The following is a 144179-nucleotide window of genomic DNA, read 5'->3' as shown; positions in this document are numbered from 1 at the left end:
TTAAGGGCACTTCCAAAGCACCCAACATGCCCTTGAGAGATTAGTTAACTCTCTCAACTAGACCATTGGTCTGAGGATGGTAGGGGTGTGAGGCAGTGACACAAATCTGCCTCTGGCCTACCCCTAGTGGGTGACCATGCATTAGTCTTAGACAATCTCCTAGGGGTGTGTGGATCACTATGCCCCCCCTGCTCTTATATCTCAGGGCCACTGTGTTATTCCTAGATTACTTGTAACAACATACTCCTATGGACACACTAACATAAGACACAAAGAAAACACATGAATCGATTCAACAATAGGAACACTTTTATTCATACATAAAAATGCATGAATCAAACACTACAAATCTCGAATTTGCGCCTTTTATGCTTTTGGTGCAAATCTACCATGCAATGCAATGACTATAAGCCTTACAGGCTTCTAATGCAAGCGATCTAAATAGGCACACCATTCCTCTCCATTCCACACCATACTTCACACACTCTCTCTAAGACAGACCCTGTCTGATTACCCCATCTATAGCCCTGTGTGAGTGTCTGTTCTAATTCCCCATTCACGTGTCTTATTCAGCAATACTCCCCTTTTTCTCTTGTTTTGCTCTGTCTCTCCTCTCCCGCTAACTCTGCAACCAGCCTGGTCACTCAAACTGCCTCAATGCCTCTGCCAAGCTGCTGCTCTCATCAGAATGCTTCCCCAAGCTTCCTCGATCTCAGCTCGATCTCTCAGAGAGCAGCTCCATCCAAAACTCCATCTCCAACAACTAGAATCTCGAACTACCAACTCCCTCTCTCCTCAGAGAGCAGACCAGCAGAGAGCAGCAACTACCTCAAATCTCAGAGCCTCACCTCTCATTATACTGTTCAATGACGTATACAAATCTCTATAGTTACACTCATCTCTCTAAGCTAAAATACCTCTTTCTGTCTGTCAGCGTTTCTAAATGTGAGCAGTGCCTAAATGTCTGTGATGCATGTACTTGTACTTTTCATCACTGTGTGTTCTGGTCAATGTGACATTTTCTCCATATCTATACCCTATCTCCTTCTGTCTGCCTGCGGTACACCATCTCCTCATATTTCTCCATTCATTCCCTCTATCCTCCTGCATGTCTCTGCCTGCAAAGCTCTCCATCTCTCCATGGCGCTGCCCCCACCTTCCTCTGTCTGCGAAGCACCAGCCATGCTGATAAGGCCAGCATCCCTCTCCTCTCGACAAAGGTTGCGTTATCTGTCTCTGCCAAGCAACTGTTTACGAATACTTGTACACTGTAACTCATAACCATCCCTCCGCACTCCGTGGCGCTTCTGTGTGTCTGATTCAGTGGAATGGCTTCATGCTTTCTCTATTCTCGAATGTAGTGCCTAACACATTCATGCAAACCAAGCACTATACTCAAAGCTCAATGCATATTCTAAGTGCACACTCAATGCATGTCTCTCTACATGCATACATAATACATAACATATCTTCACATGTGTCTCTAAATGCACTTCAAATTTAACATGCCTCATTCTATTGCAAATTGCATACAAAGTGGCAGAATAATGTGGATAGTCTAATGATGTCACTACTAATCACAACTAATCAGAATGTATGATGGATAACTGGATCCCTAAATGGCTAATGATTCTCTAACAATGGGTAATGATTCCATAATGATAAAAAACCAGGCTTCTCCATACTATCAGGTTTCACAATCTCTCCTTTTATCATAATATAATCATTAGTAACGATTTGTCAAAACATGGCTCAATGTGGCATGCAAAATTGCAAAGGGAAAAAACACTTGATCTCATAATGCAAAAAACGTAAACAATGCAAACATTTCCCTCTATCAGTGGCAAGGTAAAAATTAAAATGCATATCTGCAAATGTGTCAGAATTCAGAATAGCATATTCAAGTTTCTCATAGCAAAAAGTCAAGTCAAAAGCCAAAAGGGTGAAAGTGTGTCTACAAGCAGATGTGTCTACGGGGCCGTTGCTGCCATCCGGAACTGCTCGCGGGTGCCGCTCTGCACACCTGGTCTGTTGCGGAGAGTTAACAACAGCGCCGGTAGCAATACCGGCACCGTTGTTGCCTTTCCGCAACAATTGTAATGAGGCCCATTGTCTCTCTGTAACCTACGCAGTGAGTCGGAGTGTTCTTAGTATTCGGAGCCCTGCCCAGCTGCAGTCTTTTTACCATTGTTGTTCCCTGGAGGAGGTTCGATCAGTTATAAACTCACCCCGGATGCAGAGCGCTGGAGACTGAGTCAATGGCCCTCATTCCAAGATTGGTGCTAGTCATGGTGCTATTAGCGCCATGACTAGCACCAATACCGGTGCAGCCACCGACTTGGTGGTATGGGGACTTACCGGTCTGTTCCGACCTTTGCGGGACCGGTAAATCCCCATTTGAAAAGCCATACCCCATAGGGCTCAATGGGAAGGCATCAATAACGGTACTGCAAATTGCGGTACCGTTATTGACCCCGGTATCCCTTTGCGGGTCCCGTCCATAACGCCTGGTAAAACTAGGCATTAAGGGAGGGACCCGCAAAGGGACCTCGGAATAGGGCGCAAAGGGATTACCGGCGAAGGTGTCATTACCGGTGCCCGGTATCCCTTTGGACCAGGTCATAACGACCCCCAGTGTGTTCTTGGTGTTTGGAGTGCTGCCCACTTGCAGTCTTTCTACCATTGGTGTTCCCTGGAGGAGATTCGATCAGTTAAAAAATCACCCCGGATGTGGAGCATCACAGAGTGCGTTGGATTGTTCTTGGTGTACCTGGTTTTCTGGGGACACTGAGGAGGAGTTCCAAGGAGCGATGCTGTATGGAGGTGTTGGACGTGGAATAGCCTTGTGAACAGTCCTGTGCATACGGAAGCACCAGAAAAACCTCTTTCGGTTCTGCGGTGCCGTGAGTACTAGTGCAACCTGTAATCTGTATTTTAGCTGCCTAAGGACATTGGACTGTGTTGTTTAGAAGTGAGTTGGTGCTTAACCACCCATAGCCCTACAGCCTCCCAGCCCCACAGTGAGAATGCTTGGTTTGTGAATCAGAAGGGGCTCACCCAGTGCGGAAAATATACATAACGACTCCTTTAATTACTGAATATTGATTATATATTTTCATAATTTGGCCTACAGGTCCCTTTGAAGTGAGATATCTGATTTGGAGAAATTGTACTATCTATGCTCAAGTCCTCGAGGGTGGTTTTCTTTTTTTCCTTTGTTTTGATCAAGGCACGGCTAATGGTAATCGAGCAGCACAACATTGTGACTCCAGCCTTCAGTGAAGTAACTCCTGCCAGCATTGAAGGCAAGGACATATAAGATAATACTGATCATTTGTACATTAGAATTTGCTGTGTTCTAATACTTCTCTGAACACCGAGAATATGTCGCACATATATAATTTGAGAAGTGGTCTGTGGCGGGTGATCTGAGGGCACCTGAATCGGACGATTCAGAGCCAATTGGTAAATCAAAAAGGAGTCACTTTAAGCCAACAGTGAAATCCCAGCACACAGCACGGCTAGCGCAAATACAGATAGTGTGTGATATTCAGCAGCCTTCAACCTCCAGATCAAATGGGCAGGAGGCGGTGGGGGAGGCAACAGCCTCATCCCCCAAAATCCTGAGCTCGAGGGAAGTCCAGGAAAAGGGACTTTTTGCATACACTCTGACGGCTACTACAATGAAGAAACCCATATTAGACTTTTTCCTGAAGAGGAAAAGGCAACGTTTGGGAGATGCAGACTTGTATGTCACAGGCGATGCAATGGAGTCAATGGGCCAGAGCTGCCTAATTAGAGACAGCTTTACAATCTCTGTGAAGATAATATCGGTGGCTGGGAAGAGGGGGGCTGAGGGTAGGGTTGATGGGTGCGCAGGCTTTGCCTATGGCAGCATTGTTGCTAAATCCTATTCTAGTTCCATCTTTGGACTCACAAGAGGAAGGCCAGGGAGCCTTACAATATCCAGGTAACATCAAATCGGGCCCTACAGAGGTACCGAATAGGAGCCATAGAGAAATAAGTGATGTAACCCTCTCCGTTCAACATTACGTTCTGAACTTGTCAGTAAATGTGTTCGAATGGCTCAGAGGAGATGTGCAATCGCATACAGGGCTACCGATGGAACTAACTAAAGAAGTCAGTGAGTGTGAAAGTTCAATAGTTGGTCTGAAAACAGAGGTGAATTCTAACATGAGTGAAGCACTGAGAGGTGTAAAAGCGGACATTAATCAGCAGTCTTTGATGGTGGTGGACCTGCAGGGTAAGTGGACAGCCTTAAATTCCCAAGTGGAGACTTTGAATGAGAACGTAAAATCATGAATGCAGGTACATCCTCACAATGGAGTTGGGGCAGTAGTGGATAACGGGGCCCAGGAGACCATGGTTCAAATATTCGATGATACCCCGCTATCGGAATCCATCTTGGAAGAATTCATGCATTTTGCACACATTTTGGAGGAACAGATTACACAAAATGAGGAGGTCGTCCCACCAATTTAGATCTTGTCTGAAATAAATACTCAAACTGTGTCCAATTCACATAAGATCAAGGGAAGAAGTAAGAAAAAAAAAAGGAAAAACCTAGAGATTGGGGAGAAGGAGGACATTTTAAAAACCAAGCAGGAACAGAAAACAAAGCACTAGAAAGTGCAGAAGGCACAGAAGGCTGCTACAACGCAGTTTGTACATGCAAACAATTTACCTTCAATCGTTGGAAGCAGGAATCAATGTAAAAAAAATCAAGAAAATTAAAGAATGTGGAGGAGCAGACAGATAATGAAGATGGTTCCCCAGTAGTAGTTGATTGTTCTAAGATTGGCGTAAAAGGCAAGAGCCCAGAGGAAAGGCTAACTGAGAATAGTACAGTCGTTGTGAGGGCCAGTGTGCAGATGCAAACAGAGAAACAGCAAGATCCGATCAAGTTGGCCCTGATATTTCTGCGGGGCAAAAAACATCTATCGGGTTCTCTAGCTCCTAACCATAACCAACATTAAGCAATGGATTAGCTGGGGGGCGAGCACAGGAGTAGATTCAGGTCCACAAAGGAGGGAGAAGGATTTGACAATGGCAGAGCTAAGGGGGGATTCACAATCTGGTAACTGGAAAGCGACCTGTACTCAGACGGAAGATATGGTGAGGTCGAGCCAGGAACTGCAATCAAGGAAATGGAATGTCTCATACACAAACTGAAGGTGTGGGAATCAACAGAATAATAGAGATGTGTAATCTCAACTCAATGTTGTCTCAAGGAATTACAACTAGTATTCAAATGGAGGAAGAGGGGAGAAAAGCAAAATAGATCTGGAAATGTTTATCCAACTAGCTGTAACCTACTGTGCACCTGCTACGACAGACAAGAACTGAAGGGATACATCAAGGTTGCTGTAACTCACAAACCATAGCTCGATTCCAGATGCGCATTTCCAAGGCTTTCCACCCTCGTTTTAGGTCTATTGTTTTGCCCCTCCCTGCACCACGTAGCATGAATCCCGTGACCTAAAAATCAAGGCACCAGAGCCCTGCTTTCTGATCTTTTCTGATTGATTGGAGGTCTAACAGTTTTATGGTTGGTAGTCCGGAATGAAGGGGTCTTGGGATGGGGGCATATGGGTGCTATAGCTTAGAGCTGGGACTGGTGGGGATCAGAGGCTTGTGCCCTCCTTCTACTGGGATTGTATGTTGTGGGGGAGCTCTCAACCCTCCTCTCATGGCCTTGCAGGGCGCATTCCTCCTAAAACACTAATGCTGGCAACTTTCAGACAATGAAGGGTTTATGGTTCTCTGTGGCTCTGCCCTTTCTCATCAGTGTCTAAAATACAACTTACTTCTACATGCGTTTGCGGCCTATGATGGCTGTGGTGCCGCATTAGGCCTTAATTGCAATATTGCAGCTATTATCTAAAATGCTGTTTTGGTCCTTTGTGTATTCTACACCTAAAGCATGCACTAACCTCCCCTCGCATTGGCCTTTCCCGGCCCCCGTTTCCCCTAGATCGTCCTGGGGCACCTACAGAGCACTACCTGGCCACTGTCTGATTCAAAGCCACTTGGGGGCCAGGGACGAGCATCCCCCCTTCCCAAAATATCCCCCTTTCATTAATACCATATTAACAAACTCCCATGCAGCCCTTTCCTTTTCTTCTTCATTTATCCTTTCGTTCTCCAATCTTTCTCCTTCCAGATATGGTGGTGATCCCTCTATTGGCACCCAAGCTTTGCACACGTGGCACAAACTCTCCCCTGCTTGTGCATATTACTCAGGGGTGCATGTCATGTATATACACCCGCCATCCTCCCCTTGCTGTGGCCCTTCCTGCCCCCCCAGCCCATAGATCAACCTAGGGCCCCTACTGAGCACTACCTGGCCTCTGTCTGCTTTTAAATTGCTTGGGGGCTGGGTAGAGCGTCCCCCCCTTACCAATAGGTCCAAGGCCCCACAGTCCGAACAGGTGCCAGGAATGCTGGGAACTGAATTGGATCCACTAGGGAGCCTGCTTTGCAGAAGCAGCACCCCTATTCTTACTCCCACCCCCATGGGACTTATCCCCACTAGAACATTGGATCTTAGAGGGAGAATGTTTAGGTTTATTCGAATGTGGCTGCTTCTTGGACTCCTCAGCCTTCTGAGGCATCGCTTTTTCATTGTCTTTGTCCTTCCCACTGAGTCCTTGGCGGAAACTCCATGGTAGACCGACTCATCAGCCAACTTGGCCAACTTAAAGGGGTCCATCATATTCTGGTCAGCAATGTACTGATGCAGCTCTGTCGAACAAGCCTCAGAAAAATGTTCAAAAAACAGGAGGTGAGACAATTCAACAAAAAAAGCTTCACTTTGGAACCATCAACCAATCCCATCTTACTCATATGTGCAGCACTCACCCAATCAACCCAGGACATAATCTCTCTCTTCTTATAATCCACTATGCCTCAATCTTTAAATATACCTAGTCGTTATAAAGTAAGACATGTAGTCAGTCTCTAGAGGTCTATAATGGTAGACCAGTAGTTGGTCTCTACGTTACTGTTATTAATGTCCGATGCCGCTGTCCACATATAATGTGTGACTCATTGATCAATCCTGATCGATCTGATGCGAGTCAGTGAAGCTTTGTTCAGTGTGTTCGTGGGCCTTGTTGACGTCAACCATTATAAAGACTACGTATATTTAAAGGTCGAGGGATATCAGAGCCTTGGAAAAGACCTCCACAGATCAAAACACCTGTCAGCAACAACAACTAAGGAATAAATGGACTGTTATGCTGAATGTACAGGAGTTTGTTTACTTACTGAATACAGTGGAGAAAGAAATGAATCCTTAAAATCTTGCACATGCACTACATGGGTATTCATCATCAGGGAATTTCTATTTTTGGTGGCACAATGTTTAGACACTGAACCTGTGGGCACTGAGCAGTCTCAAAACACAATGGGCCTCATTATGAGGTGGGTGGTAAGGGGATAATGGCGCTGGTAAAAGCGCCAGAGCCGTTAACTCCAAACCGCCCTATTACGAGGTCCCCTTGCGGGACCCGCTCTGGACGTCTGGTTTACCAGACGTCCTTAGCGGGTCACGCGAGGGGGCCAGCATGCTGACAACGGGTCCGTCATTAACGGGCCCATTGTTAGCATGCTCCCCATTCCCATTGAGCCCTATAGGGCTTGAATGGGGATGGTCCGGGTTCCCTGAATGGGGAAATACCGGGCCCTCCAAGGTCGGAATGGCCCGGTATTTCCCCATTCAGGGAACCCGGACCCGAGTTTGGAGGCATGGCTACCTCCAAGCTCGTAATGAGGCCCAATGTATATTTTTTTTATATATGCTTATCCAACGCTGTACCAAGTGTGTCTATATGCTCAACCTCTTTGAATTTTTTATTGTCTACTGCTATAAATGCAAGACCATAACTACCCCAAAGCATTGTGATGGGAACCTAAAAGTCAGGATAGGACTTGAGATGTTTGTCATACATGCATTACCCACAAGAGAGATTAGTCACCTGCTCTTAATCATTGTTTGAAACAGTCATGCCTCAAAAATTGAATGTATGCTAAATTGCAGAAAATAACTGGTGATTTTCATATAAATGTATCATTTTCAGAGCAGGAGTATTGAGATTGTATGGCTTTAGTGAGTGTGTCCTGGTATTGGATATGCAGAACATTATTAAAGATGCAGGATTTTGAGTGCTGTTGCATAAGCATAGGAAGTAAGTACAACAGCACATTGGATGCAATATTGATTTTGATAGCATAGAGGGCATTTATTATTCCTAAAATTGTCTTCTTTTTTAAACCTATCAGGAATCAAAATGTACAGGGACTGTCTATGACAGTATCACTTTGCCCAAAATTGTAGGTCATTTCTTGTCGCTGCTGTGATTGGTGCATTTCATTTGGCATGCTCCCACTTGTGATATTTGAAATCCCGACCTACGGTATGCCACAGGTCGGGTAGTGTTTGCACGCCTCTCTCTCTCACTCGTTCTCCCAGAGGACACAAAAACACTCAACTCGCTTTGTTCGTTGCTCGCGCTAGAATGTTCACTTCCGGGCGAGTTCCTTTATTACGCCCCATGTCACGTGGTGTGGGTCTACCGTCGCTCACATGATCGGGGCCAGCCTAACTACACCACATTCCTCCTAAACTTAGAATACTTGACAAACACAACATTCACAATGGGGGTCATTACGAGGTTGGAGGCAGCCATGGCGCTACTAGCTACTAGCGCCATGGCTGCCTCCAAAATCGTTCCGACTCCGGTCTGGTGGATGGAGCAATTACCGGTCCATTCCAAGGTCGGCGGGACCGGTAATTCCCCATTCACCAGAGCCATTCCCCATTCCCATTTGAGCCCCCATAGGGCTCAATGGGAAGGGGGAAGGCAGCAATAACGGTACCGCAAATTGCAGTACCGTTATTGACCCCGGTATCCCTTTGGAGGTCCCGTCCTTAACGCCTGGTAAAACCAGGCATTAAGGAAGGACCCGCAAATGGAACTCGTAGTAGGGCGGTAAGGGATTACCGGCACCAGTGCCCTTACCGGTGCTGGAAACCAGATGTTCCCTACAAAATCATTAATGACTGCACACAACATGTCCTGTCTGTTGCCTGTGGGGCAAAGGCCCGGGTTCGGAGGGCAACAAAGCAGAAACCATGGAAAACAGTTAAATGATTTTAAAAGAAGTTGGGTCCTGGAAAGTTTTTCTTGCTCATGGCAGTCACTCCCAGCCTCAAGCCTCTTACTGTTGGACAAATATTTCCCAGGCTCTATGAAGACATTTCACTAAAAAATGTGCAATCATTAATGATTTTGTGGGAAACATCTGGTGAGGGACGATTAATGCAATACTACGGACTCGCAAGAAAATATAAAAGCTGCATATCACGTTGCTCATGAAATTCTCAGCTACGCTTCCTCTGCATTCAAGTGCCCGTGGGGACTGTTGCAAGAGTGAGTTTCTTTTTACCCTTGATTTCCATAACCCCAGTCGTGGCAGTATTATGGATAAGTATACACCGATCAGTCACTTAATAGCCGTCAGTTGAAATGCATCTTTTTCTTTATTTTTTTCACCTTTACGGAAGTGGTTAGGTTTACCTAACACAGTTGAATACATTGGTATTTTATTTGCTTCGATGCAAGGATTGTTCCGCCTCACGACAAGAGATAGACACTACTATCCATCTCTTGAGACATGTAAGCTATTAAACCTATTTTTTACCATACAACGATTGGCCTGATGAGTTACTGCCTCCCTAGAACTATTTTAAACACATATATATATATATATACATATATATATACATATTTCACTTCCTCACACTTCTAATCCTTTAACCTTTATTAGCAGGTTGTTTCCTGTCAAGTGATCATTCCAATCGATACCACACTAAGTTAATGCCACTATTACCATCCAGCTAACTAATGTTCTCTCTAATTGGTGCTCACCGGGTCCGCTTATATTGAAACAGTGTCTTGTAATCACATGATGCTTGTCCTTACCATGAACGTCTTATTGAATGAACAGTATGCCATATGATCACCATCTCAATACTTTGTATTGTTGCTAGACAATCACTACTGCTGGTCAATATCTCTTAACATGTGTTTCGTAATGTTAGCTATACATAATTATGGAAAAAATACCCACAAAAGTTACTTTTTCTCCCCCCCCCTTTTTTTCTGCTAACTACCTCAACTGTGTCACAGTGCTACCAGGCTCAAGAAGAAGAGGGAATTACCTCGAAACGTGTCAGCCAAGCAGTTTAATTTGTGGATATTTTTCCTTGTTTTCCTTTGCATTTTATGCCAATTGACCTACAGTCAACTGCAATCATTGAATTATATTTATTTCTGTTCTTTTGAATTAAATGTTTCTACCTTTTCGTATTTGAGAGTATCATTTACCAGATTGAATATTCCGTATCTGTGAAATTGAACGCAATTCACTGAATGTCTTTATTGACAACATTATATAGTGTGCAGGGGACGGGAGGGCTCCCAATTTGGATCCTCTCATTCCTTCTACTCTCAGCAACATTGGTCTTGTGCCAAGACCATTTTTTCTCCCCTGCACCTTAAGATTCTAGAAAATTCTAATAATTCACAATTGATTAAGGACCTTGATCTATTAGTGTGCACCGACAACCACAAACATTGTTTGCTTCTTGTTTACTGGACCCTTCCAGTGTGGCACACTTTCCTTTCGGTTGCACCTGTAAAAGAAATTCCCTTTTCCTAACAAATTAATATGTCCTTCGCACGAATTAATGAACTAACGGATAAACACGCCACCACATTGGCGTTCGATGCAAAAGAAGCAACCCGGATTCTATCCTTAATAAAGGACACAGATAACACCTTACTGAGCAAAACAAATCCAGATAAATGAATAACACAATTGGAAAAACTCATAAAACGTGAAATATCTCAGAAACTCCATGCAACAACACTTGTCGAATACTTCAAATCACAAAGGATCCCTAGAGGATTGAGAGTGTATCTTAGGCCAACTCTGTGTAGTGAAAGCAAAGCGTTCATAGCGAAGTGGGGTCAGATCCTGAATAAGTGCTCCCTTGACTTAATTTTACTCACCATTGAGGAACTCTCAAAATCTTTGACAACAATTGACACAGGGCCTCATTACACGGAAGGCGGAGGACCAAGGTGCTATTTTAGCACCTTGGTCCATGCCGGTAAAATAACGGCACCACCTTGGTGGAAAGGGGAATTGCCGCCCCATTCCAAGGTTGGTGGGGCGGTAATTCCCCCTTCCACCACTGCCCTTCCCCATTCCCATGTTTGCCCCATAGGGCATAATGGGAATAGGGAAGGTGCTAATTACGGCACCGCAATTTTGCTGTGCCGTAATTGGCACCAAGCTCCCTTAGCGAGTTGGTTTTTAACGGCTGCAAAAAGCAGGCGTTAAAGCACCAACCCGCTAAGGGACCTCGTAGTAAGGCGGTAATGGTTAACGGTCACTGTTACCATTAAAGGTGACCGTTAACCATTACCGCCTTCCGTGTAATGAGGCCCACAGACATTACTGCATTAAAAACACAACTACTGGAATTTAAAACGGAACAAGAACTGTCGGATCTCCTAGAGGAGGTTAATTCAAAGCTCACAGGATATAAGGCTGATATTGAACAACGTAAGATAAGGAAATTCAAACGAGACACTTTCGATTATTTAAACGACATCGTATATAATTGGCAGGAATATTATCACCACCGTAACCAGAATAGAGAGAGACCGCATAATCCTAATCCGACTAATTCCAACACTAGTAGCAGTAACAGCTGTATTGGGGATCCCATTGGTACTGAAGGATCTCAGAGACCAGGAACCGAAGACCTTGACAATAACGATATTGCAGAACCACGAGGAGTGAGCCCCTTCAAGAGAAACTGAACCAGTAACAGTGGGATCCTCAGGAGGAGCGTTTTTAGGCCTCTGAGAAAAATCAAAAGAAAAACAAGGCGTGGCAAGCAAAAATCAAAGAAAAAAAACCAAATGAGTGAGAACCTAGTGGTAAATATCTCAAGTAAAATTTTAACAGGAGGACAATTGGACATGCTCAATCGAGGGCTGTCGCTTGTTCCCACTAGCAATACATTGCTATTTGAAGAGAAGATATGTGTACACAGATTACTTAGGAAACTCTGTCTCGAAATTGTCTTTGATTCAGACTGCAACACGGAACCTACACAATTGGCTGACGATAAGCTAGAACTCTGCCCAAAGAGTTACTTTGATCCTCCTACCCAGAATTTGATTTTGGATCTGTTTGAGAAGAATGTACTCATTGATCTCAAAAGAATTAATTATCAAAGGACCACACCCCATAACATCAAAAATTACCAAGTAGATCATATTGAAGCATTGGCCAAAGATGAGATCACAATTAAACCAGCGGACAAAGGTGGAACCATCGTAGTCATGGACACCGATCACTACACCAAAAAATGCATGACTCTCTTAAACGACTCTTCTACATACACCAAACTCGATGGTGATCCCGTATACAGGATTAAGGCTATCAATGAAAGAACAATTAACGAAGCGCTTGAAAATTAATGGATCAGCAAGAACACGAGCAGATTCCTTCTCAATCAACATCCTATAACACATGTTTCCTACGGTCTTCCAAAGATCCATAAAAATCAAGACTCTCCACCTCTCAGACCAATAGTAGCTGGAACTGATAGTATTTTTGATCCCCTTGCTATCTACATTGATCGCTCCCTTCAACCTCTGATACAAAGAATCCCCACTTATCTAAGGGATACCACCGATTTTCTAAATTGCATCAATGAGGTTAAAGCCCTAGACTCTGACTGCATACTTTTTAGTATGGATGTCTGTAGCGTGTATACTTCCATTCCCCATAGGGAAGGGATTGAGTCAGTTGAATGGCTTCTTCTTAATTCCCCATCTTCCAGTGGCAATCCAGAATTATTTTGGAACTACTCAATTTGATATTATACAACAGTTACTTCAGATTTCAAAACACATTTTTCTTACAGACAACAGGTACGTCCATGGGGGCTTCTATGGCTCCTGTATATGCGAATACATTTATGTATCGCTTTGAAAAGAAATTTGTATTAGATCGCCCCCAGTGGTCTGCATGCATACTGATGTGGAAGAGTTTTATTGACGTTTTTGGCATATGGTGTGGCCCAGAGGAAGATTTGTTATTATTCTTGGAATACCTTAACTCAGTACATGACAATATCAAATTCACCATGGAGGTAGGCAGGCCATTGCTACATTTTCTGGTTGTAAATATAGAGATCAAGAACAACACTCTATCCACATCGGTCTACCACAAACCAACAGATGCAAATAATCTCCTCCACTTCACAGGTTTTCACCCAAAAGCAATGCTCAAGAGTCTTCCATTCAGCCAGATGTTGAGACTTAAAAGGATCATATCAGACCCAGCAGGACTAGACACGGAGTGCTCCAAACTGATTGACAAATATGAATCAAAAGGGTACCCTGCCTCGATATTGAGTGAGGAAAGGACTGACCTGAGAACTAAGGAACAATTATTATCTGTGAAAAGTAAAGAGAAGGAATCACCACTCATATATATCCAAATTCTCCGGTCAGAGCTTCTAAATTAGCAAGACAATTAGGAAACACTGGGGAATACTCCAAATTGCCCAACTCTCCACAAACTGTTTCCTAAAGCGCCGATGATGGCATTTAAGAGAGGCCGTAACTTACGTGATAAACTGGTAAAGGCGGAGAGACCGCGCAAAGAAAAACGACAATTTCTAACAACAAAAAGAAAAGGCACCTTCCCGTGGCTGTCCTGTTCGCATTGCAACAACGTGATCAAAGGTGACTCCATCAACCATCCCAGACCGGGAAGAAAATAAAATTGAAAGATTACGCAACATGCCTCACACCAGGAGTAATCTACTCCATTAAATGCCTGTGTGGACTTCTGTACATCGGCCAGACAACCAGACCCGCCAAGGAGAGGTGGACCAAGCACAAATCAACAATCCGATGCAAAAATACTAATTCACCACTGGTAAGACATTTCTTAGAAAACAGTCACTCTATAGCTCAACTAAAATTCCAGATTTTGGAAGCGGTGAAACGTCCCCATAGAGGAGGTGATTATCAATGAATCTTATCAAGACGTGAGAAGTATTGGATCCACTACTTGGATACATTAGAACCTAAAGGTCTAAATGAAGAATTCTCACTAAGATGCTTCATCTGAACCAGATGACTACATGACTTTATTCCACTTGGAGGTCACATGTTGATCTCAGAGATTGTAACTCTTATGAACATGTTTGCTCTTTACCCATTTCGAATTACTTACATACTGTTCTTCTGTTTTACATTATGAACCCTGGTTCTCAACATTAGAGGACTTCCCAGCAAATCAGACGATGACCCAGCCGTGTAACTCTAGTAACAACATCACATATAGTCGTCATGACGACACGGTACAAGTATTGTATATCACTACATTAACCTTACTGTACAAGCATTTAGGATGTTTTTTATCATCTTTAGATCTTCATATTTGATGTATCTGGAATTATATCTTCAACATAAAGTATAAACTTCAATACGGTGATTGTTTACTAGCTCGAATGTATTTTGTCATTCTACGACATTAAGAAGCATTGCAAAGACGATTCCATTGCCATGTGACACTCCATCAGTAACATAACTTTAAGATACGCAATTATTGTTTATTGTGAAAGAGCACCCGCTTCACACCAATCAAGAGCATTAGTTTGCTGTTTAGAATTTGTATGTTTTTTTAACTTAGAGTGCCCCTTTCAACATGGAACCCATGCTAGTCACTTACTGCATCCAGTCTGCCTCTAGTTTCTCTTACTCTTTCAGCCTTTGACCTTTCTAGCCCTACATGATAGCCAACACCACGTGATACACTGATCTTGATCGCTGTGGCAACCACCACGCTCTCCAGAGTGCAACCTGTACCAGACACAGCGTACGCTACTTGGCCACAGGTATTCATTCCGTTTTTACATACCATTTAGAGGTGCTTACTTTGCCTCCCTTACCGCCCACCTCGTAATGAGGCCCAATGTCTCTTACTGGTTCTCTTCTGCTTCTCCTCTGCCTCTCCGGCTTTCTCCTACCTCGGGCCCCAGTGGTAGATCCCCTGCAATTCATATTCTTGTAGCCGGGACGAGGGTTGCAGTTTCTCTCGAAGCTGATATCTTGAGTGTGTTCTCTCTGGTAGCTTGGTCTCGGTGAGGCCGGCGGTGGAGGGGTCTTGCGCTCGGGCAAGTGGTGGCTCTGGGTTCACTTGCTGGGATGCATGTCCGTTGGCTCTTGCTAGCATCTCATGGTCCACCGGGGAATCTTCGCTCAGTGTCCCGGGATTTGGCTGTTCCTTCCTCAGTGTCGGTGGAACCTTGCGGAAATGGGATATGTTTCATGTCACCATCTCTAGTCCACGGGCAGCTGTGACCATACTGTAGTTGGTGTCCTGTACAGACCTTAGGCGTACCTCGTATGTCAGTGTCATCTTCTTCTGGGGTGTTCTGGTCTTCACTAGCACAGTGTCCCCTGGCTGTAGTTCTCTGTGTTGTGCATGTCGGACTTGACTCTCTTTCTCATTCTGCCTAGCTCGTCTCTCCTCTATGAGTGGCATGTCCGGGTCGGGTGTAGTGGCAGTTCGGCCTGTATCGGCATTCCAAACATCAATGCTGCAGGGCTTACTCCTGTGGATGTGTGCAGATTTTGTCTGTGTGCTCGGAGGAATCTGTATACTGCCGGCAGCCAGGGTTGGTTGTGATCATTCGCGATTCTTCTGATTTTGTTTAGGGATCCCATGAAGCATTCATCATCCCTGTTTGCTTGCGGCCAGCAAGGGGTAATCTTCCGGTGTTTTACGGTCAGGTTGGTGAGAAACTGCTTCAGTTCATGGCCTGTGAATGGTGGCCCATTGTCACTTTTCATTTTCCTGGGTATTCCATGTATGGCGAATATTTTCTCGAGGGCGGTGATGACTGACACAGCATGTGTGGACTTGACATGCTCTACTTCTGGGTATCTGCTGAATACTTTATTTAAGACAAATAGGTACCCTTCTCCTGTGATTGTGCAAAAGTCCATGCTCACTGACTCCCACCTCGTTTGACTCCTGGGTGCGCTTGTTATGGGTTCAGGCGTTGTTAGCCTCCTCGAGGATTGGCATGCCGCACAGGTTTCGACCAGTCCAGTTACGTGGTTCTGTATCCATGGCATCCATATCCTTGACTTCAGGTACGCCTAGATCTTCACAATGCCTTGATGGCCCCCGCACACCCGTTTCAGGGCTCTTGCTTCCAGTGTCCCAGGTAGGATGATTCAGTGTCCCTTCAGTACAATGCCTTCTTCTGACACAGTGAGCTCATGACGGATGCCAAACAATGACTGTAGCTTTTCTTGGGCTGCCATGGTGCAGTGTGCTACCGCAAACAAGTAGTTTTTCCATTCACCTGTTTGGATGGTCTGAATTGTTCGCTGCAGGCAGGCGTCTGTCTTCGTTTCATTTGCTATTTCCTGCAGTGTCAGGGCCTGAGGCTGGGCACAGGCAATCACATGGCACACATGTTCCTCCGTCTCGACCATGTGTTCTTGTCTGGTGGCAGGTCGAGTGTGGCGAGACATGTAATCAGCCGGATATTCCGCCCAGGCTCTATCGGAGACATCACTGTTGAACAGCTGTAGTTGGAGCATCCATTTTTCTAGCCTCGCTATCAGTGAAGATCGCTATCAGTGTTTTGTGATCTGTGAATACCTTTGCTGGTTGCCCTAAGAGATATACTCTGAAATGGCAGCAGCCCCATAGGATCGCCAGTGCTTCCTTCTCAATATGGGCATAGTTTTGTTCGGTCTTTGTTAGCGCCCGGCTGGTGAAAGCAACTTGGTACTCACTGCCTTCCTTGTCTACTTGGGTGAGCACCGCTCCTAACTCCACTTGGCTGGCATCCACCAGGAATTCTGTGGCTCGATCGGTGTCGAGCAATGCCATTTTTGTGGTGCTGAATAGCAAGTCTTTTATGCGTGGAATGCTCGTTGGTGCTGTTCCGTCCATTCCCATTGTTTATCTATTTTCATGAGTTCTCTCAGTGATGCTGCGATAGTGGTCAAGTCAGGGATAAATCTGGCCCAATAGGTGGCCATGCCCATGAAACTTCTCACCTCTGACGCTGACGTGGGGGTTTCGTGCCTTTGATGTCAGAGACCTTGGCTGGGCCAGGCAACACCCTGTTGGAGTTGAACACGTAGCCAAAAAAGTTAAATTCACTTTTGTCAAACTCGCATTTTTCTGCGTGCAGAGTGAGGCCAGATTCCTCCAGGCTCTGGAGGCCTGAGGCTAGTTGCTCATGGTGTTCGCTTGTCGTGGTGCAATATACTAAAATGTCATGACTAATGTTGGTGGTTCCAGAGAGGCCATGAAGCACCCTTCTGATCTCATTCTGAAAAACCTCTGCTGCTGAGGAAATACCAAAGTTCAGCCTTTTGTACCTCCGAAGACCTAGGTGTGATGAAAACGTTGTTATGTACCTGGATTCTTTGGCGAGGCGTAGTTGGTGATGGCCAGGCCATAGGTCGAGTTTGCTGAACACTTTGGCTTCCGTTAGGTCCAAGATCAGCTCATCGATTGTGGGGGTGAAATGGTGCTCCCGACCGATGGCTACGTTGGGTAGCCTCATGTTGATGCATATTCTTACAGCATTAGGTTGCCATGGAGTGGGGCCAGACGTTTTTGCGATTATCCCCAGCTTCTCCAGCTCCTTCTCGACAGCTTCCTTCATATGGAAGGGGGCTCAGCGGTGTCGCACTGCCTTGGGCTCGATCGTTGGATCGATGTGTAGTTTGATCGTTCTTCCACGGAGGCATCCTTTTCCTTGACATACCTTGTGGTGTTTTGCTTTGAGGGTCTTTATTTCCGGACGGTTAATGCTGAAGGCAAAGTGCACCAGGTGCAGTTTCACCACGGTGTGGCAGTTTAGCAGTGTTTCTAGTCCCACATTGTCATGCAGCAGCTCTGGCAGATATCACACAAATGGAGAATTCGCTGCAGTTCCATTCATTCTCCTCGGTTTCAGATGCATTCACAATGTAAACTAAGGACGCAGTCTAGTCCTCAACTAACATGGCCGCCGCTGTTTGACGGCGTGTCTAAAACAAGACGCTAAGCCCTACGCTCGGCTCGTTGTATCTGCTCTTCCTGGTACCCGCTGCTGCATTTCCTCGCAGTTCCTCTTTGTTGCTTGGATTTCTTCGTTGCCTAGCTGTCTTTCTTGGTTTTTCCCATTTCCCCTATCTCTGCCTTTCCTGACGACTCTTACTTCTGCCTTTCTGCTGTCCGTTTCATCCGGTTCCTCTTACAGCTTTGGCCAGGTTTCTCGCAGCCAGGTACGTCTCCTTTGCTTATCACCGGCTCTCGCCGCTATTTGTTTACTTAATCTGATTTCCATACCAGATCGTCTATTTGACGATCTGGTCCTATTCTTTTCCTTTTCTGTGCAACTGCACACTCTATAGCTGCTCTGGCTTTCGCTTTTCCTACTTACTTACTTTCCTCCAAATTTTCCTTTTCGTCTGAAACTCTGCTCTATTCTTCCCACGCACTCTTTGCAACCAACCTCCAGTCTTCTGATTTCCTTTATACTTTGCCAACTTCCAACAACCAAGTCACTGAAGTTCCACCTGGACTTTAATTATTATCAGAATATTGGTGTCTCAAAGACCTTACCGTCCATTTTCAGACTTTAAATCCCATTCGAGCACTGGAGCAGAATACTTAAGGACTTCTTCCGAGAGACACATCCCAGCAGGGTTTTTTGGTGCCAAGAGCTTTTTCCCTGCATTTAGAGGCTAGCTCCCTGGGATTCCCTTTGGCTTGGGTGTCAGACCCTGCCAAGGTGGCCTCCAGGGGAGCCCGACCTTACCTGCACGACAAAAAGGATAAAAGGGTTAAAGAAAAGAAGACCAAGGAGGACAAGAAGAACCATAGAAGAGAGTCATCAGAGACCCAGGAGACTTCTTCCGAAGACAGAGGTGAGGAGGGGTCACAGGAGGGTGCACCAGACAAGGCTAGCCTTGGCAGAATACAACGCCTAACTACCCCCATGGCTTTGCTGGAACAGTATCAAGAAATAGTGACCGCCATCCAAGGCCTTACCACAAAAGTCCAGAACCTTTGAGCTGAGAATGTTATACTAAAACAACAAGTGGCAGTGCGGGATAAAGGAAGGGGTGATTTACCGCACTTGCCATTACGTTTCGGGAAGTATGAGGGCAATCCTAAAACATGGAAGGAATTCATGGACGCATGTCAGGTGTATTTTCGCCTTTTGACCTAGAGCATATGAAACTGATAGGTCTCGCGTGGGGTTCCTAATCTCCAACCTAGTAGGAAACGCATTAGCCAGAGCTACTCCTCTCGTCACAAACAATGACCCAGCCCTATAGAATTATGCTCAGTTTTCCTAGCTGTTTCGAACTAGGTTTGATCAACCTGAAGTGTTGTTTTCATCCTATGAACCAGTGTTAGACGTTAGACAAGGGTTGTCTGATGTCCAGATTTATGTTTCCCAGTTTCAGAAGATTGCAGCCAGTGCTAAATGGCCGGATTCGGCTCAGCAGACTATTTTTCTGAGAGGGCTCCATGAAGACCTCAAGGACGAGCTGGCTCAAGTGGCACGTCCAGGAACATTCCAGGAGCTTGTTACTTTAACCTTGCAGATTGAATATCGGATGATGGAACGTAGACAGGAAAGTAGAAGACATTGTGGATACCCTCCTGTGACGGACCTTCCACTGCAGACCAAAGAAGTAACACACCCACCAGATTCGCCTCCAGATGAACCAATGCAGATAGGAACTGCCAGGGATCCACTTACCCCAGAAGAAAGAAAGAGAAGAAGGGATCTAGGCCTCTGTATGTATTATGGGTCAGCTAAACATTTACTTCGAAACTGTCCTGAGGTACCACCTAGAAGGAAGGGAAATGCTCCCCCCGATCTTATGCAGGGGAGATATCGGGGGAATCTGAAGCCATCCTTGTGACCACGCTCAAGCAATAAATCCAGCAAAAGACTCCAGACTGATGGTATTCCTGGTCCAAATGCAGATAAAACTGGAGAAGACAGTAGAAGTATTGGTAATGTTGGATTACAAAGCCGCAGGCAATTTCATTGATGTTACCTGAGTTAAGGAGCAAGGTATCACTGTATTGTCAATACAAAGATCCATTCCAGTGGAGGGAGTGGACGGAACACCTCTTTCTTCTGGCCCCATAGTAATGGAAACAGAGGCCATCCCGATACTCATGCGAAGACACCAGGAGGTGGTAGTTTTTGATATTATCAGGGCGGCCCATTTTCCGGTCATCTTTGGAATGCCGTGGCTTGTCCGGCATAACCCTGGAATAGATTGGGCCCAGAACACTTTGAGTTTTGAATTGGACTATTGCCAAAAGCAGTGTCTTTTGTTACCTACTGAAAGACCTCAGGTGGGACAGACAGTCAAGATGTCTGCTTCAATAGTATCTAGTATACCTCTGATTTACCAGCAATACTCTGAGGTGTTTGAAGACAAAGTACTTAGACTTCTTCCTCCTCACAGACCAAAAGACTGCGCGCTGGATCTTCAAGAAGGAGCCACGGTCCCCTTTGGTAGGATGTATCCCCTCTCACTCCCAGAAAGAAAGGAATACTTAGATGCCAATTTACAGAACGGACTAATACAAGAATCTAGATCTTCTGGAGGGGCATCCTTGTTTTTCATTCAGGTACGACTGAACTAAGTCCCTGTATAGATTACAGAGGACTTAACGCATCACTCTGCGGAACAGATACCCCATGCCTTTCATACGGGATATCCTAGAGGCAGAACAGGGTTCCACCATATTCACTAAGCTTGATCTCAGAGGGGCCTATCACCTTCTTAGGATAAGGAAAGGGGACGAATGGAAGACGGCCTTCAGAACACCCTTAGGCCTCTTCAAATACAAGGTCATGCCCTTCGGCCTTGTGAATGTTCCTGCAGTTTTCCAGCGATTTGTAGACCCGATATTCTCAGATCTTCTTTACCTGTCGGTGGTGGTGTACTTGGATGATATCTTGGTTTTTTCCTCAAACTCCTTGGAACATCGAAGACAGGTCGAGGAAGTCCTCCGTCGCCTACAGCAGAATCAGCTATACGCCAAACCGGAGAAATGTCAGTTTAATGCCACATCAGTATCCTATCTGGGGTACATTCTATCAAAAGAAGGTATAAGGATGGATCCTAGTAAGGTGGAAGCCATACTCAGATGGCCAGAACCCCAGAATGTGAAGGAAGTTTAACGGTTCTTCGGATTAGCGAACGTCTATCGAAGGTTTATCCCTCATTTTTCTGACTTGGTCCTTCCCATAACGGCCTTGTTAAAGAAGGGGGTGAAGTTCCACATGGATCCATCTGCTAAACAGGCCTTTCATCAGCTGAAGACAATGTTTACCTCAGCTCCAGTTCTCGTGCAGCCTGACTAACATCATCAATTCATATGCGAGACCGATGCGTCGGACGGAGCTGTAGGCGGCACTTTACTACAAGAGACGTCGGATAAACAGGAACATCCGATTGCATATTATTCCAAAACTCTCACTCTCAGCGAGAGGAACTATTCAGTACTTGAAAACAAACGTTTGGCCATAAAACAAGCCAGTGAAGAATGGAGGCATTTGTTGCAAGGGGCAGTTCAACCCTTCTTGGTAAGGACCAACCACCGCAACCTCAAAGTTCTTCAACAAATGGAATGTTCCAACTCCCGTCATGCCAGGTTGGCCTATTATTTCTCGCAATATGACTTTCAGATTACTTACATACCGGGCTCACAAAACGTCTTAGCCGATGTTCTGTCAAGAAGCTAGGATCAGAATCCTGGGCCAATTCAGAGCAGAGAACTGCTCCTACCAAGCAAGAGATTCAATGCTCATCTTTCCAGATTTCTTCAAGCAATGCAGGAGGGGGTCAAGACCATATACAGGTCACACATGGAAGTTTGCACCCAGATAAATTGGTCTGTATTCCATCCTGGCTCAGTTAAATCCAGTGGCTTACAAACTAAGACTTCCCAAACCATTTTCTCAGCTACGTCCAATGCTCTGAGGGTCAGACGCTTCTTTATTTGACTGGACATAGGCACCAGATGTTTCCTACAAAATCATTAATGACTGCACACTACATGTCCTGTCTGTTGCCTGTGGGGCAGAGGCCCGGGTTCGGAGGGCAACAAAGCAGAAACCATGGAAAACAGTTAAATGATTTTAAAAGAAGTTGGGTCCTGGAAAGTTTTTCTTGCTCATGGCAGTCACTCCCAGCCTCAAGCCTCTTACTGTTGGACAAATATGTCCCAGGCTCTCTGAAGACATTTCACTAAAAAAATGTGCAATCATTAATGATTTTGTGGGAAACATCTGGTGAGGGACGATTAATGCAATACTACGGACTCGCAAGAAAATATAAAAGCTGCATATCACGTTGCTCATGAAATTCTCAGCTACGCTTCCTCTGCATTCAAGTGCCCGTGGGGACTGTTGCAAGAGTGAGTTTCTTTTTACCCTTGATTTCCCTAACCCCAGTCGTGGCAGTATTATGGATAAGTATACACCGAACAGTCACTTAATAGCCGTCAGTTGAAATGCATCTTTTTCTTTATTTTTTTCACCTTTACGGAAGTGGTTAGGTTTACCTAACACAGTTGAATACATTGGTATTTTATTTGCTTCGATGCAAGGATTGTTCCGCCTCACGACAAGAGATAGACACTACTATCCATCTCTTGAGACATGTAAGCTATTAAACCTATTTTTTACCATACAACGATTGGCCTGATGAGTTACTGCCTCCCTAGAACTATTTTAAACACATATATATATATATATATATACATATTTCACTTCCTCACACTTCTAATCCTTTAACCTTTATTAGCAGGTTGTTTCCTGTCAAGTGATCATTCCAATCGATACCACACTAAGTTAATGCCACTATTACCATCCAGCTAACTAATGTTCTCTCTAATTGGTGCTCACCGGGTCCGCTTATATTGAAACAGTGTCTTGTAATCACATGATGCTTGTCCTTACCATGAACGTCTTATTGAATGAACAGTATGCCATATGATAACCATCTCAATACTTTGTATTGTTGCTAGACAATCACTACTGCTGGTCAATATCTCTTAACATGTGTTTCGTAATGTTAGCTATACATAATTATGGAAAATATACCCACAATAGTTACTTTTTCTCTTTCCCCCCCCTTTTTTTCTGCTAACTACCTCAACTGTGTCACAGTGCTACCAGGCTCAAGAAGTAGAAGGAATTACCTCGAAAAGCGTCAGCCAAGCACAGTTTAATTTGTGGATATTTTTCCTTGTTTTCCTTTGCATTTTATGCCAATTGACCTACAGTCAACTGCAATCATTGAATTATATTTATTTCTGTTCTTTTGAATTAAATGTTTCTACCTTTTCGTATTTGAGAGTATCATTTACCAGATTGAATATTCTGTATCTGTGAAATTGAACGCAATTCACTGAATGTCTTTATTGACAACATTATATAGTGTGCAGGGGACGGGAGGGCTCCCAATTTGGATCCTCTCATTCCTTCTACTTTCAGCAACATTGGTCTTGTGCCAAGACCATTTTTTCTCCCCCGCACCTTAAGATTCTAGAAAATTCTAATAATTCACAATTGATTAAGGACCTTGATCTATTAGTGTGCACCGACAACCACAAACATTGTTTGCTTCTTGTTCACTGGACCCTTCCAGTGTGACACACTTTCCTTTCGGTAGCACCTGTAAAAATCAACCCTTACCATGCAGAGAGCCTCGGGGGTATGAGGCGATATTATTGAATGCTTCAATTCACCCAGTAAAGTGTCACACAGGCAATTCCGCAGCATTCTTAGCTGAGCAAGTGCAACCCCAGATGGGGTTGTGCATGATTGCCTGACATATGAAGGAGAAACGGACGAGAGTCCAGACATCAGGTAGGAAGCTCTCAGAGATTGAGAAGTACTCTTCATTGATGGCTCCTCGATGATCGATCAGGGCGCTGGTGAAAGGTATACTGGTGCAGCAACTGTGCACCTTGTAGATGGTGAATATCAGGTCAGAAATCACCTGCCCATTATTCTGCATAGACAGCAGAATTAGTGGTCTCATTCAGATGTTAGAAATGAGCAGGAAAAATGCAGTCACCATTTTTTCTGATTCTTCCTGTGTTATGTCTACTGTTCACTCAGGGTTGTCGAGATAGCATAGGAGGGGATTTAAGAGGTTTGGCGGTACACCCGTCCAGAATGCTGTGTTATTTTCCGGACTAATTGAAGCATTAACAATGCCAGCAATAGTAGTGGTAGTGAAGTGTGCTGCACATACTAACAATACTGATCCAAATGCTCTTGGTAATGATGCAACAAAGCGGCAAAGGAAGCTGCTTATCTAGAAGTAGCATATCCCCCAGTGTCCCTTGAATTAGTGATGCAACAGCTTCAGTTATCAATTCCTTATAGTTCTGTGCACCTAATGCATATCATCAAATTGCAAAGTCGGCCTTGCAGCAAGAAAAGGATTTGTGGAGTAAAAGACAGTGGGCCTCATTCCGAGTACGGCGCTAACCAATGGCGCTATTAACGCCTTGGTTGACGCCGTATCCGGACTAGCAGCGCCTTGGTGGATGGCGGAATTACCGCCCCATTCCAAGGTTGGCAGGGCGGTAATTCCCCATTCACCAAGGCTCTTCCCCATTCCCAAATGAGCCCCCATAGGGCTCAATGGGAATGGGGAAGATGCAAATAACGGTGACCGTTCATTACGGTCACCGTTATTGGCTTGGAGGCCCCTTTGCGCCCTCAACTTTAACACCTGCTCAAAGCAGGCGATAAGGGCGAGGGCGCAAAGGGAACTCGGAGTATGGTGGTAAGGGATCACCGCCACCGGTCTCGTTACCGGTGGCCGCTATCCCTTACCGCCATACTCGGAATGAGGCCCAGTGTTCTTTATCACACACTGATTTGGTTTAGAGACAGCATCTCACAGGTAAGGTAGTGATGCCTGAAGAGAAGCATGCAGTTGCACTTGAGCAGCTGCACTATCCTACTCATGTTTTGAAGCAGAACATTGCTGCTGATGTCCAGGAGGATTGGTTTGTCACCAACCTCCAAGATAATGTAGATAGATTTGTGGCAGACTGCACCACGTATCACCAGTACAACACAGGCCACACACAAAAGACTTTGAAAGGAACATTGACCCGCCCCTCGGGGCTCTTGAGGGAGCTTCATATGGATAACATCAATATGATAACAGGTGCAGTAATTATTATTTAATTGTGGTCTGTCAATTTTCCCATTGGCTTGAGGCTGGACACTGTACCCAGCCTGATGCTAAATCAGTGTCTACATTTTTGGTATGTGAGGTATTTCCTCATTTGGGAATATGTGACATCCTAAAATCTGATAACGGGACTCACTTCTTTATCAAGTTCTTTATGAGAGCACTTCTTTATGGGGGATAAAACACAGGTTTGTGTTCAGTATATCATCTACAAGCCAATGGCATAGTTGAGCGTCTTAATGGATTGTTAAAGTTAAAGCTCTCCAAAATCTGCCCTAACCTGTCTAGGAACTGGTTACACGGGGCCTCATTAGGACCCTGGCGGAGTGGGTTTCCGCCAGCGCTAATCGCGGCGGACCCGTCCGCCGTACTACGAGTTCCCTTAGCGCCATGGAGGTTTTCTCCGCCTGGTTTTACCGGGCGGAGAAAACCATGGCGCTAAGGGACCTCGTTGTTAATTACGCCGCCGTACTTTACGGCGGCGTAATTAACTCCTTCCCCACTCCCATTATACCCTATGGGGCAAGAATGGGAATGGGGAAGGGTAAAATGGGGATTGGGGATTTACCGCTCCGCCAAGGTCGGCATGGGGTGGTAAATCCGCCAACCCCCATGGCGCTATCGGCGGCTTTCCGCCATGCTCCGCGGTGCATTTAGCACCGCGGATTCCGCCAGGGTCGTAATGAGGGCCACTGTCTTCCATTGGCTTTGTTTAGTCTTAGGAATCAGACAGGGAAAGAACATCACTTAACCCTGCACACACCACTCTGACCTGCATGCAAAACCTCCAACACACACAATTCTGCAGACGTCCTAGGGGAAGAGTTTCAGGGCTATCATAGGGACCTGACTAAAACTGTCAAAGTTATATCTTCACAGATTGCATCTTGTCATCAACAGCCAGCTGCATCTGAAGGCGTCAATCCAGAGTCCCTACAACAACTTCAACTCTTCCCAGGGGACAGGGTCTATATTAGAACTTTTGTCTGCCATTGGAATCAATGGGGGTGTGTCATATCGGGTCATTTTCGCGACTCCAGGTGCAGTAAAGGTAGAAGGTCAGAAGTGTTGGATCCATCTTTCGGATGTTAGACAGAACACCAGCACCAACCCACATCCGGAAGAGCAAGACATTAGTGGAACCCAACCCAAAGATTAGTACTCTTATGAGACTTGTGAAATTTTTTAGATATGGTCATCATTGAGGACGAATGGACAAAGATTTTACTTTGGTCACTCAAAGAGCAGCAGACAGGATCAAGAATGTTATGATGTATATTGTCTGTTGTGTTTCTCATTTGTCTTGTCTGTGTGTAACAGTGATTGTGCGTGTGGGGTTTGGAGAGGGTAGGCATGAAAATGTTGATAATGTAGCAGTCATTGGCATACGGTTTCATGATGTGCCAGTGCCCAGGAGGAAAAGGGCACAAAGTGTTGTTGAAAATGATGGTGTTGTTTCTGATAGTATTGTAGATGTGCATTGCTCCGATTCAGATAATATGTGGTACAACCACTTGAGAGAGGTGAGATGGCAGAGGTCTACAGATTCCTTTTATATCTTTTCCCTCATTCCACACACTTCTGGCACTCCCAGACTGTTAATTCCAAGAGAAATGATTAGTGAATCTAGCCTTATACAGAGTATGTGGCCTATTTCACAGACAATCAGTACAGGCTACCATCACACTAATCGATGAAAATTAGTGTGTTAAAAAGGACGGGAGGGAGCAGGAAAATGTGAGGTGCAGCCTACATTGTCAGCAGAAATTGGAATGTGTTTTCGCACTATTGGTGGGAGAAGGGGTTGATGAGTCGCAGAGAGGGAGGACCTCGGGGCTCAAAGAAGAAGCAGTAGCACATATTAATGAAAGTTGTTGTGAGATTTGGAATGTGTCAATTAAAAAACTGACTATAGCAAAAAGAAAAACCAGTTTGGATCCAGTTGCTTGCTCACTTTCCTTGTGTTTCGGGAGCGATGGCACTGTTTCAGTGGACAGCAATCAGAACTGTACAATCTCATATAAATTGCAGACCTTCCTCGTGGCACTTCCATGATCATGGATTCATATTGGACATGTGGAAACTTTGCCAATCTTCAGCTCCCACACGCATGGAAAGGAGTGAGTAGTATTTCCATGTTGTTGACGCTCATCTTGCTGTTGTTAATGTGCCACCCAAGTTACACCTGTGCATCCTCACCTGCAACGTGCTTATAGATCATTGACTTTCAAAAAACATACAATGTTAGGGACCTTCCAAAGACAAAAATGCAACAAATATTTTTCTTGACAGCTTCAGAGACACTAAGAACATTCAAGAGCAGTACAACCATTCAGCAAGACAGGAGTGTTTTTCACCTCCCTCCTGGCTCCTGGCGTTCAGGCTGCTGTGAATGCCAAATGAGTTCAAGTGACTCAATATGAACTGCTCCAAATGGCTAACCATACCGAGCATGGCTTCAATGCCATCAAGGAGGCAATGAGAGCGATTCGATTGATGATGCTCCAAAATCGATACATACTCAACCTCCATACTGCTATAGAAGGAGGGGTGTGTCAGAAGATCTGCAGCTCTTGCTGCACCTACAGTCCTCCTAATAATCTTGATAATGGTGCTTTAACCCATGCCATTGGAGCATTGCATAATCTTTGTTTTACCATAGAAACGGAGGCTGGAATACAAAGCCAAACATGACTGGACTCTTTGTTTTCTTGGCTACTGTCTTGGTTCGCCTACTTGTCAAAATGTTAGTTCCCATTGTTGTTTTCCTGCTTGTGATTTTTTGCTCCTGTCAGGCACTTCTGGAGTGCTGTTCTGCAAGGCTACCTAGAAAAGCCACTAGGATGTTGGTTACAGCAGGTAAGGCTACTCCCATCCTAAAGCATGTCAGCATACAAACAGATTTGGGGATGAGTATGAGATTAATTGGTCTTTCAGGTACACTTGTGTATCCTCCACCTGATTTAGATCATTATATGGAGCATTGGGTAGATTGTGGAAGAGATGGCGAGTGTCTGTTTTTGTCTACTACCCCAGAAGAGTATGCTGGCAGTGGGGAGAGCATGCATGATGTTTGTAGGATGTGGGTCCTGTGAAGGCATCATGAACCAAGACCCAGACAACAGATTCAAAGTTCAAAACAAAATGGTTTATTTTTTTTACATTATTTAAAAAATGTTTTGTTTTTAACACACATGGTGCTTTTACATTCTATTCAAAACATAATTTAAATTAAACATTGCCTAAGCATATATACAAAACAAATTCTTAGTATCCGTCGCTATCAATTCCAAGTCTGTTCAAAAACTAAAATATAATAAATCAAAAAGCACAAGTATATAACATTATTATATTGTCTTGGAAACCAAAGATAAAAAGAGAATTAAATAAAACTAAATGTAATAACCTCCGCTCTCGCTGCTTGTAGACCACCCTCTAATTGATTCAAAATCCACATGAGTTTCACCACGGCTAATATAAGGGAGAGAAAGGATGTCATCAGCAGCCTGTGCCACAGGTCAACCCCTATAATCCCTGCCAATGAGGACACAAATGGTCCCAGAAATAGTATCCTTTTATCTGGATAGTATCCAATTGGCAGTCCATTACCAGGTGCTTCAGTGATTCTGTTGCCGTACCGCATAATATACACATTTCTGGCAGAATGCCCCACTTAGAGCTCATTACTTCTAGTGTGGGAAGACAGTTGAGTCTAAATTTGAAGTACCATTCTCGAAATCTAGGTGAAGGAAATTTCCTAACATATAATCTCTGCTTTTTCATGGGTAAGAACTATATCTCATAGCCCTTATATAGTTTTAATCTGCCTAAATCTTGGAGGTCTGTTATCCTGGCCTTTAACACCCCATTGGACACAGGTGCTTGCAGATCAAGCACCTCCATGAATCGGTCACACTTTTTTAAGCAGGAAAGGATTCCTCCTTTTTGCCATAGAAGCATGCAGGAAGTAGTCTATCTGAGGTTCCTCTGCCACATCATCTTAAAATAGAGGGTAAGGGTGCGTTTCATGTGTTGGGCCCACCACAACCCCAGACCCAACTCGAGTATGATCTCTTTTCAATTACCTCCCCTCCATAATATCAAAGAACTTCCCATCCATGCACGATGTTAATTCGCACACATACAGAACCAGAGCAGATATCTTAGCCCAGTAAAATTCGATGAATGGAAGAAGGTAGAATTTGCACATGGTTGTTTTGACACTCCTTGCCAGTGAAGCATGAGTCACCACCTTTCCTTCCATCCTACTTTCTTCAACTCTCCTTTTCAGGAAGCCCCAAATATTGCAGACACTAGACCTTTGGGAGTGGGTAGCAATTTATTCTCCATGCATAGCTTATCCGTTTCCTTTTCTTAGTGCATGTCATAACCACAGATTTGGCTGGATTCACATGCAGCTGCTTCTTGTGCAGATAAATACTTAGACCAGTAAGGCATCGTTGTAACCCTGCCGGAGTAAAGTCCACGAGTATTACATCGTCTGCATATGTGATGCACCCCACCTTGGTGCAAATCCCCCCCCCCCCCAAGACTTGGCTTCCCCCCACAAGTCCGACAGGTATAGATTACAAATAGTGGGTGCGACTATGCAACCTTGTTGGAAGCCCCTTGCAACCTATGTATTCCTAGACAGGTCACCTTTGTGGTTCAGCCTAACTTTTGTAGTGCTGTTGGAGTATAGCATCTGAATCATAGACAGCAAACCCCTGCCTATGTCCCAGTCTGCGAGCTTCTTCCATAAGGCGTTTGTGGTTAACTTTATCAAAGGCTGCTGACAAATCCAGGGATGCCACATACACGGGTTGGATGTGAGTTACCGCCAACCTTTGAAAGGCAAGCCTGGAGAATCATCCCACTACGCAGGGTACCCACCCCACTTCTAAACTCTGTCTGGAGCGGATGAAGGCGATTGGTCCTCTCTGTCCAAGAACTCAACCTATGAATTATGGAGGCAAAGACTTTGGAAGTCATGTCAATTAGAGAGATGGGTCGATACCCTGCCTCCCTTTTTAAAAATGGGTGTCAGCATGGAACTATACCATGACTTTGGGCAACCTGCCTAAATAAAGGCTACCCAATCTTCCTCGGCCACAACTGAGGATTGCAGAACAGATTGCAGTCTACTTTTCTGGTTTAAAATCCACCAAATTCCCTGCGTGCCCTTTTTGACCAATTTCCATAACTTGGCCTGATTATTGTGAGTGTATTTTTGTGCCATGTGGTCTCTTCTCCATAATCTGTATTTCTGCTTGGTGAGCACATAGTGATTTTTCTCCCAAGCCTTGTCCTTTCACACTGATCTTTTTATCATTCTAATATCGATGGCTAACCGGCGCGTCCCCTCACTCACCTCTCTACCGTATTTGTGGACATGGCCTTCTATGCATGGCCTAACAGTGCCTCCCTGAGCAGGGTCCCCCACAATTCCCAGTCTGTCCGACAGATTTTTTAAAGCATGCAGAGTGCAAGCCCAAAATCTGTCGTCAAAGGTTAGAACCCCCCACCACCGTGCCAGCTTCTCATTAATCAATCCCATGTTCGAACTTCACTGAGTCAGTCTCCCTCCTTCGCCCCCATGAGAAGATCTCAAGCACCCATGGATTCAATAGGCTCCCTAGGAAAATATGTCATCAGCTTCAAGAGAAGGTCATGATCACTGCGGTTAGTTTGCACAATTTGCATATCATGCAAAGCCTCGCAAGACATATTCCTAGAATCAATGATTGCAGAGGAGAATGCATTGGCCCAGGTCGGAGTATCTTTTAACCAACCATCCCACAGTAAATTGGATTGAATAAAGTCCCACCTTGCAAAAATCTGTGACCATTCCTTCTCTATTAGGATACCACAGTGGCCCCACATTCAGTTATCCTGGCATCCAGCTCCCCTGCAGCACCCTGAATGACCCTGCAACTACAAAAAATGGTTTATTAAATCAAATGTCAGGATGGTAGAAGGCTTAATTTGTCCTATGCTAAGGTGGGATTTCCCTACCTGAACGAAACTAAGTAAAGTTTGAGTCAAGGAGTTCAACTTAAAGGTCGGTCTGTGTCCAAAGCCTATGCTTGCCCTCACAACTAAATGTAGGGATGTCAATAATCAAAGAAATGGGGATCAACAGAAAGTTCTGAGATTCTTCCAGATCTTAGCTTTCGTCTCAGCTCCTCTTCCCCAAGATCAAGTAAGTTTCACAAAAGTCAAGATTACCTTTCTGAAATTCAAAGCAGTTCCACAAATCCTTGGGGTTCCCTTTCCCCAAGTTCCAAGCAACACAGTTCAAAAGGAAAATGGGTCTTGAGGCGGTCCTCAAGACACCATTGGCAGTTCATCAAGCCTCAGGATTCCACTCCCCAAGACTTCTATGTAGCAACTAATATTTGTTTCAGGCTTTCAAAATTCAACACAATTCCAGGCCAACTTGACCATCCTTCTGATTTGTTGCACCAGGTTACTTACAGTGCTTCTTGTTATATTTCACAATGTCTTTGGCTTTCACATTGCAGGTCTCTCTGGTCTAGGCGCAGTTGACCAACCGGTGCGCCCACCACAGGTTGTGCAACCAGGAACCCTAGGCTCTACAGCCCACACAGGTTTTTCTGCATTTGCACCAGTGTCCAAATTCTCCTTCACTTTGCTTCCCTTTGTCGGCCTCTTGGCTTTATGCAAAGGTTCACATTATCCCGGCATCTCCTGGTTAGCCTCTTGACTTTGCCATTATGTCTTGCACACCTCTTGTCAGTCTTTGGCCTTGCTGCACTGTATTTATTCATTAAGGTTCCCTGTATTCCCCAACTTTCTGTCGCACACGTGCACACTGTTGCTCTTTTTTCTGTGGGTTTCTTTCAAAAAGGGCTCATACTTTGGATGCCTCCCGCTTCTAATTTGCTTAACAGGTGAGCGGGCCAGTCTCCGAGAGCCCTGCTCATAGGGTGCTTCAGAGCACACGCCGGCAGGTCTGCAACCGGACTTGAGACGCAGACAGCGTCCCCGCCCTCTTGTTCCTTGCTCACAGACCCAGCTGCTTTCTCTGGGCAACGGAGGCTCCCACACCTGTGGCATCCTAACGTCTCGACTTACGTTAGGCTCCACAGGTTATCTGGGGCATCGGCCGGTGACACGTTGCAGGTGTGGATTCCTAATTGGCTTTGCCTGACCATTGTTAAAGGGACATGCCTGACTTTCAAAATACGGTTGGCATCTTCTTCTTCCCAGTACTTTTAGAGGTCAAATATGTGGAAATGAGGGGAGCTGCTTTGCAGTAGCGCATAAAGGCTGGGGGAGGGTTAGGTTGATATCCAATAGGAAAAGGGGGATACCATGCCTCACCTGCAGGTATCCCACTCCCAGTCCCAAAGGACCCTCCACCCAGGTGATCCTCCCTCGCTTCTCCACCCACAGGGTCGGGATACAAGAGCAGTGGCATTTCCCTGCCCAATGGAGCAGAGGGTCCAGTTTGAGTAGAAGTGAACAGGGGGATGCTAATAGATTGGATTAACTAAAGGGGGGGAGTTGGGATGCACTTACAGTGTGCAGATAGATGAGAGATTTATGCTATGTAAGTTGTATTAGTCCACGGCGCGGCTGGTTAAACGCAGCAATGTTGCAGTTAGCGTGTTTTGGAGTAGCTTTACTTCATATTGAGTTTTGAATACAGTTTAGTTTGCATCATGTAGCAACATATTGATCAACAATGTAATCACAATGTCATTGTATGGGGGTACAACTTGGATGACTGAGGTCAGGAGAGGCGAAGGAGGTAGAGCACATCGGGCAGATAGCGATAGCAGGCTAAATGGTTCATGGAGGCAACAACAGAACGAACTGCCATTTGATTTGTTTTTATGGTTAGATGGATGTGAAGGACAAACCTCCTGGGAACACAAAGCCTTGTTGTTAAAGGTCAGTAGGTCTGGTTAGGTTGTGAGGGTCAGATTGGGGTTAGTCAATAAAAACATGAAATGGATGCTTCAGGGCAAAGCTTCACCAGTGTTATACGATTCCATCTGGGTTCCCAGCAAGATGCAGGGTATATGCTAGGGAAGCCATACGAATTAAGATGGAAGTTGCAGGAGGTGTTGAAGGAATACTGAAGGAGCCCTTTGGGATGCCAGCGGGTCTGGGGTAATGAGGAAGCTATTGTGTGATCAAAGGAATGGCTACTGCCTTTGCTCCTCTCTCTCTCTTTGATGGGATCTTATTGAGGTTATGCACATCACAAACTGTGTTCAAATGTCTCTGACAAATGGGGTGAGTCAACTGTTGAATATTGTTTGAGAACAAATTATATTTCAGGATATCATGAATTACTATGTAATGAGACCACGTGAAAAGGAGATTGTGTTTAGTAAATGTGTCCAATGGGGTTGGAGAATATAGGCGATGTTTCGCTTCTTTGTATAGCGTTTAGCAAATGGGGATTGTGGGATGACAACATCACTGCTATGCGTAATTATGTAACTTATTTAATTTTGTGTATAAAAGCTGTAACTTTGTTGAACAGGATGAGTTGTTGTTTGTTTTTTGGCTTTACGAAACGAACTAACTGCCCAATCCCCCTCAAGCCGTTTACATGTAATAAACTTGCTTTCCTGGCAAATTGCATTCACTCTATTTTATTGCGTTAAGGGCCTACCCTTCTAAAGTGTCATCAAAAAAGGAAATGGGAAATTTAAAAATGTGGCATCGGGCGCAGGTTAAGCTTTCTTTCTTTTAGAATGCACTCTTAGCACCCATGTCTTAAGGTACTCAGGTGCTAAGAGGTGAATGAGGAGCATGGAAGGGGAGATGCATACAGGCCAAGCAGCACTCTGGCTACTGGGACCGCTGGCATATACCAGTGAATGCAGTTTGTGTTCCAATCTTCCTGACTGGCTAGCACCGATTTCCAGGGTGCCAATGGTAAGTAGTATGCTGTTGGATACATCAAGACTAGACCGATAATGTATTATTCCCCATAATATCCCCCAATTAATAAAGGGAAAGCACATTGATGCTCTCACAGTGGTCAAATAAATCTCAGAAACTAACAATACATGCCAACCTCAATGTTTGGTTTTATTCACCCAAAAGGTCTATGGCCTTTTTTCAAGTGGTCATGTAGCCTCTCCTTGACCCTTAGATGCTAGGGACCGAGTGTACACACATTCAGGCACAATGTCTGTTCGGATCGCCTCTCTCGCTGGGCAGGTCATTTCACTGTAATTTTTGAAGTTTCTCTTCATCTAAAGTGGTGCAAAGGTGAGCCAATTACCAAAAAGAAATGGACTTGTGGGGCACTGCCCCAGATGCATCTACTCACACCAAGACCCCAGTATTGCTGTAAAGAACCTTGAGAAAACCAGAAGCAATCCCCAATTTTCTCAACTTCGACCATAAACCTTCCACTGGGTCAAAGACCGATGAATAATCTAAATATGGAGTATACAGCAAAGGAGTCCTTCACCAAAATCTCTTGGCACAAAAGTTCAATGCAGTCAACAACCGTAAGTGGAAGACTGCTTGATAAGGAGGATTCCCGTATTGTTCACACATTGTCAGCTAGCAATCACTGGGCAGAGTGTCTAGTAGTGCTATGAGCCTAGACTTCCTGGGATCTTCTTTGGGGAACTTAATATATTGGGATTAATATACTCTCCTGCCAGGATAGTAGAATGTCACTTGGTAGAAACTATTGTGTCAAACAAAATGGAATCTGTTCCCCCCTATAACGGATAAGGCTTCAAAAGTATAGTCCTCAAACCATCGAGACTTGGGACATGAGATGTTTTAACGATTTAAAGCATTGAACTACATCGTCAAATGTAACAATCTTATGCCAATTGAAAGGGATGTCTGAGGAATCATCGACTCTGAAGGACGCATAGTCTATGATTCTTCTAAATGCTCCCCTCAAATTTGGGTCTGGATGGGTTGTTGGGTTCAACTGATTTATTTACAGTTCTAATTGCCTACTATAAATAAGTCACCAAATATTTGCCTCACCTGTTTCTAAGATGTCAATCAGCTTATGCTCCAAGTTGAGAAAATGGGCGATTGGTCCGGTCTGCTTAAAATTATTATTCATATGCATCGGGGGCCTGCCAGTTAGCATTTTCAATGGAATATTTACGCATGATGTGTCCATTTTTAGGCTGTTTCAAAGCATGCCTCTGGAGTTACCCTGCTTCTTTGTCATTTCTAAAAGAATTCTCAAATTGCAGGTTCACCCAGAGCTCCTTTTTGTTCTGTGCGATTATAGGAGCATATGCTTCTCCCAATGTTTTTAAAAGCCATGACCGAACTTGACTGGAAGGAATGTTACTATTCTTGTTGCATATCTATAGATGGCTTTCTGGCTGAAATCCACACGAATGAAGTCCCAAATAACCACTTCAATGTGGTAGTAGGAAATAATTGTTTATACATATTGGACATTATACAGACACTATATGAAGATGCAATGAGTACCTCCGCCTAACCATTTTTTGGAGACACAGGGTGAACCCAATGTTCTGGCTGTGCATGGTTTGAAAGTTGCCAGTGAAAGAAAAAAGGTGGTCTGTTATTGCATTGTTTGGGGAATTACAGGCAAAAACAGTTTGAGAATTTTCCACTTTTATCTGAAGATGGGTCCAGTGGTTTATCCGAACATGACCAGTGCATATAAATTGCTGGACAAACAGAATTGTCTCAGCATAGTGTTTGAGAGCTATCACTTAGGGAAAGGAAATTCCAAAATGCACGTGTAGAACAGTACATCACAGCTTTGAGAGGTTTAGCTATTGAATGTGAATTTGGTGTCAAACTGAGTGAGGGGCTCTGATCAGTTTGCTAGAATGTACTGATAGTAAAATTTGAGCGGCTGTAAGTAACCGAGTTGCACACTCATAAGTGTGCCAGAGAAAAGAATCCAATATAAAAAAGGGGAAGACGCCTAATAAAAAATAAATGATTAAACAAAAACAAAAAGGGAAGTGCAAGTGATGGAAGTGTTGGCTGTACCAGGTAAAAAGGCAGATAAAAGAAGCATGTTAAAAAGTGAGCCAGATTTAAAGAGAAGGCTGAAGGAGAGGAAAAAGCGTTCCTGTTCTGGGAGCTTATATCATTTCGCTAATAGTGATAAATGTCCTGGAGTGAACGCTTTATGCAAAAGAGGTAAGCAATTGCTGCAGAACCAAGAAAGAGACTGTAGAACGTGTAGATGAATTGTGTGATGATCTTGAAAAGTGCATGTAAGTCATAGATGGAGACGACTTAGTAAACAGTGTTGGAGATGCAGATGTTGAGAAACCAATGGCTACCATTATAGTACAAGGAATTATTTCTGAGATGGCCAGACTCAGGTGTCAAGTACATCCTAATGCTGAAGAACATTTTGGAGAAAAGCTTGTTTAAGAAACGTAAGCTCAATAAAGTAGATATCAGACCAGTGGCTTATGGTGGGAAGCTCATTGACCCACTATGCTGGTTCTGGACTATAATGCAAATTAAAGAAACGTCTGCCAAAGAAAGAGTATGTTTCAGTGCCACAGGAAATCGTGGCGTTTTTAGACAAGAGTTAAGATGTTATAAGGATTACATGCACAAGATAAAAATGAAGCCACATTGTGTTCCTGTGGTGCAGAAGGCAAGGTCCGTCCTCATAAATCTTAAGGTTGCTGAACTCGAAGAAATGAAAAGAATGGAGTGATAGAAAGGACAAACTCTTCTGAATGGGTCTCTCCTCTTGTAATCGTTCACAAACTGAATGGAAAATGAAGATTCTGCAATGAGTTAAGGAGTAGAAGGGAATGCCAGGACAATGGAAAAGTAGGCGATTAGATTCGAAGTTAGAATTTTAGGGGAGCAGGGGGGTAAGCTGTGGGCAGATGTTTAGGCTGTTCATAATAGCTATCCATGCAGTCCACGTGATGAACTGCTTGAGGTTGTCACCACACATGGCCACGGTTGAGGGGGGGGTAGCACAAAAAGGTGAAGGGGTGCAGTGCGGATAGTTTTGCTACTCTCTACTTGCCCTCCAGCAGCTTTTCCTTTGCAGTTGGTGAGCAGGTGCAAGTGGATCTTGGTCACGTGCCCCAAACCCCACCTGCCTAGCCATGCTCCTTTAAACTCTTAGATCAAGGGCATCTGAAGTGAAGGGCAGAGAAAAGGGAAATTCCTGTTTGGACTAGTAAGGAGCCGGCTCCTCTAACATCAGGCAAAGTCCCTCAAACATGTGTTGTCGCTGCTGTCTCCCAACAGCCCATTCCCTACCATGTAGCAACATCATGGGAACGCATTGCAGCAACCTCGCCGGCAAATGTCCGTTTAACAATCAACCATGCACCAGACATCCTCATCACTGATGAATACAGAATTCTTCAACGAGATCACCAAAACAAGATCAGAGGAGGCCTCACCATCATTCACATGGTATTACAGCCCAGTGGACGTCAGCTCTTTGGAAAACCTTTCCCGACACTGCACCTCCCCCAAACAATCTTTTCACTGCACCCACAGACCACCAAAGCCCAACATCTTCACTGAAAACTTCCCGGACTTGGTACTACCATGGTCTCACACATGTCAACAATGTCTTCCTCAGCCAACATCATACCTGGAAACCTAGTCTATGAAGGAAGATCCTATTTGACACTGACCTCACACCACAAGACAGACACGACTCACAAAGGAAACATCATTAACCTCATCACAGCTCTCCAACCCTGCAGAACTGCTCTACATTAGTCACACCACTCAAGTCACGCACCCCCTTACAAAACCCAGAGGTGGCTCTCATGGTAGACTATGCCAAACTTCACCTCACATGGTCTGATCTACTGAACGTGACCAGACCTTTCCCTCTTCAGTTTACAGCCTAATTTATAGGTTAGCCATATGCTCCCCGAGATGGACTTTGTGTAACATCTTTTACACTAATTTATATTTAAGTAATCTGAATCTGTACATATGTTATGCTATGTTTTTATGCTCTCACTGCTCTTCACGTATACCATTGCAACCTAAGTTGTTGTCACTATGCTTACTTGTCACTATAAGAAAAGATATGCACCCAGATGCTTCTGGGCCAGGCGCGCTATACAAAGAAACAAAATACAAATGTGTTGGGTCCTGCTCCCCAAGAAGAATTGTTGGGGCAGGAAATGTATCACACTTAAAACTGTTAAATGGGGGAAGGAAATGGGTTGCTCCTAACCGTACTAAAAACTCACCATTTTCCATACCTTGCCTCAAACACAACCATACCTCCACCGCACCACAAGCACTTCACAACACCCAGCATGAAACCAAACCATGCACAATCATACCTCAGCACCACATGACTTAACTGAAAACGCACCTACACGCAGTGACCGGCTTCTCCGAACTGAAGCTACCAACAGCACATTAGAGCTCTCTTGCTCTTCTCTCACTCTATGACACCAACAACCCCCCCAACACCCGTTCATTGAAGATCCGCCAAGAGACCATGCAAGGGGCAACAGTGCCCTGTACAAGACCCATTAACAGTTCTAACAGTCTGGCTTCAGACCATGACTAATCACAGAAACAGCTACCATGAAGGTTACTAATGATGCCCTTTCAAATGGGCGATAGCCATCCATAACCCGTTTTTCCTGAACACATCAGCAGCAATTGATACAGTGCACTAGTAGACATTCAACAATCTACATCGCTGCATGGGGTGGAGTGAGGAGAATCCACAGGAGCCCACATCTGGTTCCAATCCTACATTGCTAATTTCCACCAGTCCATTCAAATGGATTCCTCCAAATCAACTTTGACCAGCACATGTGGAGTCCTGCAAGGATCCATCTTCTCCCCTGTGATATATGGAACCGTTCTGAACCCCCCTGGCTCCATACAACATCCATTCACCAATACTTAGCTCTACCTTAAGACATCCTCCATAAAAAGACATACACAGGTTCAAGGCCTGCCTCACATGTCCTGGTTGTCCAGTGATTACCTAAAGCTGAACACCTCCAAGAGACGGACCAACACCAACGAACACGCTGACATGGCTCACTACTGTGAATCTCGAGGTCTTGACAACCCATCTAGCCACCCGTGCCAAGTCCCTTGGTTTTGACACCAACAGACGCCTCTCATTTACACACAGCAAGGAAGACATACAGCTTAATGCCAGCTTTTTTTCCAGCAGAAAACAACTTCAGATCTGCTATACAAGCATTGGTCATGTCCCACCTGAATGGTGGCAATGTCCTTTTGGAAGGCCTCCCAGTGACTACACTAGCACACCCTGAGGTGCACACTGCAGCATGTCTCATCAAATAACTCAAAACAGCACCCGACCATCATCGAACTACACTGGTTCACACTGCAACCACACATCTTCTAATCCTGCTGCATCATCTACAAAGCTGTTAGCCCGAAAACCCCAAGCTACCTCACTGAAAAACTCTGGTTCACCCGAGGCATACAGCCCATCAGGATGTGTGCATACTTGAACGGTGCCAGTGCAGAAAAGAACCAGATGAAAGGCCTTCTCTGTCCATACCCCTAGACTCTGGAACCTCCTCACCGTCCAACACCAATCTCACGCCCTCATCTCTACATTTCAGTAAGGAGCTCAAGACCCTGCTTCAAGGACTGACTCCTCATTAACAACTAGGTCCACACACACCATCCACTCTCCCCACCCTAGCAGAGATCTGATCCCCACCATGTCCTCCCCTGGTTGTTTGTAAACCAATTGCTGCCTAATTGCATGCGCTCACATTACCCACTCTCGGCACCCTTGTTTCTTTGCTTACCTCAGTGTCATTCCCCCTATGACTTATAAAGCGCACTCAGTTGCTTCCCAAAGTGAGGTCCCAACGTAAAAAAAAAAACATACCCCTATAATAGAGGACAGAAGGAAGGGAATAGCAGATTATGTTACTTCACTCAGAGGAAACTAGTCCAAGAAAACAAACTAGATATCCAGGGCTGTATGGCTGAGAGTCTGATATGCAGTGTGCTAGTTCAAGGGTGTAGGGAGGAGACGATTTAGGTGCCATTGGAAAATAGAAGTTTACCATGGGAGATGCGCTAAGCAAAAAAGATGCCACCCAAGGCCAGAACATTTGGGGCAACCACCAGCAGAGAGGAGGGAGATGAGATGGAGTAATACAAGATGGCGAAAAGACTGATAGTCTTAATTGCCTCCTTTTTGTCCCATTTCTTGGATGCCTTTATTGTAGAGCATAAGGAAGAATGGTCAACAAAGTAAAATATGAAGCAGGATATTGAGACGTGAAAGTTGAACATTGACAAGCAAGTGAGAAACGCACCAGAACCATTTCAGATCAGGGAACGCTGCAAAATTTGGAATGGGGCTCAATATTCACTGGCCTCCAGGAAGCATTAGTTAGGTCAACTGTGAGAATTTTCCCTAGGAGGTTGATGTGTAATTGGCTAAAAGCTGCTTGTGTTGATGGACCGACAGACAGCTTTTTAAGACAAGGAAGCGCCGTTCAACTTTGTAGTAGGTAGGGAAAATGTTACATGTGGAAGAGAGGAAAGCGCAGGTAAATGGGCGTAAACAAAGTCCTTGATCCTAAACACTTTAAAGTTGTCAGTTGCAGATGATGTGTACACGTTTGAGAGCTATGGGCATAGAGCGGAATTTGTCTGGATATGCATACAAAACCTGTGCACGCATCCCAGCAGCAACTTGACCCAAAAAGGAGGACGAGTTGCAGTGACGGAAAGAGGCGTGTAAGGGAGGATTGGTCCAAAAGACCCCCTTCCCCTGCATCCTCTCCCCCGGTGAGGTCCATGGCCCGTCAGGGGTCCCCCCTACCACCAGGGCCCAGTTGGTGGATGGGCCACTGGCTGAAGACATTGACCAAACCTGCTGAATTTAGCTCGGCCTCGGAAACCGTTGTGTCTAATAAAGATGGTTTGAGCCCTGTGCACCGCAGTGCGGCCCCCACCCTTGGAGAGTTTCAATTACCCCTGTGGCCACAGCTCTCTGGCAGATCCGCTGAGAGCCCGTTCCCACAAACAGCCGGACATGAGCTAGTGTTAGATACCAACACTAACATTTCACCTTCCGCAGTGTATTGCTGTTTCCAGCATGACCCGGCCAGCAGGGCCTGGGTGGAAAAGAACTGTAAAATGGTCCCCTGACAAAAGCAAAGTCCCCAAATACTAATGAGCAAACCACCTGTGATGAGTGTTCTCTCCACAACCTCTCTGACTAAAAAAACCTGTAAATTGTATAAAAATGGCAGAATGTGTGCTCATATGACATTAGGGATGAAGTACACACATCCTTGTAGCTATGCGCAAATAGTAAAAGCGTCCCAAGGGTTTTTCGTGTTATCTGTTTCATTGAGAAGACGGCACCCTACGGTCCCGTGCCATATCTGAACTAATGCTGCTAGAGTGCAAAGGAAGACAAATGCAAATATATTGAGAGCTCATGTAAGGGGTGCATGAAAAGGCACCATATGTAGGTCCAAGCTCACCATGTGCCACGGCCGCCAGCCTCATTGGCGGGTTGTTCCTGCGTGCTCCAACCCCTTATTACTACCTCACTTACTGCGCATGTATAGGCATATAACAAAATGTTGTAGTTGCTAAAAACTTAGTGTACAAATAATGTGCTCAAATTGGTCATATGGATGGCACTAGCAATGTCAAAAACGTGAGCTTTGGAAAGACTCAATGAATATTGTATATTATATGAATGTTTATGTCTCTTCCACCTAAAGTCTGCAACACACGAGGAAAATACCTTTGTGAGCACATGCAAGGCTATTTCCCCTTCCTCCCAGTGAAGCCAGACAGACGAAAAAGCAGAGGCCTGTGCTGCCCTGATCCACCTCCCCCAATTCGGCTGGAGCCACTTCAAGCATTCACATTCCCCCACAGCACCCAAGGCCACGGCCTGCCACCTGAATTATTTACAACCCAGCAGTAAACCCCGGCCTTAAAACAGATCCAAAGGCGCCCTTTCTTAGGCTCCACGACCCACCGGCTCACCTTAGGTTAAAGGCCCCTGTAAAATTAGGACACCTAATATTATGGCAACATTACAGGAACACATCCATAATGATTTTTAACAAGACATGATAGCACGGACCGCCTGTCCCATGCCCCGAGACCCAACCCCAGGACCTATGATACCCGGTCAACAGGACGATGGTAACCATGTATTGATGAATCGCCAACAGACCCCACTCTAGGTGCATTCCTCCTGTGTTGCATTAACCTGTAGAATAATCTATTAGAAGATTTACCAGGGAAGATAATATTGCAAGGTTGAATGACTGCGGTGTGCGTGGCCCTAGGGCAGAAAGTCAGGGAAGACATTCATCTCTGACACTGGTCACAGTTGGCACAACAACACCGTCCGGATGAGCCTAGCTGACCTGCCAGACCCAGCCCAACCCACGAGGGTAACCAGTGACGTCCTCCAGCCGCGGCAAACCACATCACAGCAGCACCTATAGCTAGTCGTCGCCACCCAATCCCCACGAACTTGTGCCCCCTATAGCATGAAGGTTCTTATGACGTTTTTTGTAAATATATACGCCTGTCTTTGCTACCGTCAGACAGAGCGCTCTGAGTTTGCAGAGTTCTTTGCATGCCCTATTCTGATTGATAAACTCCCATTTACGCTCACCCGCACTTGGTCCTGGCCTTATTCCCATCCTGGGAGAGTCCATTATTGTCTCTCATTGTGGGGAGGATCGTGCTACCTGGGGACGCTCGCCTTCAGGCGGAACGCCAATACCATCCCCATGGAAAAGGATTTCAGCTGCCTTGGCTCGAGAAGTGCAAGACTAGCCCAACATGGAAAAAGGAGGGACGGGAGGCAACCATAGACCACATGTACGTCTCACAGGGCCTTTTGGCCCTTATGGAGTCCTTCACCGTGAGAAGGACAGAACATAGTGATCATAATATCTTGATGTCAACTTGGAGAACCTGGAGGACTCTAGCATGCCAGACGAATTTTGAAATAGTCTTAAAATATTGCCACTGTTGTGGGTTTCTATCAGTGAAGGCAATAGAACGCCCAACAAAGCACCATGTGGTTCAAAACACATCACAACCCGACGCAAATACAAATGGAGGTGATTATCTGGCACTCAGTTCTGAAAGTAAAAAAGGCAATCAACCACCCACATAAAACCACCACACGTATATAATCAACAGGTGGTAGAGAGAAGAAAGATTAGGAAACTCTGCCAAACAGCCAAAACATCCCAGTCTATAACAAAGCTAGCAAAAGCTCAGAACAGTCAGAAGCTATCAACAATGGCTAAGAAACAACCAATACCGCCTTCCATCAGGATGATTCTGAAGCCATGCTCCAGGCCATAAGTGGGGAAAAAGACACAAGACTGTTGATCGTTTTAAGTGCAAGGGAGAAAACCTAACCTTACAAAAGACAGTGGGAGACCAAACGTCGGTAGAACATTTTACCGCACTATATAGGAATTCACAAGAGACGGAGAAACCGGATATCACCCAAACAAAAAGTGCATGGTCTATACCAATCGACCAAGTTTCCATGGTAGCAAAAATAAAATAATGTAATGGATTGCAGGCACGCCGCCCGGGCGGAATCAAACGTTAACCTAAAAAAAAAAAAAACACAAGGCATGGTCGCTCTTTATTAAAAGTGTGTTCATTAAGTTCATAAGAACATCCACTGTACCATCTTCGTGGAAAATGGCTATAGTGGTCCCAGTTTTTAAAAAAAGGTGCCAGAGAGAATCCTAATCACCATCTCCCCACAGTGCTCCTGGACGCAATGGGGAAGATTTTGGGCTTGCTGGCTCGGGACACCTTTCAAAATTGGATCTCACTATCAGCCAACGCATATCCATTACAAGCAGGCTTTGTAAAAACCTGTGAACGAGCGTGAATATATCGGCCCCGAGTTTACTGAAAGCAAAGGTCATGGAAGGACTACCTTGTATCTTTATGCCATGCGTCGACCTGGCCCAGGCTTTGTGGAGAAAATGAGATCAGACCTGTCCAGCACAGATACTAGACCCAATAAAGGCTCTTTACACAGGAACCTCGATGTGTGTACATCTCAACCAAGCGTGCCTGCTATCCAAAGAAAGAACAGCGTGGCGCTTCACAGTGCTGCCCATTGTCTCCAGGGCTATATAATGCTTATATAGCAGACTTCAAGGACTCCGAAGACAAAGTACAATCCTTTCCACCAACTCTGGGTAACGAGAAACGATCCAGACTGACATGCGGGTGACATTTTAATGGACCAAACAGCCATTGGCCTACAAAGACAAACAAATGGCTGTTTACCTGAAAGAATGAACAGAGGGATAAAACTAACAATGTCTTGAGAAAACCACCAGAAAAATCAGAGCACCTGAAGTGGAGCATTGGCGGGAACCCCCAGGAGAAGGTAAAAAGCTTCCGATACCTGGGGATCACCTTAAATAACCTCTCAAAAAGACCAATGGAAGACACTACACCATGAAAAGCAAAAATATGAATAGCCCAAACGAAAGCGAATAGAAAATATGGACGCTTTCGACTCCCACTGTAACTTACTACATCCTAAGTCTTACTTACGGCACCCTATGTGATGACCTACCTTGCGGACACCATTTGGTCAAAACTTGGGCTGTTCTGGCGGAAGGTGTTAAACCCGCCATAGTCATTACCAGTATCCTTAATCAGAAGAGAACTAAGTTCACAATCACCAAGATCAATCGTAGCACGGAATTAAGTAATGCTATGTAGAAAAATGTGTCCCTTCTCCACCACAGATCCTTAAGGCCATCAATAAGGAACCTGTAAAATGTTGCAAAAATGGTCAATGAAAAAGAAACTCCTCCCAGGCTGGATGGACAGCAATGAAGAAGAATAAAAAATGAACCTGACCAAAGTAACAAAACGTATTCTCGAAAGATTGGATCAGAAGGCTGAATCTTCGAAATTGACAGTATCTTTGCCGGTGAATACGATGAAAGTAAATCAACCCAGAGCATACCGGGCCAAAAAAAAAAAAAAACAACGGGATGACTTTCTCTGAATTCATTTAAACTTGTTCTACACCAAAGTAGTTTGTGCAAGAAGAAATCAATCAGAAACTAACATGTCGCTTCTGCACACAACCTGAGGAGAGAACTATAAGACATCTCCTACTGACATGCCCAGGGACAAATTTAGCAACTCACCACAGCCACCTTTTAAAAAACTTGAATTAAGAGGAGTGGTGAGAAAATGCAGTGGGTAATGGCTGTAGTTGGTTGTTTTTTTTTAAAATCGTGGTTTAAATAAATAGTCACCAAAACTACACACCACACAGGACTGAATCACAGAAGATCACATTAACAGCAAAAGCTCAACGCTGCCATTAAGGAGCACGCACATTTTCACATAAAACCAGAGGAACAACGCAAAAGACTAAATTATAAAGCCGACTGGCTTACTTTCTTCTTAGAATCAGAAAGACTGGGGAAATGAACATGGGAAGAGGGTGCCTTCGTTTGCACCACCCCTTCACTTTCCACACTTGTAAATTGTGTTTTCTTGTCGATTGAAGCAAGTTTAATAATTTAAAAAAAACGTGTACGCAATGCTGCCAATAAAATGAGATTTTGAATTACAAAAGAACATTTTGCCCAATACAAACTGGCAACTTTTTTAAGGTAAGAAATTAAACAGCAACACGGATTGTTTCAATGCCTCGGTGCATTCCTTTCCTGTACACGAGTGGAACACAAAAGCGATTTTTTTTTATAGTAAAAACGAGTATCGTATCTCCTTTATTAGACAAGGACAGCGCATTCAACATTGTTCAGTACAAAGGAGTTCTTTTGGGAACACATTTCAATACTCCTTTTACACTGGATGAAAATCAAAATCCACCTGCAGCGAGTTCCAAAACCAGCTGTAAGAAAAAGTGACCTGCAGAATAAAGACGGTCCCCGCTCGTGCACCGACAGTATTTGGGCCGAGCTTGCAGGAACATTGGCATCGTTTCAGCCTCTCAGCCACGGTGTCTCCCCTTAGAAACGGAGTCTCTGTTGCACAGGCTTTGACGGGAGGCATCTTCGGTCTTAAAGAGGGAGAAAGGGCTTGAAAACATTCCAACAACCTGCCCCATTACCCCCAACAGGGAAACTGGCCTCCCCCCCCCGCATGCAGCCAAGGCGCGTCCGGGCCCCGCCGGTATAGCCCTCGGCCCTTCCTGGCCGCTGCATGGATCGGGTGTGAAGTTACCGCCCTGCCCTTCCCGCGGGGGGCCACGGCCGATGCACGCCCGGTGCGAATGTCCTCGGCGTGGCCGCCGGCGCCATCAGACGCGGGAGTCGCGGGGCCGATGGCTGCACGGGGGCGGCGTCCCTCGTGGCCACGCACGGCCCGTGCCACTCGCTGGGCGTCTGCACGGTGGCATCGTTGGCGCCCGGCTCCTGCCACTCGCTCGGCGTCTGCACGGTGGCGTCGTTCACGCCCGTGCACGGATCCTGCCACTCGCTCGGCGTCTGCACCGTGGCGTCGTGGAAGACTCGAGCCCTCCTGGCTTTTGCCAAATGTCTCAGGGCCCCCTTCCTGGCACGGCGCCTCCCCGAGGCCACCAGGTGCTGGCCGCTGACGTGCAGGGGGCCGGAGCCCGACACGAGGCGGAAGGTGACCGGCGGCACCAGGTCGAGGTCCCCCACGAGCACCGCGTACTGCAGGGAGGGCCTGACGGTCACCACAGGCACCCGCAGGGGCGCGCCGCTGCGCCCCTCGCCTTCAGCCGCCAGGACGTGCATCTCGTCCGGGGCGCCGAGGCCCAGGCTGACGGTGCGCAGGGAGAGCTGCTCCTGCAGGTCCTCGCCGCCGCCGGGGAAGGCCATCTCCCGCTTGGCGCCGGTCAGCGTGCAGCCGAAGAGGAAGCTGTGCGTGCGCTTCAGGGCCGCCGCGCTCCCCGCAGTGGCCGCCTCTCTCCTCATGGTGCGTGTAGGGCTCGCTGCTACCACCGCCGCCGCCGCCACACCACGCCGCGCGAGCAGACCCCGCCCCCACCGGAAGTAGCGGGCCTCTAGACGCGGCTTCAGGTCATATCGTCACGTGACTTTCCTCATGGTGTGCAGTACTCACGGCTCCGGCCGCCACACGACGCGCGAGCAGCTGTACAAAGCGAGCCACGCCCCCACCGGAAGCATGACATATCGTCACGTGACTTTCCGCACGCTGCGCCCCCCGCAACGGCCGCTTCTCTCCTCCTGTTGTACAGTACTCGCTGGCGCTGCTGCCTCCCGCCGCCACACCACGCGCGAGCACAGCACGCCCCGCCCCGCCCCACCGGAAGCAGCAGGCCTCTTGACGCTCCATTTCATACCGTCACGTGACTTTCCGCACGCTGCCTCTCTCCTCATGGTGTGTAGTACTTACGGCTCCCACTGCCTCGCCACACGCAAGCAGCCGTACAAAGCAGGCCCAACCCCCAACAGAAGCAGCAGGTCTCTTGACGCTCCGTTTCATATCGTCACGTGACTTTCCGCACGCACGCTGCGTTCCCTGGTATACAGCAACAAATGTCTGAGAAACGGACCCTAAGCACGCCCCTCTCTAATCACATGACCTGACCCTGGACACGTTCTGTTTCGTTGCTATAGAGTAGCAAAGTGTTTTGGTTGTTGTCATATTTTTTTTTAAGTTAATTGATTTTTATTGAAAGTTAAGAATAATTAAGTAGATAAGGGATACATTTTTTCAATTCTGTGAAAAGAGCAAACAGAGTAAGTTAATTTTTGAGCATTTTTCCAATTAGTCACAATGAGATGGAAGGCAACATATACCAAAAAATTAAATAAATCAGACAAAGTAATATGTGACATATAGGGATTTGCTACAGCTCCAATCATGCCATGAGAACATTTTTTGTAAGCATTTCCATATATGAGTCCAAAATGTAAAAACAAAATGTGGGGACACCATGTGATCGCGGGAGCGCAATCTCGTGAGATCTCGAGGCAACGAGCGAGCCCGCGCTCCACGGGAGAATGTCGCCGCCACAATTGGCAGAGCGCCAGACCAAGTGGTCGGGTGACAGCGCTGCTCCTGTTGAGGAGCCATTATAGTTGGGGCTCACAGAAGGCTCTGAGCCCTGCTTCCAGGGCACAAGTCCAATGTCACAGAAGGCCCCATGGGGGCCCTGGAAGCCTACAGCGTGCCATCCATGAGCACACCCTGCTTCCAGTGAAGTAACTGGGAGGCCCAGACAAGAACTTTGAGTAGACCCCCCTACCCTGCCTAAGGACAAGTTATGCCCACCAGTTTGTCTTGTCAATAAAGACAGAACCCACCTAAGCGTCCTGTCGTCCTTAGAGGCCACTACATAATTGGCGACGAGGATACTTAAAGACCCACCGGCCCACCATGCAAGGCGCCACATCGGCCCCTGCGTTTCTCCTGTCACCTGGGACCCCGGCAATTCCGTAGATGCAATGGGAGCCCCTTTTCTCCACGTATCTGGAGGCTGTGCGCGGCACGGGATATGCCCCCGCCAGGAAGAAGGCGATGCTGCTGAACACAATGGGGGTTGAAGGTCAGCACATTTTTGCCAGCTTAACAGCCATGCCAGTAGTCGATGACGACGACGTCTACAAGGAAGTGACCCGATGCATTGTGAAGAGGTTCACCAATAAGGAGAATGTGGTGCTACACAGACTGAGGTTCTACACCCGTAAACAAGAAGGGAGCGGACCCGTAGACAACTATATCACCAGGATGAGGGAGCTGGCCTCTCTTTGCGTGTTTAGTGAAAACTCAGAACAAGTTATCTGCGACATCTGGTCGTTCACACCAACTCCAGGAAAGTGCAGGACAAGTTCATCCAAGAAAAAGAAGTGACTCTCAACAAGGCCATCCAAATTGCAAGGGAAGAGGAAGAAAACTCCAGCAGGCGCAAAGAAGTGGGAAGCCACCTGCCAGTACCTGAACTTGTGGCGCTGCAATGGAGAGGGCGCAGAGACAAGCAATCCTGCGACAGCCCCAGAGACAAAGGCCCCAGACAAAAGGATCTGCCGAAATGCTATAGATGCGCCAGTACCAAGCACATGGCGAATGATCGTGACTGCCCTAGCAGGAATAAGGAGTGCTCAAAGTGTGGACGCATTGGTCACGTGGCCCCAGCATGTATGTGGCGGGAGAAAAGCGTTTCCCGCCTTGATGGCGACCTACAGGACAGACCCATGGTCATCATGGTCAACGCCCCCCACGCCAGGAGAGAAAAGCCCCACTGCAACATTAAAGTGGATGGAATGGAAACACGTGTCATGGCAGATTCGGGATCAGACCTCACAATCCTCCCCATCGACATGTATAAGGAAATTATGGGATAAGCACAAGTGGAAATCAGAACGACCAGGCAAAAACAGACGGTCTTCGGAGGTGCAACTATCAACCTGCTGGGCTACATCAGAGCCCGGATTGATTTCAAAGGGAGGTCTACTACCACCAAGTGTACTTCTCACCCAAAGACCCAGCCGTGCTTGGATGGGACGATCAACACAGACTCCGTATTAAACTGGATCCCAGCACTCCGGAACAGGTACTCATGGTCTCCTCAGGAGTAGTGCAGAATTTCAAGGAGATGTTCCCTAGCCTGTTTTCCGAGAACCCGGGGAAAGTGAGAGACCTTGTCCACAAGATTTGGTTGAAACCCAATGCGGTACCGGTGAAACACAAAGTTAGAGCAGTACCTGCCACGGCAACACCAGCATTAGATGCCCACCTTCGGAAAATGGTCGAAGAAGGAACCATCGAGACCGTGGAATCTTCCGAGTGGTTAAGTCCAGTGGTTCTAGTTAAAAAGAAATCCAGCAACGACCTCAGGATATGCATCGACCTGAGAAGCCTGAATCTAGAGGTTGTCACCGATAGCTCCCCGCTCCCCAGCATCAGCGAAATTGTCCTTATGAGGAAAGAGGTGGCAATCTTCTCGAAGCTGGACATGCGTGACGCCTATCACCAGATTCCTCTACACAAGTCTTCACGCCCCCTGACGGCGTTCATCACTCTGTTCGGCACCTTTCAATAAACCCGCATGCCTTTTGGGTTGTCTTCAGCAGCGTCCGTATTCCAGAGGATGATGAACACCCTACGTAAAGGACTCACAAATGTTTCATTCTTTCAGGACGACATCTTCACGTACGCCAAGGATAACGAGACCCATGACAGAGCACTCAAGGCAGTCCTGAGCAAGCTTCAAGAGGCAAGCGTTCATCTACGCCACGAGAAATGCGTTTTTGGAGCGAGCAAGGTAGAATAACTTGGGTACTGCATTTCTAGCGAAGGGATGAGCCCCAAGAAGAACCTTATGGAGGCCATAACAGATGCTCCGGCCCCGATGTCCAGAGAATAACTACGCTCGTTCCTGGGCCTAGCCGAGTACTATGCTAAATTCGTCCCAAGGTTCTCCGAAACCACGTCCCCTATGAGGGAGCTTTTGAAGAAGGGGGCAGCCTACTCCTGGGGACCAGAACAAAATGAAGCCTTCACTGAAATCAAACAGAGAATCATACACGCACCCTGCCTGAAACCGTTCAACCCGGAATGGGACACCTGTATCACAACGGACACCAGCGCGTACAGGCTGGGGGCCACTCTGACTCAGAAGAAGGGTGACACTGAAAACATTGTGGCGTTTGCATCAAAAGCCCTATCTTCAGCGGAGAAGAATTACTCCACCGTTGAAAAAGAAATGTTGGCTTGTGCCTGGGCCGTCGACTACTTCAGATCTTATGTTTGGGGCACGAAGTTTAGACTGGTCACCGACCACAAACCCCTCATTCACATGTTGAGCCCGGGCGGCACCAAAACTGCCACCCCGAGACTGGCCAGGATCACCGCAAAACTTTAAGAGTACACATACGAGATAGCCCACATTGCTGGTTGGAAAAACGCGCAAGCGGACTGCATGTCCAGGCTCCTGAACCAAAATGCCCCTGGGACCACATTCTTGGAAGATGAATGTGTTGTAGCCTCTATAAGTGACTTGAGGAACAGCGAGTACATGGACCATAGTGAGCGCCACTGGCAGGAGGAGTTCGAGCAGGACGATGCTCTAAGGCACGTAGCAGCCTGGGTCCGCGAAGGGTGGCCTGACGAAAGAGCAATCCCTGAAGGCCTACGCCCTTACTGGAAGGTGAACGATGAAATCACCACCATAAATGGTCTCATTCTGAGAGGCAACCAAGTGATCCCGCCCAGCGGAATTCGCAAAGTGATGCTGCGCAGAGCACACTCAGGCCATTTGGGATGCAACATGACCCGACGCAGGATACGCAACGCCTACTGGTGGCCAGGCATGGATCAGGACATACGACAAATGGTGGAAAGGTGCCATGAGTGCACAAACAGTGACAAGCGTCTGGCTGTGAGACAAGCCCCCATGCTGCCCACCGAAGTCCCCAATGGTGTGTGGCGCAAACTAGGGTTGGATTTCATCGGGCCGCTGGACAGCATGCCCCCAGAACACAAATGTGGGATAATCACGGTCGACTATTTCTCCAAATGGGTCGAAGTTGATTTCATTTCGGACATCACCACAAGCACAGTCATTGAAGCACTCACCACCATATTCCAGCGCGAAGGCCTTCCCGAGGAAATTGTGATGGACAATGGCGTCCAGTTGGTCTCTCGAGAGATGGAGAAATTCCTCAAACTCAACAACATTCGACAGTGTAGAGCAAGTCTCTACCACCCACAAGCCAATGGCCTGGTCGAGCTTCATCAAAGGGGCGCTGCAACTAGCGCATGCCTCGGGTCTAAACCCGTACAAGACGGTCAAGGAGGCTGTCTCAGCCCACCGCATCACCCCCAATGCCGTCACCAGCGTTTCACCTTTCCATCTGCTAAAGGGGAGAAGGGCAGCATCCACACTGGTACCACCTTGGCTCCATCAAGTGAGGGCCGACGAAAGACGTGAACATGGAAGGCGTGGTTTTTCCCATGCAGCGTAACAAAGAAGCCATGAAGGCTCAAGGGGACATGCGTCAAGCCGCTCGCCAGACAGCAGTTAACAAAGGCGACCTGGTAAAGATATGTTTCCCTCACAAAGACACTTCGACCGGCTCCAGATACAGCAGTCCCTTAGAAGTCGAGAAAGGGTCAAACCACATTTGCACCAGCGACGGAAGGAAATTGAATCTAGAAAGGGTGGCCATGTACCGCAGAAAAGAATCCGTTGAGCAGCCACACTGGGAAACCGGAGAAGACCCAGACCAACAAGAGCCATTCGAAAACCCTCACCAGTCAGGAAGAGATGCCTATGAGTCACCCTACGGCGACGAGTCCCCAAGCGCCAACTCCCCATCCCTACTCACGGAGTCACAGCGAAGGGCAAGACAAGGAGAACCTGAATCACCCACACCTCCCCAAGAGTGCTCCCGCATTCTGTCCCGTTTCCAGATCAAGGCAGACCGCAGAGAGAGAAAAGGAAACCCAGCAAGTTTGCAGACTTTGTCATGGAATGATCATCCATCCTTTTCCTAGAAAAGGAGGTGTGTGGGGACATCACGTGATCGCGGGAGCGCGATCTCGCGAGATCTCGAGGCAACGAGATCTCGCGAGCCCACGCTCCACGGGAGAACGTTACCACCACAATTGGCAGAGTGCCAGACCAAGTGGTCTTGTGACAGCGCTGCTCCTGTTGAGGAGCCATTATAGTTGGGGCTCACAGAAGGCTCTGAGCCCAGCTTCCAGGGCATAAGTCCAATGCCACAGGAGGCCACATGGGGGCCCTGGAAGCCTAGAGCATGCCATCCATGAGCACACCCTGCCTCCAGTGAAGTAACTGGGAGGCCCAGACAAGAACTGTGAGTAGACCCCCGTACCATGCCAAAGGACAAGTTATGCCCACCAGTTTGTCTTGTTAATAAAGACAATTAGAACCCACCTAAGCGTCCTGTCGTCCTTAGAGGCCACTACACAAAATTACAGTTAAAGATTGAATGAATAAAATCTGCGGGAGAAGATTGGCAGGACCAGCATGTACTTTGACTGGAGTTATTTTTGATTGATGTTGGATTAGATAAGTGGTAATAATTATTCTCTTTGTTCTGCAGTGGCATATATCAGTGAGCACAGGTACTATAATACTGTCAGGCAGGGAATTGCATGACCACGCCTTCTTTAGTACCTCCGCACGTGCATACCTGCCTACATTTGAAAATCAAAAACCCTGCGATTTAATCATTTATGCCCCGCCCACATCCACACAAGACTCCGCCCCTTTGCACACTCCCCACCCACATGTCAAAATGTGCAGTTTGCACTTTACAGTGGAATGCAATGCATTTTATTAAATTGGCCATTCGTAACCACCCAAGTTGCACAGGACGAATGGCATACACCTGCCATAAAATCAATACACACACAACATCAAGAAAGGATATTTTCTTCAAATAGTGTTTTTGAAAACTAAGTACCGAAATTGGACATTTCACCTTAGTTTTTTGTTGTTTTTCATCAGTGTTAGTGGTGAGGTATCCAGCATGCAAACCTGATGGCTGGTGTTCAGTCCCTGAGGTTGGACATGAATTCAAAGAGGACCTTCAATGTTTCTCACTTTAGCTGGGGGTGACAGAGTCCACCCTCTGAAAAAAGTGGGAGGACTCAGTCCACCCACGTGTACCTCGACTTGAGCCCTGGAAAACTGGCCAAAAAGAATGAAAGCTGAAAAAATAAGGACCACAGAATACTGCTTTCATTCCGGTGTCATTAATGACGCAGGATTGAAAGCAGTATTACAGTGTTTATTTTGCATAAGCTTCCATTCTTTATGGCCAGTTTGCCTTATGTTTTAGTCACCCTTCAATTTAGGTTGACTAAAACATAAGGCACAAACTGGCCAAAAAGAATGAAAGCTTAAGCAAAATGAAAGCGGTAATATTGTTTCAAAACCGGATTGAAAGCAGTATTGTACCTTTATTTTACTCCAGTCTGCATTCTTTTTGGTCCTGCCCACAAAAATCCGGAGACTCCAGAGTCTTCCCCGGAGAAAAGGCTAAAAACCCAGAGTCTACAGGGAAAACCCAGAGGTTAGGCAGGTATGTCCACATCCCTCTTTCTCGTTCCAGTACTTACATCTCCCTACCATGAACTTTAAGATGGGCTTTTTACATAGCTGCCAACTGTTAGAGGGCCCTATCTCTTTAAGATAGAGACAGGGTCACATGGGGTATGATGCGGGAGTGGGGAGGAGGAAAGGAAATAAGGGAGTATCCTGTTGTATCCTGAATAAAGAGGTTGTGTTCCTGAATCCCTGGTGTCACTTCCTTTTGTTGAAATGCTACAAGAGCCATAACAACTGGCAACAAGGTGTTTCCACAGTGCACCAGTCCTCCTCCTCCTGGCACGCACTGTGCCCGTGTCTGCAGCCTCTTCCAGACTGCATCCAGTGCTGTCCTGCACACGCAGGTCGGGCAATCCCGCTGATGCTGCAAGGCCCGAATCCGGCTGCTGAGCTCTCCTCCTACCGCGCAGCAACCCAAGCACTGGAGTAGAAGAGTGACCAGTACAACCAGTAGAGGCGTTGCTAGGTGGGGCTAAAGGGGCTATAGCCCCTGGTCTTTGGTTGTAGCCCCGGATAGAATCTCAGGAGCTACAAAAGGCCAGCTAGCCCCCAGTCGCAACAGTTCCGACATCAGCGTAGCCCCAGGTCTTTTCCAGACCTAGCAACACCCCTGACAACCAGTATGCCCAAGACAAATATGTAAACCTCATAATGGATGAGAAAGAAGAAAGAGAGGCACAGAGGATGTCTGTAGAAATATGCGGGAGACAGTTCTGCTTCCTGTTCGACTCGGGGGCCACCGTGAACATCATGGTGGAAAAATAATTTCTTCAAATACCTGACAGGCCAGCGCTGGCCAAAACAGTGTCCACAATTTTCCAATGGGGAGCTGACCTCCCCCTACACCCCATCGGATATTGCAGGTGCCGGCTCTGCCATAGAGAACTGTCCACCACCACAATCATCCATATGATCCGGAGCCCGACCAAAGGGAGATGCTTACTTAGCTACCGCACATCGTCCTGTCTAGGATTCATTGACATTCGTGTCCATGAAGGCGACACCATCCGTTCGACTGCTCCCACCAGCGGCGCAAAGGACCAGGTCTGCACCATTTGGAATGCTCATACATCCGGATGCCCCATCACGAAAGACATGATCCTGAAAGAATTCCTGCTCCTATGTAAAGGGCTAGGCAAGATGAAAGGTCCACCCATAAAACTGCACATAAAAACGCGGATTGGACTGAAATGTGCTGCACAAAATATGTAATCCATAGCTCTCAACTCACACGCTTTTGGCTGGTGTCACCCGCCTTGTAAAAGGCTGACTCACCCGCCAAGCCTCCTGCACGCCCATTCATTCCAATGGGCTACTCACCCGCCAAAAACAAAATCGGTGATTTCACCCGCCTTTGCAAAACAAATGGTTGAGAGCTATGTGTAATCTGTGTATAAAATTTGCTAAGAGATTGCAATTGTATAAATGTATGTTTGTTGCAAAATCGGATTTTAGTTAAAGTAACTGTGGGAGGTTTTTGGACATTGTAAAACTCACACCATAAATCTGACATAATTTTCCTGAAATCAAACCAACTGAGAGCGAGGCGGAGACTTTCACCCTTGTCCAATCCGTTGTTAGAGGCGTGTTTAGTTAAGCCTGCCCCAGTCATATACTTTGATGATGTCAATAGGCATTGTAAATAAGAGTCCCTGACACACACACAGACACACACCCTTCCTGATTTTCCTGCGCCAGCGCCCTGTTTCTGTTTAATCCATCCAGATCCCAACTACAAGGCCAAGCATTGCTGACCCTACTCCAGGGCCCACTGCAAAACTCAAGCAGTGCTGATCCTATTCCCAGCAAGGCCTACATTCTGAAAACCCCTAAAATCCCCAAATAACCAAAGGGAAATCTGTGGTGTTTTGGGGAAGCATCCTGATCCCACTAACTGCATCCAGAGTTACATGTGCCATCCAGCTGACCTGTAGGATCCAGTGACCAGAATTACCAGTCCAGAAGTGCTACTTGGCGACCAGAACTGCCCAGCTGTTTGCCAGGCGCTCTGCCGTATAATGACCCGCCCCGTTGACTATCCAAAATCCAAAAACTAAAAAGTGAATTGTGAGTATCATTTGCCACCCCATCTAAACCCATAGCCTATCTTGTCTTTGTACGTATCCCACTCTCTAAGTCATCCTATCCTTACCCTGATAACTTGTAAAACTGTCAGAATCATTCTTGCAACCCTGCCCTTGATTTCTAGTGCTAGCGCCATCTCTTTATTAATGTTGCCTTGTGTAATCCTAAACCATTAGTCCTATTTCGAGTGATCGGACTGGTTCCGCCAAGGTTGGGCGTTGGGGTGATAGGTTTGAACTCGCAAATCAACCCTGTAGCTTACTGTGTCCCTCTTTGGTGGCCTAGCCTGAATACTCTAGTGTAGAGTAAAACTCGTCTTGTCACAACTCATTTCCATTCCTTTTTTTCAGCTCCATTTTATTCAAAATGCACCTTCCTAGATCTTACATAACTCCTTCAATTTACCAGCTAGAGACTTAATTTCACTTCCATATTGTACCTGTGATCTATAGCTACACCCCAATAATAACAAAAACTGCACTACAAATCAGTGTATTTCACCCGTTTTCATTAAAAACCGTTTGGGTAATTTCAGGTGGGAATAGCAAAGTTTGCAAAGTTTCCAACGTGTCCTTTGCTGCAACATGTTTTAAACCCTGCCACTCATTTTCTAACTGTATGCTTTTTGTAATCCATTCTTTGTGATTGTTAGTGTAATTGCATTGTGGTTTTAGTGAGGAATTATCTTTGCTTCAAGGTTTTTCACACACATTCATTATTTATTCGTCTATTTCCGAGTGTCATTTCATCAACATTGCAAGGGGTTTAAAATCTGTTCATTCTCTTATTTGGGGAGGGAAGGTCAGATTTGAATACTGTTTCCGATTTCTTATTCCTGATTACCTGCTGCCTCTGTTAATCCACTCAGAATTGATTATTTGTGGGTTGAGGGAACACTGCAGGGGGAAATTCTAACTTAAGTGCTATCTTACCTAAACCAAAAGTGCTCCTATTCTGCTGTGCTGTATATATGTTCCCATAGCAAGTTAAACTCAGTGCATTGCTCACATTCTCATTGTTATTATCACCCCACTGGTGATTGCTGCCCCATATTAAAAAGTGTATGATTTCTTTTGAATTTTCAAATAAATATATAAATAAATATTGTATTTTACCAACCAGCCTGGTTCATGGTCCATTGTGATCAGGGGTATTTGAAAGGGTGTGTGATATGAGTGGTGTAACATATCAATATTTAATCTAACATTAAAAAAAATAAGCATTTCAGTTGTGTGCTGCATACTAGGCCGAGACTAAGGTGTGCGTCGCCTGATTGAAATCATTAACAACACCATCAAGTCCGACAATGGTCCGCCATTCAGTGGTCATGAGTTCGCAACCTTTGCGAAGCACATGGGGTTCGTCCACCAGAAGATCACACCTCGCTGGCCACAAGCCAATGGAATGGCTGAGTAGTTTATGGCGTCAATTAAGAAAACCATACAAAAAAAACCCGTTGAGGGTGCTGTCACCCACCTAGCGTGCTATCGTTTGCTGCAGGACTACCGCAATACACCCCATGAGGCCACCAATAAGACCCCTGCGGAGTTCATGATGAAGTATCAAGTTCGCACCCGCATTGTGAGACACCCGATAAGTCAGCCGAAGCAGACCATGAAGTCATCAGAAGAGACACTGAGCGGAAGGAAATAACTTCGGTGGAAACTGACGAAAGGAGAGGAGCCAGATCAAAAGAGATTCATGTAGGGGATGAAGTGTTGGTGCAGCATGCCATGTCCAAAAAGACAGACTCTCGATTTGCTCCAAACCCCCTTCAGGTCACTGACATAAAAGGGACTATGGTGACAGCTGTGAATTCTGAAAAAGAGATAACAAGGAACAGTTCGTTGTTCAAGCATGTTGTTAAGATGGAGGATGAAAGGCCTCCGCCTCCTGATCCTGATCCGGAACCCTGTGATTCCAGGGACGACCTGTGGATTCCTCCGGGTCCGTCCCGTCGCCACTCTGCAGAGTGGACAGACAGTCCAGTGTTGGCCTCAAGTGGTGACTCCACTACCTGGCCACAACAAACCATCAGGAAGCCGCTTCGCCTGGTCGAAGAATGTTAGGGGGAAGCAAGGTCTTCTCTGACCTAGCCACTGCATCACCCACCATCGTGCTATGTGGTGTGCCCCAAGGCTCCTGCCCCTCCCCGACCTTATATAACATCTTTACCCGCTCCCTCTTCCTTATCCTCGACGCCATGGGCATCTCCTACACCAACTACACGGACGACACTCAGATCCTCCTCACACTTACAGGTAACTATGACACTGACTGTGCAACTCTTAACAACATATACAACAATATCCAAATGTGGATGGCTATCAACGGCCTATGCCTTAACTCTGACAAAACTGAGCTCCTTCTCGTAGGATCCCCCGACACCCTCAAGAAACCTGACGCCCAGTTTAGCCACTTTACCATTCACTCAATCAGAATCCCTGTACTCGACACGGTAAAAACGCTAGGCGTCTATCTAGATTCCAACTTATCTATGACCAGACAAGTAAACACAATCGCCTCCTCTGCGGCTTACCATGCAAAACTCCTCAACGCAATCAGGCCTTTTCTATCAAAAGACACCTGCACCAACATAGCTAGAGCCATAAGTGGTTCCCGGCTAGACTACTGTAATGTTCTCTTCCTAGGGACCTCCAACAAAAACCTCGAGAAGCTGCAAGTAATTCAGAATAGCTCCCTGCGCGCTGCACAAGGCATTGCCAAGAGGGAGCACATCACTGCTGCTAGAAAAGCATCCCATTGGCTCCCAATTAAGGAAAGGATTATATTCAGGGCACTAAGCATCACCCACAAATGTGTCCATATCTCAGCCCCAGCGTACCTATCCCAGAGAATCCACCCAGTCGCGTCCACAAGACCCACCAGGACACCCTGTGCCAATATGCTCTCCGGGCCCAGGGTAAAATGAGCTAGAGCTGGTGGTGCTAGCTTCCCCTACCTTGCTGCACTACATTGGAACACCCTCTCCACCTCTTTGCGAGGGGAACCCTCACTGACTAATTTCCGCAAAGCCATTAAAACTACCCTGTTCACCTAACCAACCTCTCATGTCTAAACCTCAATGACTAACATGTATGATATACTATGCTGTATGATGTACCCTGTTTGTATGATTCTCCTATCGCTTGACACAGGATCCTGCCTGACTGTAACCCAAGGCACAACCTATGTACCTGCAACTAAGTTCCCTTACAAGTAACAGCGCCACAATGCCCTTGGGCTGCCTGCGCGCTATATAAATGTAATAAATAAATAAATAAATAAATAAATATGTCTGGGGGTATTGTTAGAGGGCCCTATCTCTTTAAGATAGAGACAGGGTCATGTGGGGTATGATGCAGGAGTGGGGAGGAGGAAAGGAAAGATGGGAGTATCCTGTTGTATCCTGAATAAAGAGCTTGTGTTCCTGAATCCCTGGTGTCACGTCCTTGTGTTGAAAGGCTACAAGAGCTATAAGACCAACATGACTATTATGAGGGATCAGAGTCTCCGGTCCGCGCCACTGTGCTAGTGCCCCTCCTGGTGGGGGGCTTGATGGGCCCATGGCCCGTGCTTGGTGTAGAGTGGTAAGGAGGACATTGAAACAGCTTCAATAGGCAACTAACTGCCTGTGGTGGGGGAAGGACGGGCCCAGTCTAGTTAAAGGCATCTCCCCCACCATTGAAATGAGGGTCACAGAGACAGTTCACAACGTAAATGGGTCCCTGTGCTGCAGTGAACAGCACGACTGGGCCCTTTTATTAGCTCCCATCATGTGACACCTATGTCACACTTCTAAAAGGGGCACACACCACACTGCTGAGCGGCAGACGACTCAGCTCTTTTATTACAGTGGGCCACATGTCTACACACGTTGCCCCAACATGTGACTAGGGCACGAGCCACAGTGCCGACAGTCACAACATCAACCCATTCCAATCGGTAGATGCATTCTGGGACTTGTAGTTCCATTTTACCCATTATAAAAGTCAGACTACAAGTCCCAGAATCCAAAGAAAAAACAGGACTGGATAAGCACCTACAGATTGGAACAGGGCAAGTATGTTTTACCTCCCTCCATCACACAATCCAGTGTTGACATTTTCTCTGTCCTCTGGGCAGGGCCCAGGAGATCTTCCTGGAAGCAGGGCACCGGGAGCTCCATAGCAAGCCCCTCTGGGCCCCTTCCGCAGGAGCTGCGGTGGGCTTAAGAGGCAGTGTGCTTTCGGGCCACCTGTGGGATGAGGGTCCCAATCGAGCAGGTGGTCCCCAGTGGCCTGGGGAAGCTCTCAGCCTCCAGCAGGGCGTGGGGACTAGATGGCTCTGCACATGGTCCCGAGTATCAAGCCCAAGTCAGAAGGGGTGAATGTGTGAGGGCCTTTTTCTATGCGAATGTTTGGCACCGCCTGATGGTAAACAGTGTCTGGAGAGTCGTCCGTATAGTGTTTGGGTGCTCGGGCGGAGTGCGGGTGTGTCACCAGTGACTGGCAGTTGCCGGGGTTGCCCCGGTTGGCTCCGCTGTGTTGTGGTTGGTGCTGTGTGGCGCATGTAAGGAAGACGCGGGAATCTGGTGGTTGTTAGGTTACCAGGTTGCCTCATCCTCCGGGCTCTGAATAGCCTGGGTCTCACAGATGTGTGGTTGCTCCCTGGTGTTCCAGATTCTTGCTGAGTGGAAGGACCCTGAGCATATCTCTCTGCCATGTTTTATATCAAAATTATATCTCCTTAAGAGAATATAATCCTTCCCGATGGACAATGTCGAGGTGGATGACATCCTGGCCAGCCTTGTTGACAGATCCTCTATGACAGCAGAGTAAGTAGCAGTTCACGATCCTTTGGACAGGAAATCTAATTCAGCGATGAAGAAAGTTCATATATTCACCCATTTAGTTCTCAGGGATAATGTCTATGACTCTTGCACTGCTGTAACTGTCCTGGGGGTTTCAAACAAAAAGCCCTGGAAGAATAAGGAGGAAGGTACCGACTGTGCTCCGGTGTTGGCAGGCATGCAAAATCAGGTGGAGGTTTTGTGTGACATGTTATATGATGGTTTCAGTGGGTCTGCCATGGCCATGAGGGCCAGTATTGAAGCCAGGTGACACATCACATCCGATATTGGAAGTCGCAGGGGGTCTCAGAAGGCCATCGCTCTGCAGATCCCTTTGTAAGGCAGTAAGTTATTCGGTGTCTCCTTGGAGGACACAGTGCATAAAGTGTTTTGGGCTGATAAACATGCAGACAAACTGATAAAGAAGAGTTTGTCCTCCTCGAAACTTAAGGGATCGGGATCCAAGACCCAGAACCTTTCAGCAGGTAGTAAGGAAAAACAGTTTCACAGACAGGCTGGATCACGAACCCGGCCAGGGATAGTGAAATGAACGGTTCAGATGCAGAAGTCCTGACAACCACAGAAGGTTGGTGAGTGGAAGACTCCGGCACTATTTCAGGACTTGGGGAATAGACGGTTCAGAGAGGTACTGTTAGATGGATTTCTAAACTCGGCTCTGGTGAACAGAAGTTTAGGAGGCCGCCATTGTTAGTGAAACAGGGGACACTTCTGGGGAGATAGCCAGACCAATTCACGGTAGTGTCATGATCTCTGCTTCCAAAAGGTCAGGGTTTTCCCAACTCCCTTGGAAGCAGATCCATAACCCAGGTTCCGAGTGCCAACCAGTCCCAATTGGGACCTTTTGGACCCAGTCCCGGCGCCAGTGGCACCAGGCTCATAAATATGCCCAGTCCCAGCGCTGGAAGCGCCGGGCTCATAATGGTTGGGTGGACTTACCTGCAGAAGACCATGCTGCTTACTTGCCTGCCAGTTGAGCCTCTGATCCTCTTCTGTTTGGAACTACTTTTCCTGTTGGGTGGGGCAGGAGCCACTCCCTAGATTCAGAACACTGGAACTCTTCTGGAAAGCAGGAACTCTTTTCTTACCTAGGCGTGGCTGTGGAAGGAGACACCTAAGCACTACAGGAGGCTATTTAAACCACACCCGATGGATGAATCTTGCTTTGCGTTAATCTGCATCCTCTGCAGCAGAACGCTCATCGTGTCTTCTGCATCTGATCCTGGGCCTAAGGAAAAAGGCTTACCATCCTGAATCCAGTCTTCAGCAACACCTATAAAGACAAGAAAGAACAGGTTAGCATTACGGTCTTCGGAAACACCTGAAAACGGTCCTCTAAAGATTGCGTCAACACAAACTTTTCGCTAAGTTGAAAAAATGTGTTTTCAACGTGACTGAAGTTGAATTCTTGGGATTCATATTATCACCTGGCGGAGTGCGTATGGATTCAAAGAAGGTCGATGCAGTTCTCAAATGGCCATCACCATCCTCCGTAAAAGGTGTGCAAAGCATGTTAGGCTTCGCTAACTTTTACCGCAGGTTTATCCCCGAATTCTCTCGAATAGTCCAGCCCATCACTGCCTTGTTAAAGAAAAACAAACGTTTTGAATGGTCTACCGAGGCGGAACAAGCTTTCCAGGATTTGAAGACTAAATTTATCTCTGCACCAATCTTAAAACACCCTCGCCCCGAACTCCCCTACATCGTGGAAACTGATGCTTCAAGCCTTGCCATGGGGGCAGTTCTATCACAAAAGGACCCGGTAACCAATCAGTTGCATCCCGTGGCATTTTGGTCCCGCAAATTCTCGCCTCCTGAAATCAATTACACGATTACTGACAAGGAACTTCTGGCTATCAAGTCTGCCTTTAAGGCTTGGCGGCATTATCTGCTGGGGCCCGACACACCGTTACTGTGATTACGGATCACCGAAACCTGCAATATTTGAAAACCGCAAAAGCCCAATCCTCTAGACAACTCCGTTGGGCATTATTCTTTGCCGAGTTTGACTTCATAATTACCTATCGACCTGGTACAAAGAACGGTAAAGCTGATGCCCTTTCTCGGATGGGAGTGGAAGAACACTTGATCAACCCTAAACCTGTACCAATCATTCCCGAACAAAGAATTCCGGGTGTAATCGCCACAGAATCCATAGAGGAAGTTAAGGATAAAGCCAGGCAACTTGTAACTCCAGCAGACATACAGAATTGGCATCTGCAGGGAAAGGACTTTGCAGTAAAGGACAACGTATTGTATTTCCAAGAACGATTATACCTACCCAGCACAGATTTACAGAAAAAAGTAATCTCTTGTTATCACGATTCCTTAATGGAAGGACATCCCGGTATGGCCAAGACCTCAGAAAAGATCAAGCGCTACTTCTGGTGGCCGTCTTGGAAAAAAGATATCAGAGACTTTATAATGTCCTGTGGAGTATGCGCCCAAAACAAGAGTCAAAAGGAAAGACCAGCAGGCCTCTTACGCCCTATTGACATCCCACCTCGCCCTTGGCATACGCTTTCTATGGACTTCATCACCGATCTACCTCCATGCTCCGGATACAATACGATTCTAGTAATCGTGGACTTATTCTCCAAGATGGCGCATTTCATTCCGCTCAAAGGCTTGCCAACAGCAGCAACTCTGGCCCGAGAATTTCTCGAAAACATCGTCCGACTGCACGGTTTTCCTTCGGTTCTAATTTCGGATCGAGGTAGTCAATTTATTTCTCATTTTTGGCGAAGTTGCTGTCGGTCGGCTCAAATTGATGTGAGACTATCGACCAGTCACCACCCTCAGACCGACGGACAAACCGAGAGGACCAATCAAACTCTGGAACAGTATTTACGCTGCATGCTGCAACAAACTGAAAAAACTTGGAAAGACATCCTTTGGATAGCCGAATATGCCTACAATGGCCCTCATTACGACCCTGGCGCTAAGTGAAAAACGATGGCGGTGAATGGTTACCGCCATCGTTTTCCGCTAGGTCCGATCATGACCCGTGACCGTTAACTACGATGCCATTAGCGGCATCGTAGTTAACGCTGCCGCTAACTGCGCCAATGGCGCGCGCACGCGACCTCCCACACCGTACTAGCGCCATGGCGTAAAGGTACGCGAATGCCGACCCAAGCGGACATGCACCTAACGCCATCACCCAGCCCGTTAAGTACCTTACCGCCATGGTGCTAATTACGCCATCGCGAACCAACCTTAAAGGGCCTTGTGCAGTGAATCCAGCTGCCACAGGCGCACAGAATCAGCACAGGTGGAGGCAATACAGAGTCAGGAAGTACAAAAAGAGCACACCCAACCCCTTCCCAGACCCAGTCACACTCCACAATGATTCCAATAGGACTAGCAATGTTGGGGCTGGAGGACCTGATAGCAATGCAAGTGCTACAATTTCAACTACAACAACAACAACAATAGGCTGCACAGAGGAGACGCAGGAGGAGAAGGAGGGCAAGGCAGGGCCAGCAAGCCCCACCAGCACAGCCAGTGGATCCACGCAGGCAGCCCACAATCCCACGCATCAGAGCCAGTCCATTCAACCTCACCGCTGAGCAGATCCACACCCTGTACCGTTTGGACCGGGACACCATCAACACCATCGTATACATGATACACAAACAGCATGATAGAAACACCAACCGCCATCCCACCCCTACTGAATACCCCACCTGGCTGTGAGTAGCAGAGACAACGGAGCCAGATCATACCCTAAAGCAGCACAAACCTCAGCTGACACCACTAAACCTAATGCCCGATGTATGCAGCCCCACCACGTGAATGAAGGTGTGCCCCAACATTGACACAACCATCTGCAAGTGCATTGTACCAATTCACACCACATTGACCTCAACGAAATGCACCTACATGCACGTCACCAGACACCATCCACTGAAAGGCCTGTCCCCATAACTGCGCACGAATGAGGCACATGACGGACAGAAACATCAACACACCATCACACAGACAGCAAGGCCCACAAAATGTCCCTATCAACATCAGTATTGCTCACTGGGGTCATGATGATGCTGACAGCAATGTTGCAATGATGTGAGCGTTGACCTCACAGGACACGTGCCAGGCCACCAAAACAAACGGCATGAACGAACACAGTGGATGGACACTCACAAGGCACTTGACCCCCCTGCATACATTGGTTGATGGCATGCACCACATTCCATAGGAGCCATGAGCATATACTGGTCGCATAGTGTGAATCAATTAGTTCATTCAAAAGAGGTCCGAAGTAACAGTTGGATGCAAGCCATGGTGGCACGTCATGTTTTGAAATAGACGTCATGACTGACACATACATTCTCGCCCACATACAGGTGATGCAGGCTATCCCCTGAAGAGGTGGCTCCTCACACCAGTCCGGAACCCACAGAACCAGCACGAGGAGGACTCCAACCGTGCACATACACGTACCCGTGTGGTGATTGAGCAGGCTTTTGGCCTATTGAAGGCACGGTTTCGCTGCCTCAGCAGGTCTGGTGGGGCACTCCTGTACCACCATGAGAAGATGGCAAAGATCGTCATGGCATGTGTCATGCTACACAATATGTGCGTCAGACGCAATGTGCCCCTGCCCCCTGATGCTGAACTGCAACCACCTGTCGATGAGGATGATGAAGGTGGGGATTCGGCAACACCTCATGGAGGCGGCGATGCACAGGAGGGGCGTGAAATGCGTAGTACTCTGATCAACCAATTATTCTAGCACACGCAAATGGGGGGTGTCACCTGGAGATGACGATTGTGGCACTGTGTGCGTCTGTTATATGGACACTGGGGACTGTTTACCAATAAATCACGCATACGCAATGAGCAATGTCCACACATCTGATTTGTGCAAATATGAAAAGTGTATTGTGAAAGTGATTTTGTTGAACATACCCACTCCCCCCTCCCCCCTGAACTCCCCAACACACCCACTCCCCCCTCCCCCCTGAACTCCCCAACACACCCACTCCCCCCTCCCCCTGAACTCCCCAACACACCCACTCCCCCCTCCCCCCTGAACTCCCCAACACACCCACTCCCCCCTCCACCCTCCCCCCTGGAATCCCTACAAAGGTGTGAGTAAGTCTGTGCAGCAGTGTCTGATGCAGGATTTCTCCACTGTCCGGCCACTATTGGCAGCCCCGTCCCCTGGCCCCCGGGGCACCCCTGCATGTGCTGCGCAGGTTCCTCCCCGATCGGCGGATGGGGCTGCTTGGTGTCGAGCTGGCAGCCGAGGAGGTTCCTGCCTGCTCATTTGGACGCATGTCCCGAATTGTCTGCACAAGTTCAGTGATGACGTGCCGCACAGCGGCGAGTTCTGCGCAGATGTCCTTTGTGGAGGACTCTATAGCAGCCTTCACTGTCTCCGCACATTTATCCATTGCTGCCGTTGACCTCCCACATTCTGCAACATGCTCATTGAGGAGCGAGGATAGTTGCTGCTGCCGGGTGACAATCTCCTCCAGGCTTAGTTGTTCTTTCTGGCCCATAGCTAATGGCAGTGGTATTCCCATTGGGCTGCTCACCTCCTGTAGCGGGGATGGAGAGCCTGGCCAATCGTCATCCTCTGACTGCCCCTGTGTAGCACCCGCATGCGGGCTGCTTAGGGACAGGTAGGGGGAATGAGGGTGGGCAGTGGGGCCTCCGACATCAAACTCCTCAATGATCCCTGCTTCGCTATCGGAGGAGGCTGCGATGGCAGCAGTTTCCCCAATAGTGCTGCTTGCAGCAGAGCCTGTCCCTTCTGTGGGCACGATTTGGGTAATGTCTGCTGCTGCTGCTGCTTCTGTGCTGCCTGCTGGGGTGGCTGTCAGTGCCCTGTCCTGTTTTCCTGGCATGGATTTTGGCTGCTGTGGGGTTTTCCTCGGGACGGCAGAGGTGGAGGGTTGTGGTGTTGGCACAGTTGTCCTGGCCCTCTTGGTGGGTGTGGAGGCAGTGGTGTCCTCATCCTCAAGGTCGGAATTTGAGCCTGTGGTGGAGCAAAGGAGGGAAAGTGTTATTGATGGGTCTGTGGACATTGGGCGGGCATTGTGACGACTGACATCTTATCAGTTAGTACATGCGGCACATTTGAGGCAGGGGAAAACAGGTTGTCTCCCTTTTGTGTGGAAGTAGCATGGAGGTATGTGGGTGCCTGCAGTTAGGGTGTGCATACTGCATGTGTACAGGGTGGAGATCGGATGTATCTGTGGGCAGTCTCCTGCTGATGTGTTGCATTTACACTATGGGGCAACATTGTACTTCACATGAATGGACTTTGGTGAATTTTGCATGGCTTGATTTGAGCCACCTACCTGCATCGCCTGATGTCGGGGCTCCTCTCTCCATTCCTCCTACTCCTTCTATGCTCTCCATTCCGATGGTGGAGGCACAGATTTCCTCCCATGGCTGCAATTTGATAGGGGACTCCGATCCTCCCCCGGTTGCCGTGGCCAGGTTTCTGTTTGCCGATAGTATGCTCCTGACTCTGAGCCGGAGATCGTCCCACCGCTTGCGGCACTGTCTCACATTGCGGGGTGTTGTTCCCACGGCACTAACCCGCTGAGCTACCAGTGCCCATATGGCCTTCTTCTTGGCTATGGCCGGTCTGGTCATTTGGTTGGAGAATACCACTGCAGCGTTCTCCTGGAGGGTCTCCGCAAGCATGGTGAGCTCCTCTCTGGTGAAGCGGTCTTGCCGCTGGCGGTCACAGGCTTTCTTAACCACTTTAGGCATTTTCTTGCAGGAAGAATGTTGATGATGGTATTTGCCGGGTCCCAGGCTCGGATGTCCAGTGGTTGCGGAGGATGGCAATGGATTGTGTTTTTAAAGATGGCCGCCGTGCTCTTTCCCGTTCCGCCGCGGTGACGCTACTTCCGGTTCCGCATATCTACGGTCAACGCTAATTGCGGTGACCGCTAACTACGGTCACCGCTATGAACGGTGGTCGGGGTGGCGGTGCTGCACCTTGCGCGGCATACGATGCCGGTAGGTGCCGTTTTGGGGGCATTTACGCCATGGCGCAGTTTCCATTACCGCCATGGCATAATGCTCATGCGCGATGGGTCGTAATATGGCGCTCTTATCGCCATCGGACCATGGCGTTAACGCTCATTACGCCATGGCGGTAATTTCGATTACTTACCGCCTGGGTCGTAATGAGGGCCAATAACTCTGTCCATTCGGGAACTGGGAAAACCCGTTTTTTCTTTTGTACGGCAGTCACCCTCGAACCTCGGAGTTGGATCCCTCCAAGATCTTGAAACACCAGCAGTAGACTACCTGCATTCTACAATCACCCAAGCCTTTAAGGAAGCTGTTTCTCACCTTCAAAGGGCTAAAGAACAATACAAGAAAGGAGCAGATCAACATCGGAAGGAAGCCCCTCAATATCAAGTAGGGGATCAAGTCTGGTTATCCACCAAATATCTACCTCTAAAAGGGCCACGCACATTCAAACCAAGATACCTTGGTCCCTATTCCATCACTACCATAGTAAACCCAGTAGCGGTCAAGTTGGACTTGCCCCCGCACATGAAGATACATCCGGTCTTCCACGTCTCTCTATTAAAACCCGTGCAACCTCAAACCCGACTAACTAAATCTCCAAAACCTATCCTAGTTGATGGAGAACTCGAGTTTGAAGTCAAAAGCATTCTGGACTCCAAGATCTCCAAATCTAAACTATTTTACCTAATTGACTGGAAAGACTACGGCCCCCAAGAGAGATCCTGGGAACCTGCTGAATATGTCCACGCTCCTCGCCTAAGCAAAAGATTTCACCGAACATTTCCTGACAAGCCAAAACCCCCGGAGAAGCCGGTTTGGGAGGGGCCTTGAGGGGGGGTACTGTCATGATCTCTGCTTCCAAAAGGTCAGGGTTTTCCCAACTCCCTTGAAAGCAGATCCATAACCCAGGTTCCGAGTGCCAACCAGTCCCAATTGGGACCTTTTGGACCCAGTCCTGGCGCCAGTGGCACCAGGCTCATAAATATGCCCAGTCCCAGCGCTGGAAGCGCCGGGCTCATAATGCTTGGGTGGACTTACCTGCAGCAGACCATGCTGCTTACTTGCCTGCCAGTTGAGCCTCTGATCCTCTTCTGTTTGGAACTACTTTTCCTGTTGGGTGGGGCAGGAGCCACTCCCTAGATTCAGAACACTGGAACTCTTCTGGAAAGCAGGAACTCTTTTCTTACCTAGGCGTGGCTGTGGAAGGAGACACCTAAGCACTACAGGAGGCTATTTAAACCACACCCGATGGATGAATCTTGCTTTGCGTTATTCTGCATCCTCTGCAGCAGAACGCTCATCGTGTCTTCTGCACCTGATCCTGGGCCTAAGGAAAAAGGCTTACCATCCTGAATCCAGTCTTCAGCAACACCTATAAAGACAAGAAAGAACAGGTTAGCATTACGGTCTTCAGTGACAGCTCTTCACTTACCTGGTCCATTGTGATGCTGGAAATGCATCAGAGGGACAAGGCCTCTGAATCCTAGTCCTTTTCTGCCTTTTATTGTGTGTTCTGTCGTGTTTTCTGCCCAGGAGTCCATGTGGGACTCCTGGCAGTGCAGCTCTCTCTTTTGGTTTGGTGAACAGACCCATGGGATACCCTTATGGCACCCATGGGTGGGGGTACAACCCTGTGCCTCTAGTGTATGTTTTTGGGCACCTGTGGGTGGCCCACAGAGCAGGGTATGGGCTGGTGGCAGCTCCATGCTGAATTTGACAGGTGCTCTGGGTGTCCTCCATTTTGGGATACCCAGGCCCTGCCATTGGGATCAGTTGATTCCTGATGGAAAACAAGATGGCCCCTGTGGCCTCTTGCTTTCTATTGCCTCTTACCTTGTTTTCCCAAAGTCCTGGGAAGCCCTGACTCTGTCCCTTCCCCCTGACTGGCTGTTGGGTGGAAGTTCCATATATGGTGTTGTTGTGAAGGCCCAGCTAGACTGACTGGAGCCTTCCCAGTGACTGTATGTTGTGGGTACCTCCTGTGGGTGGGACCTGGGTGAAGGGAGTGGGTGACCAATATACACTCCTTGTTGTGGTTGTCTGGTTTCTGGCATGTGAGACAAAGACTGAGACAGCCCTGCCCGAAACTGGCCTGAATGCAGTGTGTAGTGTTGAATGGCTGGGTACTTGTCCCAATCCACATTCCTTGTTGTGAGTGTCTGAAAGGGAGGAGTGTGGCCTGAATGCACTGTGTGCCTGATTGGCTGACTGACTGCATGAATGCCCTTCTGTGTGATTGGCTGCTGTGTGTGTGCCAGCAGTGTGGATGAGAGACAGAATAGTATATCTGGGGACCTCTCACTACTGGAAATTGTTCAGAAGCGTTCAGAAGCTGAGTCTCCACTCAAGAGTAACTGGATTTGCTGACCCTCGACGCCCAGCTGGAAGAAGAAGCCTTGCTGTTGCTTTTGCTTCGACCGATCCGAAGGCTGCCGTGTTTGTCGAGGACTGACCCGAGAGAGGACCTGGCTAGGCGCCCTCTTCCCGTGCTCCGAGGGACCATCGAGCACCGCTGAATCTTCGCCGAAGCGCCCTGGAAGTCAGACCCTCGAAAGGCTGCCGACCCGAGACGGGACCGCCGAGGTGATCGAAGTGAAGCACCCGGACATCGACGCTGTCGAAGTCCATTGCCGTCGACCAGGGTTCGCAGGTCTGTGTAACCGCTGGAGGCCCGTCGAAGTTGTGTTGCCCAGCCGTGGGAACCACTTGACGCCGTGCCGCCGACGACCGGAGCCGTCCGCTCCTTGCCTAAGAACATTTGAATCGAAGGACTCCCTCGTCCGCATCGTCGACCGCTTTTGTCCTGCCGGAGAAAGTCGAGGACGACCAACGCACCGAGGAGAATCCGCCGGTGGGTTTCCCGCCACCTCACGACCCCAAAGACTCGAGCGACTCGACGCCCTTGCTGGGCCACCGTCATTCACAATCTTTGCGGTCCAGAACTAGTGTCGCCGAGGTGCCCCGCACGCCTCTTCCTCGCAGGACGCCGACGTCTCGACGCCGACGAGCACCGCTCGGATCGAAGCCTGCCGCCTCATCGACGCCGTTCTACCTTGTTTGTTGTCGGACGTTCGGCGCCCCGTGTCTCCCGCTTGAAAGGGAAGGCATTCAAGAAGGGCCGTCGATTCCCCGACACGAACACCGAGTTCCTCGACGCTTCTCGACGCCTCTCGACGATCCGTGACTCCTGCTTTAAAGGGGGTCACTCAAGAAGGATCTGTCGACGCCTCTTCGAAGAACTCGACTCCACCAGGTACATTGGGGGGGTAAAAACATTGTAGGAGAGAATAAGAATATTGAACAATATATGGACTGGGCTTGTGTGATATCTATTTCTTTACAGGTTGCCCAGGTGGGGGGATCTCCACACAGAACTGTGTCCAGTGGTAGGGGCCAGTATTCTGCCTATTGTTTCAACCATCTGTTATCTCTCCTCTCTCTATTGCTGGTTTCCTTCCTATTGATCTGTGTGCCATTTTGACAGTATTGTAAATGCACTTTAATGAGGTCTAATATTAGTGGTACCACTTTAGAATTGTAGATATTTACCATTATTGATTTTCCTGGGTACAAAGTGCGTTATTGTGATAAGTGTACATAACCCTTGAATATTAATTATATAAAGACTGTGTTTTCAGTAATACAGTGTGTGGACATTCCTTTGTGGGGGCTTGGGGATACACTGTACTTAAGAACCAGCCTGCATCACCTCCTGAGAAGCTAGGCCTTGATTGCTCGTCCATCGTTACCATATTAGAGAATCTTGGCTGGGGTCCTCTGTGCCTCTCCTCTACCATATAGAGAGCGGAAGCACAGACCCCCCCACCGGTCTTTACAAAGCTGGTGGCAGCGGTGGGATGCTTATGGTTTTAAGACTCAGTGTATAACCGTGCCACTTACAAAATATCCGCACTTTGTTAGATTAAGGTTCGGGTGTGTTCCAAATAACTGCATTACAAGCAATGGAGTCCATTGCGAATGGTAAATTGACTAGGATGAGCTTAGAGGCTCTCCAGAGTGCTTGTGAAGCCAGGGAGTTAGACTTTGTGGATAAGTCTAGGGCTGAGCTGATAGCTGCCCTGGTGGACTACCAGACTGATGGTGAAACTCTTGATGAAGGGGGGGATGCAACCAGTGAGGACTCTGCCCCTGGGGTTGTCGCTGAATCTGTTTCTGGGAATGCCGCCATTCCTGCTGCCTCTGTTCCGAACCCCAGCAATTCCATGGAACTTGAGTTATTAAGGATGAAGTTAGCCTTTGAATATCGCAAGTTGGAAATAGAAGCTGAGCTTAAGAAAGAGGAGCTGGCACAGCAAGTGGAACTCAAGAATAGGGATCTTGCGCTCAAAGACAAGGACACTGAATGTCAGAGAATCCAGTTAGAGAAAGCTCGAGTGGAGACTTCAGCGAGACCAATTGAGAGTGGCAGGTCCCCAGCCACCAAGTTTATGAAAGATTTGGTTGGTGTGTTTTTGGAGGGTTCAGATATCCTCCAATGGATTGAAGCGTTTGAAATGGCTTGTGCAATTCATGATGTGGATAAAAGAGATTGGGCTAAGTGTTTGTTAAGCAGAGTGCCTCAAACTGGATATGACTGTATTCTGAAGCTAAGTGTGGAGGAAAGGGGTCAGTATGAGTGTATGAAGTCTGCTTTAATTGCCAAGTTTGGCAAGACACCTACCCAATACCTTAAAAGGTTCAGGGATTTTAAGAAAAGAGAGAATACGTCTTGGGTTGACTGGGTGAGTGCTGCGCACATGAACATGATGGGGTGGATTGACGGGTATAAGGTGAAAACTTTTGCTGAATTATCCCACCTGTTGTTTTTTGAGCATTTTTCTGAAGCCTGTTCACCAGAGCTGCGGCAGTATGTTGCTGACCAGAACATTTTGGACCCCTTTAAGCTGGCTAGGTTGGCTGACAAGTGGGTCTCCCACCGGGTGTCCCCTAAGGACTCCAGTGGGAAGGACAAGGACAAAGAAAAGGGGACCTCTCAGAAAGCTGAGGAGTCCCAAAAGCCATCACAGTCGGGTAAACCAAAACCTTCCTCTCCTAAGACCCAAAAACCTAGTGGGGATAAGTCATCTGTGGGTGGGAATAAGAGTAGTGGTCCACCTGCTGCAAAGCAGGCTCCCAGTGGTTCCAGTACCGTACCCCGCACTCCTGGCACTTGTTGGGATTGTGGGGCTCTGGACCACAGAAGGGGTGACTCCAAGTGTAAAGGTAAGGCACTTGAAGTACAGGCTGTCAGCCTGAGCTACCCTTACCCCATGTCTGAGGTGGAGGCCACTGTCCTCCCCTCCTCTACCGGAATCACCTTTGGTGCTCCCGTAGAGATTTCCTTAGTGTCCCTTGGGGCCTGGGACCAGTACGCAGAAGTACTGGCGACTATCCCGCAGAACACCCGTAGGTTTTTGAGAAGTGTCCTCTTGAATGGCCAGCCTTCTACTGGTTTGAGAGACACCGGGGCAAGCATGACAGTGGTGGACAGGACCCTGCTCAAGCCAGAGGACTATGTAAGTGCTCCTCTGAGAACCACCAGGTTAGCTGGTGGGCCTCCCAAATTATCGCCTGTAGCCTTAGTCACACTCATGATTGGAGACAAGACAGCAAAGCTTCCTGTCCTGGTTCAGGACAATGTCCCTGCTAACATTCTGTTAGGTAATGATCTAGTAGAGTTGGGGTTGATCTCGGATGGTCTTCCCCTGACTGCTGCTGCGGTCACTAGGTCACAGGTGACACCGGGTCTGGCTGTGAGTCAGGTACCCGAGCCAAAGGCGAGGCCTAAGGCAAGAAGAAGGAAGACCAAGAAGGCCACCTCTGTGGAGGGAACACCTTCTCTTCCTGCTGTTCCGACAGCACCCATTGGGATCCATGCTCCGGACGGGCTGGGTCCAGTGGAAAACCCGAACTCAACTCCTGTGGGAGAAGAGACAGAAGACTCTCCTGTGGGAGAGGTTCTCAACCCGGAGGATCATCCCGACCTTCAATGCTTGTTAGCTGAAGGGGGACCCTCCCGGGCAGACTTCTGTAAAGGACAGAGAGAGTGCCACTCTCTCGAGGGTCTGAGGAAACAGGCCCTGTCCCAGGCACAAGGTGAAGTGCCTAGGACATTCAAGATTTATTGGGAGGGTGAGCTCCTTGTTAGTGAGCCCACTACGCCTGAACCTGGTGCCCTCAAGAGGTTGGTGGTACCCCAGGTTTACAGGCCCTTCCTGCTGCAGTTGGCGCATGAGGTGCCCTTGGCTGGTCATCTTGGTACCAAGAAGACTAAGCAGAGGCTCTCTGCCCACTTCTACTGGCCCCGGATGGGAGTAGAAGTGGAGTCCCACTGCAGGACCTGCCCAACTTGTCAGTTGTCTGGCAAGACTGGAGGCAGAGTCATTGCCCCACTGCAGCCATTGCCAGTGGTTGGCACACCGTTTGAGAGGGTGGGCATCGACATTGTCGGTCCCCTGGACCCTCCCACTTCCGGTGGACATCGGTTCATCCTGGTCTTGGTTGATCATGCCACCAGGTACCCTGAGGCTATACCCCTTCGGACTATTACTGCCAAGGTGGTTGCCCGGGCTCTCCTGGGCATTTTTACCCGTGTTGGATTCCCCAAGGAGGTTGTCTCTGACAGAGGATCCAACTTCATGTCTAGTTACATGAAGACCATGTGGAAAGAGTGCGGGGTAACCTACAAGTTCTCCACCTCTTACCACCCCCAGACCAATGGTCTGGTTGAGAGATTTAACAAAACTCTCAAGGGCATGCTAGGTGCTTTGGAAGAGCCCCTAAGGAGGAAATGGGATCTCCTCCTGCCATGCCTGCTGTTTGCTTACAGAGAGGTACCTCAAGAGGGTGTTGGTTTCAGCCCCTTTGAGTTACTCTTTGGACATCCCGTGAGGGGGCCCCTCGCCTTGATCCGAGAAGGCTTGGAAGCCACCCCTCCAGGTCCCGCCAAGCAAGTGGGGGACTATGTGTTAGGCCTCAGGCGGAGGATGACACAAATGATGGGTCAGGCAACAGCGAATCTCAAGGCCAGCCAGGAATTGAATAAGTACTGGCATGACCTTAAAGCCTCGCAAGTGGATTGGACTCCGGGACAGGAAATCCTTGTGATGGAGCCTACCAAGCCTAGAGCTTTGGCAGACAAGTGGACTGGACCCTTCAGGATAATCTCCAAGATGGGCGAAGTCAATTATCTGGTTGACATGGGTGCCTCTGGGGTAGCCCCTCAGGTATTCCATGTCAACAGGCTCAAGCCTTTCCACAGGCGAGCAGAGGTCTCATGTCTCTTGCTAGCTTCAGGGCAAGAAGAGGATGAGAGTGAGCCCCTTCCTGATTTGCTGCACAGCAACCCTCAGGATGGCTCAGTGGAGGGAGTACATCTCTCTCCAGATTTGACAACAGAGCAGCAGAGGGCCTGCAGGGCTTTGCTCCAGCAGTATGCCTCTCTGTTTTCACTGACACCGGGCCTTACACCGTGGTGTAAGCACGAAATTGACACTGGTGACAGTGTGCCTGTCAAAAGCAGGTGCTACCGTATGTCAGAGACCGTCAAGAACCACATCCAGGCTGAGGTCGCCAAGATGTTGGATCTGGGTGTTATTGAACCCTCCACCAGTCCCTGGTCCAGTCCAGTGGTCCTTGTCCCCAAGGCAAGTTCCCAGGCGGGTACCAAGGATTGGAGGTTCTGTGTGGACTACCGAGGAGTCAATGCCGTCACCAAAACTGACGCGCACCCATTGCCCAGGGCTGATGAGCTCGTGGACACCATAGGTGCTGCCCAATTTGTGAGCACCTTTGACCTTACCTCAGGCTATTGGCAAATAGCTCTGACGGACCATGCCAAGGAAAAGACGGCATTCTCCACACCTGAGGGATTCTACCAGTTTAGGGTCATGCCTTTTGGGTTGAAGAATGCCCCTGCCACCTTCCAGAGATTGGTCAACCATGCGCTCAGTGGGCTGGAAGCCTTTTGTGTGGCTTACTTAGACGACATTGCCGTCTACAGTTCCACCTGGGAAGAGCATTTGACACATCTGGATAAGGTGTTGCAGGCCTTGAAAAGGGCTAACCTCACTATCAAGGCCACCAAGTGCCAGATAGCTCAGGGGAAAGTTACCTATCTTGGTCATGAGGTAGGAGGGGGTCAAATCCAGCCTCTTTCCAGTAAGGTACAGGACGTACAGAACTGGGAGACTCCCACTACTCAAACCCAGGTGAGAGCCTTTTTGGGCCTCACTGGGTACTATCGCAATTTCATGGCAGACTATGGAACCATAGCTGCACCCCTGACAGCTCTGACTTCGCCCAAACAGCCTAGGAAGGTTAATTGGACCGAAGACTGTCAGAGGGCCTTTGATGGCTTGAAAGAAAGTCTGTGTAGGGCACCTGTGTTGTGTGCGCCTGACTACAGCCGACCCTTTATCGTCCAGACGGATGCCTGCGACACCGGAATTGGAGCTGTCTTGTCCCAGTTAGATGACAAAGGGAGAGAACATCCTATCATATTCATCAGTAGACAACTCAAGGGTAGAGAACTTAGGTGGGCTACTGTTGAAAAGGAGTGTTTTAGCATAGTTTGGAGCCTTAGGCGTTTTAGGCCCTACCTTACGGGGTCCACCTTCAAGGTCCAAACAGATCATAAGCCCCTGAAGTGGCTTATGCAGATGAAGGGTGAGAATCCGAAATTGCTCAGGTGGTCCATTAGCCTGCAAGGGCTAGACTTCACCATAGAGCACAGACCAGGGAAGAGTCACGATAATGCAGATGGCCTTTCCAGAAGGTATGTTGACCGTCTGGATGAAGGTGTCTATCCCGTGGGAGATAAGACACCCTCCACCTCAGTCTGGGGGGGGCGACTGTGATGCTGGAAATGCATCAGAGGGACAAGGCCTCTGAATCCTTGTCCTTTTCTGCCTTTTATCGTGTGTTCTGTCGTGTTTTCTGCCCAGGAGTCCATGTGGGACTCCTGGCAGTGCAGCTCTCTCTTTTGGTTTGGTGAACAGACCCATGGGATACCCTTATGGCACCCATGGGTGGGGGTACAACCCTGTGCCTCTAGTGTATGTTTTTGGGCACCTGTGGGTGGCCCACAGAGCAGGGTATGGGCTGGTGGCAGCTCCATGGTGAATTTGACAGGTGCTCTGGGTGTCCTCCATTTTGGGATACCCAGGCCCTGCCATTGGGATCAGTTGATTCCTGATGGAAAACAAGATGGCCCCTGTGGCCTCTTGCTTTCTATTGCCTCTTACCTTGTTTTCCCAAAGTCCTGGGAAGCCCTGACTCTGTCCCTTCCCCCTGACTGGCTGTTGGGTGGAAGTTCCATATATGGTGTTGTTGTGAAGGCCCAGCTAGACTGACTGGAGCCTTCCCAGTGACTGTATGTTGTGGGTACCTCCTGTGGGTGGGACCTGGGTGAAGGGAGTGGGTGACCAATATACACTCCTTGTTGTGGTTGTCTGGTTTCTGGCATGTGAGACAAAGACTGAGACAGCCCTGCCCGAAACTGGCCTGAATGCAGTGTGTAGTGTTGAATGGCTGGGTACTTGTCCCAATCCACATTCCTTGTTGTGAGTGTCTGAAAGGGAGGAGTGTGGCCTGAATGCACTGTGTGCCTGATTGGCTGACTGACTGCATGAATGCCCTTCTGTGTGATTGGCTGCTGTGTGTGTGCCAGCAGTGTGGATGAGAGACAGAATAGTATATCTGGGGACCTCTCACTACTGGAAATTGTTCAGAAGCGTTCAGAAGCTGAGTCTCCACTCAAGAGTAACTGGATTTGCTGACCCTCGACGCCCAGCTGGAAGAAGAAGCCTTGCTGTTGCTTTTGCTTCGACCGATCCGAAGGCTGCCGTGTTTGTCGAGGACTGACCCGAGAGAGGACCTGGCTAGGCGCCCTCTTCCCGTGCTCCAAGGGACCATCGAGCACCGCTGAATCTTCGCCGAAGCGCCCTGGAAGTCAGACCCTCGAAAGGCTGCCGACCCGAGACGGGACCGCCGAGGAGATCGAAGTGAAGCACCCGGACATCGACGCTGTCGAAGTCCATTGCCGTCGACCAGGGTTCGCAGGTCTGTGTAACCGCTGGAGGCCCGTCGAAGTTGTGTTGCCCAGCCGTGGGAACCACTTGACGCCGTGCCGCCGACGACCGGAGCCGTCCGCTCCTTGCCTAAGAACATTTGAATCGAAGGACTCCCTCGTCCGCATCGTCGACCGCTTTTGTCCTGCCGGAGAAAGTCGAGGACGACCAACGCACCGAGGAGAATCCGCCGGTGGGTTTCCCGCCACCTCACGACCCCAAAGACTCGAGCGACTCGACGCCCTTGCTGGGCCACCGTCATTCACAATCTTTGCGGTCCAGAACTAGTGTCGCCGAGGTGCCCCGCACGCCTCTTCCTCGCAGGACGCCGACGTCTCGACGCCGACGAGCACCGCTCGGATCGAAGCCTGCCGCCTCATCGACGCCGTTCTACCTTGTTTGTTGTCGGACGTTCGACGCCCCGTGTCTCCCGCTTGAAAGGGAAGGCATTCAAGAAGGGCCGTCGATTCCCCGACACCGAACACCGAGTTCCTCGACGCTTCTCGACGCCTCTCGACGATCCGTGACTCCTGCTTTAAAGGGGGTCACTCAAGAAGGATCTGTCGACGCCTCTTCGAAGAACTCGACTCCACCAGGTACATTGGGGGGGTAAAAACATTGTAGGAGAGAATAAGACTATTGAACAATATATGGACTGGGCTTGTGTGATATCTATTTCTTTACAGGTTGCCCAGGTGGGGGGATCTCCACACAGAACTGTGTCCAGTGGTAGGGGCCAGTATTCTGCCTATTGTTTCAACCATCTGTTATCTCTCCTCTCTCTATTGCTGGTTTCCTTCCTATTGATCTGTGTGCCATTTTGACAGTATTGTAAATGCACTTTAATGAGGTCTAATATTAGTGGTACCACTTTAGAATTGTAGATATTTACCATTATTGATTTTCCTGAGTACAAAGTGCGTTATTGTGATAAGTGTACATAACCCTTGAATATTAATTATATAAAGACTGTGTTTTCAGTAATACAGTGTGTGGACATTCCTTTGTGGGGGCTTGGGGATACACTGTACTTAAGAACCAGCCTGCATCACCTCCTGAGAAGCTAGGCCTTGATTGCTCGTCCATCGTTACCATATTAGAGAATCTTGGCTGGGGTCCTCTGTGCCTCTCCTCTACCATATAGAGAGCGGAAGCACAGACCCCCCCCACCGGTCTTTACATCCATCGGCTGTCACCAACGCCTCGCGCTGCATTCCGGCATCTGAAAGACAAATGCTTACCTACTCTTCGTGCGCTCCGGAGGTCTTCACACTGCATTCTGGCATCTGAAAGACAAAAGCTTACCAACTCTTCGCACGCTCCGGAGGCCTTCGGCGCTGCATCCCGCATCTGAAAGACAAAACAAGGTGCGTTTAAAGACATTGGGGAACTTTAATACTCACGTGCCATTACTCCTTTCCACATCTAACCCAGTGGGTATTCCGGCACCCTGCAGCCGCTCCGAACTTGTACCTGCAAAATAAAAAGACAGTTAGAGCGCATCGTGAAGCAGGCAACAAGCGCTTACTTACGTGCTTCCAGGCGCTTCTATTCATCACACGGGCTCCATCTTCAACTCACTTCAGCCCGTCATCCGCCATCGCCGGAACCCTGCAAAACAAGAAACATCATTACTAAAGACTTTAAAGACATTAGAATTACTCGAAACTTACCATTCATGCAGTAAACGACGGACAGCAGTCCTCTGAAGTCAAGAGGACTGCTCCCCTTATCCAGTGAAGAAACTGGTTACAGCACCCTGCCCCGAGGCAGATGGAGAGCACGGCGTTCACTTACCTAAGGTGAGAGCGTTAACCTTTGGGGTTCTACAGGAGAAGAGAAAGGGAAGAAGAGAGAGACATTCAATAACCCAGTTCCTTAATCCCATATTTTCTATCTGCAGACATCTTACCCTTCGAGTCAGACATACAGTGCACAGAGGTCCAGCCCAAAGAGCCAGCCGTGTGTTACACATCACCTTTGAAGATACGGTATACGCCCAGTCAAGACCGGCGCCTCTACGGGAATCAGGTGAGCATTACAGGTAGTTTGCAGAGCAGTCAAGGCTAAGTCTCAAGAGGAGTGGGGGTTCATCCGAGGTCTTTGATGAGCACACACAGTGAAACTCCAAGAATTACCATTACATAGTAGTATATATAAATATACAATTTATTAGGCCCAAGAATAAACACAAGTGAATAATGGCAAGCCCCCAGGACATCCTGGTCTCTAACCCAGGCCTCCCTATCGCAGACACCTACACTAGTGCCTCCTCCAAGGAAACTCTCACTGACATCCTCTTTTTCGTGCCTTTGCCTGACCTATGGACCCTTCATATGGTCTCTGTGCTCTCTCCTTTCTCATCTTCTCCCATTAATGGTGGCACCCATTGGGGTGTCCTCTTGACCCCCTTCCACTCCTCTAAGGCCATCATTAATGTCTACGCTAATGGGACCGTCTTGGTCCAAGGCCCTCAGACCAACCTTCACCTCTTTGATAGACGCTTCCCACGCCTCATCAACTTCCTTTCCTCTCCTGCTGTCCCCCCTCCGTCCTCGGCTACCTTGCCTCTACCCTCCCTCCCTGCCCCCTCTCGTGCTCCTTCGTCACCTCCTTCTTCTTCACCTCCGCAGGGCGTACCTCTGATCTGTACCCCTCCCAGGAAGTCCTTCAAGGATGGCAACCTTCTCCACATTGCCACTCTTAACTCTTGCTCTGCCATCAAACATTCCTCTGATATCTGTCGCCTTCTTGATGAACTGGACCTTGACGTCCTCGGTCTCACTGAGACATGGTTCACGGCCAGCTCTGTCACCAGCTTTGACACACTCCTACCTGACGGTTACAAGATCCTCTCCGTGCCCAGGCCCAACCGTGCAGGGGGGGGGGTGTGGCCCTTATCTTCCCTGAGTGGATTCCTGCCACTGTCACTCCTATGCAGACCTACTCCTCTTTTGAATGTCTTGTGTGGCGACTCTCTCTCTCCTAGCCATACCCTTACTGTGGCTACTATCTATCGGCCACCTGGTCAAATTTCCTCCTTCCTCTCTGAGTGGGCTGACCTCTCCTCCTCACTCCTGTCCTCAACCACTCAACTCCTCTTTCTTGGTGACTTCAACATCCACCTGGATGCCTCCTGCCCCCCTTCTGGACTCTTTTGTGACCTCTGCGACTCTCTCTCACTCTCTATTCTCCCGTCTGGGCCTACTAATTCTGCTGGGCACACTCTTGATGCTCTGATCTCTTCTGACCTTCCCCTCTCTGTCCCTCTCTCCACTCCTCTCTCCTGGAGTGATCACTTTCTCCTATCCTCCCACCTCACCCTCCCCACCCCACAGGCAAAGCCAGCCTCATCACTGCCAGCCACCTTCTCGGTCATCCGACCCATGAAGCGCGTGTCAGTTGAGGCTTTCGCTGCCACCTTCTCGCCCTCCCCTCCCCCTTCGGCTGACTCCCACCCTGACACAGCCCTCTCCACGCTCCACTCTGCTATATCTGATACTCTTGATATCCTTGCCCCTGTCATGAGAATCCGCCTGAAGCCCAAAGCCAAATGTAACTCCTGGTATGACTCGGATCTCATCACCCTAAAACGCAAGTGCAGGGTGGCAGAGAGGAAATGGCGTGCTTCATGTTCATCCTCTGACAAACTGGCCTGCCGCCTGCTCCAAAGGCAATACCGTCTCTCTGTTCTCACCAAGAAAAGAGCCCTTATCCAAGCCTGCATCGCTGCGGCATCTAACAACTCGGCCGAACTCTTTAAAATCTGCAAGGAGCTTGCCAACCCTGCTGCAGTCTCTACCTCTCCTGTCCCCTCCCAGGCCCTCTGCACTGCACTGGCCTCACACTTCATCTCTAAAACTCAGGACATCCTGTCCTCACTCTCCTCCTATCACCTCCCTCCCTCTCTTCCCGGCTCTTCCTCTGGCCCTTCTGCAGCCACCCCGCCTCCCTCCTTCTCTGCCATTCCCCTTTTCTCTGCAGACAAGGTTTCCAGACAAGTCCGATCTATGAAAGTCTCGTCTAAACAGGTTCACCCCTGTTCCTCCAAAACTATCAAGGACCACATCGACTCCCTGGCTCCTGCCCTGGTGGACTTTTGCAACCACTCCTTCGCCTCTGGAGTCTTCCCAACCCCCCCTTAAGCACTCCCTTGTGCACCCTCTTCTTAAGAAACCCTCTTCCGGCCCCTCCTGCCCAGCTAACTATCGCCAATCTCCATCACTCCCTTCCTGGGCAAGCTCCTGGAGAAACTGGCTATCTCCCAGCTTAACCTCCATGCTGAATCTGTTGGTAGTCTTCATGACCATCAATCTGGCTTCAGAGCTGCCAGAAGCACGAAACTGCTCTCCTGAACATCCGTGAGGACCTGCTCTCGAACCTCGACTCCAACACTCTGTGTGTTCTCATTCTGCTCGATCTCTCTTCTGCCTTTGATACTGTCAACCATGCCATCCTGCTCAACCGTCTCCGTGATAACCTGGGTATCACTGGTCAGGCTCTGGCGTGGCTGACCTCTTTCCTTTCCAATCGACCCTCCCAGGTCCAACTGGGGTCCTTCCTCTCTGACATCTTTTTCTCTACCTGTGGTGTCCCCCAGGGATTTAATCTCTCTCCCTGGCTGTTCAACCAGTATCTGGCACTCCTTGCCCACCGCATCGCCGCTCTCTGCCCCAACTTTCAGTGCTATGTGGACGATACCCAGCTCATTTTCAGGCTACCCTCGGCCTCCTCTCCTTCCCTCATCTCTGACTGTCTGTCTGCTATCCAGGAATGGTGTGCCGCCATTGACCTCTGCCTTAATGCCAGTAAGACTGAGATTCTACTCATCGGCACACCCACTCCTTCCTTCCCTGCAGCTCTCTGGCCAGCCTCTCGTGGCCCTCTTCCTGCTCCTACCTGCAAGGCAAAAAACCTCGCAATCATCTTCGACTCCACACTCTCCTTCTCTCCTCATATATCTGACGTCTCTAAGAAGTCACACTACCAGCTGCACCTCCTCAGAGGTATTCTTCCCTTCCTCTCCTTCCCCCAGAAGCTCACTGACTTCCGAGCCCTGGTTCTCTCAAAGCTTGACTACTGTAACAGCCTCTATCTTAATCTGCCTGCCTCCACTCTCTGCCCTCTGCAACTCATCCAGAACAGGACTGCGAGACTTGTCCTTGGCCTCAAGCCCAGGGACCATATCTCTCCAGGACTGAAATCTCTACACTGGCTCCCAGTGGCTGTGAGGATTAAGTTCAAAACCCTCTGCATTGTCCACAAGGCCTTCTGGGGCCTGGGGCCTAAATACCTTCAACTCTCTCTTCCTAAATATCCTCCTTCCCGAGCCCTTCGCTCATCCGTCTCCAACTCCCTCAGGGTCAGCCGCTTCTCGAAGCAACAAGCTGGGGGTAGATCTCTCTCCGCGGCAGGGGCCTCCCTCTGGAATAGCCTTCCTGCCTCCCTGAAACTTGAGGAGAACCATCTCCGGTTCCGGAAGCACCTCAAAACCTTCCTCTTTGCTTCTGCTTTCTCTCTCCCCCTCCCCTGCTAAATCCTTCACTGAAACTGCACTGAATCTGCAACTGGGCCACTCTCACCGACCTCGGTCCCTGGCCCAGCCACTCTCCACTTGCACTGCCTCCCTGGCAACCCCTGCACTGCGGGACTGTCTCTGTATCCCTATAGCCCCCCCTTCCTAGCACTTGTCTGCGCTTACCTTGCACTTGCCACCAGCTGGCCCTATTTATTTATTTTTATTCTACTTACCCTGTACTGCACTTCCCCCCTCCCCTTCCCTTTGCACTTTTCCCTTCCCCCTGCCCCTTGCGCGATCTAAATGACACCTGGCCTAGTAGGATCGTTGTCTGTCTTCCCCTTGTTCCCCCCCTCCCTGCCTCGTCGCGCCTTGAAACACTTGTGTATAGGCGCGTTACAAATGCCATATCATATCATATCATATCAAGCAACAGTAAAAACACCACTCAATCAAACACTTTGTAAAATATATACAGTCACTGTAGTCAATGCACTAAACCTCTAAACTCCACCAATACCTGTAAGGGAAAAGGGCAGTCAATCTTCATAGCATAGACAGTCTTCAGAAAAAGAAAACCCTAACTTTATAAGTCCAACCCTACGATGAATGGAGCCTTGTGCTCAATGTTCGATGCGCGCGTAAAAGCACTCAGTCGTGCGTAAAAGTCTAAGTACCTTTCTAAGGAGCTGGGAAAGTTAGGGACAAAATTCTGAAGGGTGAAAACAGGTTCCAAGAGTCAGGGGAGGATCTGCTGCAATGAACAAAGCTATTCCCAACTTTGTGGAGGTTTCACCACAAGGTATTGTACCGGCTTTAAGTGCTAACAATCTGAATAATATGTCTTCTGTTGATGTCATTGAAAACCTGCTAACGATTGATGAAGACCAGATGAACTTATCTGTCTATCCTAATTCAACACTATCTTAAACAGATAGTATACATCAAAGCCTGCACTGTCCGAAAACGAAATCATTTAATATTAGACAGATAATCTGTGTTTGTTTGTTTGTTTATTGATTTGTAGAGCGCGCCTAACCCGAAAGTATCTGAGCGCTTTACAGGAATATGCCATTTCTTAGTTACAGAGTATGGCCATGTTACAAGTATAGTTAATTATTTACAGTACATAGGAGCAATACATAGAAAAGCAGAAATATGATACATGGGAATATGCAAATTGACAAGGGGGGTCCTGGGCGTCTCTCTGCCAGACATTAATCCTGGTTTGAGAGACTTATCCAGAGTCTTTAGCTCACTATCTTTCACAGAGAAGAAATATCCCAAACATATCAGTCTTTGTCCTGCCCTGGGGCAGTCCAGCACCGAAATGCTAGGCAATTCTCCTCTGAACAAGAGTACCAACAGCATCCCCAGACACGTGTTTCAGTCTGGTTGGACCTCATCAGTAGGGAGGAGCTGTGCCTCTCTAAGAATAGTGAGCAAGGGGTCCACGTCTGGATTCCCCTAGTAGCTTAGGGTGAGACCCAAAGTAACTTTAATATGCAAATTGACAAGGGGGGTCCAACCCAAAGTTACTTAAATATGCAAATTGAAAGGGGGGTCCTGGGGGTCTCTCGGCCAGACATTAGTCCTGGTTACGAGAGACTTATCCAGAGTCTTTAGCTCATTATCTTTCACAGAGAAGAAATATCCCAAACATATCAGTCTTTGTCCTGCCCTGTGGCAGTCCAGCACCAAAATGCTAGGCAATTCTCCTCTGAACAAGAGTACCAACAGCATCCCCAAATATGGGTCCACGTCTGGATTCCCCTAGTAACTTAGGTTGAGACCCAAAGTTACTTAAATATGCAAATTGACAAGGGGGGTCCTGGGAGTCTAAAGACTCTGGGTAAGGCTCTTGTAACCAGGACTCATGTCTGGCAGAGAGTCTCCCAGGACCCCCCATTGTTATTTGCATACATATTGGGAATATACAGAAGATGTGTACACTGATATGCTACATAATAGGAGTGTGCAGAGGGAGGGGTTCAAGGCATCGGGCTATATAGAGGAATATACCTGAAGGTAATGTGTATCAGACTAGAGATGGCACTTGTGAAACTGTGCACAGTCCTAGTTATGGGCGACTGAGAGCGACTACTGAGGCACATCATTAGTGGTAAGCCAGAGTTTGGTGTTTTTTTCCTGAATTTGTGGAAGGATTGGTCAGCTCTTAAGCTGGTGGGTAGTGAGTTCCAGAGTTGAGCAGCAAAGACCGGGAAGCTACTACCCCTTGATTTATTTTAGTTTAAACCTGGCGACTCTAAGTCAACCAGAGTTAGCTGTCCTAGTAGATTGATTGGGGTTGTTTTTAATGAATTTATCAATGAGGTATTGTGGTGCTGAATTATTAAGACATTTGTACGTCAAGGAGACAGTTTTGAGATGTATTCTATCCTTAATGGAGAGCCAATTGTTGTTACGTCTGTACACTGAAATGTGTTGTCTTCTGGAGATGCTTAAGGCAGTTCTGAGTGCATTGTTCTGTAAGACCTGGAGTTTATTAACAATGTATTTACTGGCACCTAGGTACAGTGCATTGCAATAGTCAATTTCTGACAGTATTAGTGCTCTAGCCAATGTGGTGCAGCTTTCAGTGGAGAGAAAGGGTTTGCAGGCATGGATAAGCTTGCAGGTGTATTCTGTCGCTGAGGCCGTGGTACTGACCTATTTGCGCAGACTAAGGGAAGAGTCTAGGTAGAAACCCAAGGTTTTTACTTCTTTAGCCACCTTGCTGTCATTCCCATCAATGTTAAAGGAAAGGTATTGATTACTTAGTTTTCTCTGGTTGGAGGGTGTGGCTAAGAGAAGCAACTCAGTCTTCTCACCATTCAGACACAGACCATGCGTGGCCATCCAGGCCTGAATGATAAGGAAGATTTTGTTAATCAGAGCTAGTTCCTTGTCGTTGTCACCAGACAGAGGTAAGAGGATCTGGGTGTCATGGTCAGCCGCTTCTCGAAGCAACGAGCTGGGGGTAGATCTCTCTCCGCAGCAGGGGCCTCCCTCTGGAACAGCCTTCCTGCCTCCCTGAAACTTGAGGAGAACCATCTCCGGTTCCGGAAGCACCTCAAAACCTTCCTCTTCGCTTCTGCCTTCTCTCTCCCTCTCCCCTGCTAAACCTGCTTAACTCCCCACTGAAATTCTGCACTATACCTGCATCTTGGCCACTCTCAGCGACCTCGGTCCAGGGCCCAGCCACTCTCCACTTGCACTGCCTCCCTGGCTCCCCCTGCACTGTGGGACTGTCACTGTATCCCTACAGCCCCCTTCCTAGCACTTGCTCTGCACTTACCTCGCACTTGCCACCAGCTGGCCCTTTTATTTATTATTTATTATTTTATTACGCTACTTACCGTGTACTGCACTTTCCCCCCCACCTCCTCCCCCTGCACTTTCTCCTTTTCCCCTTACCTCTGCACTTGCCCGATCTGAATGACACCTGGCCTAGTAGGATCGTTTGTCTGTCTTCCCCTTGTTTCCCTCCCTCCCTGCCTCGTCGCGCCTTGAAACACTTGTGTATAGGCGCGTTACTAATACCATATCATATCATATCATATCATATCTGCATAATTAGTGTAGGTGACACCCAGATGGTCTAGGTCATCAAACAATGGTTTGGTGAACACATTATACATAGTAGGCGACACGCACAAATCTTGTGGAGCTCCACAAGTAACAGGGATGGGATCAGCGGCTGCCGATGATGAGAAAACGTGTTGTTTTAAAGGATTGGATTCAGGCTGTTGCTTCTGCTGAGAAACGGGCCGCTGATGAGAGATGTTTACACAATACCTTGTGATCAACCAGATCAAAAGCAGCTGACAGATGCAACAGGAGCCAGGGGGCAGATTTACCTTTGTCTTTCAGGTCATCAATCTGGATCTTCAGGTCGATCAAGGCAGTTTCTGTGCCATGCTGGGGTCTGAAGCCAGGTTGTCTGAGTTCTAGAAGCTTATTGGTCTCCAGCTACAATTGTATCTGGATGTAGGCAGCTTTATCAATGATCTTTAATAGGGACGGGACTGCCGTGATGGGTCTAAAGTTAGCAGGGGTGCAAAGGTCGAAGGAAGGTTTTTTTCTTTAGAAGAGAGAGTACCCAGGAGTTCTTCAGGTTGGTGGGGACAGTACAGGTGCAGAAGGAGGAGTTAATTAACGTGGTGATAAAGGGGACAAGTTCACAGGCAGCTTCTTTGATAACAGAGGCTGGGCAGGAGTCTCCTTGGCAACTAGAAGGTTTGAGTGAGGCTATAAAATGTACCACTTCACGTATGGATACTGGGGTGAATTTGAATCTTTGAGGCGGTTTGGTGAGGTTGCTGCAAGGTTTTGGGCTGTTGGCTGGAGTAAGGAGGTTATGTTTTTTAGCAGCTATTTTCTTTTGGAACAGATTGATCTTGTTAGCTAGTGCATCTTGGACATTGGTGCACCAATTGTTGTCCTTAATGCAATTATCTGTAGGAGGGGTAGGAGATTCCAGTTTTCTTAGAATGGTTAAGAGTTCTCTGTTACTGTTGACTTCATCAATCCTGTCGTTGTACGTGTTACATTTGGCTAAAATAATTTCTGCTTTGTAGTTAGCAGAGATTTTTAGTAGGATGTCTTTGTTGGTTGAGGAAGGGTTGTTTTTCCAGGTTGTTTCCCATTTCCTTTTTTCATTGCGCAGGGATTTAAAGGATAGTTCCGGGACTTTTTTTTTATTGTCCCTACGGTTCGGCCATGTGTTTTTAAGCATAACTCGGTAGATCGTAGAAAACTTTCCTATGGACCTTACCCGACTTTTCGTCCATTAACGCACTCGAAATCAGCCGCCATTTTCTGATAATCCTATCATTTCCCCCCATCGCCCTGGCTCACCTGCTTTTGCGGCACTAAATCAAATCCCCCGCCCCTGAAACAGACTTTATCAAAACATTCATATTCCCCGCCTCTATCCGTGACGTGACTGTGCTGCGTAGGCAAACGCGCCCAGGCGTCTTCTACGCGACTCCACACAGAACCCGGAAACCAACACAGATCAGCTCACAACACAGCGCGCCACAATTCGCAATATGAAACTGTACTTTTAAATCAAACCGCAAGATTGTAAATTTGGTAAAGTACATTTATTTGACATCAAATGTTTAGAGAATATTCAGCGATTTGCATTTTTATTTGCTCAGGTTCCAAAAAGTTCGTTTTGAGGCACGCGATGTTCCTTTGCTGTACACAGGGTCTTAGATCATCTCACAATACAGCGCCACAATTCGGAATATGAAACTGTGGTTTAAAAGCAAACTGCAAGATTGTACATTTGGCAAAGTACATTTATTGGACATCAAATGTTTAGAGAATATTCAGCGATTTTCATTTTTCTTTGCTCTCGATCCAAAATAGTTCGTCTTGAGGCAAGCGATGTTCCTGTGCAGTACACAGGGTGTTGGTTTACGATAACATAAGCTCTTCGGTCGCACTGATAATCGCATGGCTGTTCCAACAACGAGGCACTAGGCCACCACAGCGGTCTGTATGTTGCATCTAGCCGTTAGTACCGCGTAAGGGCATACTTGTACTTGGCGATCGTCCCATAAAATGGTCAGGGTGGTAACGTTGTTCACGCGGAGAAGCAACTGGCGGTTATAAAAGCCATCCGCCGGTGTCTGGTACTCGTGACACAGACAATAATGGGTGAAGTACCTGTTTGAAAAACATAAAAAAATGAAATTAGTCTCACCATCAGATCTTTATTAAAATTATTCATTTTATATATTCGGTCGGTAAATTATTTCATAGCTAGGACAGTGCAACTGGGTTTTAAACGTCAAGGGGGGGCTGTAGGATACTGAGACAGTCCCCCAGTTCAGGGGTTGACAGGGAGTGCAGGTGGAGAGTGGAAGGGCCCAGGACCGAGATCGCAGACAGTGGACCAGTTGTAGCAGGGGAGAGGGAGAGAGAAAGCAGAAGCAAAGAGGAAGGTTTTGAGGTGCTTCCGTAAAAGGAGACGGTTCTCCCCAAGATAGTGCGCGGTACAAAACAATATGCCACATAGAACGAACAAGTCCAACTTAACCCGTCTTTAAAGCTACTGTATAGTAATTAAATTGCGGTATAAACTCATCTAAAGAGTTACTTACATTATATTTGCATTTTCCATTGTGTCTGTGCGTAGGGCAGTCCCGAAATACCACTCCTTCTATGCAGACGTTATTTCTTCTAATGAACGAACATGAAATGGCTTTCGTTTCTGAAATTATATTCATTATCGTTTCTTACGTGGTCCCGGCCTGTCAAGGTCAAATAACAATAGAACCTTATACTGAGTCGTGGGCCATTCTGGCACCCTAGAAAAAATCAAAGCAGCTGACCTTCACTTTGAACGAGCACACATTCCTAGTTAGCTACATTCAGTGTAAGGCCGTCTCACAGGACTTGAAATTTACACTCCATCTTTGCATTTTGTCTGCGTGCTTTGCAGCCCCACAGAACCATAAATACGGAGACATTCTATATTTTTTGAAAAATGATTTATATTACTGTTTGGTTTAATTTAATGCGCAAATGAACAAGGGTGGAGAGACACATTGCATGTACACTGAGCAATCACTTTTATTTACACAATACATAGCTACACATATTCAATGGGCCTGCGACATGAGGAGACTCGAGAGAACAGACAATCAAATTACAATCATTTAAACCGTGATGTGTATTTCTCAATGAGTTCTTCTTTAGGTGGACATGGAACAGAGGCAATGTTGGGTGGCAATGCAGTTGTCCCCTGCACAGGTTCGTTCACAACTCCATTTATGTGCCTATCTAGGACGTCAACAATAAGTTTCTCAATAAACTCATATTGCATATCCTCAAACACTGGTTTGATCACCCATTGTTTACTTCTTTTAGTGAAGGCCTTATTGTAGCGAAGCGTCCCTAAAGTTCTGGTCGTCCTACTTTGTTGACGGCCAACATTATGGTTATGTGCCAAGACCGCTAAAAGAGTCCGATTTATCATGCCCTCCATGCCAAAATGCAATCGTTTTGGCCTGTACTTTAGGCACATATTGTGGAACACCTCCAAATCTCCTGTGTGGCAGAATTCCGTGAGTCCCCTCAAAGCTTTTGTTATAGTTTTATCAAATACAATCTTTTCAATGGCTTTGTGAGTGGGTGAAGAAGGAATCAACCACTTCTTCTTCCGTGCCTCCTCTGTGGACAAATGGCCATGTTCACAATTGTGGAAATGTTGGTTCGTGTTCCATCGGTGAACGTTCGTACAGTGTGGCATTACTGACCGCCATTTTTCCAGTAGAATTTCCAACGACCCTCCACATGTTTTTGAGCTCCACCAAAGATGGTTGCTGATTGACTTGGACCACTGTGAAATACCTTGCAATTCTTTTTTTTTACCTGCAGCCGACAATTTATTATTGATTGATTTTGCAAGATGCCAAACGTCAAATTGGTGATTTATATTTTTGTACTCTTCTCTCATTGTCTTGGCAATTGAAACGTGTCTGTCCGTGGCTATCAGGTCGATCACCATTCCCCGCGATTGTAGTTCTTGCAATGATGCTACAAAGCCAACTTTCTCCATGGCCACTGAGGATGTACTTTGTGACACCTGCACGACCACCGAACTCACAATTTTCTTACTTTCCATGTCCTGAAAGTGGTAGGTGCAGTACTTGGCTGAAAATCCTGGGCTGTCGCACTGTCCATCACCGGCTAGCCTGAACCGTTTGCCCGCGAATGTACTATCAATAGACATTTTTTCCATTCTCCAAGCTTCGCTAATGGCTGGAAATAGATAATCGGTTTGGTATTTGTAGAACTGAGTTTTCGCAATGAAATGGATTCCCACAAACTGAAAGAAAGACTCTAACTTTTTAAAACTGGAAACACTAAAAAGTGCAGCCGCTGCACAAAGTAGATTGCCTGCTGGCAGTTGTCCCAGCATAGGTTGTGCAGACCATGAGAAAGGATGATATTTTGTACAGGTGGCATGTATTTTAAGGTTAGTGCCTCGAATTGCACGAGTCACATTAATGAATGGCTCCCCACATACTTCCCCACCAACCGAATGCCCACATTTCATCCGAATAATAATATCAATCAAACAACTATCGAATACAATGAATTTGGCCTCTTTCCTTATACTGTCACTCTGCATCCCAGCTGGTTCGGCCTGTAACGTTGAGGACATGTCACTCACATGAAAGGTAGAATCTCTGATATCGTCTTCCGCTATGTTCCGCTATGTTCAGTGATATTGATGGTGTTTCATTGTCGTCCACTTCATTCTCTTCCATTGCAACATCTGTTCCTTCTCCGGAGATGGGTGAATAAAACAATTTCTTCAACTTTCTCGCGGTCTTAGTTTTTGCGGGTGTGGATTCTGTGAATTGATCTCCGACTGCATCCGAACTACCAGGAGGACATTCACTATCAATGGCTGGTGGTGGTATAGCTCCGTTGTCAATCACTTCATATTCTTCCCATTGGCACGATGCATCTCCAGTCTCAAGTCCCTGCCAAAAGGTTTGACAAGCAACATCTCTCGTTCGCTTCACTGTCTGTGTAGATCTAGTTCGTACACCCACTCGCAACTAGAGGACAGATTGGAAAAGGAATGTTCAGTTTAAACTCAACTTACAGTATTGAACTATTAACAGTGAAAAACAACATAATATAGTGACCAGGACACTAACCTTCTTTTGCTTTCTTTTCTTTGAAACTTTCTTGCCTCGAACTTCAACATCAGGACGCTGTTGCTCCGACTCGTGTGTGCATGTCTCCACTTCCTCTTGCGCTGCAACGACTATATTTTCATGATAAGCACATCCATCACGCACTGACGCTCCATCGACTCCCTGAAACATAGAACTTTCATTAGTATGCATAATAATATCGAAAACACAAAATGTACTTGGGGACCAATACCCACGTACATCTCAATAGCAAAACACGAATGAACGCTTTGTGTAGAACATTCAAACGACAATTATTCACGCATTGTTGATCTAGTTAGATGGAACTGTCAAGATCCATACCTCGGGCTCCTCATAGACTTCCATTGATGATATTATTGAAGATGATGCTTCAGTGACTCCCTGAAACACAGTAATTGCATTAGTATGGTTTTCTATTTTGATAAAAAGAACAGAAACTTTGTGCAGGCGTGAACGGCTCATCTAAATAGACCTGCACAAATGATCAGTTGTCTAAAATAAATAATGGATATGTAAATATGATTCGATTTGCTCGATCGTTGGAAGTGTCACCACCCAGAGATCTGCATCAACTACTAGGGGTGATGTTCTTGTAGAAGAAGCTCCGTCATCTCCCTGAAACATAGTACTTGCGGTAATAAAGAAGGAAGTATAGCGGATGTAATCACGTCATATGATTTCGCTTGATTGAACTGTCAGTATCCATATCTCGAAATGCATAAGAACATCAAGGGACGATGTAACTGCGGTGCACACTTCTGCAAGCTGTTGCGCCGACCCGTAACTGCACGCTCCCCCTTCTTCTTGGACTAATGCTCCATCGACTCCCTGAAACATAGGACTTTCATTAGTAATGAACACAATATTGAAAAAAGAAGACACATAGGAGGGCGACGACAGAAGGACATATCAATGGCTAAAAACGAAAGAAACATTGTGTGTAACAATCACGCTACAAGAATGCAAGATCTGATGATCTCCATCGATGGAACTGTCCTGAAACGTACCTCGAGCATCTGAGTGACATCAACGGTAGTCGTCAATACGTTGGACTCCTCAGCATCTCCCTGAAAGACAGTACTTGAATTATTTTGGATAACAATAATTATAACTGAAAACAAAGACTAGAGGACGAGTACAAGGGTGTACCATTAGGTAAAATAATTACACGATAAATTAAAACTATTGATTTACATGCCTAAAACAAGTCAGTGGCAGAATAGCCAAGTAAGATTACCCGATAGGCGCTTGAAGTGGCTGATGACTGCAATAACGACACGGATGGAGAATCTTCCGCCTTCATATTGAGTGGATACATAAATGGGGAAATTATTGTTAGCTAATGCTACACACTACCGCAAGGCCGAGAGATAAATACGTAAACTTGACTCACCAGTGGAGGGATGTGGACGAATAGAGTGGGAATAGCGGTTGAGAGCAATTTTCGCGGTGTGTTCTTCTTTATTAGCAATGATGTGGAGTACATGTCAGAGGTAAAGTGCCTGCTGCAGATGCAGTATCGATCACCCCTCTTGTCCGCAAAGACTTCTAGGACTCTACTTTCAAGCTCAGAGGGTGGATATCCGCAATATCGGACCCATTCTCTTATCTGATCTATTGTCTTAGGGAAAACATGCATTATAGTACCTTCAGATTTATTATGGGTCTTCGAAGGGCAACCGCCAATGGAACAGGCAGGCATTGTGGAAAGTTCTGAAAAGTAAAGATCAACAGTTCTCTATGAATACCAATGTGTTAAAAAATTAAATGACACATAAAAGGTTCAATGCAAGGTATGTTTTGGTTCTTGGAACTATACACGTTATTCACATGCGGATAAGTATTTGAATAACTTTAAAAAAATAGAAAAATAATTTGACTAAACTCAGAACATGTGACGAGTTCCTTGCATGTACTGTCTTGAACGAAAAGAAATTGGACGCAAAATGAGTATGGTACATGGCCTTACCTTGACGAGCAAACAGTTAGATGTAGGGATCAGAGTAGTTTCTTGTCGTAGAACAGGGAGCAGTTCACAGGTTGCAAACTGACGAGTTTCCTCGAAGTGGTCACGGAAGTTCACAGAGACGAAGAGCAGATAACCAGCACCTTCACGGGTTGACTAGCAAAGCTAGTTTCACACACCGTTTCACAACACACAGCAGCAGATTTTCGATTCCATTACTCTCTCTGTGTTACTTTGAGTATTCTGTGACTCGTTTCTGTGCTCTGGTCAGCTACCTTCGCCGCTTCTAGGCCTTGTGAACACCTGTACCATCTCTGTAAATTATTTTACTTTCTTTACCACACAATGGCTACAATAATGCCGAATATGTACGAGCCCGAGTACACCGAGGAAGAACTACTGGAAAGGCAAGCACGCGAAAACGATGGGGATTCGGACGGCAGTTGGGAGGACCAGTCAACGGATGAAGAGCCTGGACCATGTCGCATGGACGGCGTCTCCACCTGGTGCACGTGCAATCGGTGCGAGCTAATGCCAACTGAGGAGGAGAACTGCTGCTGCCGTGAAAATTCCGGGTGCTTGGCCTACATTTCGGAAGGCGAGCCAAGTCCGCAATGCATCACCGAGCTGCCAGAGTTCAGGGAAGCCTGCCTCTCACGGACCGTGTTGAGGATGATGATGGTGCTTATGCACGAACTTTGCGGCACTGTTCGTCCGCGTAATCCGAGTAACGAGTAAGTATACTCTGGTTGTGATGTCAGTGATGCCACTACTATTTCATGGTCGTCTCATCATTCGAATGCATGTAAATTGGTTCCATGTTGTGCATTTTCTAGATAGAATTTTTTTCAAAGCAGAATGACATTTTTTACCTGAATCGACAGTGATAAGAAAGTTGTCATTTTAATACAGTTTGCATCTTTCATTTTCACAGGTGGTACAGGCTGGTGGCCTATCGTTGCTTCACTTGGTGGCTTCACGGGAGGCTCGGACACCGCATTCGGAGAGTAATACCTGCCTGTGCGGTACTTGCCATTAGACAACATTTCCCCAGCGACAGTGGACAATACCGCGGATTTTCCCTGGATGTGCTGCAACCGCAACTTTACAATGTGTAATGTTTATTATTTATGTTCAATTGAAATTAAGATCTAAAATAAAACCCAACATATATTTTAACAATGGTTGTTTTGATTTTTTAAATGAATCTAGTGTGTCTCCATTGAATAGTCTTCCTGTGCCTTGTCTTGTCACACCACATGTCTCCGGCCAGCATCCTCCCTCACGCTGGCCGCCCACCTTCAATCCACATAACCGTTGAACCCATATGCAGCAGACATACATATGTTATTTTGCGGGTTGGCATCAAGCCTCCCGGCCTTGCCTCCGACCCCAAAAATACTTACCACACCACTTTGTTCAAGCGTTGGCAATAAAAGGAAGGCCGTTGGATTTTATTGATACAAAACATGGTTATAGGTAAATAATCAATATGGTTGATCATAATAAATAATCCTTTTGGGCACCGGGTACAGAGATGACCCCCTCTGGCCCGTGCCGCCTTGCCACCACAGGCCAGCCTGCTGCTGACTAACTGCCTAGGCATCCAGGGTCTCCAGGGTGAACTGCACCCATATATTCTCCTGGGAGGGTGAGGTATTTATAAACTCACCCCCCTGCCTTCCATGTACTAGATCCTGCAGCCTGCCTCTTACATGCAGTTAGATGGCCTCTCCTTGGTGAGGCCCTGCGGCAAACGAGTCTTGTCTGCACGACCACCGCCCCAATCCACCCCCCGTCCTATCAAAGGCAGTTCGCACCGGGGTACTTGTGCTGCCAAGTGGAGCTGTCAGGGAGCGATAAAGGCCAAGAGGTGCCAAAGACCATGTACACTTCAAAGTGGTCTATAGAGCATGGGTTGTTGTTCCCATGTCTACCGCCAGACCCCGTGTCTCCTGCCAAGCATCCCCCCTCACGCTGGACGGCCCCCTGCAATCCACATAAGTGTGTCTCCATTCACGAGTCTTCCTGTGTCTTGTCTGCACGACCACCGCCCCAATCCACCCCCCGCCCTATCAAAGGCAGTTCGCACCGGGGTACTTGTGCTGCCAAGTGGAGCTGTCAGGGAGCGATAAAGGCCAAGAGGTGCCAAAGACCATGTACACTTCAAAGTGGTCTATAGAGCATGGGTTGTTGTTCCCATGTCTACCGCCAGACCCCGTGTCTCCTGCCAAGCATCCCCCCTCACGCTGGACGGCCCCCTGCAAACCGCATAATGCCACGGCATATACACGTCATTCATTCACAAACACACCCCTGTTTCGAATTCTTTATAACCCACTTCATATTTCTAATGAGAACTTCTTTGCGCTTTGCTAGTCAACCCGTCAAGATGCTGGTTATCTGCTCTTCGTCTCTGTGAACTTCCGTGACCACTTCGAGGAAACTCGTCAGTTTGCAACCTGTGAACTGCTCCCTGTTCTACGACAAGAAACTACTCTGATCCCTGCATCTAACTGTTTGCTCGTCAAGGTAAGGCCATGTACCATACTCATTTTGCGTCCAATTTCTTTTCGTTCAAGACAGTACATGCAAGGAACTAGTCACATGTTCTGAGTTTAGTCAAATTATTTTTCTATTTTTTTAAAGTTATTCAAATACTTATCCGCATGTGAATAACGTGTATAGTTCCAAGAACCAAAACATACCTTGCATTGAACCTTTTATGTGTCATTTAATTTTTTAACACATTGGTATTCATAGAGAATTGTTGATCTTTACTTTTCAGAACTTTCCACAATGCCTGCCTGTTCCATTGGCGGTTGCCCTTCGAAGACCCATAATAAATCTGAAGGTACTATAATGCATGTTTTCCCTAAGACAATAGATCAGATAAGAGAATGGGTCCGATATTGCGGATATCCACCCTCTGAGCTTGAAAGTAGAGTCCTAGAAGTCTTTGCGGACAAGAGGGGTGATCGATACTGCATCTGCAGCAGGCACTTTACCTCTGACATGTACTCCACATCATTGCTAATAAAGAAGAACACACCGCGAGCGAGGCGAAAATTGCTCTCAACCGCTATTCCCACTCTATTCGTCCACATCCCTCCACTGGTGAGTCAAGTTTACGTATTTATCTCTCGGCCTTGCGGTAGTGTGTAGCATTAGCTAACAATAATTTCCCCATTTATGTATCCACTCAATATGAAGGCGGAAGATTCTCCATCCGTGTCGTTATTGCAGTCATCAGCCACTTCAAGCGCCTATCGGGTAATCTTACTTGGCTATTCTGCCACTGACTTGTTTTAGGCATGTAAATCAATAGTTTTAATTTATCGTGTAATTATTTTACCTAATGGTACACCCTTGTACTCGTCCTCTAGTCTTTGTTTTCAGTTATAATTATTGTTATCCAAAATAATTCAAGTACTGTCTTTCAGGGAGATGCTGAGGAGTCCAACGTATTGACGACTACCGTTGATGTCACTCAGATGCTCGAGGTACGTTTCAGGACAGTTCCATCGATGGAGATCATCAGATCTTGCATTCTTGTAGCGTGATTGTTACACACAATGTTTCTTTCGTTTTTAGCCATTGATATGTCCTTCTGTCGTCGCCCTCCTATGTGTCTTCTTTTTTCAATATTGTGTTCATTACTAATGAAAGTCCTATGTTTCAGGGAGTCGATGGAGCATTAGTCCAAGAAGAAGGGGGAGCGTGCAGTTACGGGTCGGCGCAACAGCTTGCAGAAGTGTGCACCGCAGTTACATCGTCCCTTGATGTTCTTATGCATTTCGAGGTATGGATACTGACAGTTCAATCAAGCGAAATCATATGACGTGATTACATCCGCTATACTTCCTTCTTTATTACCGCAAGTACTATGTTTCAGGGAGATGACGGAGCTTCTTCTACAAGAACATCACCCCTAGTAGTTGATGCAGATCTCTGGGTGGTGACACTTCCAACGATCGAGCAAATCGAATCATATTTACATATCCATTATTTATTTTAGACAACTGATCATTTGTGCAGGTCTATTTAGATGAGCCGTTCACGCCTGCACAAAGTTTCTGTTCTTTTTATCAAAATAGAAAACCATACTAATGCAATTACTGTGTTTCAGGGAGTCACTGAAGCATCATCTTCAATAATATCATCAATGGAAGTCTATGAGGAGCCCGAGGTATGGATCTTGACAGTTCCATCTAACTAGATCAACAATGCGTGAATAATTGTCGTTTGAATGTTCTACACAAAGCGTTCATTCGTGTTTTGCTATTGAGATGTACGTGGGTATTGGTCCCCAAGTACATTTTGTGTTTTCGATATTATTATGCATACTAATGAAAGTTCTATGTTTCAGGGAGTCGATGGAGCGTCAGTGCGTGATGGATGTGCTTATCATGAAAATATGGTCGTTGCAGCGCAAGAGGAAGTGGAGACATGCACACACGAGTCGGAGCAACAGCGTCCTGATGTTGAAGTTCGAGGCAAGAAAGTTTCAAAGAAAAGAAAGCAAAAGAAGGTTAGTGTCCTGGTCACTATATTATGTTGTTTTTCACTGTTAATAGTTCAATACTGTAAGTTGAGTTTAAACTGAACATTCCTTTTCCAATCTGTCCTCTAGTTGCGAGTGGGTGTACGAACTAGATCTACACAGACAGTGAAGCGAACGAGAGATGTTGCTTGTCAAACCTTTTGGCAGGGACTTGAGACTGGAGATGCATCGTGCCAATGGGAAGAATATGAAGTGATTGACAACGGAGCTATACCACCACCAGCCATTGATAGTGAATGTCCTCCTGGTAGTTCGGATGCAGTCGGAGATCAATTCACAGAATCCACACCCGCAAAAACTAAGACCGCGAGAAAGTTGAAGAAATTGTTTTATTCACCCATCTCCGGAGAAGGAACAGATGTTGCAATGGAAGAGAATGAAGTGGACGACAATGAAACACCATCAATATCACTGAACATAGCGGAACATAGCGGAAGACGATATCAGAGATTCTACCTTTCATGTGAGTGACATGTCCTCAACGTTACAGGCCGAACCAGCTGGGATGCAGAGTGACAGTATAAGGAAAGAGGCCAAATTCATTGTATTCGATAGTTGTTTGATTGATATTATTATTCGGATGAAATGTGGGCATTCGGTTGGTGGGGAAGTATGTGGGGAGCCATTCATTAATGTGACTCGTGCAATTCGAGGCACTAACCTTAAAATACATGCCACCTGTACAAAATATCATCCTTTCTCATGGTCTGCACAACCTATGCTGGGACAACTGCCAGCAGGCAATCTACTTTGTGCAGCGGCTGCACTTTTTAGTGTTTCCAGTTTTAAAAAGTTAGAGTCTTTCTTTCAGTTTGTGGGAATCCATTTCATTGCGAAAACTCAGTTCTACAAATACCAAACCGATTATCTATTTCCAGCCATTAGCGAAGCTTGGAGAATGGAAAAAATGTCTATTGATAGTACATTCGCGGGCAAACGGTTCAGGCTAGCCGGTGATGGACAGTGCGACAGCCCAGGATTTTCAGCCAAGTACTGCACCTACCACTTTCAGGACATGGAAAGTAAGAAAATTGTGAGTTCGGTGGTCGTGCAGGTGTCACAAAGTACATCCTCAGTGGCCATGGAGAAAGTTGGCTTTGTAGCATCATTGCAAGAACTACAATCGCGGGGAATGGTGATCGACCTGATAGCCACGGACAGACACGTTTCAATTGCCAAGACAATGAGAGAAGAGTACAAAAATATAAATCACCAATTTGACGTTTGGCATCTTGCAAAATCAATCAATAAAAAATTGTCGGCTGCAGGTAAAAAAAAAGAATTGCAAGGTATTTCACAGTGGTCCAAGTCAATCAGCAACCATCTTTGGTGGAGCTCAAAAACATGTGGAGGGTCGTTGGAAATTCTACTGGAAAAATGGCGGTCAGTAATGCCACACTGTACGAGCGTTCACCGATGGAACACGAACCAACATTTCCACAATTGTGAACATGGCCATTTGTCCACAGAGGAGGCACGGAAGAAGAAGTGGTTGATTCCTTCTTCACCCACTCACAAAGCCATTGAAAAGATTGTATTTGATAAAACTATAACAAAAGCTTTGAGGGGACTCACGGAATTCTGCCACACAGGAGATTTGGAGGTGTTCCACAATATGTGTCTAAAGTACAGGCCAAAACGATTGCATTTTGGCATGGAGGGCATGATAAATCGGACTCTTTTAGCGGTCTTGGCACATAACCATAATGTTGGCCGTCAACAAAGTAGGACGACCGGAACTTTAGGGACGCTTCGCTACAATAAGGCCTTCACTAAAAGAAGTAAACAATGGGTGATCAAACCAGTGTTTGAGGATATGCAATATGAGTTTATTGAGAAACTTATTGTTGACGTCCTAGATAGGCACATAAATGGAGTTGTGAACGAACCTGTGCAGGGGACAACTGCATTGCCACCCAACATTGCCTCTGTTCCATGTCCACCTAAAGAAGAACTCATTGAGAAATTCACATCACGGTTTAAATGATTGTAATTTGATTGTCTGTTCTCTCGAGTCTCCTCATGTCGCAGGCCCATTGAATATGTGTAGCTATGTATTGTGTAAATAAAAGTGATTGCTCAGTGTACATGCAATGTGTCTCTCCACCCTTGTTCATTTGCGCATTAAATTAAACCAAACAGTAATATAAATCATTTTTCAAAAAATATAGAATGTCTCCGTATTTATGGTTCTGTGGGGCTGCAAAGCACGCAGACAAAATGCAAAGATGGAGTGTAAATTTCAAGTCCTGTGAGACGGCCTTACACTGAATGTAGCTAACTAGGAATGTGTGCTCGTTCAAAGTGAAGGTCAGCTGCTTTGATTTTTTCTAGGGTGCCAGAATGGCCCACGACTCAGTATAAGGTTCTATTGTTATTTGACCTTGACAGGCCGGGACCACGTAAGAAACGATAATGAATATAATTTCAGAAACGAAAGCCTTTTCATGTTCGTTCATTAGAAGAAATAACGTCTGCATAGAAGGAGTGGTATTTCGGGACTGCCCTACGCACAGACACAATGGAAAATGCAAATATAATGTAAGTAACTCTTTAGATGAGTTTATACCGCAATTTAATTACTATACAGTAGCTTTAAAGACGGGTTAAGTTGGACTTGTTCGTTCTATGTGGCATATTGTTTTGTACCGCGCACTATCTTGGGGAGAACCGTCTCCTTTTACGGAAGCACCTCAAAACCTTCCTCTTTGCTTCTGCTTTCTCTCTCCCTCTCCCCTGCTACAACTGGTCCACTGTCTGCGATCTCGGTCCTGGGCCCTTCCACTCTCCACCTGCACTCCCTGTCAACCCCTGCACTGGGGGACTGTCTCAGTATCCTACAGCCCCCCCTTGACGTTTAAAACCCAGTTGCACTGTCCTAGCTATGAAATAATTTACCGACCGAATATATAAAATGAATAATTTTAATAAAGATCTGATGGTGAGACTAATTTCATTTTTTTATGTTTTTCAAACAGGTACTTCACCCATTATTCTCTGTGTCACGAGTACCAGACACCGGCGGATGGCTTTTATAACCGCCAGTTGCTTCTCCGCGTGAACAACGTTACCACCCTGACCATTTTATGGTACGATCGCCAAGTACAAGTATGCCCTTACGCGGTACTAACGGCTAGATGCAACATACAGACCGCTGTGGTGGCCTAGTGCCTCGTTGTTGGAACAGCCATGCGATTATCAGTGCGACCGAAGAGCTTATGTTATCGTAAACCAACACCCTGTGTACTGCACAGGAACATCGCTTGCCTCAAGACGAACTATTTTGGATCGAGAGCAAAGAAAAATGAAAATCGCTGAATATTCTCTAAACATTTGATGTCCAATAAATGTACTTTGCCAAATGTACAATCTTGCAGTTTGCTTTTAAACCACAGTTTCATATTCCGAATTGTGGCGCTGTATTGTGAGATGATCTAAGACCCTGTGTACAGCAAAGGAACATCGCGTGCCTCAAAACGAACTTTTTGGAACCTGAGCAAATAAAAATGCAAATCGCTGAATATTCTCTAAACATTTGATGTCAAATAAATGTACTTTACCAAATTTACAATCTTGCGGTTTGATTTAAAAGTACAGTTTCATATTGCGAATTGTGGCGCGCTGTGTTGTGAGCTGATCTGTGTTGGTTTCCGGGTTCTGTGTGGAGTCGCGTAGAAGACGCCTGGGCGCGTTTGCCTACGCAGCACAGTCACGTCACGGATAGAGGCGGGGAATATGAATGTTTTGATAAAGTCTGTTTCAGGGGCGGGGGATTTGATTTAGTGCCGCAAAAGCAGGTGAGCCAGGGCGATGGGGGGAAATGATAGGATTATCAGAAAATGGCGGCTGATTTCGAGTGCGTTAATGGACGAAAAGTCGGGTAAGGTCCATAGGAAAGTTTTCTACGATCTACCGAGTTATGCTTAAAAACACATGGCCGAACCGTAGGGACAATAAAAAAAAAGTCCCGGAACTATCCTTTAAGCTTGGGAGTGAGCAGAGTGTTCAGATGTGCTTTGGGTTTACCTTTGCACAGTTGTAAAGGTGCAAATCCTATCTAGGGCTGAGGTAATGGTATTGTTGTACAGTTTCACTGGTTTAGATGGGTCAGTGGAGCAGGTAGGGGATTAAGTAGTGGTTGGAGAAAAGGCTTGAGATTGTCCACTGTGATATTCTTTTTATTCCTGGTCAAAATGGGTGGAGGAATAAGATCTTGTTTATTGGGGAGTATGAAGTCTTGGGTGCTGAAGGTGAGTAGAAAGTGGTTAGTGCAAGGGAGAGGTTCGATAGATATTATGGTATATTATATTAGTTTCACAGTTTCACAGTTGAGGTCAGCTACCCAGTCAAGGGTTCTACCTTTTCCATGTGTGGGGAGAAGAACACTTTGTGTAACGCTGAGTTCAGCCAAGGAATTTGCCAGAGCCGTGGCAGATTGATCAGCGGGGTCATTAAAACCCAAGTTAAAGTCGCCTAGAATAAGAATTTGCGAGATGAGCTTAGTATTGGTGGAAAGAACGGCGATGATGTCTTCCTCAAATGAGCCAGTGCATCCAGAAGGTCTGTAGATCAGACGCATCGTTATAGTACGTGAGTTAGTGAGGGTAAGTTTAACTGTCATCAGTTCTCATGAATCGACAATGGAATGAGAAGCAATTCTGCGTCCCAGGGTAGATTTAGCGATAAAGGCAATTCCGCCTCCTCTAGAAGACTCTCTATCAGATCTAAGGATCGTATATTTGTCAGGAGTGGCAATAAGGAGAGATGGGCCCGCTGCTACATGTAGCTAGGTCTCAGTAATTGCTAGGAAGTCCAGTTCTTTGTCTGTAATCTTTGTCTACCGCATGGGCAACCAGGGATCTGGCATTGATTAATGCCCCTCTTATGGAGGTAGGGTTATTGCTTCGGGCGATAGTGTCAGGTGTGGTAGTTATCAACCTAGCTCTGAGATGTTGGCGAGGTGTCAGGTCTACTGGGAGTTCCACCTAGAGTGTTAACATCAGGGTAGACGTGGTAGTTAGAGGAGTTGTTCTCGAGGGAAGTGGGGAGCCTCTGATAGGTGAGGTGGTGGTCATGGGATTCAGTGGGGGCAGTAATGGGGTTGGCTTAATCTGGACTAGAAGAATCAGCGGTGGAAGAAACTTTGAAGGCTTAATGCAGCACTCATTATTAGTGAATAAGGGCATGGTGATAGGACTAGTGTAAGAATGGGTCCTGTTGCAAGCAGGCTGAGTCTTAGGTTGGCTGATAATCTTGCTTGGGAGGGAGACAATGGCGTATAAGGTAACCAGGAGTATAGCACTGATGTTGCTAGTAGTGGCCTGCAAAGTTTCAAACATTAGGTGAGCTGATGCAATCTTCAGAGATTAGCTGCAAAGGGGTCAATCTAGGCTTCTCTGATTTAGTGCAGCAATTAAATTGTACAAGAATAGCTGATGGGTATAGATCACTGCAGCAGGCCCGCCGCGGTAGCTAAACATAATAGTGCACATTAGAAACCATTATCAGGTGTTAGCGTGCATGCAGAATGTTGATGAATTTATAAACAAATGGTTTATTCTTTACTTATACATTTTGTAGAATAACAAATAACAGTCAATAACAAAAACAAAACATTAGAACTACATGCACATAGAAATTCCATATTTACCGTTAATGAACTAGTACAAATTCAGAAATTCATCCCAGATTTTTGCATGTAAACAAAGTTTCCCTTGCCTCTTCGAAATCCCCTTCTCTATGTTTGCAAGACAGGTCATCTCATCGATCCAGTCCATAGCTGTCGGAGCAATTTGTGACTTCCAGCTTCTTAAAATAATTCTTTTGCATATCGAAGCCCCTCTGAACAGAATTTTTTCTGAGATAGCGAAAGGTTCCCAAGCAAGTCATCACTCCCTAAGACCATCGTTTTGAAGCCTAAATCAATATCCAAATTTAGAATTTTCAAACAAATGGTATACACATTATGCCAAAATCCACAAACTCGTGTACAGTCCCAGAGCATATGCTATAGACTACCCACCTCATTCCCACAACTCCAGCAGTCATCAGAATCCAACATACCACTCTTCATCAGCCTTTCCGGACTCCAATACACTCTATTAAGAATCTTGATTTGTCTTGATCGTTCATCCAAGTTAATCGAACAAAGTTTTATATTAGCACACATTCCTAGCCACATCTCAGATGAAATCACATAGCCCAACCTCCTGCTCCAATCTTCTCTTAGTTCTGAATTCGCTTTATAGTTTTACATAATTTGATTGTACACCCTACTTGCTACTGATCCTTTGCCTGGTTCCCTTTCCCTAAGAAAGAGATCTACGGTTACATCCCCTCGTCCATCCACTTCTCCAATACAGCGTTTCAACTTTCTGAAATCATCATTTGAATAATTGTCAATGTTATATTTTGCACATAACTCTTCACTATCAATCCATTTACCATCTTTGTTGATATCACTAATCCAATTTATTCCACTAAGAAACCACTCCGGCCAGAATAAAACTTTACCCCTATCAATAATTGCTGGGTTCAACCAAATAGAAGCATTAGATGACTTCAAAGCCACTGAGCCCCCATGTAGATTCTTCCATGTCTCCCTCAAGAATACAGTCATAGGAGTTTTCTTATTATGCCTACTTGTGGTCACAAGAACTGCCCTAGGAGGAAGCGGGCCCAATAAACTCACCTTTGCTACAGCCCACCTTTCTGGAGGTTCTTTTAAAAAAGGCATGATAAAGTGACTTGAAAAGGCCAAATGATAAGCTCTGAAATTTGGAACAACAAGACCCCCATTCTCCATAGGCAGTTGAAGCTTCCATAACTTAAGTCTGTGGGGTTTATCATCCCAAATAAACGTTTGCATTAGACAATCAATCTTTTTCCAATAAAATTGACTTAGTCTCATGAGAAGCATGCTCAATATGTAATAGATTTTTGGAGCTGCATTCATTTTCAGAGCGTTGACTTTGCCCCAGAGCGATAAATGTAACAAAGACCACTTCTGAAGGCTCATTTTCAGATCCCTGCACACATCCCTCATATTTTCTTCCACCATGTCACCTGTCACCGGTGTCAACCAAATGCCTAGATACATTAATCTCTTTTCACACCACTTGAAGCCCCAGTTAGACACCAAACACTTATCACAATATCGTGCAATTGGTAAAACCTCAGACTTAGACCAATTGATTTGATATCCAGCCACTTCGCAAAATCTTTCTAGTATTTTCATCAAGGCAGGCAATGACACAGTCAAATCTCGCAATACTAGCAATAGATCGTTCGCATAGAACCATATTTTTTGTTCAACTCCTTGAAAGTTTAGACCTCTTACAACAGCATCATACCTCAGAGCAATAGCCAGCGGCTCAATGGCTAATACAAATAATAGTGGCGACAGTGGACACCCCTGCCGTGTACCTCTCTGTAAATCAAAAGAGTCTGACAACTGTCCATTTTGACATTTGCTGTGGGACGAGCATATAACAGGGCAATCCATGAAATATAATCATCACCTAAATTCATAGCACGTGAGACTGAAAACAGATATTGCCAATTAACTCGGTCAAACGCTTTTTCAGCATCCAAAGAGAACACTGCAATGTCTTTATCTGAGTTCTGGCTTGCAATATCATCATCAACAAGTTTCTAATGTTTCCAGAAGTTCTACGATCTCTAACAAAGCCTGATTGGTCAGTATAGACTAGTTTCTTTAATAAGTGTTCTATACGCAAGGCCAATACTTTCGCTAATATTTTGTTGTCAGTATTAATCAAGCTTTTTGGGCGATAATTAGACGGCAAATTACTATCTTTACCTTTCTTTAAAAAAAAACGATATAGTAGCATGATTGGTAGATGCTGGCAACAGACCCACTTCTTTAGATTCAATAAACATATCTTTCAAAAGCTCCAGTGCAGACTCCGGAGAATTTTGTAAAATTCAGCCGGCAATCCACCCGGCCCAGGTGTTTTTCCAGTGTTTAGTTTGCTGATGGCAAATCTAGTCTCATCGGTAGTCACTACCTTATTAAGTACTAACTTTTCCAACTCTGTAATCTTAGAAACCTCCATGCCATTCAGAAAAGTGTCCCCAATGCCATTACTACCAGATTCATTTTGGTATAATGTCGTATAATATTCCTTGAAAGCCACATTGATCTCACTAGGATTGAACTTAATTAGATCATGTGCCCCCTTTATAGACGTAATCGCTCCCTCCGATTGTTGTTGTTGAAGTCTATAGGCAAGCCAACAATCGCATTTCTATCCCCACTCGAAATACGAGCATTTTAATCCATACAATTCCTTCTCAGATCTCACCATTAGAATATCATTCAATTCTTTTTCTTCACTTCTCATGCAGTACACATATACTTTACAGTTTTCCAGTTTCGTGGGACTCGGCTCCTCCTCGGCGCAGCCCTCACTCGATGCCTCCGCTCTGCCTTCTCCCTGACTACACTCTGGTGTTCTCACTTCCTTTCCTCCCCTTCAGGATGCCGACTTCAGTCGTTCCCCTTCAGGTCGCTCCTCTCTTCACTGCCAATGCACATCAGCGCAGCCTCTATAACCTCTGCAAAACGAGCGACAACGGTCGCTTTATCTTACTTCCTATGGTTGAGCGCAGCCTCTATAACCTAAGCAAAACGAGCGACAACGGTCGCTTTATCTTATGGTCGAGCGCAATGGCGCTGCCTCCCCTGTTTCTTACTCGACGACTTCGATCGTCTTTTCTTTAATCAAAACAAACAGTTAAAGTTCGCGCAACGGCGTAGTCTTTACTCAGCAATCCCTTTTTACACTTCATCAGCTGTTCCCCTCAATAAGCCCAGCTGTAGCCATTGGGCTCCTCCAGCTCGTCATCCGTCTTTGTTTCCTAGGAAACCAAATCAAAACACAGCTCCTATTAGAGGAAAGTCCATACAGGTCTTACTTCCTGTAACCAGAACCCAGGCTTTAATATGACTTCTATTGTGCACAGGAGTATAGGTCAACAAGCACAATGTCCAACATTGTCACAGGGCATTGTCTGAGAAATGCTGGTTTGAAATAGCTACAGCAGTTGCCTAGCAATGCGTCAGGTGGCCATTTTGCCATCATGCAGCCTTTAAATAAGATTTGAACAATGGCATTCGAACATGGAATGATGGTGTTCATTTGGATATAGATAATGCAAATTTTCAACCCTTAGCTCAGACACGAGATCAAGTCAACAACTCAGAGGTAATTGATTCAATCGCAGCTCGTGTCTCTCAGATATGCAAGCAAAATTCTTCCAACCATTGTATATCTAATGCTTCTAACCCCGTTAAGGTTCAAGATAGCGTAGATACAGTTGAGATGGATACAAACATAATGGTTTTGAAAAACACGGATAAATTAGTACTGACAATGCTAGATCGAGCTTCAATGGATCCATATCCTAACAGATCAACGCTGTTAACAGTGTTTCGATTCATTCCTGAACTTGAGACAATATGCTCAAGCGACATCAAGTTATATAGACTCTCCCAACAGGGACATTGTAACTTTAGACATTCCTTCAAACATTGTGAAGCATTTTCCACATGCCCCCGTGAGTATGTTTGTGCCCCCTATATTCCCTTGATTATGTCTGTGCCCCCCATGCCCTTGTGAGTATGTCTGTGCCCCCATGCCCCCATGATTATGTCTGTGCCCCCCATGCCGTGTGAGTAAGTTTGTGCCCCCCATCTCCCCGTGAGTATGTCTGTGCCCCCATGCCCCTGTGATTATGTCTGTGCCCCCATGCCCTGTGAGTGTGCCTGTGCCCCCATGAGTGTGTCTGTGCCCCCCATGCCCCGTGAGTGTGTCTGTGCCCCCATGATTATGTTTGTGACCCCCATGCCCTCGTGAGTATGTCTGTGCCCCCATGCCCCCATGAGTATGTCTGTGCCCCCATGCCCCCGTGATTATGTCTGTTCCCCCATGCCCTGTGAGTATGCCTGTGCCCCCTATCCCCCCGTGAGTATGTCTGTGCCCCCATGCCCCTGTGATTATGTCTGTGCCCCCATGCCCTCGGAGTGCGCCTGTGCCCCCATGAGTGTGTCTGTGCCCCCCATGCCCCGTGAGTGTGTCTGTGCCCCCGTGCCCCCGTGCTTGTGTCTGTGCCACCCCATGCCCTGTGAGTATGTCTGTGCCCCCATGACCCCGTGAGTATGTCTGTGCCCCCATGCCCCCATGAGTATGTCTGTGCCCCCATGCCCCCATGATTATGTTTGTGACCCCCATGCCCTTGTGAGTATGTCTGTGCCCCCATGCCCCCATGAGTATGTCTGTGCCCCCATGCCCCCGTGATTATGTCTGTGCCCCCATGCCCCTGTGATTATGTCTGTGCCCCCATGCCCTGTGAGTGTGCCTGTGCCCCCATGAGTGTGTCTGTGCCCCCCATGTCCCGTGAGTGTGTCTGTGCCCCCATGCTCCCGTGCTTGTGGCTGTGCCACCCCATGCCCTGTGAGTATGTCTTTGCCCCATGACCCCGTAAGTATGTCTGTGCCCCCATGACCCCATGAGTATGTCTGTGCCCCCATGCCCCCGTGAGTATGTCTGTGCCCCCTTGCCCCCATGATTATGTTTGTGACCCCCATGCCCTCGTGAGTATGTCTGTGCCCCCATGCCCCCATGAGTATGTCTTTCCCCCATGCCCCCGTGATTATGTCTATTCCCCCCATGCCCTGTGAGTATGTCTGTGCCCCCCATCCCCCCGTGAGTATGTCTGTGCCCCCCATCCCCCCGTGAGTATGTCTGTGCCCCCATGCCCCTGTGATTATGTCTATGCCCCCGTGCCCTCGGAGTGCGCCTGTGCCCCCATGAGTGTGTCTGTGCCCCCTCATGCCCCGTGAGTGTGTCTGTGCCCCCGTGCCCCCGTGCTTGTGTCTGTGCCACCCCATGCCCTGTGAGTATGTCTGTGCCCCCATGTCTCCGTGAGTATGTCTGTGCCCCCATGCCCCCATGAGTATGTCTGTGCCCCCATGCCCCCATGATTATGTTTGTGACACCCATGCCCATGTGAGTATGTCTGTGCCCCCATGCCCCCATGAGTATGTCTGTGCCCCCATGCCCCCGTGATTATGTCTGTGCCCCCCATTCCCCTGTGATTATGTCTGTGCCCCCATGCCCTGTGAGTGTGCCTGTGCCCCCATGAGTGTGTCTGTGCCCCCCCATGCCCTGTGAGTATGTCTGTGCCCCATGACCCCGTGAGTATGTCTGTGCCCCCATGCCCCCATGAGATTGTCTGTGCCCCCATGCCCCCATGATTATGTTTGTGACCCCCATGCCCTCGTGAGTATGTCTGTGCCCCCATGCCCCCATGAGTATGTCTGTGCCCCCATGCCCCCATGATTATGTCTGTGCCCCCATGCCCTGTGAGCATGTCTGTGCCCCTATGAGTGTGTCTGTGCACCCCATGTCCCTGTGAGTGTGTCTGTGCCCCCATGCCCTCGTGATTATGTCTGTGCCCCATGCCCTGTGAGTATGTCTGTGCCCCCTCATGCTCCCATGAATATGCCTGTGCCCCCCATGATTATGTCTGTGCCCCCATGCCCTGTGAGTGTGTCTGTGCCCCATGAGTGTGTCTGTGCCCTCCTTTCCCCCGTGAGTATGTCCTTGCCTCCCATGCCTCCTGTGAGTTGTGTCTGTGTCCCCACTTGCACCCTGTGAGTGCATCTGTGCCCCCAAACCCCTTGAGTATGTCTGTGCCCTCCATGCCCCCTTGAGTATGTCTGTGCCCCCCATGCCCCTTTGAGTATGTCTGTGCCCCCATACCCCCGTGAGTATGTCTGTGCCCCCATGCCCTGTGAGTATGTCTGTGCCCCCATGGCCCTGTGATTATGTCTGTGCCCCCCATGCCCTGTGAGTATGTCTGTGCCCCCCATACCCCCGTGAGTATATCTGTGCCCCCATGCCCCCGTGATTATGTCTGTGCCCCCCATGCCCTGTGAGTATATCTGTGCCCCTCATGCCCCTGTAATTATGTCTGTGCCCTCATGACCTGTGAGTGTGTCTGTGCCCCCGTGGTTGTGTCTGTGCCCCCATGCCCCGTGAGTGTGTCTGTGCTCCCCATGCCCCTGTGATTTTGTCTGTACCACCGCATGCACTGGGAGTTAGTCTGTGCCCCCATGTCCCCGTGAGTATGTCTGTGCCCCCCATGTCCCCGTGAGTATGTCTGTGACCCCCATGCCCTGTGAGTGTGTCTGTGCCCCCATGAGTGTGTCTGTGCCCCCCCTTTACCCCTGTGAGTATGTATTTGCCTCCCATGCCCCCTGTGATTTGTGTCTGTGCCCCTCTTACCCCCTGTGAGTGTGTCTGTGCCTCCCATGCCCTCTGTGAGTGTGTCTGTGCCCTCCATGTCCCATGAGTGTGTCAGTGCCCCCTGTGCCTCAGTGAGTGTGTCTGTGCCCCCCCAAACCCCTGTGAGTGGGTCTGTGACCCCCTGCTCCAGTGAGTGTCTGTGCCCCCATGCCACGTGAGTGTGTCTATGCCCCCTAGGTATGTCTGTGTCCCCCCCACCCTCCCCCTTGCCTTCTCCCAGCCCCTCCTCCCTTTTTGACTAGGTCTTCCCCAATTGCTATTAGGCATAGTAATCGTTGCTGCCTGTCTCCCCCTGCCCTACATACTATTTCCCCCTCCCCTTCTTATTATAGTTTTGCACTACCCCAATTGCCGTCAGGCATAGTAATCGTAGTTGCTTGCCTATCGCAGCAACCTCCCCTCTCCTCCTCAACCCCCCTTTTTTTCCATGTACCTTAGCACTTACTCCTATCATTCGTCCTGTGACCTTGATAGTATCTCCCACTTCTCCCTCCTTGTCTCCCTTCCACTCTGAATCATCGTCTGACCTATTATTAAAGTCGCTTGTTTTGTTCCTCTCCTTCTCCCTCACTCCACTCCGTCACCCCCTCTTGTATACTCATGCACTACATCAATTGTCGTCAGGCATAGTAATGTTACTGCTGGTTTGAATCATTTCCCCTCCCTTTTTCTCCCAATTTTGTTCCTTGCATTATCTGAAATGTCGCCAGGCTGATTATGATAGTTATTTGTCCAACATTCTAATTTGTTTCAAGGACTTTTAAGAATGTAATTGTATTCTCCCATGTTCCCTCCCTCCTTCAAGCGCTTTGAAACACATTTTTTATAGGCACTATACAAATGAACAATCAATTCAACTCAATTCAATTTATTATGGAAAATGAGACCTAAATTGCAATCCTATGCATTTCTGATGCAATTAGAATCCTGCCCAGACTTAGATAAAGATGATGCTATAGAAGCAGCATCCTCCCTGAAACTGTCCCCACAATGTAATTGTACTTGCAATCACAATTCCCAGAGTACGATTCCAATAGTGAAATCTAAAACTGCACCCACACCCATCTCCAAATGGACATAGTTAACTAAAGCAGTGCAGGCCAATGCCAAACAGACTGATTAGACTCACCGCACAGTGAATTTGCACTCCTGTACGCTTGCAACCTGGAACACCAGAGGTTTTGCCCATCTGCTAACTATTAAGGCCGACAATCTACTAAGACATGACATAATCACCCTACAGGAAACCTGGATGACGGATCAGCCAATCTGGCCCAATTTTAGGTTGCCCATGTACTGGTCAAAAAATCGCCTAAAGGTCGTCCATACGTTGGCTAGCTTATTGCAGTAAAAATAGATTAGAATATACACCTGCAACTTTGGGCAACATCTAGCACTGACATTCAATTAGTTAGGCTTTCTACAAATAATGTTCATCATCCTTTATTTCCATGTACAGCTCTACTGAATTTATATTGGAACCCCAAAGCGATTAATGATGATCTATTTCTCTCCCAAGTAGAGTCAAAGTTAGATCTAGTCTCATCCGATTCATTAGTCAAGATAACCATTATAACGGGAGATCGAAATATCAATTGTCTAAATACAAATACAAAGCCTACTCCAACCAGAGCGGAAAAATGGATGATGCTTATGACTTCATTGATTGAGTTTCAAGAGAGATTTTATGGAACAAGTTATCAGACTCTAGATGCCCTACATACATATTATATCTTATTAAGCAATTTTATACTAACACATCTTTGAGAGTTAAGCTTACACAGAATGGTCTTTTATCAGACAAAATTTGCACAAATACAGGCCTAAAGCAAGGATGCATTTTCACTTCGATTTTATTACATTTTTACAATAAGGACATTAGTAATTCATTCGAATCAGTATGCTCATTTTCTCTGAAACTAGGGTTGAGAGAAATTTAGCATCTTTTATACGCAGATGATCTGGTGATTTTAGACAGGACTCTGATTGGACTACATAGGAAATTAGCAGCCCCAGATGCATATGCAACAACTAATCACCTAACCATCAATGTAGAAACATCGATGGCTATGCCATTTCATCACAATATGCTTCTCAATAAATATAAGTTCAATTGGACACTCTCACAGAGGTCACTAGTGCAAGTGCAGTATTACCAATACCTAGGTATAAATATGAATACCCACATTTCTGATCTCCCTTATAAATTGGAATTGAGGACAAACATGAAATCACTAACAGCCCAGGGCAAGGCCATTCAAAATAAATATGGCAAATGTTCATAATCCCCTCAAGATTGTATTACAAGCAAAGTAGTCCCTACCATTACTTACGGGGCTCACACGAAACTCTTAACAAATCATCCAAACTGGATTCTTCTTGAGGGAGTATATAGGGAAAAATTATGGCCATGATTCGATTTGAGTTAGGGCTTACCTCATTAGCATCTATAGTTTTGTTAGGGTCAATTCTCGGGTTGGCAGAGCTGTACCTAGGGTCCGCGGACCTCCAGCTCTCGGAAGGCCCTAAGTCCTTCCAGTGTCCCAAAGAAGTCACAGTCCACACAAGGAGCAAAGAGTTACTGCTGCTTTATTATAGCAAACAAGCAGGTATCACACGCATGGAGCAAAATCCAGTCCAAGCACATCTTGCCGAATTCTGGCTCGCAGGCCGCTTTTGTGCACCCGTGACGTCACAATAAGTGTCACTCAGCAAAAGTCCTTCCTCAAACCTAACTCCACTCCAGGTTGGTAGGTTCGGTATAGGAATGTATAGAGCGTGGTATTATTGGTGGCCACTGTGTCAGGTGGCGTACTTGTATCATCCCTAAAAAGTGCTACCTGAAAAGTGTTACATTAGAGACCCCGATGATCGGCTGAGGAGTCCCGTGGCCATCCCCTAACCCCCAGTGTCCTTATTGATCAGGCCGCGGGCCCCCAAGCCTGGGCCTACCGTTGTTCCCAGCCTGCAAGACAACTGCTCACGTACAGTGTGTATCGACAAGGTGTGACTATGTGGCAGTGTGTAACAATGGGGTGCTTCTACCAATGCCATGATAGTGGTCCATTCCCAGCGCATGCTGTAGGTGGATTGTTGCAATTTGTTGCGAGCTCGGTACCAGACGTGAGACGGCTGCATCTTCCCAGCTTCCAGGCCTTGGCATCATGTCAGTTCGGCTGAGTCACGTGTGAGGAGACTGTTGGTGAGGCCGAATTACTTCGATTTGATTTTTATTTTGGCTTGGAATATTCTCTCCTGTAGCCGGTCTCACCGTGGTGCGTTGGGTGAGGAATGCCTCTTGCAACATCATGGCCTTGGCGGTTGCAGTCCCTGCCAGGGCTGTTCTGCTTGCACGTCATCATGCGGCTTGAGATTTCTGTGAGACGATTCTAGCTTGCTGGATTTTCCTAATGCCTACTTTGGCTTCTGACTATGCATTCTATGTAATTTCCATAGGTTAAGGTAGGTCTTGGTCGGTCAGATCCCTTGAGTGCTCCTGTCCTTCCATAGGGTTAATAGCATGTAGCATCTGCAAGCATATACACAAGCTCTTCTGGCATCTTGCATTTCTGCGGTGCTGTAGCGAGCCTAAGTGGCAAAATAATAAACATGCAGACAGTATGTATATGTCACTTTCCTCTAGCTCATAGAACTGTACGCGCCTGTTTTTCGTGTAGATTGGTGTGTGAGTGTCCCAAATGTGCAGCTTGCATGTGTGCTTCCTGGCTAACGCAGCTATGTCGTCATGACGTCTCTAACAACTTGCAGCATGGTTTGTGGAGGTGTCAGTCGAACTGGTCCATATAATCGTCTCCAGCTCGGTCTTGTTCATCCTCACTTATTTTGGGTAGAATTCATACCACCGCTGGGTTATATGGTTGGGTGACCGGGTACCGCTCATGGTGCATGCTTATGGTGGGAGCGGAGGGGACCAGTGCAAACTCATATGGTCGGTGGTTATTCTGTCGGGGGGGACTTCTTCCAGTTGGGGGGCCCATCAGGAGGGAAGGAACATTTGGATTTCCCCTCTTCAGTCCCCCCTCTGGTCGACTTGTCAAAATTATTGCTCTGTCATCTCTCAGTCGCCACACCTTCGTTATCGCAGCCAGATGGTCGTAGTGATTCACATGATCTTCAAACGACCAATACATATACACACATCCTCCTCCAAGCTTGCAGTAAACCCATTTTCCAACATACATTTTAGGATTCCTCGGATTTTCTAATTTAATTGATGGTGGATACATGTCTGATTCCATTAGCTGTTACCGTAGTCTCTCTCGTTCCATTTGTATGACATCCGTCTGCTGGTCTTCCTCTACAGGCAGGAGTACGTTCATTCCGATCATTTCCTTTGCTGTCATCTTGGATTTTGCCATGTACCCTTTTACCCCCAAAAGTGAGGCCATCCCCAAGATCAGGACTGCTGCCAGTATTTTTAGGCCATCACATAGCCAGGACGGCATCCAGGACCAGAGGTACAAGAACTAGCTTCCGTCCTTTTGTGTTCCTTTGGATTCTTCTTCCATTTTCGCATGCATTTTTGCTAATTGTGACACTGCTTCTGATAACGTCCCGTTGTCTTTGTCATTGGCCGATGTGAACGTGCAACAGGAGCCTCCAATCTTGGTGCAAACTCCTCCTTCCATCGCTGTGAGGAGGTCCAATCGTATTGCTCAGAGCTCTTCTTTTATTGCTTTGAATCCATTCACTGTTGAGCTTATTGTCATCATGAGTTCCAATCTGGTAATTTGAAGCCATTTGGTATTGGCGTATGTTTGAAATCCTGGATGTATCAGTGCTGAGAAAAACATGGCCGTCCTACAGCAGAGTCTTTGTAACGGTGGTACTTTGTCGAGGGCCGTTTCAGACTTTCCCCAGAAATAATTTCCTTGCCGTTTTACTCTTTATAGTTTTCCATTCTTGGCCGTGCTGTTACTTGTGGGACGCTCTGCTGGTGGTATCGATCTCTTCTTCCTGCTGTTGCCTTCATCAATTTTTGTAAAATCATCTATTTTAATGTGTTTCTTTGGTACAACAGTGAAGTCACGTTGACGTGTGCAAGGGAACATATTCCTCTCCAATTTGGTGGTAGCTTGTCGTATGCTTTTGAACCACATGCCCAATAGTGGTCCATAAGCACCGCCATACCTATCCCTATCTCCGCAAGTTTCTCAATTCTTTTGCACCCCTCGTTCTTCCCTACTTCAATTTCCCCGTCGTGTTGGTAGCACAATGCTGGTGTTAGTGGAATTATTGTCAGTGGTCCATCTTTATACAACCATGTCAGTAGGCTTGTGCTTCTGGCCCATTCCTTAAGACTCTTATCATTTTCTTTATGAACTTTGTTCACAGCAGCTTTTGCCAACATCAATGGTTTGCTCCCCACCACTCCATCCACCCTCGTGTACACCTTTCCAAATATCAATATTTGAGGTTGTTCCCAGCAGCCTGGTTCTCTGCCTGTTACTTTTGTGTTCCACTTGCAGGGTAAGTAGTCCAATGTTACTTCTTTTGTTTCTCCTTTTTCGGGTCCACCTGTTATTTACCGTAGCGCTTCAGTATGCTGCCAGTAATTATCGAACATGGGTAATGTTCTGATGAAATTATCTTAATAAGGGTACGTTGCTTTCGATCTCCATCTAAGTGTTGCTGTCTTCCTTGGAATCGTCCTCATGTTTGAAACATCGTGAGATGCTGTCGTCGCTGGTACTTCTGTTGCTATGAAGGTCCTGGATGCGCCCATGGTATATGGGATCAATGAGAAGACATAGCAGCTGTCCCTTGTGGTGTCCTTACCAATTTTCGACATGTGTTTATACCACATGTTGTTCGTTATGTGTGCCGTGCCAGTGAGGGATGTGTCGACCCCATTAACATCAGTACCAATGCTACGCTTACCTCTCCTTACCTTCTCAGTAGTGCTGTCCGTACCACCTGACACAGTGCTCCTTGCAGCTTGGGTAGGGGAAATGTTAGTATCAGGGGTTGCAGAGACAAACAAAGCGGTGTACAGCTGCCAAATAACGGCGGATAGCAATCCGATGGACAACATTAGCCATACAGTTGTCAGAACGAATGTTATTATTACAGCCATAATTATATATGTATATATATATATATATATCCAATTCTTTCACTCCGACTAAGCGGAGTGATGTTGAGCCGCACTCACAGAGTAAAAGTCCAAATGCGGGCTCCCGGCTCGCAACCACAAACTGCACCGTACTCCAAATGTTGTAAAAAATTTCTTTCGCTTTATTAGTCAAAAAATATTAAGTTTAAAAACAATTTCATGGGCAAAAACCTCCTCCCTCGCCCTGCCTGACAAAGGCGCCTCACTGATGATGCGTTTCGCTACACCTTGTAGCTTGGTTACATGATCTTGTCAACATTCCAGACACTCCTTTATTCCTTTCCCCCTCAAATCACGTGATGAGCATAAAGACAAACAAGGGACTAATTAGAGACCCCACAATTCTACCCGCGACTTTCTTACAGGCATTCTCTCCTCCATATGGTTAAATAGGCGATATCTGTCCCTCATAATGTAGCATTCATCTGTGCATATCTACATTGTACCAGTACCAAATGCAGCCGCATACATGATGCCAGAAATTGATGTATAATGTAGTTAAACATCTTTCATGTATAAATCGTCTTCTTTTTTGTATGAAGACAGTACCGAATATACTCGTCTGTATAATGCTGAAAATAGAGGAAGATGTTAATACCTTGTGCCTGTAGAAAACGGGGTTGTCTGTATTATTGTGGTAATATAGCACTAGTGAAACCAACAATAGCTACTATTGCTGAGAAACGGAGAAAGTGTGATGGTCTGTGGCTGTGGTTTGCCTATATTCTATGGCCATCCATGACACATATGATTTAGACTGAGTGTGATGGATCACCAACTGCTAAAATGCTGGGACCGCTCAATCATGTAGCGTATCCTCGTGCACCGACTCACCTTGTAAATAAGGCAAGTTCCATGTTCTTAATGTGGGTTCAATCTTATATGATTAATACATCCCATCCTGATTGTATAATATTAATATAAGTATAAAAATATTGCTTTGGTTACCATCGCTCTTCACACATATTTCTCCATGTCTAATATAAAGTGCATCATGCATTTTCTCTTGCAGTTATCCACTCTAAACTAAAGTCCCCAGGTTTTTTTTGACAACTGAGATTTGGTTTGTTACCCTCTAGGGGCCCAGTGCCCGTCTCCAGAGAACCCCAAATGTTGCCTCACATTGACTCAAGAATGGCCAAGGGGAATATCCGGAATCCTGCAGGGTGTCTAATGTTACTACTAAAAGGCTCTCTGCCGTCCAAAAGATAAATTTAGGGTAGGCAGGAGTATTAAAAATGTTACAAGAACAATAATAATATACACAGATGTGGGGGAATGGGCTATCCATCATTACCAAACTGCAATAATCAGTTACATCGTCGCAGGTAATAGCACACAATTGTGCCTAATTTCTCATGGTTGTGCAAAAAGTATCTATCACCGGTACAGAACTTAGATTATTCACCCAAAAATGTATACAGCTCCTCATCAATGTTATGTCCTAGAGGAATCTTACTCTCAAAGTCAATGATATAACGTGTTTCTCGCTGTCTCAGTTGTTTTTCTCTATCACCTCCCCTCAACCCGATGTTGATTTGCTGTAGCCCCATAAATGAAAAGTCACAAAGCTTCCCTTCATGCTTGTCCCAAAAATGTTTGGCTATAGGATATGCAAAGTCACGATTTTTGATCGCTCTAATGTGCTGTTGGATACGTATTTTCAATCTGCACTTAGTGCTGCCAATGTACCATTTCTTGCAAGTGCATTTGAGTGCGTACACTATAAACTATGATTCACATGTGATTCTTTCGGTGATAGTAATGGTTTTCTTCAGTACAGGGTGTAGATAACTTATGTGCAACTTATGTGCATATCTTGCATTTTATGCATTTATAGAAACCCTTGTTCCTACAATTTAGCCATGTCAATTGATTGGGAATCGTTTCAGGTGTCATGTAGCCGCTGACCAATCTGTCTTTAATGGATTGACACTTTCGGAATGCAAAGTTAGGGTAGTCTTCCAGGAGTTGTCTTAAATCTGTGTCTACCACTAATGTCGTCCAATGTTTCTGAATGATGGTTTTAATCGTTTTAGCTGATTGACCATATGTCAATATGAGGCGAGTTGTTATTTGTAAGTACTTTAAGCCCTGTGTACTAGGTAGTCGTTCAATGCCCATGCAAACAGTTCCTCCCAGATCTTACATAGGGATCTATTTCTAAGTGTGGGCAGGATGTGGTGAAGTTGTGGGTACTTTTGAGCTATGTATTCTATAAATGCGTTATAGTATACTCGTCGTGGCCCCGGTCGGGAGTATATGGGCCTTCGTATAACATGAATATACTGGCGAGACAATGCTTCAGGGTACTCGATAGGGGGTAACATTTAAATCAGAATTTCATCCTACTTCTAGCATTTGTTCATGTACATTTGTCAGATGCAGAACCGAGCCGGGCGAGTGTTAGGAAAGATTTCATAATTGTATGTAATTTTCCCTCCATGTGTCAACCCCCAAACTTTTTGCTGCTGTTTTACACCCTGATCGAGACTTTGCCAGAAAAGTACAGCCCTCAGCTGCACCCCTCTGGGCATTCGCTCACTTTTTATGGGGAAACTGACATGCCCTTAAAACAGTCAGTGCAAACTGACCAGAAGCCCTTAAAGTGGCTCATGAACATGAAGGGAGAGAATCCAAAGTTGTGTAGGTGGTCCATAAGTATGCAAGGCTTTGACTTCACTATTGGGCCAGGTGTTCAACATAGCAATGCTGAGGGGTTGTCCAGAATGTTTAACTGACCTGAACAGGAAACTCATCCAGGGGTGGATTAGTTCCCCCTGTCCTTAGTCTGGGAAGGCCGAGTGTTAGGAAAGATTTCATAATTGTATGTAATTTGCCCTCCATGTGTCAACCCCCAAACCTTTTTCTGCTGTTTTACACCCTCTTCTAGACTTTGCCAGAGAAGCACAGCCCTCAGATGCACTCCTCTGGGCATTCGCTCACTTTTTATGGGGAAACTGACATGCCCTTAAGACAGTCAGTACTGGGAGACTTTCTTTCCCTTGGTCCTTTCCTCATGTTGCAACATGTAACAAGAGTGCAATGTAACTTTCTTTACAGCACCCTTGGGTCTCTAGTCTTTCCAAAGGCCCTCGAAACTCTTGATGGTCTTTTTATGAACTCTGCAGATGTGTCATAGGCAGAATTGGTGGCAGCTATCGTTTTCATGTATTTTTAACCCTTTCTTACCATGTTAACCGTGCTTACCACGCTTGGTACGAATAGGTGGCCTGGCTCCAAAATGGCCATGCCACGAGGTTCTTTGTCCTGTCCTTTGGCCATCTTGCCCCTTCACCTTCCCCAGGTCGAGCCGACCCGGGTCAGTCCTTATTTGGTCATGCACTTTCCCGGGAAACCCAATGCTTTCACGGGCTTCTGCATGCCTTGTGTGTGTGCCTCCAGGATGTGGGCTGTGATGTCTGTTCCCAATACACATCCTGGGTGCCAGAGAGTCTGGAGTGTCCTGAATGCCTGGAACCACAGTGGTCCGTGATTGGTCCATGTATGGAGTGAGTGTTTGTGAGCAGATCTCCCATTGGGTCCTCTCCGTTTTGGCACAAAGGGAACTTTGGATAAGAGGAGGCTGGAAACACCACTACCATGTTGATCTCCTGAGTTCACATGAACAAAGGATAAGGAACCAAGTATCGTGTAAAAGAAGCCGAGTAGAGGAACCGCTGGTGACCCGCTGGAAGGTTTGGCACCCTGAGCTTGCTGTCGTCTCGTGGGACCCCTCTGCATCTGATCGTCCTAGAAGGTCTGTGAAGGTGCTTCGACCCATTGGAATAGTGGGATCAACTATTCTCGGCACCTTCAACAAACCCTACAAGTAAGCCTCTTCAGAAGTGTCCCTGGGCCAACCATGGCTGACCAGCTTACACGGGACGTTTGCTCTGATACCGCTGCTGTTTCAAGGAGGCCCTACAAACTTGGTATACTGCTTGCTCTGTGTCCACGGCACCCTGACACCAAATTTCGTACACTTGGCATTCCCAGGTCTGAAGTGAGACGAGTGCGCCCGGACCGGAGTAAACGTGGTTACTGTGTTGCCCTGCTGTGGCAACGACCTGTGCTAGTTCGCTGCATTTGTGACCCCCTTGCCCCTGAAGCATGCTGCAGTGGAATTGGTCTGATTCCTCCTCCCGGAGCGGAGAAATTGCCACTGTCCCGTTTGGGAATCCTCGCTGTATCTCTGAGTCTACACGTTGTCGAGACGTCCTGATTGTCGCATTCGAACCTGCCAGCAAAGTGGACGGTACTGGAGAAGTTTGGGTCTGCCTGCGTCGGGAACCGGGGAGTAGTCCTTACCCCAACCAGTGGCCCCTAGCGCAGGAGCCCATTTTTACACACAAAGTGGCCCTTGTGGGCCCCTTTCCTTTCCACAGCTATTATGAAATAGCAACACCATCCCGCACTCTCAAACTGCCTCTGCCCTCAAGTGGAGGTCCTGCTTGAATAGTGGGAACTTGTTCTTCAATGCCTCATCCACCTTCATGAGCTGCTAGAGACCCTTGAAGAGACCCTATTTTGTCCATTGGCACAAGCACGTGCATGTACTATTGAGCATAAGGCTCCTCTCTTTGTAGGGCTTGGACTGCCTCTTAGTTAGGTGTATTCTTGATGTTGAACGGGGTCTAAAGATTACCTGCACTGCCTGTTTTCCTCCCCCTCTAGGTGGTCTACATATTTCGTGTTTATAATCCTTTAGACCCCCATGCTCTTGTATATATATTGTGTTGGTTGTGATGTATTGGTTTACTTTATTATTACTGTGATTCTTTGCTATGGTCTATGTTACAAAGGCCTTGTAATAAATGTGTCTAAATTTTCAATATAACACCTGTCTGGAGTAATTTGTAAGTGTCCTTGCTTTGTGTGCTCATTGAGGTCTTTCAGTCACCCTCACCCCTCTTGAGACTTAGTCTTGACCGCCTGCCATAGCTACCCTGATTGGTCTGGCTTGTCCAGAGGTTACCCTGTTCCAAGAAACTAGGTTGGCCTTCTGAACCTCTGCCCCTCCTAGTCAGAGTTCAGAAATCCTTCTTAACAGTTGTTATACTCTTGTTCACTCGTGTTCACGAAATGATCAGTTATGGAAGGAGTTGTTGAGAGTGGGATACTACAACTGTCCTGTGTGTCGGTCGTTGCTGTAGCATTGGCCCTGTCGATGGCGCGTTGGGGCAAGGCAGATGCTTTGTAGTGCTTGATATCGTGGAGATGGTACCAAACTGTTTTATTTTCAAGTTTTACTGCCCTTTCGGTAACCGCCTCAACTGAGTGCGGACTGGTAAATCTGGGTGAATTCCACCTCCTCAAATAATTCTTCAGGAGCACATGGTCTCCTTTTTGAATAGGCAATTCTTTTGTGGGCTCCTGAGTGTTCCCGATTTCTTGTATGTCGTTCTCCGACCTCCCGTGTCCGTCAAATCGGTTGAGAGATAAAAGAGGCGCTAGAAACATGTGAACTGACAGACTCATGTATTTCTGTACCAAATATTTCAGCCGTCCCCTCAAAATCCCTTATTGCCTTTGTGGGTGAAGCTAACAGGAGTTGCACCTGGTGTCTGGTCACCGCTTCGTGTGGCACGAGGTGGTGATCTGACCCGGGCTTGTTCCGTAATTCGAACAGAGCCAGGGGATGGCAGTACAGCCGGTTTTTCTTAGTGCTTTGTTGTGTTTTAGCTATGCTTTCTTTCAGAAGTCCGTTGAGGCGTTCACAAATACCATTTGCTTGCGGGTGATATTAGCAGAAGAACTTGTGCCTTTTCCTTAGCAATGTGGTTACATGTTGGAATAATTCATTTTCAAAGTGAGCACTGTTGTCAGACTACAGGACCTTGCAGACGCCCCACCTTTCGGAATACCTCTCTAATCAGAAACTTGGCTGCCCTTAATGTGTCAGCATGGGAGCACGGGCCAGCCTCTATCCACCTTGAGAAGGGGTAGACCACCATGAACATGTAGCGGTAGCCTTGACATATGTTGATCATGTCAATGTAGTCGATGTGGAGGTGTAGAAATGGACCTTCGGGCCTGGGTATTATTCCATTTATCACTCTTAGCGTGTGGCTGGCAGTGAATTGTTGGCATGTTAGGCAATTACTGATGAAGTTGGACACATGGGCGTTTAATTCAGGACAGAACCATGATTTTCCAATGCGTGCCACGATCAGTTCTTTCCCTGTATGTGTAGGATAGTGTAGTTGTGTTAAGGCTATTTGTAATAGTGCAAGGGGCATAACTACTTTTATAGTGTTGTTTTGCCACCACAAGGCATCAGTAGGGGACATTGAACACCCTCTTTATATACAGAGTTTCTTTTCAGTCATTGGTGCTGAGACCTGTAATTCCATGATTTGTGTTTCTGGTAAGTGATTATAGCCTTCTTTCATTAGCATTTGTCTCACCGCTCCCTTCTTTTTTTGTTTTTCTTTGAGGTCCCACATTTCCCCAAAATAGGAGGTGTGTTTTGCATAAAAGTCTGCTGCTTCGTTCCCTTTTGATATTTGATCTTCCCCATTAGTATGTGCTTGGCACTTTACTAATGCGAGTTCTGTCGGGTATGTTACAGCCTCTATTAGTTCTCCCAGCAAGAGGACATGTTGTACGGGGGTCCCATCCGCTCTTCTGAACCCCCTTCTTAACCATCTAGCTAGGCCGGAATGTACTGTTGAGGCAACGTAGGCACTGTCCGAGTACATAGTGACCCTTTTCCCTTTGCTTTCCCTGAGGGCTAATATCATTGCCACTAGTTCTGCTGCTTGTGCCGTATATTGAGGGGGTAATTTAACACATTTTACTGCCTCGCTCATCCAATCCTCTCTTAGTCTTATCACTACTGCCTCTGTTCTTCTCACCCCATCACCTTGATCAATTGTCGATGAACCGTCAATGTAAAGCACCTCTCCCCCCTCAAGCGCATCTTCCTCTACCTTGCATGTCTCTGTGTAGTACTCAATATTTTTTGTGTAATCATGGAGATATTCTCCTTTTTCATATTCTTCTGCCAGGAAGTACGCTGGGGTCACTGTTTTGCATCTCACTATCTTTAGATCGGGTCGCAAGAGTATCATTTCATATCCTGTTTCTCTCTGTATTGTCAGTGTGCTTTAGGCTTGCGCAGAATCAAAAAAAAGGGAGTGTTCCACGTAAAGTGTGGTGGAGCATCCCATAGTTATTGATGGTGCTTTTTCTACAGCGAAAGCCGCAGCAGCCAAATATTGTTCGCAAGGGAAGTGCCCTGTCATCACTGGGTCTAGTTGTCCACTGTGGTATGCAATTGGTTTGTGACACAGGCTAGTTTTTTGTGTTAGTACTTCCTTCATGACCACCCCATCAGAGTGTGAGAATATAAAGAACTCTTTATTGTAATCTGGGGTACCCAGGACAGGGGCTGTCGATATTGCTTCTTTTAGCTAATGAAATCTATCTGTCATTTCTCTGGTCCATCCCAGCTTTTTCCCTCCCCTTTGTGATTCCTTGAGGGCTGTAAGTAGAGGACCTGTGTATGTGCTGTAGTCGAATACCCATGCTCTACAATAATTGCATAGACCGAGGAGCTGTTGTAGTTCTCGTACTGTTTTTGGTTGGGGAGTGTTGAGTATTGCCTGTGGTCTCTTTGGTGCTATGTGCTTGCCTTTTTGAGATATCAGTTGGCCTATGTGCAGTACTTCCTCCTGGCATTATTGTGGCTTTGCCTTGTCTACTTTGTATCCTTTCTCTGTTAATACAGTGAGCATTTTAACCAAGTCTTTCCGGCACTCTGCCTCTGTTGTGCTGCAGATGAGAATGTCATCTACATATTGTAAAATTGTACTCTGTCTCGATGTTTCCTAGGTCCATCTGGATCACCCTGTTGAAAATGGATGGTGATTCACAGTACCTTTGGGGCAATCTGGTGTGTTTCCACTTTGTGTTGCGGTATATGAAGCTTGTTAAATCTTGTGAGTCTGGGTGCAAGGGTATCGAGAATAAGGCGTTTTTGAGGTCAATCACAGTGAACCGTGTAGCCTCGGCTGGAATGCCGCAGAGTATTGTGGACGTGTTGGCCGCTACTGGGTATTCTGCATCCACAATGTGGTTGAGAGGTCATAAATCCTGTGTAAAACACCACGAGCCGCTGTTTGCCTTGCATACGGGGTACACAGCAGTGTTGCAGGGGGATTCTGATGGTACCAAAATGCCTCTTTCTATGAGGGCACTAATTGTCTCATAAATGCCCTCGTCTGCTTCTTTTGATAGGGGATATTGCCTTATTCTGGGCAGAATTGCTCCTTTTTTCAATTTTATTTTCACTACTCCTATGCTTTTGATGCACCCTACATCATAGGGACTTGTACTCCATAGTGAGCTGGGTAATTTTGACAAATCTTCTTCTGTGCCACTTCTCTATATGTCACGTGTAACCAAACATACACACTCATCCCAAACATCATCTCACTCTCACCCTTTTCTTGCGAGAAAAGTTCCTCATCTGACACTTGTGGTCTACAACCTTCTGACAGTGCAATGACGGCCCCCATGCCTTCCCTTCATCAGCTAGGGCATTCACTGCAATCCAATTTTCCCTTACCACTATTCCTTCTATGTCTATGGATAGGAAGGTTCCTTCCTTCTTGTCCATTGGTGTCTCTGGCCGAAAGAGGTACTCACCTGGCCTTCTCCAAACCTTCCCTGCAATCCCAGGTAGCCATGCTAGTGTCATGTCTGTCCCATACTGGAATATTTCAGCGTCGACTGGCTCCCCCCTCTGTACACTTTTACCGCAGTAAGCCTGAAGTATCTGTCTGGCCGTGAGCATGTGGATGCCTTGTGTGGCGCATACTATGCCCTTGCCAGTGAAGGAGATGGTCATGTTTAGTCTGCTCATTATGTCACGTCCCAATATGTTTACAGGCGCTTGCTTTGAGCAAAGTAAGGGTAGAGATAAGTCATGATCTCCTATTGATAAGGAGATGTTATCAGTAAAGGGAACCACTTCTCGAGCCCCAGAAAATCCTTGAGTGTTCATGGCATCGCTTGACAATGTATATTTCCCCTCCCTTGCGCATGACCTAGTGACCCCGCGTCAACCAGAAAGGAAAACTTTTTGTCACCTATTGCCACCTTTATGCGAGGATCCTCCGGAGGGTTAGGTGTTACCGATAAAATGGGTCACAACAAGTTAGTCTGTGGGCTGTCCTATTGTGGGTATAGGGATTGTCCATTCCCAGTATAAGGGTTGTGCCCCATTATTTTGACACCTCCCATTCTCGTTACTGGCACCACCGCCATTGTGTCCATGGGTCGTGGTACGTTGTCCTGCAATTTAGTCAGTTGCTGTACTGTATGTATTTGTTGTTGTGATGGTACTGTCATTTGTTGTTGTGGTTGTTGTTGTGTTTGTAGTTGTGTCGCTGGTACTGTTTGGTGTTGCATCTGTGGCTGGGGTATCTGGGGTATGCTTTGCTGTTGTGTAATTTGCAGCTGCCCTGTCTGCCGTCCTGTCCTGTGTGTAGTAGCCATTCTGCCCCCTTGGTAATACTGTTGCCCTTGCTCACCCCACGCTTGGTGTATTCCTCTGTATCTGCATGTGCGAGAGATGTAGTCTAACTGCCACACGTCCAGCATTGGGGTGGTTCCAGTGCTTGCCATGGGAATCCTCCTTCCCCCTCCCCTTGACCTTGCGGTCCCTGCTGTGGGTAACCCCGGAACCTGCCTTCTGGATGGCGTGCTTGTGGCCCAAAGCCCAAAGCCCCGCCTCCTAATAAACCCTCCTCTTCCTCCTCTATAGTTATTTTGGTACCCACCCATACCCATATACCCCCCATTATCTGTGTATTGCTGGGCTGAGTTGTATGCTGGTAGCTGCTGCTGAAGCTGCTGCTGAAGCTGAGATTGGGATTGTGATACTACTGTCTGAGTTTGTGGTGCCGGGCTGGTGATAAGTGCCCCTTCTAGGGCATATTTTGATAGTTTCTTCTGCACCAATTTAGCTTCATCAGCTTTCCTATCCTCTGCCTTTTGTTTCATTTTCTCTTGCCATAATTTACAGTGATGCACTATTGTGAGTTGCATCTCTGACCATGCTTTAGGTTCTATCTCCACCAGTTTCTTTAGTTGTCTTTGCACAGGCTCTGGTAACCCTTGTATTAAGATGTTACGAAGATAGCTAGTGTTTTGTCCCATGGCTCCTGAGTCTCAAGGCACCAAAGCTCTTGAATTTCTTGGATGTAGCTAACGGGATCCTCATCGTCACACATCTTGCGTGACATTATTGATATTATGTCTGATGTGTCAGGGTATTGTGTCCTTAGTGCCTGCCATACCGCATGCCTGCAATTTGCAAATGGTGAACCGTCATGTGTGGTATTTTGGGTGGTCCCCCCAGGAAACCCCGCCCTTCTCCAAATGTCACCTGCTGCGTCTCCCACTATTAAACCTTCGACGTCACCCACTGCCAGGCTGTGCCCTGCAGTCAATTTCTCCATTTCGTATATCCATTTCCCTGCTCCCCCACTTAATGATGGTAACATGTACCTAATATTTTCCTTGTCCGTGTGTTTCCAGGGTACGTACTGTGGTCTTGTCCCTCCTCTCTCTAGCAGTGGCATTTGTGAGTATTCAGCCCTTTCTTCAGGTGAACGTCTATACTGTCGTATTTGGAAGGACCCTCTCTCATCTTCCATTTCTTCCCCTATGTCTGTAATGTCTGTATTGCATGACCCACGTGGAACGTCCCGTGTTCCTGTGTGTCCGCCCTGCTGACATGAGTGTCCTCTATTGTGTGTTAACGCTACTCCATCTCTCTTGTGCCCTGGGAGAAATAGTGTGTGTGGGGCTGCTTCTGCGGTTGTGTCCTTAGTCGTGTTGCTAGTGTGTTGTCCACCGCCCCTCTCCTCTTGTGTCCTGGACTCCCATGACATTCCTGTGCATGTTCGTGTAAAATAAAGTTTGTTGAGCCCCTCCTTCAATACATCATCACTGTCTTCTTCTTCCTCACTACAGAACCCATCTGGGAATGTTAGTTTGCGTGGGAGTGGATAGCGCACTGTAACACTTTCAAGATTGATGTTTGTGAAGTCGCCTGTGTTGTCTTCTTCCCTTCCCCCCTTGCCTGGGACATCGGACCCCTTAGTATGCACCTCTACTGCTTTCATACTTTTCCCCATATATCCCGTTGATGCCTGCCTGCTCTGTTGCTCTTCCCGTTCCGTCTTGCCGCTCCTGGTCCTGTCCAGTTCTTCGCTTACCCTTTGGCGTGCTCTCTCGTCTTCGTTCCTCTCATTCCACTCTCCCCCTGTCCTTGCCAACCTTAGTTCCTTCAATCTGCCTTCCTCGTACTTATGTGTGTTTTCTAAAAATATATTCCTCCTCCAAAATGCCATTTCTCGTTCAGCTTCATCTCCTTCCTCTCCTTCTACTATAGTTCCCCTCGCTTCCGTACTCACCTTGCTATCCCCTATCGACGTGTTCCGCTCTTCCAGCTCCAACTGTTCTTGTCTATCCAGTTCCTTTAGGCCATAGCTGTTTTACTAACACATTCCTTTTTTCTTTCAATTTTGCGATCTTTGCTTCTAACCTGGCTTTCTCTTCTTCCCACAACTTACCTTCCCTCACGTCGTGCACTGACTTTCCACTGCATCCTTGTCCCAGCTCCAACTCCCCTATGGGCTTAGTTGCCCCTTCGGCCTCCCCTGTAGTGGTCCCCTGTAACTTCAAGAGCACTTGTGCCGCTATCCATTCGTCCGGACATACTCCCGCAAATTTGTTCTTCTCCTGACACAGCCCACCTCCGTCGAGGCCTGAGCTGACAGCCTCTGCCCTCTTCCCATCTTGTGGGGGTGTGTGCGTTCAGGGCATATGGGGGTGGTTTATATGTGTAATTTGAGTAGCCCTCTTCCGCTGTCAATTCCCGAGGCTCTGCACCCTCTCTCAGTTCTCTAATTGGGTATAACCCCTGCTCTTCCTCCTCTGCGTCATCTGAGACAACACTGTCAGGTGTAGGAGGCGGAGCACAAGAGTCCCCTCCTCCCTCTTTTACCTCCTGTACACTCATCATCCCTGGATAGTACCCCTGAAACATGTGCCACAGCTCGAATATTTCCATACGGTTAGCTAACTTCTTCCCCTTGTATGTATTGTGTAGGTAGCTGAATAATGACTGCAGCACGTCCTTGGAGAAACTGCCATTAAGTGGCCATGGTACCGTTATCTTTCCATCCGTACCCTTAGTCCATTCCACACTGTATTTTACTATCCTTTCTTTATAAATGGGCAGGGTTTTACAGATGTGCTGAATTGGGGTCATTGGTGTTCCGTGGCCGCCATATGAGGTCCCGCTCCTGTGGTACATCATCTTTTGCTTGTAACTTTTACCTGACCTTGAATTGAGGATTTTGACATTCCGCTGCCAACACAGGGGTAAAAATGTATTTTTATTGCACAGTTCAGTGTTCAGTTGTTGATACGTGCGGCCTTCTACAGCTACACACCTTGTGAAGCATACTCTCGTACCGCCCCGCCTTCACTGGGCCTGCCGCAGTCTGGCACACCCCTTCAATGTCTACGGCCCCCTGCAGCCTCACACCTTGCACGGCATACTCTAGTACCGCCCCGCCTTCACCGGGGCTGCCACTGTCCGGCCCACCCATTTGATGTCTATGGCCCCCTGCGCCCTCCAAACTTGCGCGGCTTACTCTCGTACCGCCCTACCTTCACTGGGGCAGCTGCCACTCAGCACGCCCCTCCGAGCCCACGCCAGCACTCTTCGCGCACGGCCGCCTGTTCACCTGTCAAGTTGTTTCAGCACCGAGCTGCTAACCCCACACTCGTTTGATAACACAGTGTCCTATGCAATGGCCTATGGGTGACGTCACCAAGCTAAAACTTCACAAACAAACAATTTGTGCACGTATGACACACAACAATCCCACCATTTTAATCCCGCATCTACAATCCACAATCCCCTCAGCTGTCTTCCCACCTCCCCTAGAGTGGAGTATAGGTCATCAACCAACTCGTCTTGTAATTCAGCTGCACCCATCGCGCACCTGACGTGTGATACGTTTCTCACCATGGAAACTTAACCAGTCAATTACCTTCTAAGATAGCTTCAGCTAACTCTTATGGGAATCTGACATCTATTCACCGAACTAGAGCGTTCAATTCATGGGAAAAACACATCTATTCACTGAGCTACAACGTCGATTCATAGGAAAAACACGCCCCTACACATGTGTTCACTGTCCAGACCTATCGGCGTAACAATCCTTATTTCACACGGGAACCTGCTGTCCCGTCCCAAAATGTTCACTAACACAAAAAGGGGGCTATCTCCGCTCCGTTCCCTACAATCATACAGGTGCTAGACACCGCCTCGGTACAGATCGTTATGACAATGTTACATTACCCTCTGTCTTATTTGCACATCCCCCACCCACACAATAGCTTGTTGCTGGTTGTGTGGACCACACTTACTTTAGTTTCACGTCTGCCGGCTCCGCTCGGCCACCGACTCCCCTCTCTCTCGGCTCGTCTCACCCCCTCTGGACTGCATCTGGACACTTGCCAACTGCGGGCGGGATGCTTTTGAAGTCGGCTCCCAATGAACAATCTCTGGTTGCGCGGTCTGGTTCTCTCACAATTCCCGAGGGTCCTGCAGTCCTCCGAGGTCTGACGCAAGAGGGGGCAGCACCTGGCCGAGCTGACATTACAAGCAATCTCGCTGGGGCCTCCAGTTCTCGGAAGGCCCTAACTCCTTCCAGTGTCCCAAAGAAGTCGAGGTCCACACAAGGAGCAAAGAGTTACTGCTGTTTTATTATAACAAACAAGCAGGGATCAAAAGCACGGAGCAAAATCCAGTACAGGCACATCTCGCCGAATTCATGCTCGCAGGCCGCTTTTGCGCACCCATGACGTCACAATCAGCGTCACTCAGCAAAAGTCCTTCCCTGAACCTAACGCCACTCCTGGTTGGCTCCCTGAGTAGTAGGTTCAGTATACGAACGTATAGAGCGTGGTATTATTGGTGGCCACTGTGTCACATGGCGTACTTTGATCATCCCTAAAAACTTCTACCTGAAAAGTGTTACATTAGAGACCCCGATGATTTGCTGAGGAGTCCCGCCACCAGCCCCTTTCCCCCAGTGTCCTCATTGGTCAGGCCGCGGGCCCCCAAACCTGGGACTACCGTTGTTCCCAGCTCGCAAGACACCAGCTCACGTACAGTGTGTATCTACAAGGTGTGACTATGTGACAGTGTGTAACAATGGGGTGCTCCTACTAATGCCATGAGAGCGGTCCATTCCCAGCGCATACTGTAGGTGGATCATTGCAATTTGTTGCAAGCTCGTCCCAGACGTGAGATGGCTGCATCTTCCCAGCTTCCAGGCCTTCGCATCATGTCAGTTCGGCCAAGTCACATGTGAGGAGATCACTGGTGAGGCCGAATTACTTCAATTTGACTTGTATTTTGGCTTGGAATATTCTCTCCTGTAGCTGGTCTCACTGTGGCGCACTACCCCACTCATGCATGCCAGCAGTGGTTTAATCAGGGACCGCTTTGACTCTCATGTCCTCATGCACACCAGACATCCTGGCACCAGTAGTGTGGATTGGGACCAGACAGTCCCATCCCATTTCCAGGGTACCCACACACGTGAACTACAGTAACCTGTGAAAGAAACGGCTTTCGCAGGCAACTGCATGCTCAAATAAGGAAGTCCCGGGTTACAAAGTCCAGGGAGAAGGCCAGAGGACAAAATGGGCAATGGAATAGAGAAAAGACTTTGTGGCACGGCCATGACGGACACTAGTCACAGTCATGAGCCAAACGCAGTAAGCACTGTATGGCTCAGCAAAAAGCTATACAAATACACAAAAGATCTTCTCCTGCCACCAGTCCATGCCTAGGCACATTGTCCAGTTACCAAAATATCCTTAGTGGATGACTAGGGCCCGAAAACACAAAAACCCCTTCGCGCAGTACAGTAATGTACTTTGTGCATTGATAAAATGTTACCAGAAATGGCAACAAAGTCGTAACACTAAGAGAAAGACAGTTTCTCAGTACTGACAGCCTGAAGGATGTGTCCGTTTCCCCGTAACAATGAGTAAAAGCCCAGGGGAGTGCAGCTGAAGGCTGTGCTCCACTGGCAAATGTCAGGTCAGGATGCTGAAACAAAAGCAAAATGTTTGCGCGGTTCAAAAATACAGAGGGAAAGTTGCCTTTAGAGAAATGATCCCTAACACTCACCCCACCCAGAATAAGGACAGGGGGAACTAATCTATATCCTGGATGAGTTTCATGTTCAGGTCATTTAAACATTCTGGACACCCCACCAGCATTGCTCTGTTGGACAATTGGCCTGTGCTCAATGCTGAAGTCAAACCCTTGCAGGTTTATGGACCACCTGAGCAATTTAGGAGTCTCACCATTGATGTTCATCTGTCACTTTAAGGGCCTATGGTCAATCTGCACAGTGACGTGGGTCCCATAGACGTGGGGTCTCAGCTTCTTAAGGGCCCACACTGTTGAAAAGTATTCCTTTTCCACAATGGACCACCTAAGGCCTCTGTCCGTAAGCTGGAGACTGATGAAACCAATAGGTGGCGCCCTGCCTTTCTCATCTAACTGTGATAGAACTGCACCTTTCCAAGTGTCAGAGGAATCTGCACAATAAACGATTTCTGGTAGTCAGGGGCCTGGCACAGGGAGTCTTTTAGACCTTGGAAGACCTTCTCACACTCCACAGTCAATCATCTTCTTGGATTTCTTTGGAATAGTGAGGGCAGTCAGGGGGGTAGATATGGTACCATAGTCTGCCATGAAGTTCCTGTAATACCCAGTGAGACCCAGGAAAGAAGCCCTCACTTGGGTTTGGGTATTGGGGGTAGACCAGTCTTGGATTGGCTGTACCTTACTGGGAAGAAGCTGGATTCTACCTCCACCAACCCCATGCCCAGAGCTGAAACTGCTATATCATCTAGATATTCAATGCAAAATTCATCCAACCCATTCAGAACATGGTTGACCAATCTCTGGAAAGTGGCAGGTGTATTCTTTAGTCCAAATGGCATTGCCCTGAACTGGCAAAGCAGCCCTTCCGGAGTTGAGAATACAGTCTTCTCCTGTCATGATGCCCCGGGAGCAGGCATCTAGACATTTAGTAAAACCTCAGCAGCCCCGGCTAGGGGCTATCTGGGTTCAGTCCTGGCGCCTTAGGCGCCAGGCTCATAGTAGAAATCAGTCCTGGCGCCTAAGGCGCCAGGCTCATAGTCATTACTTACCTCAGGCAGACCATGCTGCAAATGACTCCAATCCAACATGAAGCCTGAAAGGGACTATTTTTCTACAGGGACTATTTTTTACTCGGGTGTGGTTCTAGGGACTTCTTACCTGGGACTACTTTTGAGGCTATTTAAACCACACCCGACCAGCAACACACGCTTCACGTTATTCTTCATCCAGCAGCGTAACACCCACCGTGCCTGCAGCCTGGATCCAGTCTTCTGCCACGCCCACGTGCCTGCAGCCTGCATCCAGTCTTCTGCCACGCCCGCGTGCCTGCAGCCTGCATCCAGTCTTCTGCCACGCCCGCCTCGAATCCAGAGCTCCTAAAACAAAGAGGAAAGAAAGGGACAAGGTTAGAAAACAAACTTATTTCTATTCCACACCTGATTCTGGATCCATCTCGTCTCCGGACCTGTAAAGAACATCATTTCTGCACGCGCCGCACCTCCAGCTGCAGCGCCGCGCCATACTCACCAGTCTTTACAGCATCCTTCAGGTCGGCGCTGCCTCCAGCAACACAAGGTGAGCCGAGGGAACCAACAAATATAATTCTTACCACCATAGACTTACCTGATTTACCACCGGAGGCATCCTTTTGTGACTCTCCATATTTTCACGTGCCGCATCTGTAAAGAGAGACAAAACAACATGTTTTCCATGTGCAACATTTACCGGACAGCGCCGGGTAATACAGACTCTTACCTGAGCGTCACCAACTGCCACAAGAGCATCTTTTCACGAGCCAGCTGCAAGACAAGAAAGGAAGGGGGGAACAATCGATATATTGAACTCTATGAACTTAATACTTACTGGTCCTCACCAGGAACCTCAGAGTCAATACTCTCCGGAACTCTCCCGAGCCTTCAAACCAGTGAAGTAACTGGAATTGACGCACCCCTCAAAATCCACGCAGGATGGAGAGCTCATCTTTCAAGAATATAAGGTGAGATTGCTGTGAGGGCATTTCGGAGGTGATTAGTTGGGGAGGACTGTGGGGGTGCCATCACTTGAATTCACAAGTGGCTAAATCCATCTCTCCACTTGCAGGAGAATATCTCTACGGGTTAAGCAGACAAGATTAGGAGGGCCGATCCAGTCAGTCATCGCTGCACTACGCATCACGTGGGTGGAGACCGCAGCTGTCCGGGTCCGACCGATGCGCCTGTGGGAGCCAGGTGAGCGTAACATCTCCTTGGTATCTTCTGCAAGGGAAATTTGCCAGTACCCGGCAGTGAGATCAAACATGCTGAGATACCTGGAAGAATCCAGCTTGTCTACCAACTCGTATGTTCTTGGTAGGGGGCGAGTATCTGACTTAGTAACAGTATTCAGAGCCCTGTAATCCACCCAGAACCTCACCTCAGAGGTACCTGCCTTTGAAACAAGAACCACCGGACTGAACCATGGACTACTTGAGGGTTCAATCACCCCAAGATCCATAGCTCCTACCTTTGGTAGGCACACTATCTTCAGTGTTAATTTCATGTTTGCACCAAGGTGTCAAACCTGGAGTAAGTGATAACAAGAGGGAGAATTGCCCCAGCAAAGTTCTCACCTCACCTTGCTGCCGAGGAGACAGTCGAAGAGCCAATTTGACACCCTGAATGGAGCCATCTGAAGGACTGCCTTTGAACAGGTCAGGGATGGTTTCAGATTCTTCCTCCTCTCTGTCTGATGCCAAGAGCAGAGCAGCCATTTCAATCCTAGGGATGAACACTTTAGGGGCGTGACCAGGCTGCCAAAGGTCCACTAAATAGTTACCCTCACCAAGCCACTGCACAACTTTGTAAGGGCCTGACCATTTATCCTGTAGGGCCCTAGACTGATGGGATTCATGATGAGGACTTCCTCGCCACGGGAAAAATGCACAAGTGAAAGTTTCTGGTCATACCAATGTTTGACCAATGCCTGACCATCCTTCAACTCGTCACTGGCCCGAGCCACCAGTAAGGCCACCCTCTTTCTCAAACCCAGCACATAGTCCACCAGATTTGCAGTGACAGGAGGAGTGGGAAGCTCCCATCATTCCTTGACTATAGCCAGTGTTCCCCTGACATGGTGACCAAAGAGAAGCTCAAAGGGGCTATAATCAACCCCTTGTTGAGAGGCCTCTCTGTAAGCAAAGAGTAAGCATGGTAGGAGGAGATCCCACTTTTTCTTCTGGGGATCCTCAAAAACTCTAATAATGCTTGTGAGAGCACTTTTTAACATCTCAACTAAGCCATTTGGCTGTGGATGATAAGCTGAAGAAAACGTATAGGAGACCCCACACTCCTTCCACATGGCTTACAAGTACCTGGGCATAATGTTGCTGCTACTCTTAGACACAACCTCTTAAAAATACCAAGTAATGCTTTAGCAACTGACCTTGCAGTTACTGTCGTTAGTGGGATGGTTTCAGGATATCTGGCGGCAACTAACATCAGAATAAACCTGCTGCCAGAGGATGTTGGAGGGTCAAGGAGACCAACAATGTTGATCCGTACCCTCTCAAATGGTTCACCCACTACAGGGAGTGGCACCAATGGAGCCTGGATTGCTGTGCCACTTTTCCCAGATGTGTGGCATGTGGCACAACTCCTGCAGTGGCTTTCTATCTGGACCCCCATCTTGGACCAGTAAAAGTGCATGGCTAATCTCTCCTTAGTCTTCCTGATGCCAGGCTGACCTGCAAGGGGGACCTCATGTGCCAACTGCAAGATGAAGGGTGTTACTTGAACGGGGACCACCAACCTCATGTGGTCTCCTTCAGTGGACTCTGTGGACTCACTATATAGGAACCCAACTTCCCAATACATTCTATGTTTCCTAGGAGGTACACCCTCAAGCTGGGAACAGGCCTGTCTCCTGATGCCTTCCAAAGATGGGCACTCACATTGGCCCTTACTAAACTCGGCCCTGTTAGGACCACCTTCAGCAAGCAGGCTCTGCAGTTCAGGATGGCCATGGGGGTTGAGAATTTCAGGCAGCCCCTTTACCCCGTCAATTGCAGGAGCTTGGCCAACGGCCTCCGCCTCAGAGGCAGGAGAGTTGAGGGGAATATTCTCTTTCCCTCTTTTTTGTTTCTTTACTCCCTTAGCATTGGGTTTCCCCTTTGGCTTTGGCTCAGCCTTGGACTTGACCAGGGCAGCCTTGATCTGAGACCCAGTGCAGGGTTGCTCTGCTGTATCTCCACAAGACTTAAGTCTCTGAGATAATTTCCCAACATAGCTCTTCCAGGGACCTGCCTCTGTACACTCACAGGATCCCAACTACTCCACCATTCCCAACTAGAGTTACACGCATAACTGGGAACTTGAGAGGGGGTCTATCCCAACTTAGTGGGAACCAGAGGGGCTCTGGCTGGCTTCTCTAGGTTTACCAAAGTGTATCCCATTACAGTTCTGCTGGCCCCAGTGTCTCAAATGGCAAAGGCTTCTCACCATCTACCACAACACTATCCTTAAAGCAATGCTTTGTGTTATCAGGGATGGAGGCATGTGCCTCAGTTTCTCTAGGTTCCCAGGATCCAAGGGAAACTAAGACTTCTTCTGATCCTATCCCACAGGCTAAGGAAACAGAAGAGAAGGATGCCCATGTGAGTACTTCTTCCTCATCTTGAGTGAAGGCCGGATTCACAGAGTGTACCCCAAGGTTTCGACCTTAAATCTGGGGTTCCACTTCACATGGTCATTGGCCCAACAAGCCACATAAGATCCACTGGGTCTGGGGATGCAGGGAGGCTTAGAATACCCCGAGTTGTGCTTGGGTTGATTAGTCCCATACCCTGTACATGGTCACGTGACTTACCCTTTTAAACCTTTTTATGGCACTCTTGGGATGAAAATCATTCAGATGTCCCACCCTCTCTCTTTTTGCTTCTTTCCCTCTTCCTGCTTCCCAGAAGTATGTTAGTCCCTATGGGTCAACCTGTGGGATACCCATACATCTGCTGCAGTGTCGAACCTCTTAGGATCTATCTCCTTAGAGTCAGCCAAATGCTGCTTAAGCTCAGGGGAGCAGGAGGCAAAAATATGTTCCAGCATGACCAAACGAATCACGTCTTCAAAAGTGGTGACCTTATAATCTTCTACCCAACCAGTCAAGTTTTTCAATGATTCAGTTGTATAGGTGACCCAAGTACTACCTTCTATTTTCTTGTACTCCCTGAATCTTTTCAAGTATTGGGCAGGAGTCTTCCTAAACATCAGAGTCAGGGTTTGCTTCAATTTTGCAAAGTCTTTTCCCACAGTCCCTCAGTCTTTGACATTTCTACAATGGCACTGCAGCCAGAGTGAGGGGAGTCTACTGAGTAACCAGGCAATCTTATCAGCATCTACTATTTCCTGTACTTCACAGGCATACCCAAACACAGTCAGCCAGTCCATGATGTCATTCTTTTCATCATACACACTGAGGAAATATAGGATGTGATGAGGGATCAGAACCCTTCCCAGACCCTCTTGGGGAGCTGTTGCTAGCTTGAAGCTTGGAAAGCTCTAACAGATGTTCTCTATCTTTTTGTTTTTTAAACTCAAGTTCCTTTTCTCTCAGTCTAACCTTTTGTCGATTGAAATCCAACACAGCCTCAGCCTTGTGTATAGGCACGTTATACATGACATATCATATCATGGGTGACACATTGGATTGACCATCCTCCTCCTCATCCTCTCTCTCTATGATGGCTGCAACAGACACATCATGGCTGTTACCGGGAGCAGCCCCAGCACCTTCTGCACTATGTGAGGGGTCAGCAATGCGAGGCAGACAATTGTTTGATGATTGTTCAAAACATGCCATTTTTATTAAAGGATACATTAAATGAAAATGCCTCACTATCCCTACTCTGCTGAGGGCCTCCCTGATAACCAAAGCTAAGGGGAAATACTCTAACCCATGATGTGTGGCCCTCATACTAAATACCAAATACACAAAGAAAATTATATGGCAATTCAAAACAATATAAACAGCATTCACAGTTTCCTGATAACCTTTCAATAACCGGGGCGTGTTCTCTTCCCCGGGATTCAAAGTAAATGTTGCTCCAATGTTCAACCGTAGAATAGATAACAAAGACTTTGTAGGTAAGACAGGCTCAAATCAGTTCTTGAGGTTTCAATGTCAAAGTAAAGTTTTGTTAACCAAAGTTCCAACAATAGCAAATATTTTCTCCTTGATGCAATATGCACTTTGCACTTCCTCAGAACAGCACAATGCTTTGTCATCACTTTTAGGCATTCAGGAAGATTTGCCACAGTTCACAGAAGTGCAACTTCTGCAACTGTCAGTTAAACATAGTTCTTGGTTAACAGTTGGTATGCAATGAGTCTCAGGATTAGGATTCACAATGGGCATATTTGTCAGGATGATTTCACAGTGCTGCTGCTTCTACTTCAACAACCTCAATTTACCATGGGAACAGTCATTTGCCTCATACTACTCCACTTCATTTAGGACACTGAAAGGTTGCATCTACTGACAACTAGATATACTACCATAGCTTCAGTACTTTGAACTACTAGCACAGCTTCAGTACTTTGTGATTCAAGACAGGTGTTGCCAAGATTCACTTTAAAGGACTTTAACACTTTCAAGTGGGCAAGGCACCATTCATCTAAATAGCTCTCTTCACAAAGGGGCAGCCTCTTTGCCTTCTTGTCTGTCTGCCACAATACCAACGTAGATTTGCCTTTTTGTTATGTTAGCTGAATTTGTAGCATGCACGTTCACCCAAAGGCATCTTGGCGTGAGAACGAACACAGCAAAGCCATCGCAATCCGGGGTTTAGCAAAAGAGAACAGTTTTAAGCAGACGATGAAAATGTAAGTGATTTGCAATCAGTCTTAGCTTAAGTGGAAAGTTATTCCAAAGTTTACACTCGCTGAAGACAGAATTTTGGAACCTGCAACAGACGCACTTCTCTCTGTTTCACAGTCATGTCAATATAGGTTGTGTCACCTTTCAATAATCTTTGCAAGGCTGTGCTTCACTGGCAAAAGTCAGGTCAGGCTTCTGAAACCAAAGCAAAAGGTTTGAGGGGGTCCACAAATATGGAGCGAACGCTGTCTTTAGAGAAATGTTCCCCAACAGGTACCTGATAGAATTTACAGCCCCTTCTGTGCAGCCCACCATGATCATGACTCCTGTGCTCCAGATAAGATTTTGAAGTGGGGGTATTTGTACTCCCTATTTTTTAAAGTTTAGAGTAAAATGATTTGCTAGGCAGCAAAAAGAAAGTTTCATTGCCAATTGGAGTATTTTATAACTAAGGATAAGTATGTTTTAACTGTAAAACTGAAATGATTTTGTAATCAACATTTCTTTGATCTACCTATTAGTACCCGGCAAGAGTCAAGCCGAATGCAACACGCATTCTGATTGGCTCTCACCGGGTCCTTAACCGGCCGAGAATCCTTTGATTCTCGGCCGGGATTCCAGCCGCCTTGTCCTCGGTGGGGGGCGTGGCAGCCCCTCAGCCAATGAGGAGGCTCGAAGCGGGGCCATCCCCGCTCCGAGCCTCCCGCGGCTGAGAGGCTGCCTTCGCCCCCCGCCGGGGACTCGGGTAGGGTTCTTTTTTTTAAACTCCCTTTCCTCCCTCCTCCCCCCCTACTCCCACTTACCTGCTTGTTCCTGCTTCCCCGGTGAGGGACGAGGGAAGCCTCCAGCCGTGTGGAGACTCGGAGCGGGGCCATCCCCGCTCCACGACTCCACACGGCTGGAGGCTTCCCTCGTTCCTGGCCGGGGACGCAGGTACGTTTTTTTTTTCCTTCCCTCCCAACCCCACTTACCTTCTGCTTCTTTTTTTTCTTTCGGGAGCGGACACGCTGGGAACACTTGTGTTCCCAGCTCGTCCGCTGCCGATGGCCGCCATGGAAAGGGAAGACGGACTCCGTTTTCCCTTTCCATGGCGGCCATTTTCTTGGTCGTTTCTTTTTTTTTTCTGTCCCGAAACGCTGCAGCGTTTGGGACAGAAAAAAATGCTTTTAGTGCCCCGGTCACGCACATAATGCGGGCCGGGGTACTAATAGCAATATAACCCTCGCGGCGGGGGCATTACCTGAGTCGGTAATGCCCCCGCCGCGCGGGTTATATTGCTTAATTAATACACATTAACGTTTAAACGGTTACATCTTCAGATCAGGCAGCAATAATAGAAGTTTCTTTCTGTGGCAGAATGTGTAATACTGCCCCAAACATATCCATAGAGTTGTGTGGGTGTAAAGCCTGGAGGAGGGTATCTGTACCTCTGCCCTCTATATGGCAGAGTAGAGGCACAGAGCACCCCAGCCAAGGTGATGTGGGCTGGTTCTTAAGTACAGTGAGTCCCCAACAAGCCCCCATAAAGGAATGTCCACACACTATGTTATGTGCTAACACAGTTCTTTATATAAAATTAAGGTTCATTACAGGGCCTGAGGCAGCGGCCCTGTAGTTTTGAGTAAGTTGCTCAACTCATAGGAAGAGCTCTTTTTGGGTGGCTTATAACTTCTCTCCCACTGGACAAATCCTTACCAAACTTTGCAATAAAAGTATATGGCCCCGTAGTTGGCAAGTTTGGTGAGGTTCCATCAAGAGGGGGCAAACTCATAGGGGGGGTCCCAAAATGTGTATTTTTTGATAGACGCAATGGAATTTGATTTTGCTCACGCCTACAGTCCAAACCGCTGGACTGATTTTCACCAAATGTGCGGCAGGAGCGGAGGCGTGGTCCCTGAAGCCTGCTTTTAAAAATATGGTGTAAATCCATCCAGTAGTTTTCTTTAAAATGGCCCAAAAGTAGGTAAAACAAATTAGAGATATTTGGGTTCAGTCCGCAGACTCACTTCCCTGTTTGGTCCGTGTACAGGCATCCGATTGGCCTGGAGGGCGATGTGATGTCCGCAAACATCGGACGCGCCCACTGATTGGATGGTGAAAAGCGTGAAGTGCGTTAGATTTTTGGGAAACGCCTGCCATGTCGGACCGGCAAACATCGCGGTAAAAACCTATTAAAAAACACAACATTCCACTTGTCAAACTCATCAAAAAATCTCTGGGGAGGTGGGGGGTGATGAGGATGGTATAGGGCCGTAAAAAGCCATAAAATGGGTGTTTTTCAACTCGAAGTCCGCAAACGGTCCCGATATTCGGTACAGTCCTGTGATGTTCGCGAACACTTCAGATGTTCGGGGGCATCTATGCCTATTTCACATTACAGGGTTGCTGAAAAGCAGTTTTTGGATGGCTTATAACTTTGGCGCCACTCAATAAATGAAACTGCATGAAATTTGGCAATTCTATTCTAAACCTGATTCTGAATGGTTTTAGAAAGTGTGGAGCTGTTTTGTCAAGAGGAAACAAAATTAGAAGGAGAGGTCCTAAAATAATGTAAAGGCTTATACATGTGGTGCCATTTGACTACACTGCAAAAAGGTTTCGCAAAACGATTTTAAATCTAGATATAAATGTGTTTGCAATGTTTGGTGGGTTTATGTCAAGAAGGGGCAAAATTAGAGGGGGTCCCAAAATATTGCAAAGGCTTATAAATGTGGTGCCATTTGACAAATCTACACAAACGTTTGCAAAAAGATTTTAGATCTAGATATACATGTATTTGTAAAGTTTGGTGGGATTTTGTCAAAATGGGGCTAAATTAGAGGGTGTTCTCAACATTTTTAGATGGTTTCTACCTTTGTTGCCGTTTGACGCATGTGGACAAAAGTTTTCAGAAAGATTATCGACCCAACCATCAATGTTTGTGTAAATGAATGGATTTTGTCAAGTGGCGGCTAAGGTGGTTACCAGTCAAATGGTCGAAAACATTTGGTCGACAGACAATTTGGTCGACACCATTTGGTCGAATGCCAAATGGTCGAATTTCTTTTTTTTTTTTTTTTACCCATTTTTTGGTTTTTTTTGGGGGGGTCCCCCCCAACCCCCTTTTTTTTCTTTTTTATTTTTTTCCCCACACGAAAACCCACAAAACACATATATATATATAAAAAAAAAAAAAAATCGACCATTTGGCATTCGACCAAATTGCGTCGACCAAATTGCAGTCGACCAAATTGCAGTCGACCAGTTGACTGGACACCGGCTAAGGTATATGACTATTGGTTGTACATACATTTTGCGACTTTATGTGGCCATGGGCAGTGGTCAGATTGTCTGGCTCATGGCATAAGGTCATGACCCGGATAATCTGGCTACTGGCCATGACCACGAGGGACAACAAATGGGGTTAAAGTGGCCATGTCCACCTGGGACTGGCTATGTGGTAAAGTTATTCGAAAATAGGATAGGTTTGAAAGGGGAAAAAATGTGCTTGTGGTTATATGGTCATAGTGTTCTCTCTTTGCCTTCTGCAGGCTGCCATGGAAAGGGAAGAGGGGCTCTGTATGGAGCCCATCTTGGAAAAGGATTTTCCTTCCTACTGTGGGACGCCGCAGGCGTCCCGGTATGGGAAGAAAACTCTTAGCACCCCGGGTTCCTGCCTCCTGAACCGGGAGTGCTAATGGCTTTCATCCCCCATTGCAGGGGCTGGAATGTGGAATAATGGTCCGGAGTCCTCGTTATCCACCCTTGCTCCGCATGGGCCGATAGCTTGGGCTGCCGGATGAACGCCACATTATTCCCATTAGCATCACACAAAATGCTAATGGAAATGTTGGAAAATCTTATTGAGTCTATGTACTTTACTGAGAAATGTAAAGTAGATGGAGTCTATAAGATCACCCCTGACATCTGTTACCAACATTATAAACACAACCCCTTGTAGGGAGTGTTCATCAAAATTCATTTCATATGTGATGTCATCAGTGATATCACCAATGACATTGGTGATGTCATCTTTCATGTACTGGGTGTTTGTCTTATCAGTGCATGGTGGTGGCTCAAGTTATGGTTGCTTAGCTTACCATAACTGGTGAAGTTTTTTTTCCGGTTATACTTGTAACCATAATGACCTTTTACAAAAGTTTTTTAGCTAAATTTAATAGGTTTTTATTACTGCAACTTAACCATAACGTCCCTTTAACAAAGTATTTCACTGAATATATATATACACAATTCAATAACACACTTTTTACTCTGGTAATACTATAATGACAAATCTATAAAATTCTACGTAGTTCCACACAAATCATTCAGTAAGGTGTATCAGCATAGATAATAAGGAAGGAAGGCAGGTTAAGGTTAATCAATGCAGAATGCTTTATTTGCATATAGAT

The sequence above is a fragment of the Ambystoma mexicanum genome, chromosome 7p (genome assembly GCF_040938575.1).
Source record: "Ambystoma mexicanum isolate Mex_15411 chromosome 7p, UKY_AmexF1_1, whole genome shotgun sequence".
Taxonomy (NCBI): Eukaryota; Metazoa; Chordata; class Amphibia; order Caudata; family Ambystomatidae; genus Ambystoma; species Ambystoma mexicanum.
Note: the sequence above shows the minus strand (reverse complement) of the source record.